The sequence below is a fragment of the Bacillus rossius genome, chromosome 7, assembly GCF_032445375.1.
Source record: "Bacillus rossius redtenbacheri isolate Brsri chromosome 7, Brsri_v3, whole genome shotgun sequence".
NCBI lineage: Eukaryota > Metazoa > Arthropoda > Insecta > Phasmatodea > Bacillidae > Bacillus > Bacillus rossius.
The window spans coordinates 44,824,353-44,968,531 of NC_086335.1; the positions used below are offsets into that span (position 1 = coordinate 44,824,353).

The window sequence follows — 144,179 nt, forward strand, 5'->3', positions numbered from 1 at the left end:
AAGATTGATTGTTTTTTATTAGCAGGTGCCAACCTCTATTTGTCTAGCACAGGAAATGATGACCCAGTCAGAATAATGTTAAATGCACAACCCCTAACTCACAATTTAGAGTTATTTTGTATGTTAAATTAACGAAAAAAAAAGAAAAAAAAACTGGTTATTTTTTACGAATAAAATAATGCAAAAAGAGTGAATGGCAGGAATAATTGTATTGTGAAAATTGTTGTTAATAATGTTTTACTTATGAAATCATAGAATTGTGAAAATTGTTTAGTTTAGATTTGTTAGGCTTGTAACTCAAATGTCAAGTATATAAAAATATTGTGGAAACACATTTAAACTTTTGCTTTTACAATACCATTGTGTACGAGAATTTTCGTTCCTTGGTACAAGACATTGACATTTACAATCTGGCAACACTGCCGCTCTTGCGCCAGTTGCCGCCGGGAGCTCATAGGGGTCGATTGCTCTGCGAATGTAGAGCCTACAGTTTTAGCGACACTTTTCCAGCTCATCGCCATAAGTTTACCTAATCTTTTCAATTAGCTCTGCACCTGACCCCACTTAGCCGTATGTTCTTACGTGCGGCTCTTCGTTTAAACATTTAAATCCCAACAGGGATATTTCGGCATATTACGTAAATTTTATGTTCAAAGTACTCGGACAGCGTGCTTGAGCCTTACACATTTTTCCAGGCTTCGACGCCAGTTAATCATTGTTTGATGAGGGCTTCTGGCAAGCCTTTAGTGTCATGGTGTACTAACTCTTTAATAAACGTGTTTTCGATTTAGCTAATTTTGACTGTGTAATATATGTATTGTCAATCTAACCTAGTACCTAATAACTTTGTCAACCTTTAAGGAGCTACTGTGACTCTAGTATAATTTTCATCTAGCAGAGCTTATGCAAAATCTGAAACATTAATATTGTATTAGGTTAGACTGCAATCATGTTTAAGAACGTTTGATCATATACTTTTGCCATTGGATGTTTAACTTCAATTAGGTACCATATAAACATAGTTGCAACTTATCAGTTCTACAATAATTTGCCACAGCCTTCGTTTTGTCAGTATCGATCTCAGGATAGAACTTTATACATGTGTTTGCAGCCTATCCTGTTTGCGTGCAACGTCAATGTGTTGAACCGATCGTGAAGCGACGGCCTGACAACAGACTCGGCCAGGCGTTGGACAAACAAGTGTATTAAGCAGTAATAAAGTACAGTGTTTTCTCAGTCATTTCCCTTTTATTTCAAGGCGTCCTGGGTGGCCTAAACAGCCCAGGTAGTTTAAACTAACGATGCACTCCTGCCTGCAGCCACGAGGTCGAAACCCCCCCCCCCCCCCCCCGCCCTTCCTTGTGATCATTTTCAATTCGATATTTATTCTAAAGTTAATCAGGCAGCAGGAGTGGCGTCAAAGTGATTAGGCATGCAGGGAAGGGCTGTAAGAATCGTGTGCTTTGTTCGGAGATTGGCCAGACATTGCAGCAATGTTAAGTTACGCTTGGTAAAACATGCATATAAACAGGGTTAACCCTGACAGACATGCGGTATGGAAGGGCATGCATTAATTGCTTAGGAATATAGCCTACAGGATACAGAATATGGTATGAATGAATAAATGGACAGAGTAGAAAAAAAAACTATCATGTGGAAAGTTGAGAACTTGGATGCAATGTCAGCTTTCAGATATTGTAAACATTGCTGGATTTATGACCAGGGGCACTGGCACCCCTGGTGGTAAGTGGTTACACTGACCAATCACTCCGATCCCAGTCAGCACCCAAAGCTCAAAAAAAAAAGTTATTTTCTAGACACTTAAATAATTAATTAGATCACTGTCGCTTTGACGCTCGCCCATCTCTTGTGGAGTACAGAGACGTGGCGGATGTCTCTCGGTAATGTCGTGGTTAGATGTTATTGCCTGGCACTAGCTCTCTCAATAAGAGCACCCTCCCAAAGTCTTGGAGAATTCGGCCACGTGACTTACTGATGAAACTTGCTCCTAGTCCGAAATATTATGTCCGACACACATTTGTGCCAGAGTCGGCCGGTCCCGTAAGAATAGTGCCTGCCCACGTGTCCTACAGTATAAGGCGAAAAACTAAGAAGTTGTTGTATGCCAAATATTAAATTGCTCTTAATAATGTGTACGAATGATTTCGGCAAGCATGTAGTTCAATTCATCTCACCCCAATAATGTACTACGGTAAAGTGTGACAAAAAAAACATGCGTGTTCGCCTTCTAAAAGGCCCCATGCTCAATGAATTCCTTAAATTCCTTTGTGACGTCGGGCCTAAATTAATTTTTACTGTCATCTGAATGTGTCACATAATGTCAAGCCAGCCTTATAGTAATTTACAGATTAGTTAGAGCAACCAACAAACAGTATGCAATTTTATTAATGTATTTTTTTTTACATAAATTATTTAAATTGCAATCAACTACAACACTTCTAATCCTTCAGTCACTTGTTTTTCATTCAAGATATTTATAAAAGTGAATAGTGTTATGTCAAACTCTTAAGTAGGTATTTGCGGAAAATTATTTTCAGTTTTACATTTGTAGTTAAGGCGCGAAGTGGTTATGTCGGCCTCTTTTACACCAATAACTTTCAGCATTCTTCATCGGCCTGCGGCCTGAGTTGGACATTCTGTTCCGTGGGTAACCAACAACATTGTTCTACTGATTCGTTAATCGTGGGAACTATATTTCATAAATAAATAAATAAATAAAAAAAATAAAAATAATAATTCATTAGCTCCATATGTGTCTCCGGGTTATTTTTACAATGCAGGGCATAATCCAGCTGTCTCTAGCTTCACCTTGCCACAGGGTTAATTACTTAATGGCATTGGCTGACTCCAGCTCACAAAACTTTGATTAATAAGTTGCTCATATGCCTGCCAGCATATTTATTACTCATGCAGCAGAGCACCGATCTGCAATTAAACATTCAGTAACATACGGAATAGGCTGCCTCTAATCAACAACTTTCCTAGCTATACTGCTTGCTAGGATTAAACATCAATGTAATATACTGTGAAGTACAAATTGTAGAAAGCATTTCCAGGACTAGAATTTGGAATCCCTCACAATAAAGGCCGGTCTGCATCCGTCTGTGTCTATTTAAGCACTCAAGAGTTAGTAATGAGAATATATTATGTATGAGGGACAAAATAATAATTTGTTGTGTGGTTACAATATTACTCTATGAAAACCAGAGGCCATGTGTAATCACAGCGCGCGGCAGATGTAGCGATTGGCGCACTTCCACGCCAGTCAACTCGGTAAACGGTCGTGTTAAGCTACGCCCACACAAGGCACTATGCTCGCTATATTTGCTACGCTAGTAAAATATAGCCAGAAGCATCTCAGATGTCACTGGTCAAAACAAGCTGTGTTTGCGATGTTGGCGACGTCGCCAGGTAGTTGGTTCTTAGGTATTTTTCTAAAGCGTCGCTGACTTCGCACAGATTTATGCTGTACTTCTGTGTTTGCTTTGAATTAATATCATGTCCCGGAATATTTTATTGAAATAGTACGAATATACTGATGTTTATGGAATAAATAAGGAAGAATATAGGATGCAGTATATGCAGGGTAACAAATGTAGGACAATGCCTGCGATTTGATGTCAGGGGGATGCTATTAAACGGAATTGTTTTTATTCCGGAATAATCCATTAATTTGGCTTCGTCCGCACGAAACTTCATCAAATGATGAAATTTTCTAAATTAATTTCTCTTTAGTTAGACTAACTTTATAAACCCATTTAATTTTACGTTTACATACTGTTACGAATGTGAACAAGGCCGAGACACATGCAGGTGCAGAGCTGGCTGGCGACTGCCGCAACATATGCGCTGCGCGCGCCTGGAAGATAACAGGGATTGTCGCTTTCCCTCCTCCTTCCCACCACTCCCCGCGCGGCACCCTGCCTTTGACACGTAACTGAAACCTGACAGCTGCGGAGTTACGCGAGCCGCCGATACGTGTTTTCGAGAGATTTCTGCCGTCGGGACGGCTCGGAATGACACGACTGGCCCTGGCCGCTTTCATGAGTTCTGGAATTGCGCCGGGGCCTATATATATGCCCGAGGACGTCAGGGCAGAGAGAGTTCAGGCGGGAGCCTTCCTGCGGCGGAGCTTCCAGGGCGATAGTGCCGCAGGTGCGGCAGAGTGGCGAAGTCCTTGGACGAAGGTTCCCGGGCAGTGAGTCAGTGGAGTTCAGAGTGAAGTCGGGAGTTTTCCCACGGCGGAGTTTCTGGGCGATAGAGTGGCAAAGTCCCTGGACGAAGGTTCCAGGGCGAAGATCAGTTCCGGGCGATAGTGTCGCGGGCGCAGTGGAGTTCCGAGCGAAGTTCCGAGCGAGGCGTCGAGTGGGATCTCGGCACAGGGGAAGTGCGACAGCAGCGGCGGAGTGTGGCGACGGAGTCCTGCGACAGAGGACCACGAGGTGGGCTGCGGCGAGAGCTGCGCCAGAGGTGCGGCCCAGCGAGACGTGTGGAATGTAAGAAACGAATGACTGGAGGAACCAACATTTTTTAACTACAATTGATTAATTGGCATTTTTAGATTATTAGCTAGTAATGTAAATAGTGGCAATAAATAAAACTGCGTGATAAAAATCTTTAATTGGGCTATCCTTTATGAACCCACAGAAAATCGTAACAATACTATGAGAGCCAGCAGAATATTAAAGTCTGAATCATCTCTTGACTTTCCCGACATCGCAAACCTAATGCAGCTTTCTGAGTGGCCTTGGCTTTACTCAGACGTTCCTCAGTGCTCTTAAAATACATTCTAACTGATTGGCTTCTATTTCTTCAACATATAAGTGACATGATACTGATTTTTACCTGGATCGTCACTTAAATTGTTTGTACTGTTTTTTTTTTTTTATGCTGTCACCCACTGTCTTGTAGCTGAAACCCGGGGCTTGTCTAGTGGATGCTGGCGTGAATTGAAGTTGTTAATTGTCCAGAAGGGTGCCAGGCTAGCTCAGGTGTCTAACAACTGATGTGTGGGTTGTTGGTCCCAGCATGGTCCACTAGGCTCGGTGGCTGTGACTGAACTAATCTTACTAGCTGATACTTGCTGCAAATTCCCTGCTCAGCATAATGCGCTGATGCCACTAGAATACTCTAGTTGAACTTGGTAAATGACTTTAAAACATTTAGTGGAAACCCTTGTATCAATCACACATTGCACTGTTAATACTTATATGATGTATGTACACTGCTACAGTGGCACTGGAAATAAATTACGTTAGTTGTGAAACTCACCAGATTAGTCCCAGCAGGTACCTGATTGAGCAAGGATACTTTTGATTTCTTAGTCTGTATGTGAAAGCCACATTAAAAGTTGAAAAAAATTGAAAAGAGTAACGTTAGAGGCCGGCCAGCATATGCGCTACTTAATTAAGCTCAGTTCTCTGGAGTCTGCCAGTGCCGAGAAACCACGCGAAAGTGTGTTCACGCGGCGAGTTGAAGTTAAAAGCCGCCGGTTTATGGCCTGCACCGTAAAAATGACCCGTGGATGCATGGGGAGTAAAAGCATAAGGTTTTAAGGTCAAATATGTATATTTACCAGAATTAACAAGATTAGTTGCTTCAAAGATTAATGATCCCTAAGGAACGATGCATCCACCCCGGATCGTGGGCTGATGAATACTGCCGGATGTTGGCTGTGTAAGGTGTAGTGAGAGGAGGGGGGAAGAGACAGCACTGCCTCGTGCCAAAAATCCACAAAAAAAAACTTTTACATGATACTTACAAACTAAAAATATTACACTTAGCTTGAATAAATTCCTTGAGTGAAAAATAAATGGTTGACGGCTTAAAAGTGCTGTTAACATATCACAATCCCTTTGAATAAAATTCTTGAATAAAAAACAAGTGGCTGAAGGAATAGAAGTACTGTAGTTAATTGCAATTTAAATAATTTGTTTAAAAAATATCAATCAAATTGCACACTTGTTTGTTGCTTGCTGTAACTACTCCGTTAATTACTGTAAGGTTGTCTTGACATTATGTAACATTCTCTGATGACAGTAAGAATTAATTTAGGCCCAAGACCGCAAAGGGAATTTAGGAAGTTCATAAACACGGGGCCCACGAGAGGCATACACACAGTCTTATGTCGCACTTTCCTTTTGGGCATTATTGTGGGAATCTGTACTTACGACATCAGGTCTGAGCTTAACTGCCACAGGAGGTACGTCATCTTTCATACATAATTCAGGCTCTAAGATCTGTCTTGCACTGTAGCATGTTTCGTCTCCGTGTTTAACTGTTGTAAATACGTTAATGTATATTTTTGGCAGCAGCGAGGTGCAAATTGAGATCATATGTTTTCTCAATAAATTGTGTTTGATGAATATAATTCATTCAGCATGAAGTTTTACTAAAATGTATGAACTAAATAGATTGTAAAATTAAATTTAAATTTTTTTTTAAAATTATGCAACTGTTATAAGCAATTCATTTTATTAGTACAGTTGCAGATTTATTTTTATTCTTCTAAGTAGTTCAGCGCAAGAAATGCTTATTACCAATGATTAAATTGTAGAAGGGCATCATGTATCAGCCAAAATGACACTATTTAGCATTGCAAGCCATTATCGATTATCCCATATACAACATACAATATAAATATAAAACATTAATAATACATAAATACAAAACCTAAATAATTTTATGTTTTTTTGGGTCAATTTTCAATAATTTGTTAGGTTTTCAGTTTCAATATAAATAACATCCGATTAGATGTTTCAGAGGTAGTCATTGTTAGCAATGTGTTGTTTTGCCCTTATTTCTCAATAGTTCATGTTTTTAAATATGTCTGTTAATTTACTTAATTTAAATTTTAAAAGCAGCTAAAAACCATTACTACCTATTTGGCTGGTTGGTTATGTCTTCAAGTATAGTCATATATTTTTCTTTACTTGTTTTGTAATTATCCTTTATCTGAAAGCATGATGTTGCCATGTGATGGTTAATTACATTTCCCTCCTTAGTGGATGGAGGTAATCAGGTTGTTCGTTAATCATGTTGTGATCGTGGTACCCACGTAGCCCTTGTTCGTAGATGATCAAGTAGAGTGCCGAAAGGGCATGCAGGGGTGGTGGCTCACAAACAAAAGTAAACCCAAATCAAGACAGTATTTCATGAAGGCACAGAACTTTGAGTAGCGATAGACGAAGGTGAGCGAATGGTTTCTTTCGTGCCTACTTTGTAAGGACATGCAAGTTTTGACAAGAATTTTGAGAAGAATAAATGACCAAACTTCATTTAAATTATTTTATTTTTTGCCACATCATCTTCGGAGTAAACAGATTTCACCTTAAAAAAGTTAAATTCTTATTGAACTTAAATTATTCAAGTGTTTTATGTATGTGCAATTCATACCAAAGCTAGCCGGTGAAATCTGGATTGGTTACAAGTACATATATATATAAAAAAAAAACTACTTTTGGATTTTATGCTGTTTACAACTTAAGTATAGAGTATATGTAACACATATAATGTTTACAATATTTAAATAGAACAGCAAGCAACTTTAATACAAACTGTAATGGAATTGACTATCATGTTAAGAGGCATGTGCTTAAAATACCGATTTTAACCACTACAAAAACAACATTCTGCTTTAGGGTACAAAATAAATGCTCAATACATAAGATGTTTCACTAACATGAAATACAAGTTCAACTGTAACTCTGAACAACTATCAATATAATTTCATCAATGTTAAGATGGGAAGTACAAAAAATAATTCAGTCTAAAAATTCATCATCTCCATCTTCTGCCTTTAGTCGCATTTGTTTGTCTTCATATGTGATGAGATATATTATAGCCCTGCAACACACAACAATCACTACAATGCAATGTTAACAATTAAAAACTACAGTAACAATTAAAAAAAAATTGATCACTGCTATACACTAGAAGCCCGATTTTATGTATGCTTGCAATTTCATGGATTGCATTTGTAAAATCACTACCTTCGTAAAATCGGTGTTGACCCATTTTGCCCACCACTCCCCCAACCCAAAAGTAATTATGTTTTACCTTTTTGAACTCAAAATAACTAGTATCATTTGTATTTGGTCATAATAAATAAAATATCAATAAATATGAGATACTATTAATGGAACGAAAAAGAACACCTCCTGCGGCTACGTGTGAATATGGAATATACGTTGGCCCCCCTCTGCTCTGCGGCCGATCTTGGATGTTTGGACTTATTGAACAACTGCGTTATCTACTTACTTAATTTTACCAAGACCAGAGTAAAAATATATTAAAACTGTCAGTAAACTGATACAAGCTTTATACGTGTTCTTAAAACAGAGCACAACACTGGCCGGCCAGTGGTTGTTTTCGTTCGAAACGTGGCTTAAGGAACTTGTACAGATCCGGTAGAAAACATGCGGCTACAAAATGTGACATAAGGATTCTTGCTAACCTGAAATGCAATAACCTGTTTTTTTCGAATAGATAACACAGCGACCGATTAGATGCCCACCCGCCCCTTGTGGTCTTAACTGCTGCCAGCGATACTTATTTTGACAGCTCAAGCAATTATCTTTTCCCATGGGTTTACAGAAAAAGATCGCGTCATAGCATGATAAAAAAACCTATGCCACTTTTTTTTTTTTTTTTTTTTTAATTATTTTACGTCTCGCCTGCTTGCACGAGCGATGTCACGGCGATTAACCACTGTTGGACCAAGCATTGCGCTTATTTTTTTCTTTTTTTGGCGACAAGTGGTCCAACAAGCTTTTCTTGGTTATCTTTCCATTTCGGAAGACGTCGCTATTAAAATAAATAATTATTTGAGTTTGAAAACTTGTCAATTCCTTACCAGAGACAACTGACTGACTGGTGTGTGTACGTGTGTGTAAAAAAAAGGCCCATCTTTTGAGGAAAGCCTAAAATGTACATCTAGTTCTGTCCCTGCCCGAACACGCCCGAACATTCACCTTAGGCCAACCTCGGGTTTATTTATATATATTTATATTTCTCTGTTTATTTTAATGTAGCTATACTAACCTAACTAACCATCCATAGTGTTAATGTAGCTAACCTAACCGACCACTTTTAAAATTAGGTAATTTTTCCTGCCCAAAAATAAAACAAATCCCTAGGTTGACGAAGGTGAATATTCGGGCAGGGACAAAGCTTGATGTACATCTTAGGTATCCATCTCTTGAAGTAAGGCTTCAGGAGTGGGGATTAATAATAAAATTTTACTTATAACCACCTCCCCTCCCCCTCCACAAAATATCCAACCATATTCTCGTGAAATGTGAGGGATCGTAAAAACGAGGTTTAACTTTATAAACTCCGCCAGTATCCAATCTTTACGGGAGAGATAAAGGAGGGTGAAATGAGCAACGAAATTATTATTATTATTATTATTTGATAAGGCTTGCCCAGGGCCTGGTTGATAATCTGGAAGCATTTCCTGCCTTGCATTTCTACATTCGTCCCCTTATCAGCTTTAAAAGTTAATCTTTAACAGCTCGCTGTTAAAAATGTTAACGAATGCACATTGATTACTATAATTATTTTCAAAGGGAAACAAGCACAAAGTTCAGTGTACACATCTATTGTTTCATAAAAGTGATCATAGGCATTTGTAATTAAGAAAAGCAGTGCGGTGTAATGACAAACACATTCATTAATTAATACAACCTAGAAATTTTTGTGCGAGAAACCCTTGAATTTTTTAAAGACGACAAACGAATTATTTGTTTGCCTAACAAGTTAGAAGAGCTTAGTTGAAAAATTGTTTGTCGTGCCTGCGAACTGCGTCACTTATGCCATTTTTAAGCGCTGTTTACTGGCAAACCTCCCCAGTGGATGTGAAGAATGTGACACGTGTTAAGGATAACTACGGGTTGTCGGCGACTAGCCGTAGGAGGAGGAAGTGGCTACTCGTTGCACACGTTTCAGTTGTTAAGCATGACGCGCCAGAAATGTTGCAATGCAGAGGGTAAGGTGAGTACAGTTCAATCGTGATGATTTTTACGGTCCTGGTAAATTTTTCCATCTAAAGAATTTGGAAGTTTGTTATTTTCCCGCAGAAATACTGCTGTGAATAATGAAAAAAGTGTACCTAGTTCATATTATTGTAAAATTTTAATGTCTGATGCTTTCATAACGTAACAGTATTTATTAACGGTCAATGGTTGTCGCACGGGCCTTAAAATATTCATTTTTCCGGGAATGGACTATACTACACTGTGTGGTGTACTGGCACAGGGTTATGTGGGGGGAGGGGGAAGGGGCTGAAGGGGGAAGGGGGGAAGGGGGAAGGAAGTTGGAAAGTTAGTAGGGAGGCGACAAGATGATTTGTATCTCTGGGAGGGATGAGCTTGTCGAAAGATAAAAAGGGGAGGGAGAGGTAAGCCATACGTCGTCATGCTGCCACTGCCCCCAGCACATGCTAGCTGGCCTGACGAGTTTCGCGCTCCTACTTACATCGTTGCAGAAGCTACCACTACCGCATTTTTAAACGGAATGTCCCATTATTTATTTGTTCTTCTTGAAGGTGCATAACTGAGAGTATTAAAGTCCACACAAAAATATGGTGCATGTTAAAAAATAACATATATTAATAAGCTTTCAGTGTGATTTTTTCCCCAATTTTTTCCTAATTATTTATATTTTCTTGTTTTCGTTGTAAAAATTTCTGATTTTTCGATGGTTCCTGAGAATTTATTAGTAAAATCGAGGTTCTGGTGTACCAAATTGCTTAACTAACCATAATATATTTTTTTTATTGTAAATTTAAAACAACTAATATGTGGAGTTATTTGACAATGTTGCACTACTAAATACACCGAAGTGTGTTTGAAATAAAGATTTTATTCAAATTAAAACAACTATATTATAATGAAAATGAAAATTCAATTTTATTTTCAAACCGTACACTGTTAATTTCCTGCAGTATTAAAGCCTAAGCAGTACTGAAGCTTCAATAACCGTAAGAAATTTAAACTGAAGCAATGAAACCTTACCTTAGCAGCTTCCCTTCATCGCAATGAACATTCCAGTCAACAACTCCTGGATGAGTTACCTTGTGCTCCAGTAGGCCATTCAGTCTGTCCCTGACATCCTGAAAAGAAATAAATGCAGTGTCTCAAACAAAATACTAAAAATAAACTACGTATTCGCCAGTGTAATATCAGTTTATAGTTACTTGGAACAAACAAATATGTGTTCGAAAGTTATTTATATATACAGTTCACATCTTTGTATTAGATCCAGCTCAAACAGCAAAACTGTCATTTAAAATACTACATTAATTCAAACATGTCAGTCCTAGCAAGTACTGAAAGCATGAAATTATCAGGTAGGCCTTATACAGTTTTGAATTAACCATTTGTATGTAGCCTCCATCTCAGAAATCTTTATTTTTTGTATATCATTCATAATCAATAACAATTAAGTTTACCCAAAAACCTGAAGAACTCAGGTTTGTATGGTTTTGGGGAAAACCTAAATTTCATTGATTTATTAATGAATGATATATTAAATATATAAAAATTTACAACGAAGACTACATACAAATGGTTAATCCAAAACTTTATACCACATGATTTCATGCTTTCAGTACATGCTAAGACAAACAAAATTTTCATTTAAATTCATAAAAATAACATCAAATAAAGCTTTTTTTAGTACAAAAAATTTCATAAACAATTAAATATGGTTATATTATGAATTTATTTAAAATCATGAGCAACAACACAAAATATTAGAAGCAAAATAATTTAAGATAGTATTTCCCTAAGGGCATATTTGCAAAACATTTGGAACTGTTATGTATTGAGACTGTTGGGTTTGAGTAAAGTATTTAGGTAGATTAAGTTGGTAGCTAGGGTGTGTGCATGTGGCAATTTGGTGAATGACTCGTGTGTTGTGTACGTCCGGGCTGCACGGAAAATGGATGCGGTGTAACGGTCGCCACGATAAATGGAAAAAATGAAGACTGTCTTGAGTGTGGTTGGGTGTAGAACACAACATTGGTTAAGTTACCTTCACAAGCGTGGCAGTGCTCTCAGGGCAGCGGAACCGAATCGCATCGCTCACGGCAATCACTTCAGCGCCATCCTCCATCTGGCTGCGGAGGGACTCGCCAAAGAAGAGCAGCGGCAACGGGTTCACCACCGACGCGTCGTGCAGGAAGATGGCGGTGCTCTTCAGCTTCATGTGGTACAGCAGGAAGGGGCTGTCGAACTCTTCCATCTTCTCCGTGATGGACTTGGGGTGCAGCTGCACCTTGCCGTCCTCCGGCGTGCACAACACCACTCTCATTTTCCCAGTGCGACGAATTCGCTTCACCTGCCTGCAAATAAATTAATGTCTGAAACTGAATCAATGAAGGCTTAATGCCTAGGGGCTGGAAAAATTAGAACTGTGCTATAGATGCTATTTTTTTCTCTCTCGCTAATTTAGAATTTAATTTCAATTTTGTGGTAACTTCCAACATTGCATTAGCCATTTCACTATTTACTAAAAAAAAAAATTAGTTTATTCTAAAATTTCATTTGTAAAAAATCCTTTATAAAATGCTCCTAGAAGAAACACATTTTTTTTGATGGTTTTAAAAATTTTTATATATAAAAAAGGGTAACGTTTTACATTTACGAAGAAACAACCAAGTTTTGTAGGGTCGAGAAACGAACATTAGGGTTGGGACTCAACCCTGAAGATGCCTGCTACAATGCAGAGCAAAATGTCGGTACACTAGACCCCTTTGACTTGCTCAAACTCAAAAGCCAGAAGGTCATTAGATCATGGCTATGAAAAGTTTCATTAAAAATGCTAATTGCACAATAAATGATTCTGACTTATAAAATAATAGATGCTAATTTTGGAAGAAAAAAAAATGATATTTACAGGCCCCATATGTCTCATCGACATTGGGTCAACAGACACCACCGTGGCCCCAATACATCAGGAAACACCCAATTATGAACTACAAAACTCTTTTGTCCACACCTGATGATTGCCACATTGGGATAAAGTCCAGAGCATATGATTGCCTTCACCAGGCCAATGTTGTCAGAGTTAAGGTTCCCGTTGGGATCCTTCACGTTGTCACTGGTGAGGAAGTTCATATCATGCATGTACTTAGCAAACTGCTGTTTCATGTTTCTGAAACAAAAAAAAAAGTTATGCTGTATGATACCATGAAAAATAAAGATGAAATAAAAAACCAACCACAGGATGTAGGTTCTGTGCTACTGTAGCCACCTTACAAGATACATATGAAGCACCTGTGTTAAACAGGGACTAGGTGATTTGTTTGTGGTGGAATTATGGTAAAGTGGGGCACTAGAAGTCATGTTGAACAAACAAACACACCATCTATCAGAACATACTGTACATTTGGTGTGACCGGAAATTGTGTGGTGGTTAACCCAGAACTGATTTTTAATTATCGGAACGGGTCTGAAAACCGGGAGTAAAGTACAACTGACACATCACTAGTACTTAGCACTTGAATTGCACACTTACAGTTCTGTCAACGAGCACTCACCTCAGCATAACCATGGTGCTGGAGGAGAGGAAGTGATCCCAGCAGAAACTTGGACCATGGCCTCGACGATCAGCTATCTCCCACTGCCTCAAGGCCTCCGCCACCACCAAGTGATCGCTAACAATGCCCTTTGACAGCTTGAACTTCACCGCGTTCACTCTGGCCTCAGATCCCTGCATGCAAACACAGGCAAGCCTGACCAATCAAACTAGGAGGGAAGTAGAGAAGTGCGACTCTTACAGTAAAAACTGAAACCATCTGACGGAATCTCTTGGGTGGGCCCACAACTACTAGGAAAAAAATTTCGAAAGGGAGGTTCAAATCCAAAGTGTTAGGTGTATAATGTTAATTTAACTACGTGACGACTAATATTTGACAGATTTATACAATATAATATATTAGGTAAAGAAAAAAATAGGGTAGCAGGATTCAAAAATTGTATTTCCACAGGTCTACCAAACATGGTTATAAGGTCAAGGAAATTATAAATGGTCAGGAAAAACCTTGAAATGTTAGGAAAAAGTTTGAATGTTAGGCAGAAATTCAGTTTTGTTTATACAGTTTGTCCAAACAAATCTACACTAAAATTTCCCTGACTGTTCCCTGATAAAAATTTTAAATTTCCTTGACTATTTTTTTTTTAAAATAATTTATCTGTGTTTCAATTTTCTGGAAGAAATAAAAAATAATCTCTCCCCCCCCCCCCCCCCAGTTCTCTCACCACCACTGTCAATATTTCAAAGAGAACCACATATATGCCCTTTTTTATAGTGTGTATGACTATGGAATAAAACACCATCTGAAAAAAAAATACTTTCAGTCTGGCTGATAGCAGATTAATATCACTACGTGAATACCATGACTTTTCCAGGATTTCAAGTAAAAATCCTTGACTTTCACCTGACCAATTCAAAATTTCTGACAACCCAGAATTTCCCTGACTTTCCAGAATGAGATCAGCCTGTGATACGTACAAGAGGCACAACAAATGGATCTTTGAATGACAGGCCAGCTGCAATCGAGAAGACGGGATCGATGCAGCTGAAAATGGCACCCATGAGAACCATCTTTCCGATCTGCGGGTCCAACGGTAAATTGGCGAGATGATAGCCGAGCGGAGTCAAGTTCTCATCTTCGTCCAAGGCATTCAATGTGTGCAGCAACTGGGACAGACAAAACATCCATGTTACACAGCAACCTTCAAATGTTAACAGTATCAACTACCGTTTCTGAATACCTCCTCAAAGGGCCCTTTAATCTAAATGACCCTTGAAAAATACATCTAAAGGATATCAGTAATTTTCATTAGAGCTGGACCTGTAAGGTAACTTGCAGATCATACCGATATTGATCGCTTGCTGCAGATCTGGCTAAAAACTGATACTGATCATCCTTTCAAAAAACTGTAAAACATCATGAAGCATGTTGGTTTCTTACCTTCTTCCTTTTCTTTGGAAATAACTTGAGCCATGCAAACCAATATTTGAAAAGATTAAGTTGGTGATAGTGATTAGAATAATAAAGTCAACACAAAATAGAATTGGGACAACAAATTAATAGTTTCAATTTACTATAAGGTTCTTCGCTACTGACACTTAAATAAACACAACAGAAAATATTTTACTAGAATCCAAGATGTTAAAAAAAACAAAATTTTCACACAAATTAACTGAAAGAAGAATAAAACTGTAGCATAAGGAAAAAAGGCACCAAAATTAAATTGAAAAATGCTTCGTAGAGCACAAATATTTGCAATATCAGCAGCTTATAGTAATTTTTTACAGCTGATGATGCATGAAACGAAATAATGGTAAATGTAAATTTTGAATTAAGTTTACAAATTTTTGGTTGAATATGTGCTTAAATAACTAGCCTGTGCTGGTTCTTAAGAAATATAAATTATGAGTAAGAGTAAATAGTTTGTACCGGTGGCAGGGCAGAAGACGTCAAGATTTAATCAGCACTGCACGCCCTTCAAGCGTGGCACTTAGTGGAGTCAAGTAGGAATTCTTCCCCTCCTTTTCCCCTCCCTTGTTGACTGACCTCCTACGAGAAGGCTAATTTACACTGCGAAGTATGTGCATGTGCGAATTTGTGTATTAAAACTCGCTCAGGGTCGACATTTGTCTAGCTTAATCTTTTTCCAGCGTCATGACTTCGGCGGTCTGTAAATTCTTTCGTGTCTGTATACTATATTGATATTGATTGACACCTGCAATGACGGCTAGGGCAGCAGTAAGGCTACTTCGCTAAGGATACTGTGACCAGTTCGGCGACCACAGGTAGCTACTTGAGGACTTTGATGCAAATATAATTTTCGAGGCTCGTACGAGTCGGGCCGCGCGGGGAGTGACAAGTCTTATACCTTATACGGCATTGAGCCAGTGTGGAAAGTTTATGTCGGGCACCGCACGTGTAGCTGCTTTTTCTAGTTGTCAGAGCGAACACGCCCCTGGAGTAGAGCTGTCGAGTCAGTTAGGCTTGTGGCCGTGCCTCGGAGAAAATAAGGACGCCTTGGACTTTGCGAACATAAAGAGGAAGTTTCGATACTGGATGAGAATTCAACATAACCGGCCTGCGGGTTGTAAAAAAAGTATTTGCAAGTTGGGAACACTTACAAGGAGAGCTGCAATGCAGCTTACATAATATTTTAAATTCCTTTAGTATTTAAAATGGTAAATATACAGTTTTGCAATTATTGGTTTGACGTGGATTTAACGTGAATTTTTGAACACGGCCTTGCTTCGAGGATTTTTTCTTCACTGCAATGCTTATCCTGATGGGCCTCTCTACCCAACTGTTACCTTGAGTGACAAGTCAATGACGCCAGAGTCCGGAGGATCCATGACCCGCTCCAGGAACGGCTTGGCGCGGCCGAGCTGGAGGATCTTCAGTTGCAGAATGACCTCCTCCAAGCGCGTGCGCAGCATCTCCGGGAGCGGGTAGTCGGCCAGGATCATCTCCCTGGCCTTGGAGTACAGGTGGTAGCAGATTCCCGGCTGAACCCTGCCACACGACCCACAGTCAGCGACGGCAGACAAGCTCCACACGCTCAGCTTCACCCGCCATCATTTCTAAATATATATTTTTACCTTTCCTTTTGTCAGATTCAGGTATTCATGAAAGTATTTTGAAAGTGAGATCTTTGAATCAATTTTGCATGTTTTACCCAGACGAGGAAACACAGAAAATGTACTTGTGTCAAGTGACCACGATACAATTAGCAAGGAAAAATTACAAATACATAGAACACACATTTGGAGCCACAAAATATGTACAAACTGTGATGCTTGAATAGCGGAAATTTGTGGAAATTGTCGTAGGTAAAATTATGGCACGATAATGCAATAGCCCAACTGTGAAGCTTAGTCTTAAGCATCAGCTACTGACCAGAAATTGGCACCAGCCACTTGGCATAGTTTTGTTTTATTTTATTACAGCAGTACGACAGTGCTTGCAACTAAATCCATTATAAAGGAAAGAATATTTCATAGCAAAAACTATGCGTATGGTCTAAGTCAATATTTTCTCTAAGTTTAAGTTAATTTGTCCTATGATTTTTGAAATCTTTTTTTTGTAATTATTCATATGTTTCGATGTTTTTGTCTCTGGGTATTGATTTTGTGGAAAAAAAATTTTGACCACCAATGAAAAAGTTTATACCGTTTTTCATTTTGTTAAATGCTATCAATTTACACGGGTACGAATTTGTAACGTCAATCATGATTGGTTGTTAGTTTCACTTCAAGACATATCCACTTATGTTTTATTTAAGACAAAAGCACCGTCATTAGTAATGCCAACAGCAAAATATTCTAATTATATACGTAGTTAGTTCAAAACCATTTGAGCTGAAGATCAGAAGTGTCTAATGAAGACTATTATTTTTTTTTTTTGTGTGGATTGAACACAAAATTGGAAATTATAATACTTCAAGATAATTCATTTAAGATGATTCAGCTTGTCCACAAAAATTTGAAGTTATTTAAATAAAGGGCAAGTACTAAAGAAGTTCCTGATCTTCTCAGAAGGAACAACGTCCCTGTCCAAGGCTTTCATAGAAGTCCAGCCCAAAGCAATTCCTGAAAGTGTACTAGAGCGAACACGGAAAGAAGGACGTCCCGTGAATCTCGGACCAAAACGTGGAGGATGACCGAAGGAGATGAATTAGAGAAGACTGATCCAGAAGTTCTGCTACATTCCTGGAACGTCGTCAATCTCAAACAATGGGATTATTATTTCATTCAACATTTCAAAATAGGTTGGTTTGTTCTTGCAAATTCAAAAACTTCCAAGGTATATTTCAGATGATCAGATCTTGTAATTACATTTATATAATTTAATTAAAATTTAAGTTAAATTAAGTCCCGTCACAGGTTCATAATCCATGTTTAAATTAACTTCAGAACTTTCTATCAATGTAATAATGTACATATTAATATTTACATATCACGTACATTGCTCTGAGTTATTCAAAACATACTGGTACGTGAATGAATTTGTCTGTTGCCAATTTTTATCAAGCATTGAGGTTAAATGTTATTATAATTTTACTTTTTACTTTGGCCCAATAATCAACTTTAGTAACAATACCCAGTGGTTGTAGCTACTGCAGTTGAGAATAACTAGTTCCGCTAAATATAGTTTTTTTTAAAGTCCTTTAGAATATTGTTTATAAAGACTACTAATAAGGTTCATTTATTTAATATCATAATACTTGAAATATGACTGATTAACTCATGTTTGAATTAATAATGTTTTGATACTTGACGTGAGTCACTGTCTGTAACTATTAAATTCATTCATCTTATATTTTTTTTATGTTGTACTAGATTCTTACTAGTTATTACACCATACACAAGGTAAGTGTATTGTAAGAGTGTTAAATGATTTTGATAATTATATGATGTTCACGAGTCAAGTTACCACTGAAAATACATTTTACCTACTTCAAGTGAGTAAACTTGTATGTTATTTACATTTTTTTAATTTTATTTTAAACAGCACCCAACAATTTATTCACACTATAGTAACAAAGAGTTATTTAACTTTTCACTCCATAGTTTATATATATTTTATTGTTTTAAAATACTTATTTGAATTTCAACACGTTAGTTAGCTATTCAAAGCATGACGTACATACAATCCCAATTACGTACTGATGTCAACAACTTGCTGCCCGCCAACCGATCAGCTTGCAGACAGAACCTTACCTCCCAGCCCGGCCCCGCCTCTGCCTGGCATTAGCCAGGCTCACCCACTCCGCGTTCAGAGTTGAGATATTGTTTTCTTTGTCAAAGTTCTTCATCTTGATTTTACCACAGTCCACGACAAACACAACATCGTCAATCGTGATGGACGTTTCTGCTATGTTCGTGGCCAGCACTATCTTCCTTACACCTGCAAGCAACATCAGCTCATTATCATTACAGATGAACAGTTCTATTAATTTTATTTTACTGACAAGTCTATCAATGCAAATACACTGTCCTGTCAAGAGCAGTTATCATTTTTTTACATGTACTTTTCACTTAAAATAACATTGGGATTCACAGATATGTATTTCGTCAGTAACAGAAACAATGGAAAAATAAATAAAAAATAATATGCAATCTTCTTGCTGTGGCCATTGAAATATTCACTCTCAAGAACCTGTACTCAAATTTTGGTTGGACCAATCAAATCCTAAAATTACAACCATATCTATAAATATTAAAAAGATTTGAGGAAAGAAAATTCAAATCTCTGACACTTGAACCTGTGTAGCTGACATCTCTACAGAAGCTGTTATGGTTTTAGTATCTGCCACCATCTACAATGCTCTGGGAACATTAATTTTTTCAGTAGGTACTCAGGGAACACTTTTGCATAATCTGGTAAATATGCTTCTTTTTTTAATTTTCAAAATAAACTGTAATGGGTTTGATCAAAACTTAAATTTTTGTATTTTCCTTCAAATATTATATACTTAAACCTATATTTTAGTTTCAGGCATTCTTTGAAGAATAAAATTTGAGAAAAATTTAATCCGACCCATGGCCATTGCAAATTCAAGTGGTACAAATTTACAGCTCCAACACTTACCTGGAGGTGGCTTATCAAAAACAGACTTCTGGGTGGTTGTAGGCATCAAGGAATGGAGTGGTATTATTATGTACCGATCTGAAATTACACAGAATTAGACTGAAATTAAGTCTCAAAATCATTTGAGGTTTAACTAGCTTTCAGAAAGAAAAAAAAAGAAAAAAACCCACACACACACACAAAAGTCAATTTCAACAACTCATACTTTTACACTATAAGCTGCCAGATACAAACTCCTATGTGTAGAGATGGTGATTTATAGCATTTAAAATAATAACATTTAGCATTTTGAATTTGAAATTGAGCATTTTGAAGCATTTTTAAAAACAAGATTTAGCCAATTCTCTCATTTTACATTACTGAAGAAAAGTATATTTTTAAAAAGCATTAAATAATACACATATTAATTATTAACAACCATAGAAATAAAGATCTAGTACAACTACAAAGATAGCCTATCTTGGAAGGTTTCCAAACAACATTTTAGCACTTATGAGTGCAATATATTGAATACAAACTTAAAATTACAATAAATATTTTTAGCCGTGTTCATGGCCATAGTTGATGTAGAGTGCACAAATAATGTTATTGAAACTCGTTTTTTCAATTTTTTTTCTATTTTCTTTTCTTTAGTTTTTTCAATTTTCGCCTTCTTTTGGTTTTCGATCATGCCAGAAACCATTGTTTGTCGTTTTACCGACTTTTTTTCTTCATCCGACTTCTCGGTGAATCTTTTTTTTTTTTTTTTGCCGCCTGATGTCCATCAGATTTAATGTGCTTTTCCAGTGCATCTTTTTTTTTCCCACTCCAGACGGCGATTACATAAATTGCACATTAAAATATTTGTATCACTTTCGTAGAACTGTTCACTTTTGTATTTATTTATGCGATTGCGAATGGAAATGACGTTTCGTCCCATTTTTACCACGAGAAATAACAGTATACAACACATTCACGAGTATGCACGTATTTGTAAACACACCACCTTCCACAGACTACACAAGAACGCGGCTTTCACGTGAAACACAGCCAGAAAATGGGACTTACAATTGTTAGCGCGGCGAAGCAGAGATGTCGCAATATGGTGGCCTAAAAACTTGTACTCTGCAAGATGACGGACAATCTTCCAGCTAGTTGGTTTTTGGTTTCTTTACAATCGCGAGGCACGGATGGGCATTCTTCATTCAATATTTACAAACAATAGTTGTTGTGAATGACATGACAATAAAATACTTGTGCTGAATACGCCATAAAATGATGGTTTCTTTTGATACTGAACTGAAACGAAATACAATTGGTAAATAAATTTTTAGAGTGAAGACGAATCTACGTTTTTTACCTTGATTTCGCATTTATTTCGGAATAGTCTAGATTTCGCATTTTATAGCGTAAAAAATATAATTTAGCATATTTTCGCATCTATTTCGCGAAAACGAAAAATCACCATCCCTACCTATGTGATAAATTTTTTTTTTAAACAAACACCAATGCTACCAAATGTCGCAATTACCAGCAATTCACATTTACCTGGACTATATCTACGGCATTCTGTTAGCAATGAATTCAGTTTGGCGATGTCCGTCCAGCCTGGCAAGAATACCAAAATTGCACCGTCGTCCTTATTTCGACAAATGTGGTGGATCAGAGCTTCTATGAGGTCCACATTAATCTGCTCCGAGTCTGGATTCCTCAGCGACGTTAAAACATGGTCAGAATACTTTCCTTGTGTTTTTAGGTGTCTAAAAGGGTAATAAAAAAAATGTTAAATATCTAAATTTACACAGCTATTACAAATACACATACTGGTATCTACATATTAAGACTATTATTAAAACAATAAGCAGACTTCTCTTCTTTTAGAAAACTATAGTCATTTTCTGAATTCACTATAAATTTCATAGAAAAAATTGTACTAAAATATATTTAAGAATCACAAATGTAGTAATTTTAAGGAAATAAAATCAGCACCAGTACTATTAAAACACTACGTGATGTTACCACATGCAAATAGAAAATACACACACTAAACATATATTAGATACAACCTAAGCATTTGGTTATTTCTTTATTGCTAAATAAACAAAAACCTACAGTGGCTTAAAATCCCACTAATATTATAAATGTGAAAGTTTGGATGGATGGATGGATGTTTGTTACTCAATCACGCCAGAACGGCTGAATGGATTTGGATGAAATTTGGCCTACAGCGAGCTCATAACCTGGATTAACACATAGACTACATATTAATATGAAATTCCATCCCTAAGGGAGTGAAAAAGTGATAATTTCATTTTATAACAGAAAAAATCATAGGTCATAGACATACAAATAGTGAGTGAGTGTCATTTCTCTATGTCTGCCACACGATTATACGCATAGTAAGATTTGGCAAATTCATATTTTTCTCCTTGGTGAGACCAGCCCGCTTAGTGGAGCTCGCAGCGGCTAGCAAAATAAAGGCGCTAATAACAGTTTTGTTCTTAACTTCGTCAATAGATAGAGTTGCCTTGAGTTTTAAATGCACCATCGTTTGATGTGTTTGTCATGTCTTTAATTTTCGTTTGTTTGTACCGTATGCATTCCTATACCATCAGATTGCGATGAAAAGTTTGGTGAGTTGTTATGTGCATGCCCGTGAAGGTTTCAGAGATGGTATAAATATTTTGCAATAGTTGGAGCACGAATCGTTTCAAAAAATGTGTTTATTTCATATTATAGAGCGGCACTTCGTCTGTTTTTGTTGTATAAGTGCGCACGCATAACAATTTATTTATATACAAAAAAGAGACAGAGATAGAGATAAAGATAGAGAGAGACAGAGAGAGAGACAGAGAGATAAGTTGAGATAGAGCGAGGTATACAGAATGAAATGGGTTAGAAAAAGAGATATATAGATGTATAGAGCTATATAAAGATTTATATATAGAAGAGATAGAGATAGTGGGAGTTATATATATGTATATATGCAGATATAAAGATATATATATATATATATATATATATATGTGTGTGTGTGTAGATAGAGATAATATATACATATTTAGAGAGATGGATAGATGATTTGTATATGTGTAACTACTTTAAAAATAATTACAAAACAAAACTGAATGGGGCATTGCAATGCATGCCGAGCATTAGCCAGATAATGGAATCTTTTCAATATTAGTAATCTCTTATTTCTCAGCTTTTTTCTATAGTGCTTTATAGTCTAGATTACATACAAAACCAATTTTTAGATATATACAGGTAAATAACTATACACTGGCAGAACATCTGTCGGGATCTGAAAGTGATATAAATTATTTTGCACACTTGACATTCAAAATAAGAATACAATTACTAACAACATCTGATTTCGAAAAAGGTCCCCTTCACCCTGCGTTCAGCCCGGGCAACGCCGGTTACTGCAGCTAGTCAATAATAAAGCCAGAAATATACCAATTTGATTTAATCAATTACCTGACATATGGCTCGATGAAATCCTTGTAATCTTCCATTCCCTTTATCTTAGCTTTGAAATGATGCAAATGTTTACGCCAGCCTTGCGGTTCCTGGTCTGCCACAGCTTTGAAAGATCTGAAACTGGCAGGGACAAATTAAATCTGTATTTATCTGAATATAATGTGATGGTTTTCACCAAAACTTCGAAACCTAAAAGTAAGTCGCATTATAATCACAATCTTGTATCTAGACGCTGTAAGATGTGAATTTACTGGGATAGGAAAACTTAGTTGGAAAACCACATGCTCTGCCTTATTAAACCACTTTAGATCACTGGTAATTATTGCAGCCTGAACCTCCACTTAGTTGAAAAACTATACAATCTGCGTGTGAACTGCGTCACTCATTCCACTTTAATCCTCTCTGGTTTACGGCTTTCTGAACCTTGCAGTGGGGAAGGGAGGTGTCCGCAGAAGTGACAGATGAGTAAGACAAAATAACACTTTGGAATTCAGATGCTAGCCACTGAAACCCCCCCCCTGCTCTTTCCATCATAAGTGCAGCCTTTCTTCTTTTACTAATTGCCACTTGCTGTTTCACAAAAGGCCATGCAAATCACTCTACTGACAGAAAGTGGCACCAGAAAAGCTTTTAGTAAATAGTTTACTAATTTAAATAATTTTTGAGATCTGTGTGTTTGAAATGATTTTCACCCCATTAAGTTTTTTTATTTTATAAACTCACAATAAAAATGTTTGGGGCCACATACATCATATACAGTCACAGTATTTTTTGGGTAAAAACAGTAAATATGATGCATTAAATAATTTCAGGGCATACCTATTTAAATAAAAATCCCTTTCGGTACAGCCTACAGGCGTAGGTAGATTTCGAAGTACCTATTTCTTCTGGACGTATTTTGAAAACTTCTATAAACTTCTGGAACATTTTAATAAGTTAACTTATGTTCAGACAAAGGTTTGAGTCAAATAATAAGATTTACAAACAATTTGAATGTATTTGATGGTGTGATTACTAAGGTAGGTTTGAACTTATTTTTGTTTTTATCACCATTGTATCCACCCTTTTCAATAATGGTTATTCAAACAAAAGATTTTGGTATTAATTCTATGAGTTATAATACATTCAAGTAGATGTGATATTCTTCATATTATAGGAGTTATAACGATTTTTCTGTTTTTCAAAAAAACCTTCCCTAATTCTACTCTTTTGGTCGGATATTGCCAGCTAACGAATTTGACCAAGATTTTCCATTACTTAATTTTATGTATCAGTTTGGAGTAATTGTGAACAATTACAGCAGTTATTGTAGCCCTAAAAATATGATTATACACACACACATATGTAAATAAACTTTTGGGTTGAAAATGGTTTTGGTGTCTATTAACCATGAAACGAAAAACTATATAAAAATTTTCTGGAAGTCGCACTATGGTAACAGCTACAATAGGTAGTATTTTTCAGAAATTTACCTAAAAAATAATGGGAAGTTTGCAAACTTTATAACAGCACTGAGTTGAAGGTACATTAAGACAAACAGCTTTAACATATGTTTGATCACGAGAGATGTGAATTCAGCAAATTCAAGGCAAGACAAGGAAAACTTAAGTAATTAAAATTAGTTGTAAAATCTGTTTGCATTCGCACAAAAACTGAGAGTTCTGAAAGTAAATAATTTTTGCACAACAGTATAGGTACCACTTAAATAGAAATAATTTATTACAAAAAATTATGGGCAAAAATGTTCCTGCAAGCAAGATAGCTATTCTCTGCCATGCTCCAAGTTTGTGATAACAGGTTGCACCTGAAACAGCTTACCACACATCCAGTAATCTATTTGTATCATATTGTCACAGTCTGAAAATTTCATTACTTTTTTTTCTTAAATTTATTTTACTTTTGTTTCTCGTTAGGTTATCGTGTTGGTGTACGTGTGCGTTTCCAGGCTCGGCCGGTTGATTTCGACACACGGGTAGTGAAATATAGGTTGCTGTGACGTTAGTTTGCAGGCACCGTGGGCTTTTGCGAGGCTGCGTGGTTTGCTAATTCTCGCGGGTCGCTGGCCAGGGCCCGCCGAGAGGTTGCAACACGCCGTTCCAGAAAAACCCGCTGTGTAACGTCGATTTTGTTTGTCTCTGTCATTTTCAGCTTCGTGTACTCGTTTCGAGGACTCTGTCCTGATTAGTGTTGCCATCTTGCGTCCGAATTTGGAAACGTAGACAGAAACAATCGAACAGCGCAAGAGGGGGAGGGAGAGCTCGCTCGCGCCTGCGCAGAAGGATTTGTCGACTCCGCTTGTTTTTGCTTTTCCTTGCGGGAGGGAGGGACAGCCATTTTCCCCGTGGCTAAGTTTTCCCGGTGTTCGTGTTTTTTCGGAGTGGCCTAGTTTTGTAGTTAAAACCTCCTTCCAGGGAGGGACCGAGGCTTTTTGCCTGGGGACCTCTCTGGAAGCCGGGTCCACGTCGGTTTGAAACAACTTTTCTCCGCCTCAAGTAAGAGGGTAAGTGGTTGGCCATGGCTCGTCCGCCACAATCGTTTCTCGGGCGGTCTTAACAGCGCAAGAGGGGGAGGGAGAGCTCGCTCGCGCCTGCGCAGAAGGATTTGTCGACTCCGCTTGTTTTTGCTTTTCCTTGCGGGAGGGAGGGACAGCCATTTTCCCCGTGGCTAAGTTTTCCCGGTGTTCGTGTTTTTTCGGAGTGGCCTAGTTTTGTAGTTAAAACCTCCTTCCAGGGAGGGACCGAGGCTTTTTGCCTGGGGACCTCTCTGGAAGCCGGGTCCACGTCGGTTTGAAACAACTTTTCTCCGCCTCAAGTAAGAGGGTAAGTGGTTGGCCATGGCTCGTCCGCCACAATCGTTTCTCGGGCGGTCTTCGTCCCGATTCTAAATTCAATGTGGTAATTCAAAGTAACTTAATTTTTAGTCTTATCTTGTATTTTTTTATGATTTAAATGTAAACAGGCGCGGTACCAGGTTGGTGCGAGCAGATATGTGCTGGGTTGTAGCACAATTAATCTGAGTGGGTGCTAATGACTAGAGGGCTGCCATGTTGTGTAGTATAGCGTGCTGTGTACGCTAATGTAATTAAAATCATTGTAACTAAATCTTTAATCTCTTTGTTAAATTATTTATTATTAATTTATTTGTTAAATATTTGTTTAATTATTGTTATCCTAGTGAATAAAATCTGTGCTTGAATGGATTAATAATGTTTCTTTTCAGTGCATAAATCGTTCCCTACACTCCCTGTATGGGGAGAAGACTTGATCTCTAGTACCTCGACTCTGCCTAACTACCCCCCCCCCCCCCCCAATGTTATAGGTTATTTATTGTTTTGTGTATAGGTGTACACGGGACGTCTGACGGAGTCCCGCCACAATATGTATACATAACACTAACCTTTATGTAAAAATATTTATTACAATCTAAAATGCCTTAAAAGGTATATTGATATATCTTTGAGTACTCAGTGTTTAAACTTAATTTAATCCTTAACTATCAAGATTGTACCTCGTTACAAAATAAATCTTATGTCTTTTTAACAAGCATTAATGCAAACATTTAAAAATATAAAATACATAAAGAAAATAAATTTATTACATACACACACACATGAGAAATAATTTTTTTTGCTAGTCCAACTAAAAGCTTTCGGCTAAAATGACTGAGGCTTCAAAAATGTAACATTAATGCCAAAAAACCTAAATCCAAGAAGAAATTAAATTTAGCTTCATTGTGAAATTATTGTGAACGCTACTTATGGATCAGACCAATGTCGAAGAGTTGTTGAAAATACTACACACCAATTTTGTACTATATTTATAAGTGGGAAATGAGTACAATATTGTTAGTAAGTGCCACTGCCATAAAAATATTTAAATTTCTGTTTGTATGTTGTTTCCTGAGCTAATCATAATCAATCAATGCTTGGCCTTTAAACCTTTTAATGACTGTAAAGTGAATATTAAATTAATAATTTAATGAAACACATGATAACATTACATAGCTCATAACCATTCAACAAAATATATTTTAGCTTTCATACGTACAGGAAAACTTTCCTATCATCATTCAAAACATATTAGCTATTTAGTAAAGAAAGGAACAAAAAAATCATACCCCAAACTGTAATGCTGACTTACTTGGTCATTTCCAGGACATCTTCCAGGTAATATTCATGAACAGGAAAGGTAAATCCAGCAATGTTGATACTGGGACAATTGTTGTAATACTTTGAAAAATGTTCTGCATTCAACGTGGCACTCATCAATATCAACTTAAGGTCAGGCCTCTGTTTGGAATAAAGAAAAATCTAATTTTTTAAAGTTACCTATGTGTATTGTATTTTACACATTTAAAATTAATTCATTATTTTGTTTTTCTTTAAAGACTAATAGTGACAATTATTATGAATTATGGAATCAACTATATTAAAATTCTAATTTAACCATTGAAAATTAAAAACCCACATGGCATTAAACATAACCTTGGATGCAAGACGACCTCAAATGTAAGATGACGAATGTAAGACTACCTAGAATGTAAGAAGAGCCCCAATATAAGCTGACCTAAAATTATAAATACTTTCAAGTATAATAATATTTAGAGTAAAAGGGGGCTGTCAAATATATATCAGCATTGATTATAAGATGAATTTGAATTTTAAAAAACACATAACATGTGAAGCAAATTTGATTGTAAGGTAAGAAATAAAAGGACATATCAAATATTATAAATTACAATGTTTCTAACATTAGCTGTAAAGTGACAAAAACTCACATGCGAAATAATGTTTACCAATAAGGTCTGTCTTTAGAAATTACATGGTATGGTTTAACCCTTTTGATATTAAGATTTTTTAAATGTTGCATTACAAAAAATAATCATGCTATTTACTTTGCAATTTTTTACCAAAAAGTGTTTGATCAGTTTACAAATTGGCCTAGCAAATATTTTTAACTAAGTCAACTTACATTATATTGCAGTTCTCATACACAACACTCATGTCTATATAAAAAAAATCCCAGTTATGCCCCACTGACTACTAGCAATATAATCTACATTGCTTTAGTGTGAAGCATGTGATAATGTTTTGATGAGACTATCAACTCCAAAACATTACCATGGCAATATTAATTTAGTTGCCAAATAAAAACATATTTTAAAATGTTGAAAGATTTCTCTCCAGTACCTAAGTCTTTAATTATTTCAGCACACAAGAAACAATTATTTTTTTAAAAAAAATACAATAAAAAATGCTCACCAACCAAACTATTACAAAAAGACATTGGATTAAAAAAAAGAAGAAAAAAACAGGTGTTACAAACATAAGCTCACCCGCACCAAATTTCACGAAGTGCACATACCTTTGGCAGCACATCTTTCATAATGGTAATAACGAAGTCAGAGATGACGTCTCGCTCGTGTATCTCGTCCAGTATCAAATGAGATATGGTTCTCAGGCCAGGATCAGAACGCATGAACTGAAGCAACATTCCTGTAGTGCAATACAGGATTGAGCCCTTGGAACGAGGCAACCTCCTGTAAATAAATAAATAGTTAAAAAAATAAATACATAAAAGTCAATTGCAGGTTTACATATATCACATATTATAAATAACTAAATTAAAATTTTTTAAGTTTTTACTACAAAACTAGGTATTGTGCCTGTTATTGGTGAAAATTTAGATGCATGCTTTGCAGAAAAAACACCTTTTCATCTATTGGGTAAAGTACCTCAAAAAGCAAAATTGTCAACTTTTTTTTTGCTCCCTTACAGCTAAAATATTAAGAAAAATAGAAAGAAAAAAATAATGTAAGGTAGTAGTTAAAGAAACCTGTAATAGAGTAGTAAAAGCAATCAATACAAATGTACTTTCTTTGACAGCATAACGGAAAACAATTGGTATGGTTTGTTTCCTTAAACTGACGTAATGCTCCAGAATATGAAACAGAGATTGCTACACACACATCACATTACTCCGCGTGGCCATGTTCATCATACTAATGTCACAAAACACCTCTGCGGATGGCTAGAGGATCCCTTTGTGTTCCCACTCTCTTACTTCAGTCAATTTCAACTGCCTGTCACAACTAACTTTTTTTCCCTGTCTCATTAAATATCTGGCAAATTAACAGGTATATTATAATAAATTGTTACCAGAACTGACTAAAAAAGGTTTTCCTATGCAATTTAAAATTTGCACCAATATTTCCTTCTAATTATTAGACTACATAAACAACTTTGCCAATCTTAAAAAGAGAAGAAATATGTTTGTTGGATCAAAAATTGAAACAATACATATTTATTGTGATCAGGCATGAGACAATAGATATCAGATTTTGCTTCAACTTAACACACATTTAATTCACGTTAGTAAAATTCAATTACAATTATTAAAAACACACAAATTTTTTATTAAAATACATACCATTTTTATGTCATTAGGATACTACAGAAAAAGAAAAATTACTGATACTGTTTTGTAACCAAGTTAAAGTCAATCTCCCTGTGTTTTCCAGGTTTAAAACAAACTATTTCAATTCCCTGTGTTTTTCCTGTTTCCTAAAATATCTACACTTAGAGGGGGGCCCCAAAAGTCACGAATGAGTTATAACTGTGGATAACTTTTTTTATTCATCATTAGTTTCCAATCATTTTTCACAGACGTAAAGACCATGAATAGAGATTGTTTACACTTGTCTGCCATTATCAGCATCAGGTGCGGGCCCTGTGTGGCACATGATTCATGACAGGGGTCAACACTTCTGGTCCGTGTGCCTGTATTTCTGCACAAATTTTGTTTGTGGTTTGTTCACATACACTTTGTCTTCCAGAGCCCCAAAGAAAAAATTCAAACGGAGCGAGGTCAGGTGAATGGGAGGGCCAGTTTATGTCAGTGTTTCTCGAGATGATGTGATGGCGGAAAATGGTCTTCAGAGGCCCAACTGAGGTCCTTGCTGTGTGTGCAGTGGCCCCATCTTGTTGAAACCACATCTCAAAAATTTTCCTCCCTCTGTCAAAAACTGACAGAGAAGAAAGGAGAAAATAATAATTACTCACCAAACACACTATCACGAATCGTATTCCACACTTAAGTGTACAATCTCACATTCTTGGTCTTTAAGTCTGTGAAACTCAATTGGAACTAAAGATAAATAAAAATGTTATTCACAGTTATAACACCTTCGTGACTTTTGGACCACCCCCTATTTTTAAACAAATAAGATTACAAAAAACATAATATAAAAATAAATGAAATGTTCCTATTAATTGTTCCAACAATAAAATAAAGCACAGAAATGCTGCTTACGCTTCCAAGCGAATTTGGTAACCAACAGACACACTGCCACAAGATTCGTCTCTTTCTTGAGCCACTCGCTCGGCGACAGAAATAGCACTGATCCTCCGAGGCTGGGTGCACACTACATGGCAAAGCGATCCTTGGCCTCTCGATATGTAGTCATCCAAGATGAACTGGGCTACTTGGGTTGTCTTTCCACATCCTAGACATCAAATAATTGTATGTCACATCGTGGATACTTGCACACTTCTTGACTCAGAAGCACAAGAACCACAAGAACACTGCTGAATGGATTGAATGACATTTGGTAACCAAATAACATTCAGCATGGCACACATCCCTTACTCTTATAAAAATTATTGAAACCAAAATTTTGTTTATTAAAAATAAAGAGGGAAAAACAAATTCAAATAAAATTTTTTTAATAATAACTTGTTTGAAAAACAAAATTTCTGACCACTGAAACATTATCCCTATATTGTCTTAAATAATATTCTTTGTTTGGACTGCTTAAAACATTTTAATATGTAACCAATTGCTGAAACAATTTAACTATGTTTAAACATTTGAGACAGGATGTCTGTGACTATGTTTTGCGAACCACAAATGTGTTTTATTTGAAATTTTGAGAGAAGACATTTTGGCTATGCAACACCCAAGTTTTCCTAATTGTTCGGGATGAGCCAACAGCCATGGAAGGGCCTGGTTATGGTTTTAAGAATAAATTTTCTATGCTCTAAAAATTGCCTGAATTTATCTATACTGAAAACAACTGCCAAACATTCTATCTCATGTACAGAGAATGCTTTTCGTTCCTGGTCGGTAATTGTTCGAGATGCGAATGCTGTATGTTGGTAGCAGTCATCAAATTCTTGTGATAGGACAAAGCCGACGGCTACATTGAAGACATCTGTTTAGAATATGAATGGCTTCATGAAATCCGCTATTCTAAGAACTGGGGGCTACTAATAGTTTGCTTTAAAAATTGGAAGGCCTTTTCCTTCCCCAATGAAATTGTACATTTTTCTTGCACAGTACGTTCAGTGGGGCTGCGTGTTCAGCAAAATTTGAAATATACTTTGAGTAGAAATTTGCCAAGCCTATGAAACGAGCTATGCCCTTTGCATCTTTAGGAGGCTTGAACTTCTTGATCACCTGGGTACACTCTGGATCAATGACGACACCATTGCTAAAAACTAAATGACAGAGGAAGATATCTCTTTGAACAGCAAATTTAAACTTTTTTGTGTTCACTGGTTGTCCTGATTTGCGCAGCCTAAGTAGGACTTTCGAAAGGTGTGCAATATGGTCATCAAAATTTTTGGAATAGACAAAAACATCATCTAAATAATTGAAAACGTACTTAAATTTCAAATCTCCCAGTATCTGAACTAGCAGATGAGTTAGCACCTGCATCCCAGTCGCCAACCCAAATGGCACTACCTTATACTGGTAGAGGTTCCACAGGACACAGAAGGCTGGGATAGGTTTTGAGTTTTGTGAGAGCGAAATTTTATGATAGGGCAAACTGAGATCAAAAAAGCTAAAATATTTATCTTTAAAATATTTATTTCCCTCTTGACTAGACCCTACGCTCCGCATTTCAGAGGGGGAGTATATGCTGTAAATCAGTGACTTCTCAGCAGTTTTATTCTTTTCATTTATTCAAGAGTTTGACAAGCATAAAGTGGCTTATATTTAATTTTTTTTTACTGATCCCAATTATAAACTTTACCCAGTCTGTAGTACCCAGCTAGCACTGAGCAGCCAAAAATGCTAAATTGTTCCATGCTGGGTTAGCAGCAGGTAACAATTCCCCCGCCTGCACTCATGCACAGATGTGATAGCACGACAGTGGCCGTTCAATTTGACCGCATGTTGCACTTCTTGTCACGCCCTGTTGAACGTGCGTGCCCGCTTGCGCCCGACCGGCGTAGCATTTCGATGTTCCCACCGTGTCTGAACATAGCCAGCGTAGAGAAGCGCCTGCTCTCCTGCCCCTCCCCCTCCCCATCCTATTGTTCTACGAAACCAGCTACTCTGGAATTCCCCCCTCCCTTGGGGATGTCCAAAATTCCTGCCCACGCTCGTTGCGCTGCCTTTGCCCGACATTTGGTGGACGATTCTGAATTATACTCGCCCGCACTGTGTGTACTCCTGAGCCCTGGAAGCCATGTACCAGCAGCTCAGTAACTAATACTTAGGGATGTTAGATCCAAGACTCCTCGCATGGAGCGCCAACTCCTGGCCTTTGTGGCGGGTCCTTCCTCCACACCCACCCCCAACTGGTTAACTTGTGACAAGGATTTATGTAGGAAGTCACCGTCTACTCGTGGGCAGTTTTTGAGGTGCCAGTGGCCGTGTCGCTGCCAAGGCTCCGGACTAGCATTTTTCATTAGCACACAAGTGCTTCAAAACTTTTGTCTGAAAGATGTAGTTTCGATCGAAGGGATTCGTTCCCCAACATTTTTCTTTTTCTTTAATTTTCTACTTCTGAGCTTCATGCTTTGTACGGCGTTGTTCTCTATTTTCGGCAAGATGCAGTGATTTTCCTTCTCTACTCACCACTGCGTTAGGTGACATCCAGCTGTCCTCTCTTATTAATTTTTACGCCTTTTACGAGGCACTTGTTTTACCCTGTTTCTCCCTGTCTCCATTTTTATCCTTGCACTCTCTGGTCTCTTTGCGTTGTGTGTCCCGGTTCCTGGCCCAAATTAAACTTCTCTCTCCAGTCCCGTCCACCTCGCTGGATGGGCTGGTCATCACTTTATCCGTTTGCTCGGTCCCGCTGATGGAAGACGTCAGTGGTTGATCCCCACAATCAACTGGCAGGGACCATCTAAGTTGCACCAAAATTTAAAATGTAGTAATCTGTACAACTACGTAAAAGATCACTTGCATTTCTGGACTTGAAAATAGATTAATAAGAAAAATCAAGATCATGTATTGGACTATGCCAAACTGTGTTTGATCCAGCAAAATTTGTTGTACTAAAATAATTTCAAAGTTATTGACTAAAATAAGCACCTAAATTTTAATTAATGTTAGTTTGTCTATTTGGTATTTTATTTTCTTTTTAAATAATGAATTGAAGCTGGCCAGAAATTTTGTAATTCTAGATCACTAATTTTTTTTTTAACAGAATTTCTACTAATAAGGTAAAATATTCATTTTGGATCTTAAACAAATGGTAATTTTTTTGATTAATATAATAACTTGTTTGTCAGAATGGACATCTACCACAAATGTGATTAAATAAAACTTAACAACATGAGAACAAACCTAAATATACTTCTTCTTGTCCTAATGTGTAAGCGATATACAAAATAATACTTTAAGCCACTTTATATACGATCCAATTGTACAGATTACCCTATATCTATACATAGCAAAATTACAGTGATGCACACCGGCTCAACCTCTGGACAGACTACTTTCATTAAAACCGTATCTCTTAACCAGTTTCACTATGAGGCGCCTGAGTGTCACAGAATTAGGCAATACTTCTAGCCAAGCTTCCTTTAGCTCCTCCCACTACCAGTGTGATTCCACCAACCTTGAATAATTTTAAATACCATTTGCAGAATACCAAATCACAGGTACCTACTGTCTTACTTAAAAGATTCAAACAATTCTAAAAAGCATTGCTTAGGCTAGTTGATATTCTGCAAGCACAAGGTGTAAGTTTTCTTTAGTCACTTACAGAAAAAAGATAGTAAGGTATAGGGAAGGGGTGAGAAAAAACTTAAGAACAAATGAAGTTTAACACTGGGTAGTTACATAAATATGTATATAACAATAAGCAGACACTTTAGAATTGTAAACACACTGCCATTGAAAGTAAATGGATAAAATCTCAAACTACATTTGCACCCGTAAACGCAGATAGAAAAAACACATTTATACCAAATGATCACAAAACAAATTATGAAAGTTCTAAGTATACCTGTTTCTCCAGAAATCAGAATAATTTGGTTCTTGCGGATCAATTCAAGTATTTCATTCTTATTTTTGAAAGCAGGCAGTTTTTTGCGTAAAGTCAGCATCTTCTGGTATCGCTCACTTTCTTTCTTCTTCAAAACCTCTTTCATTAACCATTCATCCAGTTCCACATCTCTGATGAGCTCGGAACACATTGAAAGAGAGCTGGCCAGATTTGACTCAATGCTGCCTGCAACGTGCAAGACAAAATCCCAAGTTGAAGTAACTGTCAAAACCCTACAAAAAATTAATATTAAATAATATTTTTTGGTGGCCACTGTAACCTCCGTTATTGCTGCAATAAGTGTGGAACCAGCTAGTAACTTTTCACTTTCAGGTGTTTCAGACATAATAAAGAACCACTAATTATGTACCCCCAAAACTTTTCCCATTATACACCATTTAATTTTAACTTGCTAAGCTTAAAATAAGTATTCATTTACTTGAAAAATTTAATTGCATTGACCAGCAACTGTGGTAAAATTTAAAATTAATTAGCCTAATTTAAATTTCAGAATTTTTTTTTTTGCTAACTTAGTGTCTTAAAATTAGTCTGCAATAAAAACAAAACTACATGAATATAACTTGGTCAGAAAAATTAAGAGCATTTTGTGATTCCCTTGCATTAATAAATGGCTAAGAAGTGTTAAAACTGAAAAACCATTTGTAACTACGCACTGGATTAAATGAAAACCCTTTAGACCTGATTTAAGTTTTTCACCATTTTAAATGAGGCTACATGTATTGTAATGATATTTTTCCTCATTCCAATTCTAGGAAAACTCAAGGTACAACTTTTATACAACACCAATCTTCCCTTGCATTTATATCACCCACCCTAAAACCTTGCACACGGGATTACAATGAATACATATTATTATTTAGTTATGGCATAACAGAAATTTACCTTGACAGTCAAAGAATCAAATAAAGAGTGCATAAACAACTGACCTGTGATGTTCTGCAGAAACTTATTTTTGAACTTGCTCTCAGCGATATGCCTATATTTACTGGCTGCAGATTCGCCACCGTCTCCTACCCCACCACCACCCGCACTGTATTTCTGCTTCACGTCCGTCACACTACTGCACTCCATGATCTCTACGCCATCGTCGTCATCGGTGGCTGCTCTCTTTACAGACTGTGGCCTGCAGCCTTTCTCTACACCGAGACGAGCTGACGGACGCAAATACGAAGAGTCGATCGAGCTTAAAACGTCCTGGATTTGACGCTGAAGCCTGGCATCTAAGTTCACTGCAAGACTCTAGAAAAACAATAATTTTATTGCAGCACTGGGCAGGAGCTGTTGGTACACTTGGCAGCTGTCGAGTCACTGAAATGACTCTTAAGAGGAAGAACGGCAGTTGCGTACTGCCATTGAACACACAATCTGCTCCAATGCTTGCTGCAAGGCCAAACTTTGAAAAAAAAAAAAAAAAAAAATTCATATTCCTAACTTGTAAAGCAAAAATAAGATATTTACTAACAAAAAGAATCAGGTGTGTCATAAATGAAAACTTACTTGTACAGTTGTGTTGAGAAAATTCTAGCAAAAAACTTTGCAAGTTAATCAAATAGAGTTGTAATACTTTTAATGGTTTAATTTGCCTCAATTCATGACTGAGCAAACCACACTAAGTTTATAAATTTCTCTAGCTCTCTATCACTCCAAGTTTGAACCAGTCAGAGTGGAATTCAAAATACTCACAGCAGATTGTTTCTCTTCCTTTTTCTGAATACTTCTATTCCGATACCACATTCCTGGAGAAAATATTTTATATTAATTACTGCTAAATCAGTATTTAGCCAATGTCAAACATAATTGTAAATACAAAAGAACCAAATCTCTGAGCCTACAATAACAAAGCAAAGTCTAAAATTGCCCATCCTGAAACAATCTCAATAACAATGCAATGTAAATACACACTGGTTAAATTAATTAATTGCCACATGAAATACTGCTACACTTAAAAGACTTTTCAAGAAAAGTTTACATTCATAAAATAAAATTCCTAGCATAGTTATTTTCACATATTTAGCAGTCAAGGTTACATTTTTAAAAGTTAGAGGGCCCTGTTTAACATTTTCAGTACCTACTATAACAGTACTTGAATTTTTACAGTAAAAAGGAAATGTTAGGAACTGGCAACTTTATGACTTTATAACAATATCTTCAAGTGAAGTTTATTTTGCTTTATTTTTATGCTAATTTTTTTCTATGTGTAACTATCCATGAAAAAAAAAAATGTTAAGTATGATTCAAAATTTTCATTCACACATTATAAGGAAATTGTGTTGAAATAATTATTTATTTTAATAAATTATACATTAGATTCAAAATGGTTCAAGTAGTCTAGCAACTACAAAATCCGTAGCCACGCAGGAAAATTACTAATGTCTACTAAAGAGGATTACAGCCGGAAAACAATTTTTATCAATATTTTTTTACATTTGATTTAACAAACAAATATTTGATTTTTAATAAATTGAACCAAGCAAGAAACACTAAATTATGTCTCAAGAACAATAAGTTAATCCCAATAAGGAAGAAGAAACTTGTGGTTGCAGGTGAACATTCACCTATCTCTTTCCCACTCAAGCCTGGCGGAGGCCCGCCCCCTCCCCCTCTTCCTCTTCCTCTTCCGCGGCCTCTGTCTCGAGTCCTGGGAACATAGCCGCTCCCACCACTAGTCGAGGGCTGGTCGGAATCTGTAATTTCCACAACAAACACTGTAATCTAACATATACTGACAGCTACTGGAATGCTAACGAATACCTCTCAAATATGTAAGATTTACTTACTTTGTGATAAATGTGTAAAATTGTGGCTTAATTATTAAAATAAAAAAAGACAAGGGTATTTTTTAGTATTACAAATATTTCTCTATTTTGCCTCAAATTCCTACTGTATTCTGAAACACTCACTAGTGGGAAAGATTATGAAGTTCAGTGAAATTGTGGGGTAAGAATCTTTATAAAAAAAAACTGATATTGTGACATGCTGTGATATAATAGGTACGGTTAGCCACATTTAAACAACTTTAAATAATGTGGACAGTTGGTTAGGTAAGCTATATTAAAAATAGCCTACTGCAAAATAGTAGCGAACTTGAGCAACAAATCATCCTTACTGTTTAACAGTATTTATAATGTATGTAGCTAAACTAACCTAAACAACCAATCAAACACCAGGATGAATAATTCATTAATTGATTTCACTTCTAATTAAGCTTTCACATGGTGGCAAAAAGTCCTACCCTTTCTCACTATCCTCCGCCTTGTCGTCCCCTCATGTCTCTTGCATCTCTCACCACCAGCATTCCTTCATCCAGCACATGCCACGCCCTCCTTGTCCCTATCCATGTGACTCCACTCCCTCTATATCTTCCGTGATCTCTCCGTCCTCTGTACCCACCATTTTGTACCCTGGTTCCCAGCTGCCCCTTCTTCCCTTTAATCTTCATCACCTTATACAGTCTGACTAACCTTTCCACCCTTCTCCACCACTGTAATGCTCAGTGGTGCACCCAGGGAGAGAGAGGGGGGGGGGGGGGTTGGGGGTTTAAACCCCCTCCGAAAATGTGAAGAAAAAATCTAGAATGGAAAAAGTAAAAACATTCCCAGTCCCAGCAAAATAGGTCTGATGGTCTATGGGCAGCGCTCAATCTACCAAACTTTGTGAGATGTTTTCACGTCAGTGTATACATTATGGTGTTAGTATTACATTTGTAGTCTGCTACTGTGAATTACTTGAATTAGGCCTACTTTAATTTTTTTACAAATTAGTTTGTGTTATATAAAAACTAAGAATTGTTTGTGCGCTACGTTTATCACAATTTTTGCATAATTTTGGACTGTATTTCTGCAGTTTTAACTAGACATTATATGTGTGAATGTTATACCATTTGTTTTTACTCGTAGAGTGAACTTAATTTGTGTGTGTGAATGCAGTAAAAAGCAAACCATCATTGTCAGTGCTTTAAGTTGCACAGAATGTGGACTTTAATGCATGCTATGATTCTCATGGTATTAAAATAATACTGATTTTGAGCAGACGAGACCCTGGGTTTGATAAAGGTATCTTTGTTTGATTCTTGTCTAAAACAAAATTTAGTACCGTACCTACTAAAAATTATTATTTTTTCTACCAGCAGTATATTCAATAATTAGATACAAAAACTTCTTAAAAATCACCAATTTTCATTTAGAAATCCAAATTTTCATGAGAGAGGACCCCCAGACACCCCCTCTTTATTTTTGAAACCGGTGTTCTTTCATAAAAAAAACAAACTTCAACCCCCCCCCACCAAAATATTTCTGGGTGCACCTCTGGTAATGCTTCCCACTCTAGCTCCTTAATCATCTCAATGGGAGTATGCATTCCCCCTCTTGCCCTTCCCTTCTCCACATACCCGCTGCTCTACGCTGTACCTTCTCCAGCTCCCTTACCACAGTCACTACGTAGGAGTCCCAGATCATAGCCGCATACTCCATCACTGGCCTGACCAATGTGGAGTATGGCTTCTCCTTTACCCACCCTCCCTGCACCCTCCACCCCTTTCTCACCACCCCCTGAACCTATTTTTCCCAACCTAGGTTATTTTGCAGGGTCACCCCCAGGTACTTATAATCATCTGCCTCATTTATCACCTGCCCCTTCCAGCAATACACTTCCCTCTTTACCTTCTTCATCCTTGTGAATATAACCTTCGTCTTTTCAACATTTAGCGATGTCCCATTCTCCTCTGTCCATCATTCCAGTCTGCTCATGTCACCTCTTCCACCAACAACTTTAACACAAACAAATTATCCACAAACACTCTCATCCTGGCCTTCATCCCATCTCTAATATTGTTCATTACAGTGAACAACACGGGCCCCAACACACTTCCCTGCGGAACTCCTGACGTTACTTCCCCCTCTTCAGACCTTCCCTGACCTACCCTCACTATTTAACTTCTATACCCTCAGGAAGTCTCTACCCAACTAACCACCTTCTCATCATCCACCAACATCTCTTCCTTCTCTTGTGAGGTACCTACTCTATTGACTGATTTTTCACAGCCTATGAAGATTGCATATTTGCTTTTCCTTGTCCACCACTTCCAACAGATCTTCCAGCAACCCTGCCATCTGTGATTCACACGAAAACCCTCTCCTGAATTATTGCTGTCTATCGTCCACCCAACCTAGATCATTCATTACCCCCACCACATAACTGCTGACCAGCCTCTCTATTACTCTCCCAACACAGGACGTCTGGCTGACTGGTCTGTAGTTTGCCCGGTTTGCATTATCCCTACCTCCGTTGTAAATAAATACCACTACTGCTTCTTTCCAGTGATTTCCTCTCCTTCTTCAGAGATTGTTGGAACATCACCGTAAGTATCTACATACCTACCTTCTCACCCCCCAACTTAAGGTGACTGTTCCCTAAAGCAGTAAAAATAAAATTTGGACAGAACATTTTTCAAACACTAAAGACGTTCCTCCATTTATCCTGTAAACAGCATTTCTTAATTCCTACGGGTCTCTGTGAAATTACAGCTTGTAGTTCACATTTGATAGCCTAGGCAGTGAAGCAGCCGTCAACATGTTGCGGTTTAATGGCATTGTTGATCCTGTGGTTTTCTATAAGAATGTGTATATTCTGCATTTGGATATTGCAATACAATAGAACATAAATAATGATTTCAAAAAAAAGGGGTTGTCTGTAAAGCTGGTTTACGGACGATAATTTAACGTGATAACGTCATAAGAAAACATTGATGAAAAATTGCATACTTTTTTATTTTCAAATATTATTTACAGTTTTTGGAAATTTAATTTAAATAATTTGTTTAAATATAATAACAAACAATTAGTTATAGAAATAAACTGAAATCAAATCAATGTCAATAAATTATTAATTTGAAATGATGAAATTGGGCAAATAAATCAAATTTTTTAATTGCTGCTTTTAAAAAGCCCACCTTAACCTGTTTGATATTTTAGCAGATTTTATCGCATGGTGGTTGGCCGGTTCAACTTGTCATGCCTCTCTAACGCTTGTTCCGCGCTCTCGCTTGCACGCTCGGCTCAGGCGGAACGTGACAATGAGTCATGCTTTTTCATGCGTGCAGCCGGCGTTCATAGATTTATAAGACGTTATCATGTCAAAAAAAAAATTAAGTGATTCCCTACTGTGCGTTCAAACCCAAACGTTAAACCTTGACAGGTGTTTCTTTTTAGCTGTATTGAGGCGTGAAGCACAAACTTGATAAGTGCAATAGCACATATGACGTATACAAGGAACTGTCATTGTGTGTATCAAAAGTACTAATTTCTTTTATAAGTCAGGTTTCGTGCTGTCCATCTCCTCCGGTTTCTGCTCCCACATCATCCCTGCATATTAAGGTCTCCAGCTACCTCACCCAACTCTCCTATCCTGTCTAGTCTATTCCTAAGCTCTAGAATAATTTCATTCCTTTGCCCTGGCGGCCAACACACTGCCAGTAGACTCCTTAAGTATCGCAAAGACCTTTCAGAGAATAATTCAAAAACATATCAGGAAGTAAAAAAAAAAGCTGGATAATTAATTATCTCGCTCGAAAAAGCATCGATTCTGCTTTTTTACAAACCAAATGTAAAAGTTATCGTAGATCTAACCTGTTCGTCGATTCCAGTTATTGCGCTGCCGATCCCGAAATCCATTTCGTTCACCTCTAAATCTTCGGTCTCCCATTTCATCTATGATAGCGAACGTATTATTTTCCCTTACTTATAATCAACAATACACCACAGTTTAAAAAAAAATTACAAAAAATAAATACTTTAAATCAAACACAAATACAAAAATAAATTACATTGTTTTTCCACTTGGGGGGGAAAAAAGTTACAATAACATCACCTATTAGATTTTTCGTCAAATGTCAGAAACCAAAGACTAAGTAGAGACATAGAGCGTGTGTGTGGACAAGCGCTTGGTAAGGGAGAACCAATGTTGAGCTTTGCTCCAGTGCCTCCAGTGAGAAGTGCGAACTGTGGAACTTGTTAATTGAGAGTTTAGTATAAAAAATGATATTTTTCCTCATCCCATCTCAATTTTTGAAAAATGTTTTCCAAGTTTACTATTTTTTCATTCGGGTGCTTGGTAAATGCTTAATCCCTATCAATGTCTTAAATTTCATCCTAATTTGTTAGTTTAGTTGAAGGGCTGTATCACGAAAATGTTTTAAAATATTTTTAAGTCAGGGGCATAATGTTGTGGTCAAGTGCATGGCACGGAAATCTATTGGATCGGGTTCGATACCAACTGGTACAGTTTTTATTTTACATTTAAAATTAAGGCATTGGCACAGATTAGGCATTTACCAAGCATCCAACAAAAAAAAGTAATTTGGCAAAAATTTTTTAAAGAAATTGCTATGGAATTAGGAATATGATTATATTTTATATAAAACCCTAATATAACACAATGTTAATGATTTATTTAACTACTACTACTAGCACCGTTAGTTCTCAGGCCGCCACGAACTTCACTAAGCCTGAGACATTCCAATGCAAGTTGGCAGACCTATCTATCTATACAGCAGCAGTTACTATCTTCTATCTCAAACTCGAGTAAATATGTGTAAAATTATTTTTTTTTAATTAATTTTAATTTTAATTTTAAATTAATACTATTTATTTTCATTTTTAGCGTTTAGGAGTGAATGTTACATTTAAATTGATGAGTCAAATTTTAATTTTGACGAGGTATTGAGGAAGATATTGCGTACCGACAAAAAAACTTTTAGAAATAATATTTACATATTATTAACTTAAGCAATTAGATTAAATCATATATTATGTTTTAAGGAAACCAATTTTTTTTAAAGCAAATCATAAAGAATAGCGGAGCCGAAAAAACTGATGGAACCAAGATGGTTTCTTTTGATTCTCTTTTGGAACCGATAGTTTCTTTTTGACAATTCAATATCAATACCCTGAGCGTTTTCCGCGCACCGGTTTATTAACATTTCTATGGAGTAAAAATAATTTTTATTTAAAGCAAAGCGTTAGGTGGTTTACTGTCAGGTTTATCAACTTATGTACTTTGAGGATTAAGAATTTATTTTTGTGTGTCGGACGTGAAAATAAATGAGATACATTATACCAGGGAGCATCTATCCATCATAATTTGTTGTTACGTATCATTTATTAAGTGTATTTGTGTGAAGTTTACGCCTCCGATTTAGACTTACGTGGAGTTTGTTTTGCTTCGCTTATTATTCGATTATGGTATTCCTGCTGGAAAATATTGCCGTTTTCGCAGGTCATTTTTTAAGTGTGCGGTTATCACTCTTTATCTTTCGTACATTGTGCGTTTATGAGAATGTAATAGTGCCTAGATACAAGTAATAGGGAATATTATATTAACAATTGGCAGGTGAGTTATATTTTTAAAATGACATATTTTATTTATTTTTAAAGGATATAAGTCAATATTTAACACGTACCAGGTTATCTTATCTTACGCAAGAAGGTAGTGAATTCTTAATTCACTCGAAGATATAAAAAAATATTATTTTATAGCAACTAATAAATCTTTGTTATATTAGGATGGCCCTCTTCAATAGTGTCTATTTTGGCTCCACAGTTACTGTAGCGCACCAGAAGGGGAAATGCTAAAACTTCTTTCATATGGATTCGAGTCATATTGTCAAGGGGAGGGGTGTAAAAAAAAAGGTAAATATTTACAATCGCGGTAGATGCCAAAGAAAATGCTAAAAATCTGAAAATACTTTTATTCTGTGCCCTTTCACTTCCTCTTTTCAAAACAACCGGCGGAGGTAAGAAATTCCAAATACTTTAGGAGATATCGAATTTTTTAATTTCATCATATGTAGAGTCGCAGTAGATGCAAAAAAAAAATGCTAAAAATCTGAAAATACTTTTATTCTGTGCTCTTTCACTTCCTCTTTTCAAATCAACCGGCTAAGGTAAGAAATTCCAAATACTTTAGGAGATATCGAATTTTTAAATTTTCATCACAATACCTGTGAATTCAGGCGGCCACCATTGTTTCTTGTTTACGAGACGAGTACAATTTTTTTTTCCGCGACGTAGGTGAACGACTACATTGTTGCTTGTTTAGGAGTATCTATTAAAATCTGAAAATACTTTTATTATAGTTATGTTATGTTAGGTTAGCTACATTAAAACACTTTAAAACACTATGGACGGTTAGTTAGGTTAGTATAGCTACATTAAAATAAACAGAGAAATATAAATATTAATAAATAAAACCGAGGTTGGCCGAAGGTAAATGGTTCGGGTGTAATCGGGAATGGCAGAACTTTATGTGCGTCTTGATTTACCGTTCCCGTGAATGCCTAATTAATTAAAATGGTCGATTAGGTCAGGTCAGTTACATTATTAATACTCTCAAACTAAGCAGACATTAAAAATAATATAAATTAATTTTAATGGTTGTTTAGTTTTAAAGTATTTATAATGTAGCTGACCTGACCTAACAAACCGGGACAAAGGATGAACGGTAGGAACTCACGTAATTTTTTTACTTATTACTTGCGCAACAAATAAAACATTAAAATTTGAAACGTTAAAAACTCAGATACGTTAGAGGCGGGTACATTCCTTTGCCATTAGTTGAAAATGATGTCGTTCTACCTACGTCGCGAAAATAAAAAATCATAAACGTAAACAAGCAACAATGGTCGGTTCACCTACGCGGAAAAAAATCATACTCGTCTCGTAAACAAGAAACAATGGTGGCCGCCTGAATTCACAGGTATTGTGATGAAAATCTAAAAATTCGATATCTCCTAAAGTATTTGGAATTTCTTATCTCCGCCGGTTTTAATGTAAAGAGGAAGTGAAAGAGCATATAATAAAAGTAATTTCAGATTTTTAGAATTATTTTTCGCAAATACCGCTACTCTACATGTTCAAAATTTAAAAATTCCATATCTCCTAAAGTATTTGGAATTTCTTATCTCCGCCGGTTGATTTGAAAAGAGGAAGTGAAAGAGCATAGAATAACAGTATTTTCGGATTTTTAGCAATTTTTTTTGCATCTACCGCGATTGTAAATATTTACCAAAAAAATCAAGATCATATAATAAATTATTTACTTCTTAACGTTTCTTATCTGTAATTTGTAAGTGTTGGGCTTGCTAACAAAATTATAAAATTTGATATGTTGTGTTATAGATGTTTCTGTGCTTAGCCAGAAAACAGCTTTACATAATCCCTAATGGTTTTTTGAAATATTATATTTTATAGATTACATTAGGTAGCCTGTCATTGCATGTATCAAATGTAATAATTCCTTTTGTGAGTTAAGTTACATGTCGCACGTAATAAATAAGTGCTTCGCGTCTCCATACTGTTAAAAAAAGAACCCTGTCAAAGGTTGACGCTTGGGTTTGGATGCACAATAGGGTGTCATGTAATTTTTTTAAGTTATTATCTATGTTACATTGCATTACAATATCCACATCAAAAATGTACACGTTCTTACACGTGGAAAAACCGCAAAATTGGCAACGTGATTAAAGCGCAATGTTGTGACGGTTGCGTCACTGCATAGGCTATCTAATGTGACCTACAAACAGTAATTTCTCATAAACCAGTAGGAATTAAGAAACTTTGTACAGGGTAAATAGAGGAACGTCTTTAGTGTTCAAAAAGGTATTTTCTGAATTTTAAAATTTTATTAATGGAAAAGCAACAATGCGTGAAAATTACCCATCTTGATCCTGTGGTTCTCCATAGATCCTTAGGAAAACAGCATAGCCAAGGCTGTTTTCTAAAAGTCGGGGATGTTTAATGTTACGGCCGAGGCCAAGACTATTTTTCCACCTTGAATGTTCCTAATTTTGAAACACTGGTTTTCAGGGTATGTAGAGGAACTTCTAGAGTTTTCAAAACCAGAACATTTGGAATTCAAAATTTTTTTGGCATTTACAGTAAAGCAAAAACCCTTACAATTTACCTTCTAATCATTCTGTGAAACATCATTGCTTTATTCCAAATAGTTTACCATTTTAACGGTAGATGAAGTTAGGTTAGAAACATTCAAAGTACTGTAAAAAAGTGTTTACAGTTGCTTACCTTCTAGAGCATGTCGTTAGATGTGAGTAAGCCGAAGGTGGTTAGGTATTCAAGAAAGAGAAAGGTGGTTAGGTTCATGAGACAGAAGAAAGTGTCCAAGTGGAAACTGTGGCGTAATCTCACCAGTTCTCTGCTCGATGTCGCATAAATAAGTCACATTCAGCAGTGGATCAAGCCATTTAAGAAAAATGTTCTGAAGGAAAAAACTCTACGGCTGAGGTCCGGGCTGCGCCATTTATCAACCTCGTTTTAGTCATTTGAATTAGAATTTCATCGACCACAGTCTGTCTGCATTCAGCCCACAATGGAGCTACAGCGAGTTTTTAGCTGTCATCCCAAGGACACCTTTGTCCCTGGCCTGTGCCGTTGACACAAAGTGACTTCGGAACTTATTTGCGAGATGTAAAATATGTGTGAGTATTAAGAACTTTTTAGAATCTTCAAAATCAAGAAACATTCATGTTTTCGAGCAGGGAAATGTGGTTTGTGTTCTTGTGAAAATTTTTTAGACCTGTTGTAAACATTGTGTTATGGTGGACAGTGTTTTGTTTTTGTGTAGAAACAAAAAAAAACAAACATGAATTTAAAATTTGTCTTAAATCTTTTTCTTCAGTAAAGACTGCCAAACTAAATTTGTACTTAATCCTGAAATTCAAAACATCAAAAAACATTTTCGGCAAACATTATCATTATTTATTATTTTCTATTGTAGACTCGTCACACTCAGGCATAACCCCGGTTTGTATGGCTACGCGAGAGTTTGGTAATACATTTATTCACCCAATCACACACGACACACTCCTGCACACGGCACGACACTGCCCGACATAGTTCTACTCTCAACCAAAAACTACACACAAAATATTTAGAACAGATTTTTCATGTGTGAACGACTATGATGCCTGATAGTCTGCTAAACGTTTTATGTGGTTCTTGACCACTCACTTTGATGATGAACAGAATCCTGTGAGAAGCGTGTTGGTTCTCTCGCCAAGAGCTGCGGACCGCCCTGTGCGCTCACCGCAAGGCCACTGCCTCTCACGTTCCACCTCCCCCTCCTACTGCATGCATATCTTTTGGACACAAAAACAAACCACTCTCACCAGGCAGTGCGTACATTTAATACAAAATTATGGTTCAGGCAAATACTAAATTACTAAGCCGGAGACAATAAAATATATATAATAAAATAATTAATAACTAAAACTGAACACACAGTCAGCAGGTACTGTTTTGCTGCTTTGCACGAAATACCCTAGGTTGCACTGATGCCGAGAGGCAACTTTCAGTAATGGTCTCAAAGGATAACGAGGGCAATGAAGTTGCATTTAAAATTTGCCCCAAAGTAAAAGTGACTTCGACCCCAATCACCAACTGTAGTTGTGCTGCAATCTTTAGATTTCCTTTTTTTTGCGCAAAGTTATTGGACAGGTCATGTTGTACAGAAATACATGAAACAATAACAACATATTAAATAAATATAAACAAATTTTGCTTTCTATCTTTGGTTTTATGAAACCACCACTGGTTCTGTAGTGAGTGTAGCGTGTCAGCAACTCCCACTTAAAAAATAGGAAAGGAATGTTGCACTGAACGCTAAAATTACAAGCACTTCATATCTATTGATCATTACATTACAGAAGTATTTTTGACAATAGAAATAACAGACATAAAGTTTCTCGGCAAATTATAGCTTGCTGGCTGAGTAAGTTGTAAAGTTAAATTTATAAGCAGAATATGTAAATTGTTTCTAATTTTTTTGTAATGTGCTAATAAAGAAAATATTAATTTTTCTGGAATAATTTAGAGTTTTTAATGTACAGACACAAGTATGGAGTACATAGATGTATTCACATGCTAGAGATATGATTTTTGAAATTTTCAAAAAAGTTTTTTTTATTTTATTTAAAGATTTGGAAGGTTTTTTGCCAAATAATATCCAGCTTTTTTAAATATTAATTTTTGTGCATGAAACCCTTTAGGTTGCCAAATTTCCCCTAAACATAATGCAGAAGGAAATTATGAAGTTAAAGTAGGTACGTTAGACAAAACATCACAGGTTTGTAAAATGTTATTGCAAGTAACATAACAATTTCTTACGTATAAACATGATATTTATGACACTGCATAACCATTTTTTTGTTGTTTTGTTTTAGAGATGTATGGACGTAGACATTATTCAGATAGAGATACAGAGCGGTACAAAGATGAACCTGCACGTGTAAGTTATGAATTTACATTATTTTAAATACTGCATGATAATATTATTTTTCTGTTTATGCAATAAGTAAAGTTATATCAATTAGTTTATGATTTTTCATTATTGCATCTCGACCCTACACAACAAGCTTCAAATTATTCATGGTGGTTGTTGTTGTTTTATTCATGCATCATGGTTGTTGTTGTTGTTTTATTCATGCCTATTTTATTTTCCAAAGTGAAAATTAAGAATATCACGTGCTCATGTTACATTCAGCAGATATGTTTTGTATATAGCTCACTGCTGCTTGCAGTGAATCATTGAATATACCCACATGTGTAAACTTGATGTCAGAATACGTAGGCTACAGTCAGTCTCAAATATAAAAGCTATCTTGAATATGGAACAACCTTGAGTGTACAGTGACATCTAATTTAAGATTTTCTTAAATGTAATATACTGTACTGCTGCTAAACTTGTTGGTGTATTCTTACTGCTGGCGCCAGTACCATTAATAGTACTCGTCGATTTATAAATAGACCCTTTTGTTGTGTGTGTGTTGTCGGGACAATATACACTGGCTGTCACTATTTTTCAAAAAAAAAAAAAAAAAAAAAAAAAAAAAAATATATATATATATATATATATATATATATATACACACATATATATACATATATATGTGTGTGTCAATGGTACTGTTATGCTCTTGTACTCTGACCCTTAGAAACATGCAAAAAAAATGTTATTTATCATAAAACCCACACTCTTGGACACAGGCAGCTAGGTAACATGTATCAACACATAGGGATAGAATTCAGGTTTTTATTGATAATAAAAATTGCTATTCATCAGGGACAACTAACCTAGGTGTAGAGATAAAAATCAATATTGATATAATTAGATAAAAATCACAGAAAAACAATCCTAACGATACTGAACATGACTCGTGGATATGCGCTTATATAAATTAAACATCAGGAAAATACGTAGCACACATGAATCGTTCACAAAAGTTCGTTAGTGTAAGTTCAGAAAATCAATCCAATGATATTTTTACGGACGCATTCTTACATAACAGAAAAATGTTTGAAATCATAGCACAATTAATTTGTATGATTACTATTTATGTTTATATTTGGGTTCGTATTTGCCTTGGCTTAACTCAGTTTATATGGTAGAGACACGAAACTTGTACTCCCATTTCACCTCTGGGTATCACAAAATAAAATAATAATTTAAATCTTGGAAATAACAATTCATGACGTAGTTCAGGATAATTGACACCTTTTACGTGAAAACTAATCAGTTTGTAGTCAAATCGAAGTGATTCACGAAGAAATTACATACAGCAGGGTATGTCTATGGGCGATACAAAATGCAAGATCTTTACTTACAGATTTTCACTCCTAATAACATATCCGTCAGAATATGCCCTTATAATCTTACACATTATTTATTTATACGCCGTTTAAGCTCATCCTGAGTGTCGGATGGCATAATCTAGCTAGCTATATTTCAAATTTAAAATAGGCCTCGCGTCTTTGCGTCGGCATCAGACGCCTTCATACAACCATTCTTATTAATTAAGACGTTCTAGACGCCTCACATCTAAAACACGGCCTCTCATTGGCCGAAACCAAAATCGGTTAGCGTAATTTACAATATAAATACCGTAAATAACACTCATTAATACAATTGAAAACACAAAAATGCGGTAAATTTAAAACGAAAATTTCCAACAATGAAAATTTCTTTAAGTAATACCCCGAATAAAATCATCGTTTATTCGTTAAGTTCATTAGTCCTTAGAGGGGTATACTCAATTGGCTGTCCATATAAGTCCATTTCAGGTCATAGAGCATAGCTCTCGTAGATATACATAATTAATAAAAATATATTTAAATAACTTTTGCGGGCGAACAATATACAAATTAAATAATAAAATTTCATAATAATAATAATAATAACAATCAAAATAATAAGTTTTCATAAATAATAATATCATTAAAATAAGTCATAACTTTCTGTGCATTATGAAAATAGTAACAGCACAGAATTGCCGCCCTTGTCTATCATATTGAACTGCAATCGTTGACCTGTTCAAAACAGTACAATGTGATTGGCAGTTTACCGTCTCTCTCGCACTATGTACAACGAATAGCCTTGTCGCCTAGCGGCGCGCGCACCACACATAAAAAAAACTTGGAGCGACTGAGTTTCTTCTTCTCCTCCTCCTTTTTTTTTTTTTTTTTTCTATCGTCCTTTCGACCGTTACACTAGACAATTCGCGCAATTTTAATCACTTTGCATCGGGTCGTCGCCGCTAGCAGACCTGCGCTCGAATGGTCCACGGGTTTTCCCGCGCAAAATCTTCTCTGCTGGACCTGCTGCAGCTCTCCGACGGCGTCTACTCCCTTGAGCCGCTCCTGTTGAGAGGGACGTGGGAGGACATACTTACTGTAAGTAGCAATCTCATATGGCTGTAACGGGTGTATGTACATGTGAGTCAACAATGTGACGTTCTCCAGGACACGTCACGGCAGTGGATCAACGCCACCCGCGGTGCAAACGACATCCACGGCGGCGGCTGAGGAGGCATCAGGACAGCGCCCGACCTCAAAGCGGCCAACACCAACACCTGCTCCACACCTCACGTCGGCGGGATTGGAGTGTGGCGGCGTTGCAGTACCGGACACCACGGCTCCGGGCTCCGCGGCGAACATCTGCAGCGGCGGACTGCGGCTGCAGCTGCCGCCCTACCCCACGAACATGTGAGAGGCGGCGTCGGGACGTCTGCGGTGCTGCTCGTGTCGGCGGAACTGCCATCTCACAAGGACGCACTCGTCGGGTCCCATCACTGATAGGTACACAGCCGTTGCGAACCGTATTGTGTACATTTTAACTAACAAGTGTCCCGGTCATTAAACAGTCTTAAAACTCTTCACTCATGTGTGAATCGTGCACTTGTAACGCACGAATGTCGGCAGGCTAAGACATCTTCTGTGCTTAACGTAGCCTATCCACAAGCCAGTTCAGTATAAACTAACTATTAAAACAAATAGTAACTAATGGGATCAAATAACATCAGATATTAAATAATAATATAGTAACTTAGGCTAACCATTCAATAACTTTCAAAGTGAAATTGTTACATCTTAACAATAGGTATCATTAGCTAGATAACATTCAAGCATAACTTTAACTAAACTGATTTTCATGTTAATGAAAGGGTTTGTGTACATCATTGTTAGGCATCCTTATGCCTTCAGGTTGTACCTGTTTTATTCTATGTACAATTTCATTATGCATCTCGTACATTTCCATAAGCATCATCTCACAATCTTTCATATCTTCATAATATCAACAATTGATAAAATTAATAATTCTCACTAACATCTCATATAATATACATAACATCATATTTACAATATCACTTCAAGGAACATTTCATATATTACATAATTAAAAGCATTTGTTTATGTTAGCAAACAAATCAACAATAGTTTTGATTTCGTTTAAGTACACGCATCATGTGTAACTTGTGCTTGAAAAGGGAACGCACAGTGTTTCCTTCTCTTTTATCTCTCTTTTATCGCAGCTTACCGCTCGGCGAAGGCGGCCTTTATTTTTCTTTCTTTTATTTTACTTGAGTGTCTGGTGAACTTTTATTTCTACCACTTCTCGCAAGGTAGTTTTTTTTTTTTTCTGTAATCAGCTGGGTTCTCATATAACGCAAACAGCTGTTTGGAAAGTGTATAGCAGTTTCCCTCTCATATCAACCATTAGTTTCGTTTTCAGGCATCCGATGCGGGCTTCGCAGGATCCTGACTGTGTATTCATATCATTCAGAAATTTCTCTGATAGGAATTGTTTCTTGTTAAAATCACTTGAGATTCATGATCTCGATGCAAAGGATAATTCTATCCTGACAAAGCTATGTGAAACAAAAAAAAAATGCTTTCATGATAGCTTGCAAAAAAATTTTTTTTTTCTTTTCTGGCTGGCTCAATTTTGCAGTAACTTAGTACTTGTTTATAATACAGCCTGCTGACATTTACTGCAACAGTGTACTAAGTCCGCAACATAGTTGTTAGACATTGAGTTTTTCAGGTCTTCGTTTGACATCATATTCGCCTACTCGACGATTACAAACATAAACAAACAAAATCTCAAGTTCCACGTTGAATGAAATTAAAATATTTTGTATAGTTTTTTTTTTTTTTTTTTCACAATAAATGACACAGTCGTTCGTATATATCTCTTTATCATTTCATAAATATCATTATTTAAAATAACCAAATCAAGTTAATTTAAAGAAATAGCTTTCTAATACTGAGTGGATTTGTATGCGAAAGGAATGCATACTTTTCTACTCTGCATTCAGGGCAGAATGCAACCCTATGAGATCATTTGCAAAGCCCTACTTCAATCATAGAATTCATGTAAAACAAAAGTATTAAATTTGCAAAAATATATATATATATATTTTTTTTTTCATCTTCTTCTCCAGCAGTGTTTAATAACAAAAATAAATAAATCTCGGCGATTCTTAATAAATTCAGTGGTGTGTTGTGCTTCGGAAAAATTGGAGTAACCACATCAGTAATTCAAGGTAACCTTATTATTATTATGCTAGTAGTTGCAAAGTGTTCATGTGCTTCTTAGATGCTTTGTAGAACAGTGCTCACCCATGTTTACACAGCTAGGCCATACTTCTCTCACACAAGTTAGTCGACAACACACAAGCTTGACATTTCTTTTTGCTAGTTAGTATGATAGTACTTACAGATAGGCGCATCTCATTACATAGATTCAGGTATTACTGTTAGTGAACTTATACTCACACGAAGAATAACGCAGACCAACTGACAAACAATATTATACACATAATACACTATTAAATTCGAAGATTCATTACATCTGTGTGGGTGGCATTTCACTTCACCTCACTACAGGCAATAATAAGCGGGAATTGCACTTCCGCATCGACGCGACGATAATGTACCAAGCGGATATCACACTTCCGCTACACATTAGGTACCTGTCAGTGGTTGCAATACGCCTCACATGGCATAACAAATTACACAGTAACCATTTAATACCTTTCACATTCATACTGGTCAGGTCCTGGCTCTGACCTAGACATTCCGATTGCGCTCAGCTGTTATAGTACCTATACTCGTACTATACAGGTGTTTCACTAGCTTGTGTCGAACTTGTTCACTGGGACACAGGTTTCTTGTAGGCTCTCAACTGCGAAATATTATACCGGCCTACTGGTCGGCCTGTAGATGGGTCTTCCAGAGCATAACAGTTCTCTTGAACTATGTCAGTTATGACATATGGTCCGTCGAAAAGCAAAAATAATTTCCTGGTGACATTCTCCCATGCCTTGCTGATAGGAGATGTTTTCTTGAGCACAAGGTCGCCGATATTAAATTTAGACAATTTGGATGCTGGTTTCCTTCTTCTTCGTACATCAGCTTCTGCTGTGAGCTTCATTCTTACGAATGCTTCCACTTCTTCTCCTGTGGGTAGTCTTGTCCTTTCGGGCTCCTTGTCACATTGGGGTATAAATTCAGGGTTGATCGCCGCCGATATATCCTTAATAGTTTAACGTGCCAGTGTTGGCACGTCCACCTGGAGCTGGTGATCTGGCTCCTTCTTGACGATTCCACTGTCGGTTCCCTGCTGCTTCAGACACAGCAGCTTTGAATTCTGCTGCCAACTGATTTGCTGGTCCCTGGTTGTAGTACGTCGGCTGCTGAGATGTAGACGGTGCAGCAAATGTTGGTGGGAATGTTGTCATCTGTATGTTCCGGTTGTACGAGAGGTGGCTGTTCTGGGCATGGCCGCCACTCGTCTCGTGAGTCCTGGGGGCATAGTGGTATGGCGGGCAGTAGTCCTCAGGTTTGCCGTTGTAGCGGGGCTCGTCGGTACGGCGGTACTTCTTGCAGTACTCCAGCTCGTCTTCTGACGATGCTCTCCGGCGGCGGTCTGCTGACTCCCTGGGTGGCCATGACTCTGGCGAGAAGGATCTTCGCTTGCTGTCTCGGTAGTCCCCCTGCCTCCGGCGGTGGTTTGCTTCGTCATCGCTGTGGTAATTCCTGGAGTTGGACCACCACGTCTTTCTCTTGTAATAGGGGGTCTTCCTGTAGCCTGTCTGGTATTGATCGTTCCGGCTAGGTCCTCCTCCTCTTGGCTGCCAGTTCATTGTGTTCACCGCTGCCTGTCTGAGCTCCTTGGGTTTTCCCTCGCGATTCTGCCAGTAGTTGTGGACGGGCTGTTGTCGGTGGGGCTGTGGTACCCTCTCACTCTCCTTGGTATTGGGTGCTCTGTCCATTTTCTCAAGTTTATCATAATTGAGAAGGCGCTCGCGGAACTCTGTCACATCACGGTACGGCAGGCCTGATAACTGCTTCTGATACTTGAGTGGGAGCTGCGTGAGGATGGCCGCGATGAATTCATCATCCGTCATGGGCTGATCCAAGTAGCGTGTCTTCTCAAACATTGCTGATAGATGCGCTTCCAAGGACGCGCACTTCCTTGGGTCATACTTCTCCGTGTGAAACTGTGCACGGAGGTGACTCTGTATTCGGATGTTCCAATACTGGTTGTGGAACAGGGACTGGAACTGGGCGTAACTATGTGTTGATGCACTCAGCATCTCCCACCAGTAAAATGCCGGTCCTTTCAGGGCGCTGTTGAGACACTTCAGTATCTCTGTATCCCTCAAATGAAAGGTTGAGGTGTATTCCTCAAATCTTTTCAGAAAACGGATGGGGTTCTCTGTAGCTCTGCCAGCAAACGTGGGCATAGCTTCTGCCCAATGCTTAGCTGGATGGTGCATGAGCGTGGCCGCATCAATGTTGGATGGGCTCAATACAGGGGTTTCTCTGGGCAGATCCATTTGAACGGTAGGATGATTGTGGATGGGTAGCAGTGGAATTGTGTACATCTCACTGGGGTACGGTTGCCTGTCTACTGGGGCAGTCGGTACAGTTGACACAGGGGCTGTGTGTGACGGTACATGAGCTTGGCGGTCAGCTGACTCACTCCTGGGACTGGGGTGTACACTAAGGTGCTCGATTCTATCTCGTAGTGTGGCAGTAGCCACCTCCATGTCCTCCAGTCTATGTTCGAGATGCTGGAGATGTCCTCGCACCTCCTCCCTAGCACTAGCTTGTCCCTGGTGTTCATTTGAGATCATGTTTCGTATGGATGTTACATGAGTCTCCAGACTGTCCACACGACTACTGTTCTGTGATACCTGCTCAGATATCTGCTGGACCTGTTCGTGTTGCTGGGCCAGCCTAACCTCAATGCTGTGTTCCAGGCTCTTTAATCCTGAGTTGGTCTGATCCCTCAGCGCTCCCAACTCAGCCGTAAGCCGCCCCATTTGAGTATTGTTCTGTTCTAATTTCGCATTTAGGGATGCATTATGCTGCTCCATTTGAGTATTATTCTGCCGTAATAACTGCATGAGTGCTTCCAGTGTCACAGGTGATGTAGCAGTATTATCTGGCAATGGTGTTATGTTAGGGACAGTGGCCTCCTTTTCCTCCTGCTCCCCTGTTGCTGGTGACATGGGCCGCCCTAACCTCTCAGTCACGGTGGTAGAGTGATCACTAGGTCCCTCCACACAAGTGTTCCCTGGTGAACCCCCTGCTGATGATGTCGCCGTGTCACTTCCTGAATTCCCTGTGTTATCGCAGTCTTCACACATACTGTCACGCCTACTCCTGAGCGAGTATGTGGGGTGGTTGTGTGCCATGTTATTATAATGGATTAGATATACTATGCAGGATCAAATGACAACTTGAAATAAGGTGTGACAACTCAATGTCAACACACTCGGGCCCCACGTTTATGTGCGCCACTTTCTATACTGTACTGCTGCTAAACTTGTTGGTGTATTCTTACTGCTGGCGCCAGTACCATTAATAGTACTCGTCGATTTATAAATAGACCCTTTTGTTGTGTGTGTGTTGTCGGGACAATATACACTGGCTGTCACTATTTAAAAAAAAAAAAATATATATATATACATATATATACATATATATATACATATATATACATATATATGTGTGTGTCAATGGTACTGTTATGCTCTTGTACTCTGACCCTTAGAAACATGCAAAAAAAAATGTTATTTATCATAAAACCCACACTCTTGGACACAGGCAGCTAGGTAACATGTATCAACACATAGGGATAGAATTCAGGTTTTTATTGATAATAAAAATTGCTATTCATCAGGGACAACTAACCTAGGTGTAGAGATAAAAATCAATATTGATATAATTAGATAAAAATCACAGAAAAACAATCCTAACGATACTGAACATGACTCGTGGATATGCGCTTATATAAATTAAACATCAGGAAAATACGTAGCACACATGAATCGTTCACAAAAGTTCGTTAGTGTAAGTTCAGAAAATCAATCCAATTATATTTTTACGGACGCATTCTTACATAACAGAAAAATGTTTGAAATCATAGCACAATTAATTTGTATGATTACTATTTATGTTTATATTTGGGTTCGTATTTGCCTTGGCTTAACTCAGTTTATATGGTAGAGACACGAAACTTGTACTCCCATTTCACCTCTGGGTATCACAAAATAAAATAATAATTTAAATCTTGGAAATAACAATTCATGACGTAGTTCAGGATAATTGACACCTTTTACGTGAAAACTAATCAGTTTGTAGTCAAATCGAAGTGATTCACGAAGAAATTACATACAGCAGGGTATGTCTATGGGCGATACAAAATGCAAGATCTTTACTTACAGATTTTCACTCCTAATAACATATCCGTCAGAATATGCCCTTATAATCTTACACATTATTTATTTATACGCCGTTTAAGCTCATCCTGAGTGTCGGATGGCATAATCTAGCTAGCTATATTTCAAATTTAAAATAGGCCTCGCGCCTTTGCGTCGGCATCAGACGCCTTCATACAACCATTCTTATTAATTAAGACGTTCTAGACGCCTCACATCTAAAACACGGCCTCTCATTGGCCGAAACCAAAATCGGTTAGCGTAATTTACAATATAAATACCGTAAATAACACTCATTAATACAATTGAAAACACAAAAATGCGGTAAATTTAAAACGAAAATTTCCAACAATGAAAATTTCTTTAAGTAATACCCCGAATAAAATCATCGTTTATTCGTTAAGTTCATTAGTCCTTAGAGGGGTATACTCAATTGGCTGTCCATATAAGTCCATTTCAGGTCATAGAGCATAGCTCTCGTAGATATACATAATTAATAAAAATATATTTAAATAACTTTTGCGGGCGAACAATATACAAATTAAATAATAAAATTTCATAATAATAATAATAACAATCAAAATAATAAGTTTTCATAAATAATAATATCATTAAAATAAGTCATAACTTTCTGTGCATTATGAAAATAGTAACAGCACAGTAAAGACATCCTTGAATTAAAATTACCATAAAAATTCAAGGTAAATTATTGTGTAACCATGAAGTGGAACCATTGATATATTTGTTATTTTAATTATTTATAATTTATATTCTTTTCATTCTGTGCATTTAATATTTTAACCCATATGTCCATAATGTAAAAATCTGTATCACTGGGAGTGAAAATATGTGGTTTTTTTCTGGTGCTAACCAGTATCATGAATGGTAATTTGCTATTCTTAGTAAGCTGATGAATGTTTTATGACTTCATGACCTGCCAAATAAAGGCAGGTCATGAAGTCATAAAACAGCATCAGTAAATGTTTTGTTAAATATAATTTGCTGTGTGTACAAGTGAACATACAGAGCTTAAAGCAATAAAACCTCTAACCACTTGTGTACAAATTTAATGTTTATAAATTTGAGTCATGCTGGTGGTTGGGTTGAAACAAGAGACCCATACTACATAAATGTTATATAAACAAACACTGCCAACGAGGGTCCGTGTCATGTAAAGAGAGATTAAAAGTACATATTTTCAAGTTTTCAGTAGTCTTTCTGTTTACTGACCTGTCTTATACTGTGTTCAGTTTGTGCCATTTAACACTTATGTTATTAAAATATATAGAGTACATTTTGTGATTTAAATGACAGTAGTAGTACAATAATATATATTTTTGGAAATATTTGTGTAATTTTACCCAAATTTACTTCTTTTTTTGAAAATGTCAAGAAAAAAATTTTAAATTTCTTAATTTTTGTATATAGTTCATGAACTTGTTAACAGTTTATATACTGAAGCCTGGTCAGCCAGGTTCTTGAAAATCTTATTTTTTAGTAGTTTTTCTGAGATTATATAAAATAGCATATCTAATAGATACTGCACTCGTTCACTCAGCTAGGCAGTAAACAGCACAGTCGATGATCTGAAGATACCTTCACAGCAGTTCATTTTTCCAAAAACATTTTTTCAGTTTTGACTAAGTAGAAAAAAAAATTTTCTTCACTATTTTTGCAAATGTCCGTCTCCGATCATGTTGAATACATACCAGCCCCATGTTGGATGCCAAATATCACACCCCAGACCACCCGGCTAGCAAACGGATTGGCCTAACATTTGAAGAAATGAATTGGGCGCTGAAAATTATTTAAGTTCCAGAAAAATGTTGTTACTGTCGTTGATTAGTTATTAAAATAAAGTCTCATGAACAAAAACTGATAATGTATTTTGTTTAATACTCGAAGAAAAATTACAGTTAACGATGACTGCCATCTTCCGACTATGAGAACAAATTTATATTGCCGTTACCAACAATACACACATCTTCACAGAGACAAAAAAAAACACATTGACTGTTCGCAGGTATGGAAATATGAACATTAACATACAGTTCGCAGTTAAGTCCCGTGGTTGCACACAAACTCACGGTACAGGCTGAAGGACTACGGTTATCAGAATAATGAAGTTCATTGTATCTTTGTCGTGGTCTAACACAGATGACTGCCGTCAACAAATTCTAATTAAAAATTCCGAAAATGATTCTAATTTGGTGCCGCCCTAACCACAGCTGCGAAATTTACATTAACTATATAATTATATAATTTTTTTGTGGGCCATCACCGGCAGCGACCTTTCGGTACCTCGTACAGACGCTCACTAAATGGACGATACTACGCAGCCACCTCTGCCCGAACTGTAAGTTGGAGGTGCGTACCTCTCTGTCCAATCACAGCACAGCCCAAGCTGCCAACTTAAAAACCACTGCTGGAAAAAAAGTATCCATTGCTACTGTAAAGTTTTGGCATACACTGTCAAAAAATACCCTTACCCTCTCCCCATCACAAAATGAAATCATTACTATGTTCAGATATTGGTGTGGAACTTGAGAATGAGTAGCATCACTCTGTGTACTTAAAAGTTTCCATATTATTGTGCAAATTTGGCCCTCTTTCCCTTGCTCAGGCTTCACGGGTTGCCCCAACCAGTGCCTTTTGTGGGCCGTGTAATCCACGATCATAAGTTACAAAACTTTCTTGGAAAAAAAAATCTTATTTTTTATGTGCTACATTTTAGCTCTCGGTATATGGCATTTGGTGGGGTAATTTCGTGAATGGAACGTAAGTCAATTGGAACAGAATTGTGTAAATACGGTGCTGCCATCTGTGGAAGTCTCAGAAATCTCGAAAATATGGTGGATTCGCGTGATTCATCCATATATATTGCTTTCGTAAACTAGGCAGAATTTACATAATACATAGGTATTAAGAAATAAAACTTTATAATTGTACAATTTTCCTTTAATACTTTGTTATAATTTATAGTCATAAAAAGAAATAATGACTTAAATAATACTCTTTACAATTTTGACAGTCCTTAGTAAACACTGAAATGTAAAGATAGCGCAGCATTCATTATACTGTAGAGACACAACAAATTGTTAGCCTAATGCCATGACAAATAAAAGAATTATTTGATGAAATTTGTACTGTTAAGTCTATTTCTTAAATGTTGAATCAGCTCAATAAGTTTAAGGTTTGTTTATAGGAAGTATTTACAGACTGATTTCAGTCATTTAAGCAAAAACAAGTATATAAACATATACTTAGTGTTATAATATGAGTTTTAAAATGATTCAGGTTAATATTTTAGTTATGCCGTAGAATTATAACTTACAACGTGTGTACCTAAGTATGCACTCCCTTTTTTTAAATACAAAATAGTTCAATTATAACACATACTTTCAATCTTTATTTTAAAATTATTGTTTGAATATGTAACATTTGAATTTATAACATGCCAACTAATCTGATATGATGGAGGGGGAGGGGGGGGGGGGTAAGGATAAAAAGTTGTGATATCTTTGAGTAATGTGTCTAGTGGGAGGGGGGACCCTTACCCCCACTCTCCCTGTTGACCTAAAAGACTTGCTCACATTTTGTAAAATTATGTATTTCTGCTTCCCCTACACTTACTTAGATAAAAATTGTGCTTGGGAAACCTTAGGAATAAACTGCAAGCACTTTCTACAAATGGCCAAACACAAAAATTATATTGAAGAATGAGGGAAAAGAGAAAGTTTATTTAAAAGATGTTTATAATATAACATTTATTTTTCTTTTATATGAAACTAATATTGGTAAAGCATGTGCAGCAGTTTGGGATTGTGGTGATGTTTCAGGTCCTTCCTCTGAAGTTGAGCCCCACAGACCTGCAGGACATCAGGGACGCTCTGCAACTGGCCAAGCCGTCGCTGGAGAACCTGAAGCAGTTGAACTCTGAGTTCGACACCAGCACCGCGTCGCGCGCCGCGTCGCACGCCGCTGGCAGGAAGCGCGAAGATGCCGGGGACAGCGAGTTCCGGAAGAAGTTCCTGCAGACCATCACAGGTCGGTTCTTTGTGTTTCCAGGTGGTTTACCAGCCACTGCTGGTGGTTTATCTTTGGCCGCAGCACACCGACACAGGTACAGTGAAGGGTGTTTAACCTTGGGATGTTCGGGATTATGGTCATGTCGGATTAGTGATTTCGCTGGATTATCAAACATCAATGTAGTTTAAAGGAAATACCAAAGAAAAAGAATATATGCAGTAAAATGATATTTAAAACAATAATTGTATTGTTTTTAGATTGATTTTCAAATTTTATTAAACATGATAAACTTTAAAATTAATTTGTTACGTATTTTTTTTCACTAATCCAGTTACTTTTAGTTAGTCACAAATTTTTCGTATCACTCGACATTAAAATAAGCTGCTCGTGTACCCCTACGAGAAATAATATCAGCTATTGTGTAATCTTTGGACACAATTCACCTTTGCGTAGTGCAGCAATTTCACCCTTAAACCAGAAGGATTGAACCATCTTGACCCAAACAATTAAAGCAGATTTTAGTTGGTCAACAGTTATTCCATCACCCATGGGGTTATGTGAATGCTGAAAAACTCCCTTTTTCCCGCAACACCCATGATGTAATACTTTGAAGTTTTATCAGCAATGAAGTCTTGTTCAGTAGTCCAATTGGGTCCTCTGAGTTGGGTTTAATGTCATGATGCACCACCAAAAATATTTGTTGACACAGATTTCAACTCAGGTAACAGTTCTTGCCCATAAACTTCATTCAAAGGCCAGCATTCCTTGCCCTGTTACAAGTAGCTTGGGCATGAAAACCAAAGCAAGCTGCTGAGCAACTGATCCGGGAGGGTGCCACGAGAAGCTTAGTCAGCTTGGTTCTGCTGTGATGGAACTGTACCCACACCCTGTGAGGCAGAACTTAATGGATTTCTTCAACCTTACTGACATGTTTACAGTTTGTGGGGCAACCATTTAGATCCAAGCTAGTATGAAAGCAGAATCTCTCCAGGCATTAAACACCACTTGATTAATCTTTTGGTTCATATAGCTGCGAGATAGGCTGCCAAAGTCTACTGAACAAAACAGCTGCATAGAGCTTGAGCTTTGTAATGGTGAGAGTCTTCAGTGGTGCCACCTTAGATTTCGCACTTAAAATATGAACTTGGATTGTCCCATCACTTCTCTCAACAATGGAAGTAGATAACAACAGCATAGACCTTTTCGCTAGCATCACAAAACCTGTTAAACTGCACTTTCAAAATCTATGACAGGGATTAGACATGCAACTTTTACTTTAGCTACCAGAGATAAGGTGCTTCTGAAAGTGATCTAATGGTCAAGTACGTCATCTCCAACTAGCTCATCCCATCCCAAACCCTGGATCCATAACACCTGCTGGCTGTTATCACATGTGCCAACTATCCACACAGGTCATAAAGGATAGCAATCATAGACGGAAGGCCTTACTTTGTGAATGGTAAGTTGGGCAGTTCCACTTGGTAGAAGAAAACGTCGTGTACCAGGTCCCAGCATAACCCCAACACTTTCACAGATTCTTGTGTTGTCAAAAATTACAGTCTTCATTAGATTTCATAACCAGCAGTTCACTTGTGTAACTCAAAATTTCTAGATTTGAGCGAGGGTAAACCAATGGCCTGAGTCCATTTTGGATGATAAAAGAGACGCTGTGCGGTATCCAGCATTTCTGGTGCATTTAGCTAGGCATCTCAGTATGTGGAACATATAATTAACGGCCTAGAAGCTTAAGTTGTTAATATTCATGTTGATATCCGACAACATCAAACGTAGGAGTGAATAACTTCAAAATAGTAGCCGGTTCCTGAGGTAATTCTGAGAAGCTACATATACTTAGTGATGCCACTGCATTTGCATAAAAACTATAAGTCTGAAAGACACAATCTATCTGTTGTGAATAAATGGCTACTAAATGAACATAACAGTATTTTGAAATACATATAATTAAGATTTATATACACAAACATAGTTCTGTCCTTAAGACTCTGGGTAGGCCAGTGGTGGTGTGAAACTGATTTTGTATACTACCCTGAGATTTAGAGCCGAGTATAATTTGAAACCAACAATAAATTTGGCAACCCAGTGTAACTATTTGTATATATTTAAGTGAACAGTAATATTTCAACGTAATCAGAACTTTTGTATATACTTCATCGTGCCCTACCTAAATCCCGTGCTTAATAATATAAAATATTACATTAACGTATGTCTGCTAGCAAGTATGTTTAAACACTGTAATAAGAAGTATCAGTATTTCAATAACTTTCTATAAAACATACTTGTGTATCTTACATGGATTGTTATTATGTATTTACCATTATTATATGTAAGGAATTATGTGTATTTAATGTCATATATGTGTATGTGTTTGTGACATTTTATACTTATTAAAAATTAAATAATACACATGTATTTATGGTAACTATATACACACACACTATTATATATACATGCTGATAATATATTATATTCAACACACATTAGTTTATTATATAGTTGCATTCAATACTGTGGCTTAATGTGGCCAAGTTTTCAATAATAAATTGTAATTAATTGTTATAGACAAAAAAAACTGTTTCATCCAGGCTGGCATCTTTCGATTTGTATCTCTTTCCCTTGAGCACTCTAGCCTGAACTTTGATAATATGCTATAGTGTGATGCAATTTGTAATCAATATTGTGCAAAATAGTGAATTTGCATCTGTGTTAATGTATGGTTTTATTTGATGGTAGCCTACAGATCAGTGTTTTGTGAAATTGTCATGCACAGTACGCACCAATTTGAATGTTGCAGGTAGTATTGATACAAAGATAGCAGATTCACAGTTTATGGCTATGCTGCTGAGCAGGGATCCAAGTGTTGATGGAATTTTGGAAAATGAACTGCAGGATAAACAGGAGAGTCCACATTTCAGGCAGATGCTGGAGTTCCGGAAGAAACTGCCCATCTTCAAAAAAGAAACTCAGATCCTCTCCATGATAGACGCACACCAAGTTGTCCTCATTTCTGGAGAGACTGGTAAATGCTGTTATTAAATTTTTATGATGATGGTCTTGAGTACTATAACTTTCAGGATTGCTCTTTCTGTAATGCCAGTGCATCATTTGGGGCATGGTTAACAGTCTGTGTGAAATATTTACCCAAATAAATCAAATTATATGTATCTTTTAGTGATGCGATATTAGGTATTGCCTAATAAGTTTCTCCTTTAGATGAATCTTAATTTGCAATAGTATTTTTCAAGACATCGGCTTCTGTACCGGGTAAAAATTTAAAAAATAAATAAATAAACTTCAAGTCATTCTCTTCGGCTTCGCCTATATGAGCGTTACCAACTCTTCTTGACCTAAATTCATTTGTTTCTAACTCCTAAAAAGTCTATGTAGCAAAAGAGACGGCAAGTAAAACAAGCTTTATTGAGAGATAATGGGAAAGCAATTGTAGTACCTAACTCACAAAATTTTCTCTTTACAGTCGGTAAAAAAAATATAGATTTTTATCATTTACTTAAAATAAAAGTTGAGCGTGCCATAGTTGATTATTTGGTTACTTAATTTTGTTGAATCAGTTCAGGAGTGTTATTGTGGTTCTGAGTCAAGAAGTGTGCCATTGTCCACAATGTGACATACAATTGTTTGATGTCTAGGATGTGGAAAGACAACCCAAGTAGCCCAGTTCATCTTGGATGACTACATTTTGAGAGGCCAAGGATCGCTTTGCCATGTGGTGTGCACCCAGCCTCGGAGGATCAGTGCTATTTCTGTCGCCGAGCGAGTGGCTCAAGAGAGAGACGATCCTTGTGGCAGTGCTTCTGTTGGCTACCACATCCGCTTGGAAGCGTAAGCTGTCTTCTTTAAGTATGAATTAGCAGCATGAGCAAATCGTAGTTCAGTTATTTTTAATCAAGGGGCCGGCCTAGTCATGGATGTATATGTGTTCGTGAGGCGGGATGATAAGTTCGATGCTCGCTGGTGCTTTTAGTGCGGTATTGCCTTTAAGTGCAAAGCTATGGACTGGCATGTAGTCTTCTCATTGTGAATAGTGCAACTATGAGATTTTAATGGTAATCATAACATTATGTGGGCGAGAAATGAAGATAAAGGTGTGATGCAAGTCCCTTGAGTGCCTTCAAGAATCTTACTTGGATGTTTCATGCCAAAAAATTATTGTGAAAACACTCGTTGTAGCCATTTTCACTCTTCTAAAATTACAGTTTAAAAAGGAAATAGGAAAACAACTACTCATCTGCCCTCAGCATATTCTTAAATGCTTTTTGTAAACTGACACCTGTCTGATATCTTGAGCAGTTAAATAAATCATGTTCTTCTGAAGTTCTACATACTGTATATGTGCCCAGGTAGGAAGGGTCCTTAATATATTTTCTAGTGTCTGGTACTGTGAGGGTGAGTGCAATGTATGCAATTGCATGTTATCAAAAACGTCAGGATTGTGTTTAATGCTGTTTGTCTTAATGTTGCCTAAAATGATGCATGAATTTAAAGGTGACTACTTTTTTTTTGTGTCGGTTCAGGAATCTTCCTCGTCCAAATGGTTCAATCCTTTACTGCACTACAGGAATGTTGCTTCAGTTCATGCGTTCAGATCCTGGCTTGCGGACCATATCTCATTTGATACTGGACGAGATACACGAGCGAGATGTATTCTGCGATTTCGTCCTGACCATTCTTAAAGACGTCATACCCAAGGTAAGTCCTAGTACTGTTCAAATGTAGAATGGAGCGAGGTTATTTTTGCCAGTTGTGAGTAGCTCATGAAATCATTTAAAGCAAGTGATTTCCCCCCCCCCCCCCCTTCCCTTGTTATATGTTAATTTCCAGAAATTCCAAAACAATTTTGAAAGTTTACATAGTAATTTTTTCTCTCTATGAATTATGAAAGTTTGTGTGATGATGTTTGTTTATTTTCAAGGTTTTGTTTTGTATGTTTTAACTATAGAGCATCCCACTCTTAGATTGCAGTGTGGAAGTAAATGGGCACATTCTCTTTCTCTCTAACACACGCCGATTGCCGTTAGCGCTGTCCTTGTTTCTTCGCGCGTTGTTGCCAAAATCAAATGAAATTAAAATTTTAATTTTTAGACCAAGCTTTTTTTCATATTGTATAGCATCGAAATACGCATCAGTCAATACTTATTTTGAATAACAATATTTTAAGTGTCCGAAAAAATTAAAAAAACATAACTTATTCACTGGGAACTGTTTTGAAGTATTTCAAAATGTTTCACATAAAATAAACGTACATGTGTATTTCATTCAGATTTTTTTATTGATAAATTATTGCCTTAGGACGCCACCGAACAAATGTTAAGACAAAAACTATACAGGTTTCACTTAAATAATTTTTTTAATTTATTGAAATGCATTTTCTCACAAACTGACACATCAAAAAGTTGACCAGCGGAAAACCTTTTTTCTATTAAAGATAGATGGGGGACAAAAGTGTGAAAAATGTTCACAATGAATTGAATTAGTTTTTAAAAGCATCTCCATCTCAATTGTTTCTACAGTTTCAGTGGAAATAGCTGTTAAAGATGTGTCTTATCAGTACAAGAGCGTGCTGCAATAGAGGTTTCTCTCACAAGCTGCCGTCGTAAGAGGAAACAGGGTCGTGTGTTTAGATAAGTGGGGTTCTGTCCTGCAAGCAATTTCAAATACATGGCTTCCTTAGTCAATCATGTATTTCCTTAGACACGCATTTCTGAAAACTAGCCTGCCAGTTAGTATCGCGTCTCGCGACGAAGCAACGCGTTGTGTCCGGTGACTCGTTACAGTTATAATTTTGACAAACAAATTATATATTAACATACGTGATTTTATTTTCTACATTTATTTTTATTACGTACATATAAAATATGGAAGTTAGAACACCGAAAAGAAATTATATCGGTAGGCTATGCGGGAGGGAGCGCAAGATTGTGTTGAATGTATTTGAGTACCTATTCATCAAAAAATATGAGTGTGTGCAATGCAATTAAGGAAGCTTACCATTCTTCTGGTCAGCTCTGTGCTACTCGTATGGAAGGGGTATCAACATTGGTCAGCGGTAGCGATAGTGATTAAAAGGTATGTGATGTTATTTATTTCTTATTCAAGTTAACATTACATTTATCGTATAAATTCCTATGAATGAAAAGTAAGAACAGATTCTTGTTGTAAGTTAAAGTTAAAAAAAATTCCTTATCGGCACAGCCTAAAGGCGCAGGAAGATTTTGATGATTATTTTTCTTTACATTAGAACAAAAAGGGATTTTTATATCCTTAAACCTATATTTTTTTCTTCCCCTTGCAGCAATTGTTGTTACAAAATATATTTTAATTGAATCTTGAACATAATATGTAAAATGTATCAAATAAATACGAAGGAATTTAATAGCGATGATGGTACAACATTTTGAATTATTTTTCTATCCTTCTCAACACCAAGCATCTTATCAAACATTGTTTTTGACAAAGTTTTGGAAAATAATTATGATATTTACAAACAATTTAAACAGATTTGATAAGGTGTCTACTAAGGCTGTTATGTTTTTTTTTGTCCAGTGAAAATATTTTTCGAACCCATGCAGTTATGGCTGGTCGTATCAAAAATTTATTTAGAAAACATTTTTTGGCATTAGGTACTCCGAGTTATCATACATTAAAACGGATGCGATATTATTCATATTATGGGAGTTGTTGCAATTTTTCTGTTTTTCAAAAAATCTTCCCCCATTTCGACCCAATTGTTCGGATTTTTCCCATAACTACTCGACCGAGAATTTCCATTACCGTATTTTATTTATCATTTTGGACATGACTTGTCCAAAAATACGGCATTTATCGGGCCTATGAAAATGTGATTTTATATATATATATATATGGGATTTTTAGAACATAAAAAAAACTATAAGAAATTTTTGTTTACAATAGGTAGTTTTTATTTGAAATTTACATAAAAGTGGCATTATTACAAATTTATTTGTGTAATAGTATAAAATATGATAAATTACGATATGATTTCTTAAAATGCTTCTTGTTCGATCCAAATTAAAAAGACACACATCTCCTGAAATTCGTAATGTGTTAGAGATTTGGCAACAGCGCACGCCATAAGCCGTGTACTACAATCTAAGAGTGGGACGGGCTATAGTTGAATACATGTTTTAAATCTGTGATTTTAAGGAAGTGATACCAAATAATTTATAACTATGTGTTTATTTTAGTGATGGGATTTTCGATACTTCGATACCTCGATACCTTCGATACTTGACGGTATCGCAAAGTATCGAGTATCGAAACTGTAAGTTCGATACATTTTTTCGATACCGGAATGCTTGTTCATTTGTATTGAATTAAGTTTTGAGTCGACATCGTACAAAATACAACTACAGTAGTACCTCTATGATACGTTCCCGTTTCATGCATTTTCCCGTGTCATACGCTGATTAATTTTGGTCCCGCCGAAAGTACTATATTTACAATGGTTTACTTTCCCGGAACATACACTTATAAAATAATTAATTTCTCATTTCATACGTTTTTACGAAGCGGAAAAGTCCTAAAATTCACAATTTTTTTTGTTATATTCCTCCTGATAAACTACGTTTTAATGCTTTTATTTTGAAAAAGTTCATTGTTTACCTTTGCAAACGTAGAAAAATAACTTTATCGCACCACAGATTTGGATAGTATCAGGAAGACTGTGCACTTCGATAGTAGCATCTATGGCCAGCACCAAGCGAGACTAGTGGCGCAAACTAGCAATGATTATGAAAATGGTGCACATGCTTTACCAAGGCACGGAACTCATATTTTGTGCATTCATTAATCTTTGAACTGAATATACCCGATTGTTATTGTTTTCTTACGATCTGATTGTTTTGTATTTTACGTTTCTCACGTTAAAATTTTATTTAAAATTGTTCTGTTGCATTAAGTTGTTTGTAAAATGAAACAAACAAGAAAAAATTTCTTTTCTTTTTATTTACATTTTTTCGCGGTAAAAAAAAGTGTACTGGAAAATAAAGGGCTAACTCTCTTGAAGATAGTTTGTATTTCGCTTCTATTTTTTATACTCAAGTATTTAAAGTTGTTTGCAGTTTGTATTTTTGTATTAAAGAGGGAATTTATATACAGTTTAAAACTAATTTATGTTATTTGTAATAATTGTTACTTAATGGGAAAATATTTTTCCCTGGAGTATCGAAAGTATTGAAGTATGGAAAGTATCAAACTGAAAAAACAATACAGAATCGAGTATCGAAAGTGTGGTATCGTCCCACATCTAGTTTATTTAAAGAAAACCGTTTGAAGCAAAGCATGAATTTTGATTATCCTATTTTTGATATGAAAACTAAAGTTTGGTCGTTGAGGTGGATAAACAAGAGAAAATTCTAGAAAAGGAACAGCCTGTATTGAACCATCCTAAAAGCAAGAAGCTTTTTTACTATTGTGGATAGTTTAATATAAATTTATTAAAGGATGTGTGATTGATTCATAAAATATTTTTCCAAACTAGATTGAAGTGTCTACGAATGACAGTAATGAAAACTAGTATTATATTTGACTGATATTACAGAAGAAGTAAATTGTCAATAGAAAAGTTATACAACTAACCAAAATATTCATCAATAATGCCAATTATTAATTACAACTGAATAGGACAACAAATCTACTATCAGTTTGGAATAAACACGGCAAGCCAGGTAAAACTTAGCTACACAGTTCTGAAGAGGCGGCGATTTTAAGACAAATGAGTTCCCCAGTTCCGAGTGAGTTCAGGACCTAGAAGAAAGGAAGGAGGAACATAGTTTGGTGTGATCACCCCAATAATCTGCCCAGCCCAGCTGAATTCAACATTGGACCACTACCTTGTCCTAACATTGAATTCCAGGATCAAGCAGGTGTCCCCAACTCGTGATGTGGATTATCATCATGTGAAGTGCAGTTTGACACGTTGATGTAGGCAAGGAATATCAAGTAAGACTGTTATTGATTGTGATACTACAATTTTCCTGAAATTTACTGTTTTTTACAGTATTTTGTATCACTGTCCGAAAATCAAACAAATAGTCAATCTAAAGACCTATATTCCAGCAACTGTAATTTGGTTAAAATATTGTTTAGACACTAATAGCGTATTTGCCCGCGTATGGGCCACAGATTTTATGCCAAATTTTTTGTTTAATAAAATGTACTGCTACCTATATGCAAAAATTTACATTTTGGGTAAAAAAAAAAAATAACATTGCACTGTTGTTGTTGTCTATATGCTTAAATAACTAGCATGTGTTGGTTTTTAATAAATATGTCACAGGTTAAATATCAATTGTTTAATTTAAATATCTCAGTAATTAGTGTAAAGCATCATCAACTGTGCCGTTAAGCTACAATTGCCACCTGTTGTGCGGCTACGGCTACCCAGCCGACGCTGGTAAATGATGTGGCTGTCTGCCGCCGGGCTCTGGCGCTGGGCAAGAGGGGGAATCTAAAAACAAACCAGCCAGAGAGAGAGAAATAGGAGAAGGATGCATCTGTTTATGGTTCTATCTCCCTCTCTTGTCAGTACACAATTATCATGTCTATCTCAACAGGTTTCTGTGACACAACTGTGTTCAAACATTGTTTTTGCGTGAGATTTCCTGTGCTTTCTCACTTCAACATTTCATTCATGACGAAACTGCTGTAAAGGGTGTGCTTGTTTTTATTGAAGAAACATCAAAAAATTTACAAGGAAATAGCCTGCTGTCTTTTCTCTCTTGGTAAAGATGGGAAGGGAAACATGGGTATAAAAAATAGCATTCTTTTTCTTTGTATGTTTTGTTAGATAGTTCTATGAGGGGGAGGGGTAGGAAGGGCCATAAAGGATGCAGAGGAAAAAGATGAAGGCATCAGTGCTGTTTCTTACGCGGCAATAAGCTGAGACACAGACCAAAAATACTTCACTTGTATTTTACTGGAGTCAGTTATATGGCGTGACTGATATTCAAGAGGATGACCCTTACAGTGAAAATGTTAGATTTTTTTGCCCAAAATTAAGGATGCGACCCATACAAAGGAGTGACCCTTCTTAATGGTAAATAGGGTACTTTTATTCAAACCTACGCATGTAAAGACATTCAAAAATTTAACTTTATGATCTTAGAATTTCTCACATATTTTATTTACTCGTTAAGTTTTCATTAATCATGGACTTGGGTTACTTTGCTTTAATCCCAGAGGTCTAGTTCTTAAACCACCGAGTTCAAGTCTGAGTACTTATATATATTTCGTAGTGAATTTAATTTCATACTAAGTCATTATTTTGAATTGACATATTTAAGGCTTTTTGATTTGGTTTTTTCCTTGTGCTGATAGAATTGAGCAACGGTTAGGATCCTTAGTAAATAACTTAGCGTAATTTGAAACAAATTGTATTTGTTTATAATGGTAATATTCTAACGTCGCGGCTTTCCCGTGATTAAATTATTAAGTTTCAAAAACACTTTTTAGTATTCTGATTTGGATATTGTAATGCAATTAATAACTAAAAAAAAAAATATGTGAGTCCCTTTTGTGTATCCAAACCCAAGCGTCAACCCTTGACAGGAATATTTTGACGTGACAACGTCTAATAAATCAATGAACGCCGGCTGCACGCACAAAAAAAGTGTCCCGTAATGCACATTGTCCCACTACGGATGTCTCACTACGGATGTGTCCTGTTATGCTCATTGTATGCATGCGTGGCATCTCTCTTCCACTCGATTGGAACAACCATCGATTTGACTTTTCAATCATATTTTCGTCATTTTAATTATTAATATTATGTAATTTAACGATCGTCCACCGATTTTCAGCACAATCGATACAGTTATTAATTTCCCGCCTACCACTATAAGAAATAAACATGGTGGACTACATACGTTTTTAAGACTTCCACAACACAAAACGAAATTTATATAAATATATATATAACATCTGAAACAATTGTTTACAATATGGCCTCGTGGCCGTGCGGTTAGCATCGCTGACTACAGATCCAAAGGTTGACGGATCGAATCCCGGCCGCTGCAATATTTTCATTTTTGTACTTGTAAAAATAAATATGGCACGCGCGACACTTCCAAAAGTAATAAATATATTTGAATTAATGAATGCAAATAAAAGTAAATTTATCAATTAAATTGTATATTTCATTTCACTCCTTATTTGCATCCATAAAAATAGTGATAATTCAATAAAAATGATTCTATTTTATTCATAAAAGTATGCAGAGGTAGATTTTATCATGCAAAATATAGAAAAATTAAAAAAAAAATTTCTTCCTCAGAGAATATAATATTTTTAATGCCTAAATGGTTTGGTTGCAAAAACCTATTACGGCTCAGTCTCAGGCCGAATATGATATTTAATTTTCTTCTGGATCAATCATTTCATCAATGTTTTGTTATGACGTCACGTTAAACTATCGTCCGTAAACCGACTTTACAGACAACCAATTTTTTTTATTTTAGCAGTACAGAGGTGTTAAGCACTGACATGTTACATGCTATAGCACGTAACATGACGTATAAAAGGAATTGTCATTGCATGTATCAAACGTAATAATTCCTTATTTATAACTTTACACATTGGTTTAATATACCATTTATGAATCTATCATGTGCTAAATATTACTCCTACGAAGTGTAAACACTAGCTTCTCCAGTTGGAGCAAGCTTCGGAAGTTTGCAGCTATCACAGGCATAAAGCTCCTGTGTAGGGACAATGATTCAAAGACTAACGAGGCATTTTTTAAAAAAAATACATACCTACCTAACTTTAAATACAAAATTATTAGATTTTTATTCCATATATATATATATATATTTTTTTTTTTTTTTTTTTTTCCAGAGACCAGATCTTAAGATAATTCTAATGAGTGCCACTTTGAATGCTGAGAAATTCTCAGAATATTTTGATAACTGCCCTACCATTGACATCCCAGGATTCACACACCCTGTGAAAGAATTCTACCTGGAGGATGTTTTGCAGATGACAGGGTGAGTTATGTTTAGGGAATGCAGTTACTAATTCTCTTTTACGATACCGATACCTTGTTACAAAGAATGTGTGTGTTCATCCATCCATACATGTAGTGTTTTTCTTATGTAACAATGTTCCACAATGTATGCTTTAATCTTGAGTTACAAAATTGGTATAATTAACTGCTGCTGCATTTTTGAGGAAATTTGACTTAAAGATGACCACCCTTACATCATAATTCAATGTGGCTGATGGCACCAAGAACCAGGTGCTGGCCTACCAATATATACTACAGTAAACTCTCGATTATCCGGGCCTGGATTATCCGGTTTTCGGGTTATCCGTGCTTGATTTTTTTTATGAAGTTGTAAAAAAAATGACGGGGTGTAGCTATGCCGCGAAAAAAAAAAAAGGTCCCTCTACCTCTTTTACCTCCCCACACTCCTGACGGCTGGAAGAGGCATTTTTCACGCAGTTATTTACATCAGTTCTCCCAGGCACATTTGTTTTTGTAATCATGTCTGGTAAAAGGAAACGAAAAGTGCTGACAATAGCAGAGAAGTTAGAAGTTGTGGACAGGTTAAGAAAAGGAGAAACTGCCGCGAAATTAGCACAGGAATATGAAATTGTAATCCAACCGTGCGAGACATTAATAAAAGTGAAGAAAAACTTTTGCTGTTTGCTAGTAGATCCATGTTTTTCGCCACCAGACACCCCTTCCTCTCCCAAAAACCCCCACCCAACAACAGCCATTATTCTTTCTGGACAGCTAGGTGCGAGTCATGGTCCACAGCCCCCGGCGCCAGCATATGGCCACGGCCCTATCTCTCTTTGCAGCCTTTGTTTATTGCGTGAACCTTTTCTTCCTTCCAACTAACGGTATTTTTCCTTGTTTGAAGATGCCATTTAAATCACTCTTTCTTACGAAACAAGGAAGCACTCGTAATAACCAGATTAGTTTAGGATTACTATTTACGTAGTCAAACTGACGGTGCATTTCAAAACTCTCGTAACTTCGAAGGTCTCTTAGTATCCCATACTCGTAGTTATGACTGTAAAGTGCATCCTAATTTTAATAGGCGGAATTAACAAGAAACAATATCTTGCCGCGCGAGGTAGAAAAATAAAATGCAATAGCTGGAAGGTGGGGAAAAAGGTGTATAATATTGTGCTGTGGTTCAGACACTTATTTTGTAGTGACCCCGGATAATAGGTCGTTAAAGGGTGGAGGGAGATGCTGAGTTGGTACTGCAGCCGCTCTCCCTCCCGTAGCAATAAAGGGGACAGGAGAAGGATGGCGGCAACACAGTGCCAGTATTGTTTACGGTCCAATAAGCTGGGACACGGTATACAAAGCCTTTGCTTGTACTCATAGAATTCTACTGAAGAGACACTCTTTTGCCAGTAAATACACAATTTTTAAGTGGTGAAACGAATTATCCGGGTTTTCTTATGGGCATTCAATTATCCGGGCATCGGAAGGTCCCAATTAACACGGATAATCGAGAGTTTACTGTACTTATAAAATAATTTTAATTGTTATTTTCTATTTAAATTGAAAAAAAAAAATTGCCATTGTAGTTATTAGAAGAAATTTTTTTTTTAAATTTTGTTTATTATTCAAGCATTATGTTTTTGTGTTGTATTAAAGCTTACTAATTTTAGTTGGTTATAAGAATAAATTTCTGTTGGTACTTAGTACAGGAAAAATTTACAAGTTAAAAAAACTAAGTTTTCAATACTTAGTATGTGTTAAATTTGGTCTCAATAAAATTTTGTAAATTTGTTTTTTTATTTGTTTACTATTTTAATTTATTAGTTCCTTGTAACTGTGTGCTTTCTTTATTTAGTTTCAGAAATTTCAGTGAACCATACCGTGGAAATAAAAATGCTCTTGATGAAATAGCTCTTAACAAGAAAAGGAATGAGTTTGAAAACTATATTTTGCCATATGTCAGGTAAATACACAATGCATACATAGATAATTTTATTGTAAAATTATCTATGTATTTTCTCTTATCATATTCGGAGTGAGAATTCTTTGTGAAGGGAAATGGTTTAGGAAGATATTGTACTATGATAGGTGACAGAATCAGTGTGTGTTGGGCTCCACTCTTCTGTGATGTGATTGGCCACACGTTGTGAAACCACTTTTCTGTAGTGGTACTACTGCTGCTATGCTAAATACACAGATAGCGTGTAGTATTGCTAAGTAACAACAATATATACTTGTCATTTAGATGTTGAAGTTTAAATACTAAATAATTATCTATGGATGGTTATGGCTCTGGAAATTAAATATATTCTTTAATTAATTTTTAAAAATTCAAATATGGGCGCCACCCTTATGCACTACATAAATTACTTAATAGTTTAGAGATCATGTAGTATTATACACAAGGGAAATATTAAATATTCTCTCACTATAAAACAACTTCACAAGACATGGGAATAAACAACAAATCAATTAGAATTATGAAAGACGCATACACATGCACTGCAAAATAACAACATATAAACATATGATTAATATAAATATTCTTTAATCAAATAAAAGTATGTTTTGTCTCTAATCAATCCAGTGGTATGTTGTTTTATATTTGATAAAATTACAGGAGTTAGGTTGCACACATGGTAACATGAAACAAAAGTTCATATGGTCCAAAATAAAAAATGTTTGTTGCAAATCTCGATTAATAATAAATTATTTACGTGAGAAAATAATATTTATTTAAAATGTTCGTTATTAAAATTAGTTTTTATTTTCCGCGGCTGAAACTCATTGAATATTTGCGGTAGAGCATCTCGAGACATCTGTCTCAGTTCACCTCTGGGTGATCGAACAAAAGTCAAGTATGTAAAACAGGATGCGTGATTGTTTTAATAAAAAATGTTTATCTCCATATGATTTTATAATAGCTCAACAATGAAACGTAATATTTGAAAGTCCGTCGGCAAAAATCACGATGTATGTATGTAGTGAACATTCAAATTAGCATGGCATCATGAGTCGCTGGTTACTCACGGTAAAACACACCTCAGTACACGTCATTTATGACGTGCCCTAGTTAAATAACATATACTTAAGATGTAAACGACGTTTCAAAACATCCTGATCGTCGGATGACCTATCCAGCTATTCATCTTCATTAGTTTTTAAGGGAATTTCAATCCGGCCTATGCAGCCATCATCGCCGTTAATTTCAGACTTTTTTCGTTAATTCTGTAGTGACGCTTATCTTAAGTAACCACGTCGCTGATTGGCTAAATCACTAAGATTGTTGACTTAATTACATGTTCAAAATCACTCACAGACAATTAGCAAAACAAATTAATACATCACAATTCCTTAAATTTAAAATAGAATTTTACAACAATGGAAGTTCTCTTATGTAATTATTAAATAAAAAGTTCAATTTGCCGTTTTAGGTCCAATGTTCCCTAGAGGGGTCTTGTTAATTGAGCTTCGGCGTCACTTATATTACACCATAGAGAATGGTAGTTGCAGATACGTCCAAAGACGTGAACACAGAACAAAAACATAAAATGTCAATAAATAATAATAATAATAATTAAAAAGTGTTATTTAAATAAAAGAAAACACTTTCTGTGCGTATGACAGTCATGTTTCAGCACAATATGAAGTAATTTTTTGTGAAAAAATAATTTTTTCTCTGTCTTGAATCTGCAGCTCTGTCTTGTTTAAATGTATTTGATTCTTATACCAGGTAGAGGGTGTATAAATATTGGTAGGATTTTTTTTCCCAAGGAATTACTCATTAGTTTAGTCTATAAACCTAAAAACAGTTACCTCAGGTGACAATATTATGATTTGTATAAGTATATAAAATTCTGCATCATTGTTTATGTACAGTGCAAGGCAAGCATGACATGATACGGTTTGTTTTAACATGGATTTGAAGTATTATGGGATAGATTGTGTCTGTACAGAAAACATACACGTACGGTAAAGGGACATTTATTAGCACCAGTAATTGTAACGGAGAGCTTCTCATTTGTTTAGAGCTCTGTCCGCTTCACAGGAGACACCTGGTTGGGCAGGGGAGAGGGTGATAGACATGTCTGATTGGGTGAGAGAATGGGAATAGTTGTGTGTCTACAAAAGGCCTATATAAGCAGTAATATTTAGTGTATTTTAAAAGTAAAATAGAAGATACCGTATTTAAGTAAATTTAGGTAACACTAAAGTGCAGTAACACTTAAAAAAAATTGAAGGTGGGTTTAAATAAGGATTTTGAACAGAGAAGTTTTTTAGCTGTAGTTCAAAAATTATATAAGACTTGATCATGTTAACTTGTTTTTTTCTTTTGTGAAAATCAGTCTACTTGTATATTATGCTATCCAAAATTTATTTATGAGTTTAGTATTGGACGGAACCCACTAATATATCAAACTGAAATTATTAATTATTTATTGTATATTTCCTAACATCTGTGGTGTCCTGCCAGAATGAATGAATTGAATAGTGTAAATTAACCTTACTAGAATCCAAACTGAAAATATTTCTTAGTGTAACTATTTTATCTGTGGTAAATAAAAGTATGTGATCTCTGTAACATATGGTAGTGTATTGTCAAAGTGTCGTTGTATCGTTGACATAACAATCATACAACATATTTGATTCACAGAATTAATAAGTCACACTATAATATAAGTAAAATGATTTGCTAGTCTAAGATAATTGGAATTATTTCAGGGATTTTAGTTATTCATCAATTCAAATGCAAAGTCGTAATCAAGTTTCTAAAATTAATATTTAGGCAAAGCTGTAAATCAGTTACTTCAGATTAAAATAAATTAAAAATTATATCTCCTTTTAAGTTTAGTTTATGTTGAAAGTTACAACAAGCTAAAATAAATTATATATGATTGTGTGCCGTTTAGTAATCAGTCGGTGAGCAAACCTCTGGGTTTCAGTGAAAACATATTACACCAGAATAAACATCTTAATCAAGAGTTTCTAACTCCAAAATTAATTCCAATCATGTACTACGTCTAAAACTATGTAATACTGGGATCCCGGTATAATATACAATAAATTAAATTAGCCAAGTTAATATGTATGAAGAAAAGTTGTTACAATTTTCGTTTAAACTTTCAATTCTTTAAGTCTCTTTGAATGACTAATTGTTTATTAACGTGGATAGAACTCTTGAACGTAACGACGAACGTTTATGCAGCGACGGGACGGGACTGGGACAAACCAACCTCGGTTTCAGCAAACCACACCAGGGAAAATAGGCAATCCTCGGTGACCACTGCACATCGCGATCAACGGACAGCGACATCCATCACTCTAGGTACTGGTAGAAGCAGTACTCCGGGCACTCCTCTCGAACGGTATCCTGGGGCTGGTCGTCGGACTGGCTCACGGATCGTCCTTCTCTGGATACTCCATCGTCGCGTTGAAACGTTCTTACACCTTCCTTCAGTCAGTCGTGGTTGGGCAGGACAGAAGTAGACTCGGGAATCAAATCTTCATTGAATTTGTCGATTGTTCTTAAGCAGGTCAATTTGAGATTATCCTCAAAATTATATATTCCTGGTAAGTTCTTTTATACACGTCAATATCCGCAGCTAATGGTTCAGGTCTCGTTGATAATATCTGGTAATTCTTCGTAAATAATTTTATATAAATCCACTTAATTCCTTGCAAATATCTATAAATCTTCTCGAATTTTCAGCAATCCAGCTTGAATGATTTAATATCGTCATATTTCTTGTAGTAGATATTTGGAGAATCTAACTTAAAAACGTGCTTACTGACGAACATTCTAAAAGAACTTTTTTTCTTTTTTCTTGTTAATAACCACGCGATTCTCTAAATTTTGACAAAACATGAACTGTTTGTCCAGAAATTAAGTAATAAAAAACTCCTTTTCTTTACAAATGCAGAGAAAATGAATTAAAAATAACTTTAAGTTTATGACCAAAGATAAAATCATAATCATAGACAAAGCAAAATACTTTTCAAATCACACACAATTGCATAGAATAAGCGAACCATAATTAAACTGATGAAAATGTTAAGCGTGAATAAAATAAATAAACCGATTTCTATAAAGTGTAGAAATTACCTTTATAGTATTTGTTTTGTTAATAACTAGTGTGTGGGTAAAACGTTAAATGCTTATTGTGTTCCTTTTTCGGGTCGGTGCATTCGTGCTTGTGTAAAACGATCAAATTCTTTTTTTTTCCTTCACACTAAGCCATCTTCTTTTGTGTCAGCCATAAGCCACAAGGGAGGTGACTCCAGACCTGTCTAAATATCGGGCCTGTGCAAATATCAAGTTTTTTTAGTTTGAAGATGATTACGAATAACAAATTATTAACAAATACAAATATCAAATTCAAATAGGTCAGGTTTTCCGAGTCTAACGCTTCACGTTTGTGGCCAAATGTTTTCCACTATATCTATATAAGTATCCTTCTCTTCACCATGTTTTCGATACAAACTTGAATTTACATGCAGTGATGCTACTTTTGCAACTGTAGAATAAACATACTATGAAAAACTGAAGTATATTTACTAACAATAAAATTTAAACTCAAAACTTTTTATTTCCATAGAATTGAGGAGGCCTTACTGTACTGTGTGCCCTATTGTAATGCTCGAACCTGTATTATGAAAAAGTTATAGCACAATTTGTAACATATCCTAGTAGATTATGCATGGGAAATTCATGATAATAACAGAAGGTCTATATGGGGAATGTTTTTAAATAGTGATTCAATTTGTATTCAAGGTCATTGTTTAATTTGATGTCAACTTCACAGTGTCATCTTAGATTCAAGATGTTTGATGTGATTTTTTACTAAGTGTTATATTCATACTGGATATAGTTGAGTTTGAGGTCTTTCAAATCAATGTCGGTTTTCTTTTCTAGTGTTCTTCTGGCTGTACATTGAGGAAGAGTCGGTAAAAGTCAGATGTTTAGAGAATGGTCTGAAAAAAAAAATCAGATTTTGTGAAAAAGATGCATTTATTCACTAAATATTCATATGTATTTTTTGGCCAAACCATCTTCTGGGCAGTTATTTTTTTCTCTGTTTTCGTTATAAGGTAAAGAAAACTAAAAAAAAAATTGTAAAACCTTCAAGTTAGTTTTTACTGTGTTGACTGGCTAGGTTTGCAGGTTGTATATGCCATTTCACTGCCAGTAAAATAGTTTTGTATGTCTACATGGTCACACTGGATGTTGTATGCTCCCTGTATTGTTAATTCTGGACTTGTCTTTTTATGTTGAGACACCTATTATAATATCACTGGGTATTGATGCTATGCAAGAAAATGTTGAGTCACTCCTCAGTACTTCTTAATTTATCGCCATCACAAGCTAATCATTGTTGGAGAAGATACCTGTATCATCTTTTATTCTAAGTATGTATTTGTAAGGCATTTCATTAACATATCTTTATTTTACAGCGGCTTGAAGTCTCAACAGAAATATTCAGACCATGTTATTCAGTCACTGGGAAAGTATTCATCAGAAGAACTCAGTATTAATCTTATAGAGTCCCTCATTCGTCACATCTGCAACAATGAAGGTGAAGGTGCAATCCTGGTGTTTCTTCCAGGATGGAATGAAATTTCAAATCTGGAAGGTTTGCTTACTGAAGAAAAGGGATATACGTCAGGTATGTTCTGGTAATAGAACATAAGGGTGAATATAAATGAGTGAACATTATCCTCATATCCATAATGCGGTAGCGTTTCACCTTGGTTTCAGAACATTTTAATATGCCCATGTGAATATTCAATATTACATATATAAAAATGATGATTTATTATTTGTATTCGATTCAATTTCAAATACTTAAACTGCTGTAATAACTAAAGGAAAATTAATTTGTATTCGGAGTGTAGACTCCGGGTGTTCATATCCTGAAAAGTTACGGAAAAATTAAGAGAAAAGTCAGGGAAGTTGGAGTTGGTCCGTGGAAAGTCTTGTAATTTATTTGGAAACCTAGAAAAGTTATGGAAATTCCCCAGTGATCCACAGTGATATTATTTTGAAGGGAACATGTCATGCTCCATTTTGCCATCTGCCAGACTGGAAACAATTTTTTTTTTTCAGGTGGTGTCTTCGTGCAAGTTTATGCACACTATAAAATTATGTATGTAAGGTTCTGTTAGAATAAAAAAAAGTGGAGAGAGAATTAGGCCAGCTATGGGATGGTGGAGACTGGCTTTTCTATATTTCTTTTAGAATGTTGAAAAATGAGCAAATTGTTTAAATATGATTATGAGGAAAAATTGAAATTTTGGTCAGGGAAATTTTATTACAGATTTATGCTTAAAACCGGGTAATGAAGCTGTTTAATATTACACTTAAATATAAATACATTACTTGAAGAAGTCACCAATCCGTAGGTAAATTTCACTGCACTTAAAGAATGCTTGTAGAGTTGCCTAACATGAGATGGCATTGTAATCGCCTCGTCAAGTTGGTGGCCTTGTCGTGCGGTGGGCAGAGGAATTATCTTAAAATATATCTCTTTCTTTCTCTGAACAACATACAAGTAAAAAAGAATAAAATTGCCTTTTTTATGCTAAGAAGAATAATAATTGCTATTTTCACCATACTTTCTCTGTGGTTTGCCGAAATATTGAATGAGAGATCGGAAGTGAATATAACACCAGGATTAGAGACTGTCTTAAAATGGTAAAAACTGAATGAGCTCACAATAGCTGCTTGACAGAAGGAAATGGCAAAGTGAAAATTGTCAATACAGTTGGCATGTGTGTAAATGTGTGTTCAATGGCCTGCACTTGTGTTCCTGCATAAGCTTAGGTTCTGCATAGTCGTGTGGGCCCGAAAAATCCTATAATGTTGGGTTGGGCGGTAAAACCATTGAGCAGTTTTGTGCATGAGGCCCGAGATGTAGGCTGGGTCCGATTTATGGAATGAATAAATTATGATTTATATTTATAACATCTCGCCAACATGAAGTCTTTAAAAGACGATTGAAGGGTACCATAGTAAGGTGAAGTGGCAATAGAATGTATTGGTGGGGAAAACAGGAATACCAAATATACCAGCCCACTGACAGCAAGTTACACACTTTTACAATTGCAAAAAATGGGTTTAATTACGTTGGAGGGGAAAAAAACTGCTGTAGATACTTGCAGAAACTGAACTGTCACGTGAGTTGTCTTTTATTGTTTTTGTGTATTGTGCATTTCAGATGAATATTTGATAATCCCACTTCATTCCATGCTACCTACAGTGACCCAGAAGGCTGTGTTTGAAAAACCACCTCCTGGTAAGATTTTGTTATTTTATAATGTCATTTCCAGAACTTACTTAGTGGTAGTGTGCTTTGTGGAACTATAATGTGGTGATATTGTTTGTATATGATTGAGTCTTTGGGCACAAATTACATTAAGCATGTATATGTATGTTTAAATAATCTGGCTTTCTGCAAGTGAATGTTGGCCATTTGCTTAAATTGGCGACATCCTCAGGGCGAGAAAAATGACATTGTTAAAAAAATTAAGCTAAACTCAAAGCTTTCAATCAAATGGGGGGAATATAGTGGTGTAAGTCAAAATTTTAAAGTTTTGAGTTAGCGTACATATATAACCTCTGACATATGTTGTTTGTGTGCTAGGTGTAAGGAAAATTGTACTTTCCACTAACATTGCTGAGACGTCTATCACCATTAACGATGTGGTGTATGTAATTGACTGTGGCAAAATGAAAACGAAGAACTTTGATGCTGTCAACAACGTCGCGACCTTGCAATCAGAGTGGGTGAGTCGAGCGAACTCTCGGCAGCGCAAGGGACGGGCTGGCAGGTGAGTTTTGAGGACTGCCGGTGTGCAGTTGTTACACAAATTTGAATGAATATATATATATATACATACATACACACACACACACACACACACACACACACACACACATACATATTAGTGATGTGCGAGTCTCGGCATCATCGAGAACGAGTCAAGATAGAAATTTTCTCGATCTCGTCTCGAGATAATTTTTTTGGCTCGGAATTTTCGAGAATTTCGTAAACAAGAAATAGGTTAGGTAATATAATATATTGAGGCAGCATTTTGCGTTGCGTGTTGAAATAATTAACATATCTTCAATGTAACGTAGATCGAATAAAATAAAATATACTTGTTACGATAGTATACACGATAAATTATTAAAAAGTTAAAAACGAACAACTTCCGTTCACAAGTCACTACATGAAACGGTAAACGTAAACAATGAATTGTGCTGTGGTTATCACATTAAATTACAGAAGAAAATGATTATTTTCCGTAAATAAAACCAACATTAAAGTTAAAAATAAATCATTTTCGGTATCAATATCAAGTATCAACGTAAAACGGTACGGTAAAAAATAAAAATATAAACATGACTGCAGAATTCTTCCGCGATTGCATTTTGTTTTATGGCCTTAGGTTATACACACGGCCAGCAGTATATAACAAGCAACATGATGTTTAAATTGCGGTCCGTATCGATAGTGACATATCGATAGTGGTGAATGTTCAGACTTTCATGATCAAGTACCGTCCATGGCTCAAGGAAACTGTATAGACTATGGAGTCAATAACGTATGTTTACATACGACAGTAGGCAAATAAACTGTTGAGTTTAAAGGTAAAGTTGTAATTGCAATTGCAATTGTGGATACTTGATAAAATTATTGAATAATTATGTATGTTTGTCAGATTATTGAGTTTTACTTTTTTGGATCATATTATCCTGTTAACTAAAGTACAGATTTCTCGATCTCGACTCGATTCTCGAGAATTTTTAAATTGCTTTCTCGATCTCGTCTCGAATTCAAAAAAGTCTTTCTCGCACATGCCTAATACATATTACTGTTTTTTTGTTTCATAGACCAAAAATAATTCTAACCAAAAATTAAGAATTTTGCTTTTTTTTTATTTCTTCTTAAAAAATTTGGAAATAATATAAGATTGTAGTGTTACCCATAACTAATACCATACTAATTTGAATAGAGGCCAGGGTGGTTGTTCATAAAACCTCTCATGAAAGGTAGGCCTGGGATCGTACACCAAAAAATATTCCACGTAAACTCATTCTAAAAAAAGGGGGTTGTCTGTAAAGTCGGTTTACAGACGATAATTTTACGTGATAACATCATAAGAAAACATTGATGAAAAATTGCATACTTTTTAATTTTCAAATATTAATAATGTTTTTGCAAATTTAATTTAAATATTTTGTTTAAATATAATCACGAACAATTAGTTATAAAAGTAAACTGAAATCAAATCAATGTCAATAAATTGTTAATTTGAAATGAGGAAATTGGACAAATAAATCAAAATTTTTAAATTGCTGCTTTTAAAAAGCTCGCCTTAAACTGTTTGATATTATAGAAGATTTTCTCGCACGGTGGTTGGCCGATTCTTGCACGCTTGGCCGATTCTTGCACGCTTGGCTCAGGTGGAACGTGACAATTAGTCGTGCTTTTTCGTGCGTGCAGCCGGCGTTCATTGATTTATAAGACGTTATCACGTCAAAAAGCAAAAAATGGTTAAATATACTTGACCATATATTATGTTACCATATATGTGTCTTGATTACCTTCATTTAATAAATTGCAATAAAATCAAATTCATTATGCAAGTATTTTTTTTTCTTAGTCAACAATCTGGAAAAAATATAAACAGAATGTTTGTTTCCAGGATAACCAAACTACATCGAAAATAATTTAGAATTGCATCAGTGTGTGTTCCATTACTTTGAAATGCCTACAATTTTGAAAAGCAAGTGATGCACAAATTTTCATCTGTTACGTAAACGCACCTATGAATATTAATTTCTCATGTTTGAAAACTTCTTTACACTTAATTTTTTTTCCTTTTAATTTGAAATTAACATCATGTGTATGTTAGACATGTTACGCTAAACAGAATTTTATGGTGTAGTTTTTCATAAGATTCACAATTGCGTACATGTTATTTGTGATAGTGTCAAAAAATGTGGCATGTCTATCTCACATTTCCAAACAAGAAACGAACTATCTCTTCTGATAGTAATTACAACCTTTAAGTTGTACAGTAGGAGAAGAAGAAGAATTTTTTTTTTTTTTGGTGGAAGTACATTAAAATTTAGGTGTCATCATGCGATTTTAGTTGGCCTATATTCAGGTTAATACTGTCACGTCTCACTTTAAAGGCGGGGGGGGGGGGGGGGGGGGGGGAAGGGTTCCTTTCTTAAAAAATGTAGCTCAGATAAATTATAAAATCAAAACATTAACTAGCCATAGAGCTTTTCAATAACTGGAATCTTCTGGGTAGGGGAATTCTTATACAAGAATAGAAAATCAGGATACTGAGGAAAATAAGATAAACCTAAAAACAATAGAACACATAACATTTATTAAAATAAATAAATAATTAGTGATGACAAATGATGTGGCACTTTCCACATCCTCTACAATCCTTAAATACCCATAAAGAAATAACTTACTAAATTCTGATTATGATTCCATTATTAGAACTAACACAGTAACATTATTTATTCTTATCATTTCCCCCAGGCCATCTAGTGATACCAAACGTCATTAGTTCTTCCACAATTTCATTATAAAAATTATCAAGAACATTCACTACCTCGAAAAGGACTTTAAAAATTATTTAGATTAAGTCTATAACGTCATCATAAACATGAAAAAAAAAAAAAGGATCGCGATACAAGCACATTATAGAGATTATACTTGAAAATAAAAAGGAAACTGTAGTTCTCAACTCCTTACACGTTAATAACACAAAGTTTTTAAAACAAATTATTTGAGAGAGCAACTACTACACCATACGAGAATTTTAAAGTTAACTATGTACGAAGAAACATGAAGTTGCGGAAGGCTAAGACTCCGGCATCACGCATATGCCATTTCAATTTCACTCACCTAACCATTACCACGTCGCCGCACGGTCGGGCAGCATAACCGCCTTCCACAGGATTACAGCCTCGCGAAAACATTTTACATCTCTTTTAAACCATTTGCTTGGCCGCAAAACCCCTATGGGGAAAACATCCTGACGGGAAGTTTTCCTGTGTTTTCCAAACACGTAAAGTTATTACAAGCCGGCCGCACGCTCGCCTACGCCGGGATGTCCACGTAGTCAGAAAACCGGCCACCAGATTGTGACACTCGCCTGCGCACTGCGCGTGCGCACAACCTCGTTTTCAGCTGCCCTCAAAAGAAACGGTAAACAAGTCTGCGCCGTGTTTCTCTAGAACAGCAGCAAACAACGCGTCAGCTGGCCTGGCTTAAACGCGGTCACGCCTGCGTTCCCAGACAAATACGTGCAAGACTCACACTCTTCCAGCCCCGCGGAGACCCAAATCAAACAAATGTGTTACACCATCTGAGCGTGAGGGAAACCAAGTCCCGAACTAGAGAAAAGAATTTAAAATTGTATTTCCAACAAATAAAATAATTAAATAAATTAATGATAATTTTGAGCCATGTGACAATACTAATCGCGTATTCTGAAGCATTAGTTTCAATAGTTTCCATAAATAGCAAGGCTAATTTATTTAATGTGTTCCAAAATTGTGCAGGAATATACTTTACGTAATATAAATGCGTTGAATAACACTCAACTATAAATATGTCACACCATTTATCTTGATATGCCTCTCATCGCACTTTGTATGACAAATACGACACTGCACAATGGGAGATACGTGGTTATGTACTTTATCGTCAGTCGGTTGGCTGACTTGCCCGCCTGGGCGTGACCTTCAACTCACATCGCGTACTTTTCCAAACCATCCTTTACTGACAGTGAAACCGATATTACTGAAGGGGTAATTATAATTTAATTTTTCAAAAATTAAAGTGCTAATTCGCATATGTATCACCACCTGGTTCACACCAATCCTGTCAAGCCAATTTTTTTTTTCATTGCAACATTCATTTAACAACCTTTTCCACGTGAATCATCTGTTCATTTCTGTTCCGGTATCTAATGTCAAATATATTCCCGCTAGTACAAACAACAGCATCAGACTTATTTAAACTTTTGGTAAGAGTCCTTATTTCTTACGATTGTGCGCACAGTTGACTTGTTTAAAACTAAAGTGCGACCAACATAAGCGTGGCCTTCATGACAATCAGTGTGCCGTAATACTTATAGTTTTTTCTCAAATACTTGAACACAATGATTTATGACTGAGTGATCAAGCATGTACAGTTACCGGCAGCTGAATGGGCAGACGTTGCATTTATTTGAGTGAATTCCCTGCCACTGGCTAGACTGATTTCACGGCCCGGTCTGTAGCCAGGCGACAACGGTACGGCACGGTGGCATACGCGCGGACTTAAAAAAACATTTGGACCTTTACACTCCATAGCCGCAATTTAACTTGCCTTAGCTGATGTTTGTACAACAGCCGATAGCGTAGACAGACCTGCGCATTATTATTTTCCCCCCATTGTTTAGCTAAATGTATCCCACAGCACATGTTCACAGAAGTTGAAACAGACTTCGTGGCGTCGTGCTCGACTTTTTTTTTGCCTGCCGAGATTTTGTGCTAACTGAATTTTACAGACATGCTATTTGAGTCTGGGGCAGTAAAATTAAAATCGTGCTAAATAAATTCGCACAATCTGAAGCCGTGCTAAGTGAGGGATAGGTGTATTGTATAGTTAATAAATCCTGTAAAATCGCTAATCTATAACATGCTAGTTTAGGCTTTTTCTGTAATCAATGAAATAAAAATATAATACCTTAAATAGCTGGTCTATCAATATTTCACATTCAGAGTTACTAGTGTGCCAATCCAGACCCCTGGCTAGCTCTCAATTTGGCTGAATTGCACATACATCAAAAACTTGAATAATTTTTGCTTGACAACAAGATATTTTTAGTTACATAAAATTTAGCTAATTTATTTTATGTCTATTTACCTTGAAGGTTGCCTTGAATGAATAAAAGAAGTCATGAGTAAAGTTAGTCAATTTATTTTCTCTTTTTACGAAACACAGAATACAGCCACCATTTTACCCTGCAAAAACATTTACACTTCAAAAACAACTAAAAACTCGCAGTCAAACAAAACTTCTCAAACAAATCAGTTCATCACTTGGGCAAGATAGTTTACTCACAGTCCAGAAACGAAAATCCAACGAATGCTTGTGATGCATGGTACAAAGGGCCAACAGACCTTTGTCTGCTCGGCGTGGCCACAAAACACCTTCAACAGGGCCTACGCTGCCACCTGTGGTCGAAAACTTCTAATTAAAAATGTCCAAAAGAATGTTCTTCAGCATGGTCTGGACCACAGGTGTGAAATTCTTCTTAACTCTACATTGTATGTTAAATTTGGTGAGCCACCCCTTAACACAGTTACTCTCACAGATGCCCAAACAACGACTAACGACGAAGCTACAAATCTGCATCCATCACACCGGGAAGGGGTAGATTCTTGACCTCACCAACAAATCTTAACACAGCACTCTCAAGGACACAAATTATACAAATTTCCTAACAAATATAAATACAAATACAAATTTTCCTCCAAAAAATAAAACATGAAAAATCACTTAGTCTTCTCTGATTGACAGATGAAAAAACATGATAAATTTGCAGTCTCCTGTGGGAGGGAACATCTACTGATTTTCCCATCATAATTATTACATACAGAACGTACCAGCACAAAAAAAGTCTAAAAATGGCACTGCTGAGTCACGCCTATGTTTATCATCCATTCTTTTCCCAACACAATACACAATTTTCCAGAAACATACTTAAAGCTTTTAAATAAATCCAAACGTAAAATACCACCATGAAATCTATATTTAAAAAAATTAAAAATCCATAAATACAGAACATAACCTAGCAAAGAATGTTACTACAACCAGTAAAAAATTAAGCTGCTTTTCTGAGTAAAACATACAAGTATCAAAATTAATTATAAGAATATTAAGGATCTTAAAATAAAAGCTTAAAAACTAAGTCACTATGACCTTTGACCTTGGACCATATAATTAACTGATAAACTGTTACTAAAAAAAAGTATTATGTTTTAAAAATACTCTGCAAAGCTGGAGAGGACAGGGGTCTGCAATGCTACATTAGTTACAGTGTCAGTAGAGTTGAAATTAACCAAGTTAATGTAGACTGCTCTGCTGCGTACTCTGATAAGCAAAATTTCTGACAACACAGATGAAAGAAGAAAATCTTCTTGGTTTTTAGTGAGCACAGAGGTAATATTTTTCAGAGTGAGGTTATTCCAGTTTTTTTTTTTCAGTCATATCACTCCATGATTCGCCCAGCGAGAAAATGTCATCTTTGAGATTATCTTTCTTTAGGCTTTCTACGACATGTAGATTATTTTCTAGGTCCTCAAGAAAATATAGTCAGGCTTTGCCGATAATGGCGCTTCAGGTCAGCTCTGTTAGGCGAAGCTTGGTTAATCGAGATTCTGCTGTGGAGCTTTTTACTTCTTTATTTTTGTAGAAATAGAAATATATTGTATCCCTGTCATTGTTATCAGTAACTGGATAGAGCACTTTGTAATTGTATTATTTTGTCCCAAAGGGTGCAGCCTGGCAACTGCTACCACCTGTTTTCGCGAGGTCGGGAAAGGATCATGACTGACTATCCGCTTCCCGAGATGTTGCGCACTCGCTTGGACGAAGTCATTCTCCAAATTAAAATCCTTCAGCTCGGCAAAGTTGAGCCCTTCCTGGGGAAAGTTATGAACCCTCCTGATTCGAAGGTGATCGCGCTCTCTCTTAAGGTAAGTTTTATCTTATTCAAAGATAATAAGAAATCTATCGAGCAATCAATATTTGTATTTGTTGTTGTCTAGTCCCTTTTATGATCAGAAAATGAAGAATATTAAATCACATATTTTCTCTCCATAAAATTATTTTGTTTTTTTTGGTAACGGTTTAAGAAGTTCAAGTATTTCCTACTGAAATTTCAGTATTGTTTAGTGTGTTGAGGCAATTCATTTTAACTTTACTCACCATTTGAAAACTAATTGAGTTGTACAGATTTTTAATTGATGCAGTTGTTGACTTCCTAAATACTGTGTTGACCATAAAGGTGGGAATGAGAGGGAAAGTGGAAATGATAAAAATGATAATGAAATAAATATGAGGGGTGATGGGGAAGGGGAATGGAAAGGAATTTACTGGGATTGTCTATTGGTTGATTATTTCTGATATCCCTAAATGCTCTGTATGGACATCAGAATGCTTGGGTGGGATGGCTTCTCCACTACTCATCTAGTCATCATTCTTTAGGGCTATGAATAAAATACATTAAGTTATATGTTATGTTTTAAAATTATATTTTAATATATGTTATAAGAGGTTAAGATTATTACTACATAAAATATAAAAAAAAAAAATTCTTAGGAAATGACAAAGTATGAAAGAAAGGGTTAAGAGTTTAATTCTTTAAACAATAATCGGGTAATTTCAAAGTCACAGAGCAGTTTTTTTTTATCACAAACATACTGTACATCAGGTTGTACATATAAATTTCTTACAAAAATTCATATAATTGTTAAACTGTATAAAAACACTATGTATTTTAAAATTTTATTTAAATATTTAATTCAAAATTTGATTTGAATGAAAAAAAAATATAGTATTTGCAGATGCCTAGTTGAAACCTTAGACTGAGTTTAACACACTATATCATTTGGAGGCACTACCTCTACGGCAGTGCGTTGCTAACAATCCCAGCAGTGTCACCAGTAGTTGAGGCTTGGTAGTCTGTCTCGGGTACCTTGAGTGTGTTTGAGGTGTGTACAAGTTCACTTGTCCAGATCAGCTCTTCGTGCCTCCTGGCTGGTCTGGAAACCTGGTCAACCCCGGCAGTGGCTGGCCTCAATGGTGCAACGTGACCATCCCATCAATTACATTTATCTATTATCACTAGTGTTTGCAGGCAGTATTTAAAAAAAAAAAAAAAATGTGGGTGCAGCAGAAATGTGCATTGGAAAGAGGTTGTGTCTCAACTGTACAGTTGCTGCAAGACTTGAAAGCCCTGGATGAGCACGAGAACCTGACTCCTCTGGGATTCCATCTCGCCAACTTGCCGCTGGACCCGCAGATCGGGAAGATGATCATCATGGCTACCATCTTCAGCTGCATCGATCCCATATTCTCTATTGCAGCCAGCCTCTCATTCAAGGACCCATTCGTTGGATCGATAGTAAGGAGACTGTTCACTTAAATCATGTGAGAATTATCTTTGAAAAGGTTTTAGCTTTTTGACATAAACTTCAAATCATATTTATATTTTGTAGTATGTATGGCCCTATGATATAAAGTGTTGTTAAAAGAATTTTTTTAAAAGGCCAAGAAAAGTCCAGAAATTAGTTCACAATGCATTTGTAGACATCTTGTAAGAGATTAGGTAGTCTGCAGATTTTAGGTTAATGAAAATGAGGTTATTAACATAGGTGTTCTGTGGCCAGAGTGTCTTTGGCTCTAGGTGAAAACTGTCACTATCATTTTTGATGAATGTGAGCCTGTTGCTATTCTAGTGGCAGGCTATAGTCAGCTTGACAAATTAAACAAAAATTCCACAATGTTAATACCTGAAAATATAACTTTATGGAACAAGTGTTTTTACGGATTTGGCATGCAAGGGCCAGAAAGATTCCAGCTTTAGTTTGTTTAGTTCTTCATTCCTGGACGTGAATGCAAGATTGGATGCTGAAATTGTGAGTGAAAATGGTACAGATTTGCTTACTTTAAACATATCTAAATAAATTGGTGTTTGTTGTTTTATACTTACATCCCTAAACTTGCTCAGAAACTGCAGCATGTTTCCCAATATAATTAAATATTCCTTCGTACTGTTGGCTAGTTATACTTGTAATATTACATATAATCTTTATGTAATGTTATTTTCAGCTTATACATATGTAGTTGCATATTATGTATTTGGTAACTAAATTATCTGTTATAACTATATAGTATTGAATTGATTGATAACTTACCATCTAGTATATGAATCAAAGAGCTTAAATTATCATTTAATGTATTTTAGAGCACAAATTTCACTAATTTAGTAAAGAGTTGATTCATGTATTCTAAAAAAAATTTTTACTTTCAAATTTTTATACAGCTAATTTTTGTGTCTTGGTTGAAGCTCCTTTTACAAAGTGCAGTAAAGTTAAAATTGTGAGGAGTCATCAGCAGCAAGTAGCCTGAAACCGTACAAAAGGCTACAGTGCTTACTAAGCAAAGCATTACCTACAAATAGATAAATACATTTTTTAAATAGACCTATATGTATAATGGTGAATATACAGCAGTATACATAATGCAATACAATTTTACTCAAGAACAAATTTTCTAGCTTTAAATTTTAGCTTATACCATAACAGAAAAAATTACAAATTCTTAGATAAAGTCATAAAAAATTTGATCTAAAATCTGTCCCAGTTTGCCCTCATAATTCTAGGGCGTGCTGTGTTAGTTATTTGTGTTATTTCATACCTCCGATACCCCAGAAACATAACGTTACATTTTATTTCTTTTTGCAGTATTCTGAGTGCTCAGAGGTGAATTCTTACTATTTTTTATAAGAAGTAAAAAATTCACTTTTTTGTCCCAAAAATTTCAAAATTTGCGTTAAAAATTCACTTATTGCAATTGTGAAATACATGTCCTTACAATTGAGGCTCTGAATGCCTCAAAGAGTTTCATGCATAACACAACTTAAGTTTACTCCAGCAGACTGGCAGTTAACTACTAGTTGGTAATTAGACAGTGTTCCTTAAGTCAACCAGCTTCTTAATTAATTCATAATTTTGCTAGTAGTCTATGGTGTCTGCCATTCATTAGTTTGGGGTGGGGGGGGGGGGGGAATTTAATTTGGAATTTTTTTTTTGTATGTTTATATCTTAGTTAAGCAAAAATAAGATTGTTTATTGGTTGGCTGTACATTTTAAATATAGTATTGTGCTGCAAATCAGGGATTTTCTTGGCACAGTTTTTTTTTTTTTTATTTAGTCATGTTTTTGATGAGTATCAAGAGGTTCATGTTTAATTTTTGTACCCCATGGAGCCCTTACGATTTAAACTTTAGCCAGTCGGTCCAACCGCTGTGGCTAGACACGTCTCACTGCCCCATGCGTCATTGGCAGCATGTCGGTTTTCCCCGTCTGCCATCACATACAACCTCGTTACGTTCCCGTTGTGCCAGACATGCACGGTGCCGTGCATCTGGCCTGTGTAAGCTTGGTTCCCATTCTACTCTGGAATTTTTTTTATCCTCCCGCCTGCCTAATCTTTTCTTGCCACAATGTCGGCATGATTTCCCTCTCCTCTCCCCTCCCCGCATCCTAGTGTTGCCTGTCATTTGGTCACCAGCAACCCCCACCCTTCCTAACCAAATGCCAGCGCAAGTCGCGCTGTCCTGCACGACACCTGTCGGACTGTTCGTAAATTAAATTAAGGCCTATGTTATTCCTGGTTTCTGCCACCAGAGAGCACCTACCACCTCTCGGCACCACCTCCAACTCTACTCAACACTCCTCTCCCTTCATGGTACCTTCTGTAGGCCACATGGCACCGCTCTACAGCCCAACACCCTTTCTGTCGGCCAAAGTTTAAAATATTGAGCCCCACCCTCTTCTTGGCTCTGTGACCATCTTTAACTATGCGAGCCACCACCTCCCGCCAGGAAGTCTCTCGGTAACCTGTTGGAAGATCAGATCTGTGTTTCTTGTTTGCAGTTTTTTTTAGGGTCGGAAGTCTCTTTGAAGAGAATAAGGGATGTAGTCCCAAGAAAATAGAAAAGGGAGCTAATTACCTATTTTCCTTAATGCCATAACAACATATAGTGTTATACAGTAATTTTCTGTGGTTTTATCTTTCACCTTGTTGCCTTCGATACAGTGCTCTCTCGGCCCTCTTGGGATGTAGTTTATGGATTTTTCTCACAGTGTGACTTTTTTTTGTATGGGAAATGGCAGCAATTTTTCACTTCAGCTTTATTCCCGACTGAGCCACCTTTCCTGTGTCTCCTTCGCGGACTCCTGATATGCACCCCTTCTCTACCGGCCGCGGTTGCTTTGAGGCGCCTGCTGAGGACGCCCTTGCATCAGCTGGCGTGCAGCAGTTAAGTCCCAGAGGAATGTGATTTCTGTATAATTTTTAAGAACATTTTAAATTCAATTTTGGACTCTGTTACTTATAACAATTATAGTCTAAGGACATTAAGCAAGGAAGTCGTTAAGTCCGTTTTAAATTTTTATCTTTACTGTAACTGGCCAGATTTGATAGTTCATAGGTACCAAAATAATTTTTTTTTAAAATGGAATTTATCTAAACATTTTACCTAAGTACTGTCGTGGTTGTCACTCCTGTGTCACACCACCAAAAGTCAGACACCCGTCTGGGAACAGCCTTAAACACTCCAATCTTTTTCAAATTATTATTTTGCGCGCTGCTCCAATAAACGAGTGCCCCAAAATTCTTAAGTAAATTATTCAAAGACCTTTTGGAAAAGGAAGAGAACAGATTAATAGTATTTAAAACGAAAAACACGTAATTACTTGCAATGCTAACAACTTTAATGGGACTACTTGCGCATGAACATGGCAGGCAATTTAATTGAAAACAAAATCTCAAAAAGATTACAATAATGCCTATAACCTTTTGCCCTATAGTGCTACAGAGGCTTTTAATAGAGCCACGTTTTAGTATATACCAATAAATAAAGACTGTAATTAAATCAGACATTGATGACAAGCAGCTCCAAAAAAAATATATATATATGTATATGTATATAAATAATGAATTATAATTCTTTTTAAATAAAAGTTAATAAAAATAATTGTCACTCTAAAATGTCTTAATTACACCCGGGTGATTTTTAATTTACGACGCTTCACGGCAAGCATGATACAAGGTTCGTTAAAAATGGGTACCACGACGGAACATACACTTGAAATTGTGGGCAGGGTCTTTTAGCAGAAGTTATTATTCGGATTATTCACTTTTATTTTGGGCAAAGTTCATATCAACGCCCCGGGGTTACAGGGGCAAAAGTTCGGAGCCGGAATCACTTACTTGGATGAACGATGTACGTCGAATCACCCCCCGGACCTCCTGGGCCGGAGTTTAGCGGACTGTAATTTAGCAGAAGTGCTAAATGCTTCATATTAACTCTGCATTCAACCGAAAATGTAGCGTGATCTCTTCTTCTTCTTGGCAGCACCCGTAACAACGTAAGTATTCCCCAATGCTTAATACACGTCAGCTGATTTTATTGAAAAAGTATTCGCGAGCTCGCTCAGGCCCAATACCACGGGCCATTGCGCTCGTGACGCTCCAAGCGCACACACACCTCATACAGCGATCAGCTGACGACTCACTCAAACAGCTCATTCTGTCCTCCTTGACGTATTTCCCCCACCACCTTATAGCCTTGGAACAGTCCATTTGCATGTTCACGGGGGGGAAGCGTCGCACACCGTATTATGATTAAAAGTCCAAAGCGTTATTATTAAATATTAAGAAACTAAACCATTAACGTAAAAAATAACAATATAAAAACATATTTAAAAATAAGATTTACAAAACTTATAACAGACCAATACTTTTTTAAAAAAAAAAGGGAAGGGGCAAATATTAAAACTAAAATTATGTAACAGCCATAATTCTTAATTAATTAAAATAAATCTAAAATCAAGTGGCCATGCCGCCTATGGCCACAGTACAACATGATTGTTATCCTTCAAAGCAATTTAAAAAAAAAAAAATGTTTTAAAACCTAACTTATTAAATGGTAACAGACATACTATGAGATACCTGGTTGTTTTTTTCTATTAATTCATTCTCCCACTTTTACGATCCACAAGTTGCCGAGTTGAACAACAGTCAGTAGTTGTAAAGTTTACTTTGTTTCATTACTTCCACTTTTGAAGTATTCTAGATAATTTATAGTTTTATTTGTGGGTAATAGCTAGAACATATTTCCTGGAATTTTATAAAAATTATATATATATATATGTGTATATATATATGTATATATACACACACACATTCATACATACATACATACATACATACATGTATATATACACACACACACACACACACACACACATATATATATATATATATATATATATATATATATTTGACAGTGGTGCGGCAATACAAGGGTGCATTGTTTTGTTTAAGCGTTCAGAGAAGAAGGTGCTTGCTGCAAAACTCAGTTTGCTGAAGGGACATGTCAGTGACCACCTGGCAGTTGCTGAAGCAATGAGGGTCTGGGAAGAGTTGGAAGTGAATAAGAAGAAGAAATTCTGCAGGGACCACTTTCTCTCACAAAGCACTTTGTACATGCTTAGGTCTGTCTGCCTGCATTTTGTTTTAGATGTGTGTGTTGAATCTGTGTAATGGTGTTTGCGGAGATTTTGAGGAGCAGTACAAATACAATTTGAGCGGCATATGGAAAGAGACTGCTGTTTTGGCTGAAATGTTAAGTTATTTTTAGTAATTTTTAAAATATTCTTTATTTAATAGAATGCAATATTACAATATTCTTTATTTTTTCTGAACACAGAATAAATCCAATATTTTGATTTAGTTTTATAGGAGTTTCACTAACATTTTGCAAAATGTAGTATTTCTAATATGTTATGAATGCTATTTCGGGGTTTTACTTAGAAAATATTGGTGTAGATAGTAAAAAAAGGGCACAAATAAAAGTTTTTAGAAAAAACCAGTGAAAGGTGCAGTTCGGTTCTGCGCCGTAAATTATTTGTGAATTAGTCAGGTTAAAATTAAGTGTTTTGTATTAATATTTAATTTTTTTTTAATGATTTATCTTTTTTGATATATTTATTATATAATGAAGTATAACTAATGATTTAACAAACACATACAGACATGATCTATTCATTGTGGGCTCAAACATTGTTAATTCATTATTAGTTTTTTCATTTCCTTTTCGATGCTGCTGTAGCTCTCGCATTTGCTCTGCACTGGACTTTTTAAGCATTCAGGTTTCCTTTTGACGTGAGCTTTCCTCTGACTTGCGTTTTCTATCATTCCGAGCATACTCACGAGTCATATGAGACTGCATCTTTTATTATTTTATAATTTTCAATTTAATATTGATTTTCACCTATATTCTGGCGGTTATTTTTACTGTCTCATGTTGGGTCCTAGTAGTGCTCCGCAAGTTCATAAAAATGACACCCGAATCAATATCCTAGCTAAACAAGATTCCACGCTTACACCAATTTATAACTTTACACAAAGCTAATCCGAAACAAATCACATACATCCACTGACACTGTAGATGACATTCACAGACAAATCAAATACTGCGCGACAAACACATACAGACATGATCAATCCATTGTGGGCTCAGCCATTGTTTATGCATTATTAGTCTCATATTTATTGACAGATTCAAATCTGATGGTATTTTGTCACACAAGAAAGTTCGACCGACTATCATTGTGTGCCAGAAACTAGGTATTTCGGCACTTTTTTTTTAAATTTTTATTATAATTTTAAATTATTTTGGGAAATTTTATTTTATGTATAATTTGGTTACAATTGGGTGATTTACACTTTGTTAGGCTGGTGTACTCTACGTAGTTAAACTTTGTGCCAGTAGATTGAGGCACCTTTTCTAAGGGACCAATATGATCTTTTACAAGTCTAAGGCGTCGTTAGCAGTCCGGTTGACATTTCTCCCGCTTACAGTCACGTCCCTGGCCTGTAACCTTATTTCCCTGCATGACTAAAACTTCCTACAGCAGCTCTGGACGAGTTGTTACCATTTCTCAGAGACGAGCTTACCATAGCTTTTACCGTCACGCATACGTCTTAGGTTCTCTCCTCGAAAGTCACGTTAGGATGCTCGTTCCCAGCCTCGTTGCACCCCCCACCCCTCCCAGCTCCCTCCGGTTCTCAGAATTTAGCCCAGGATCATTGCCCTGACGTGAACCCCGCCAGGGTATGGCAGACTTCAAGGTCAATTTGCCATAAAAAAAAATATGTGCAAAGATGGACCACACACGACATCTAGCGGCCGAAATAGTAAGTTCTTCTCTTGTCGCCAGCTCGTGGAGCTGACGCCCGCGACATCTGGTGGCGACCTGGCTAACCTCCCAACTACCTTCCCCTGTAGGCCGCCAGAACGCAGCACCGACTACGCCATTAGCCCCAGGCTATAGCAGATGTTTTGGGTGAGTCGATTCTTTTTTATTTCAGACACCCCTCAACAGGTAGCGCTAAAATCGGCCAGTGCTACCAACTTCAGGATATCGAAGTCAGAGTGTTTTCTATGATGCCCACTCAGGGAACTTCGGAACCTTTCAGTCCGGACGCCCCAGTCTCCCCCTCCACTTTTGATTGAACCTTTCCTTTTAATTACGAGACGCGGCTCCTCCGTGGACACTTCGCGTCGCGATTGCAGACGGACTGTTTTAAATTATTGGCTAATCAACGAAACGCACTACAAGACTTACATCCGGCCGCAACCGACAATGTAGTCGATGAGACAAGGGATGCGATCCCTGTAAATTTCTTTAAGTAGTTTAGTCCGTCATAGTACAAAGAATAGTAGTTATTTTCTTTTAAATTATTTCTTTTTGAAATAATGGAAACGTCCGCGCCTGCCGCGTATTCGCGAGCTCCAGATCCGGATTGGTGACGCATCAGAATCTAGAAGCCAACTTCCCTGTCTGGTGAGTTGCTATCAGCGACATTCCCCAACCTCCCCTTATCTTTTGCGGGCATTTTCTGCCCAGTTTGCTAACTGTCTGTGTACTAGTTCTGATCAGGTTTGATTCGGACTGTTCACAGACAGGGTCCAAGACCCGGATGCCGAATTTGCATTTTCACACCCTTCCTCAACAAAAAACAGGCGCCCTGGCATCGTGTTCACTACTGATCTCCGGGAAGCGAAGCACCGATCTCCGGTGCTACAGTATTTATAAACCTTTTTTTTTAACTTTCTTTAAATTACGACATTCTAAGAAGTCAAGCACATAAACATCTGTTTTGACTTTGAGAATATAAACTGGGATGTTTAGAACATATTTGTATTTTTTTATTGGTTTATGTATTTTAATGAAACCTTTTTATAATCTAGTTAGGGCCGGCCCATATTTTTAAAATATATCTGAGCGCTCTTTAATTATGTAATTGAAATTGTATGTTAATACCTATTATATCTCTTATAAATTTTCCTTAAATAAATTTGGCGTAATTATATTCTGACGGAATCACACCTTCTTTCTATTCATTTCTCATATCCTTGTGAAACTTAAAAGATTCCCAGCACAATTGTAACGAGTGAATAGATGTTTTCACATCAAAAATTTTACCTACAGAACTTAAGTCTTTCTGTAGAATCTTTCATTGAAAATACCCTGTTTTATCGCATAATTGTCGCAACGCATAATCGTTGCACTTATATTTTAGGGTGTCAAAATTTTGATAAAAAAAACTTCTTGCGTAACGTTGCATGATGTTTTTGGTCCCGCTATTAGATTGCAAGCGCGCTTTGTGTAGGTATTTTTTCCATATAAAACAATGTATTTTAAAGTAGAAATCGAATATGTATTCGGACATTACCAGTTATTTAATTAACAGAAATACGAAGTTGTTTGAGGTTTAAATTTTCTTTTAAGATTTTTTAAACGTTATAACCTTTATCTGTTCGTCTGCGTCGCCGCTGTGTACTGCTTATAGAAATGTAGCCAGCGCTAGTTGGCTTCATTCATGTTTTGTTATGTTGCTTCTCATATAGAGTGCGCACACGTAGTCGAATATCGGTATCACGCCGATTGCATACAACGCATGCTCTCTGTCGAGTGCCGAGTTAACTACATTTTATGGCCCACACTTTTTCGTGGTGTGTACTACGATGATAGTTATGCATTAGTTAAGACTCACATTCGGGCCTCAAATTATGTTTTTCTATTTAAAGTTGAGAAAGATTTTTGTTGCATGACTTATTAATTTTAATTGTTTGGAGTGCTTTTGTATACTCAACTTTTAAATAAATGTTCTTTCCATGAATGGGTTTTGTTTTTATGAATAAATTTACCTAACAAAAAAAAATTTTCTCATAAAAGTTGCATCCCTACTTTTTAAACTTGGTTTTAGTATAAAATGTGCGACGATTATGCGATAAAACACGGTAATACATGACCTGCAAACAAGAATGTACAAAGTACAAATTCTCTAACTTGAATGCAATTTTATCTGTAGAATCATCTTTTAAAATTATATTAAAAAAAGTATTACAGTCAAGTCTCATTAATACGAACCCGTTTAATATGAAGTTCCCGCTTATATGAAGCAATTTTCTGGTCCCGGCAAACAGAATAGGCTTTTAAATGGTATAAGGTTAATATGTAATTCGAAGTTGGTTTTCGTCCCATACAGAAGTATTTGTACATATAATTATAATGGTTAATACGAATTTTAATTACTACTCTTGGAATGCCCAAAACGTTTGCGGAATGTTGCAAATTTATCGCCCTTTGCCATTCTAAGAAATGAAAATAAACACACTGAAAAATCAGATATGAACACAGTGTTAGCAGCAATACTCGCGCTTGAGCTGAAGTAAAGAAATATTTACATCACGGGCGTGCCTCTAGCGTCGATTTGTATAAAAATGCAACGGATAATGTTTGGTTCGGTGCGTCAATACACTTCCGATATTTAAAATTTTCACGCCTCTAGTGGCGAAATGTGGAACCACGGAATGCAATCTGCCTCTACGTATATTGTTTTTCATTGGGTCGTGTATTCTTTTTTTATGGTATAACCGAAATACGTACGTCTGACATTGTCGCTGCCATTGTTTATATTACGTTGCATACAGTGATTTATCTGAAACTGTGCACGAATAACTAATTATTGTTCTTTGTGCATGGCAGATTTGCATTTATTCGTATCAATGAATACGAAACGCAAACAAAACGAGTTAACGTTAGCGGAAAAGCTTAAAATCATAAATGAAGTGGACAGCGGCAAGGAAAAAAAACTGAAATTGTGAAAGAATTTGATCTTCCTCTTTCTTCGTTGTCGACGATACTAAAAAATTGGAACAACATTGTTGGTGCTCGTGATGCTGCAATTGCTGATTTAGCATACCTTATTTACTGTAACAAAATAGTTAACATTACATGCTGTATGTTAATATGTTCTCAAATTTTAAAAAAAAATCCCTTATCGTAATATTTATGAGTTCTTTTTTTCCGCTACGTACCTGGTTAGGTAATTTTTCTCGAAAGCATAAAATATGGTTAATACAAATCTCGTTATTACAAAGTGCAAATTTTTTGGTCCCCTCAGGATTGTATTAATGAGACTTGACTGTATTTTAAATTATCCCTTAAAGTTTTAAAATAACAGTACAAGAATCCTTTAATTTTATAACAATTAATAGTGTTCATACCACTATGAAATTGCAAGCAATTGTTCATTTCTAGGTTCTTTGCATTCATTTTCAGTTTACTGTCATGACTTGTGATCTATGATATGGTTCGTTAACCTTTGTTAGTGTTTTGTCTGTTTTGTTATTATCACTGCTAGTGTGTGGTACTCTTGCTCTTGTTTGCTGGCCATCTGTAGATGTTTTCCTCCTATGATACCGACGGAGGTGGGAGTCCATACGCTGGTAGTGATAACTGTGTTCCTGTTATTACATGTAGTGCCCACCACTAAAGTCTATGACTGTTGGTGGGCATGTGACAAATTTCAAATAAATAAATAAATAAAAATAAAATAAGTAGAATCATCATTTTCGTTAGTATGTATGGATTTTTCTATTCTGTTTTGCATTTTTAATGGTTTTGTATAGTAAAAACTATCATATTTACAATATTAATTTTTAATTATACCTTAAGCATATGTAATATTTCTCTTAGCTGTAGTAGGCCATGATCATTTTTGGCTAATTTTTTCTTAAATGTTTCTCATGTATTCATTAGTCTAGTGTATAGCTTAAACAAAAGTGTATGTGTGTGTATACACAGACATTCATTATTATGTGCCTCTAAAAATCCTACGTGTTCTCAATAATAGGTAGTAATTGACTTAATTGTATATATTCTTATGTTTTAGAGATATGAAAGGACAGTTTGCACAGTACTTGAGAGAAATGGATTTTTTGATCAGTAGTGATTACAAGGCTGGAAGTGCAAACATAAATTCAGAACATTTGGGTCTCGTAAAGGCAATCATTTGTGCTGGCTTGTACCCAAATATTGCAATTTTCAGGTAAGCATTATCATATATTTAGAAATTAATGTAGTTTTATTTTTCTAATGACATTGTTTTTAGAGTTGTGATTGTTCCTTATTCGAAATGACTTTTGACTTGACTCCAGTGATCCCAGAAGTTTCTGTTGCACAAAATTGGAACTGTTGTTTAGTTTCTTAAGTGTTATGTTAGTTTTGATGGAAGTAAGTTGATTAATGGAAAACTTAGAGTAAAGAAATCAGGTTCAAGGAAAAACCTTCAAAACAGCAGTGTGATGGTCATATGGAATCAGGTTGAAGGAAAAATGATGTAAACAGCAGTGAGATCGTCAACTGGAATCATGTTCAAGGAAAAACCTTGTAAACTGCAGTGAAATTATCAGTTTATAATCTTTCTAAGTTCAAGTAATTTTCTCAAGCTATGATCTCCATCATAATTTTCCTGTGTGTATTTTTGGTTGGCATTAGATTTTTTTTCTGGAAGTGGCTGCGTCATTTGGCATATTGTCAGTCTATTGGATTTTCCTCATTGAAATACTTTTCCAGGGGTGACCCTCATAAATGCAAAAATTATATGTACTTAATACCCTCAACAAAATATAATATCTTTCTCATGGTGTCCTCTTAATTTCTGTAAAGCAGGAAGTGAATTGCATATATGTAAAGTGAGTCGCTCAGCAAAGTGAAGAAAGAGAGCAGGTAAGTTGGGCCTCCCTACATGTCCCTGGTTGATGCATTGATGCACTTTAGGCCCCTGTATGTAGTGTTTTTTGGAGGGAACTTTAATATTGTCAACCTAACTAACAAGTCTCTTAATTCCATTTTTTATTTTTTTTTTTGCATGAAGTTATTAAGAATTATTTTCTTTCGTTTTTGTTTAAAAAAAAAATGAATTGCTAATCATCTTATGTTCAGAACAAATTATTGTCTATATATAATATTTTATTTTGGATTTTAACATGAAAAAAGTTGATATTATTTTACAGTGAGCTGAATGTTATTTTAATTCTCAGTGATAAAAAACTGAGGAGGTGTGAATAATGCAAGGCTCCTGCAAAGTTGCGTTTAGGGAACTGCGAGGTTCGCTGGTTAGATGGGCGACGTGGCCGGGACTGCGTGCTTGCAGGAGGGTGGACCACAGCCGACACACGGGCAAGACCAACGTGAAGCTGAGCACGCGCGAGGACGGGCTGGTGGCTCTGCACCCCAAGTCCGTGGCGGAGAGCATGAAGGCGTTCGTCAGCCCCTTCATGGCGTACCACCTGAAGATGCGCAGCTCCCAGGTGCTTCTGCACGACGTCACCGTGGTCTACCCCACGGCCCTCCTGTTCTTCTGCGAGAGCATCGTCTGTGGGGCCAACTCGGTCGTCGTCAGCGACCAGATCTGCTTCAGCTGCAGCTCCAGCGTTGCCGCCACCCTTCTCAAGGTAGAGGCCCGTCGCAGTACTTCACAATTAGTTGCAGTCTCGTTTGCTGCCTTGGGAGTTGTAAGAGTTAGGAGCAAATGAACCTAGGTAAAAAAGAGTTTGTAACTCTCATATAAGCGAAGAGAATGACTTGGGGGGGGAGGAGTTTACTTTTTTTACATGGCATAATAGCAGACATCTTTTGAAAAATACAATTGCGAAGTTACATTCTTCTGAAGGTGAAATTGCTTAGTTAATACCTAATATCATGCGCCACAAATGATGAGAGCTTATAATCTAATTTACTTGTATGTGTTTTAACATAAAATCATCAGTACATAATATGTACTCCACCGTTAGTAATGAATTAAAAACATGTTAACAAAAATACTTTATTCAGAATATCTTGAGATATAAATATGCCGTCGTCATTGTCATTTGTAACGTGATAGGTAAGTTCTTTATTTTCCTAAAAATCACAACACTCTGAACATTACGAACAACATAGAAGTAGATGATCTTGCTGAAACAACCAGCAGACAACTTTCCCTCGAGAGGAGCATCAAGAGCATGACCTGAGTGACCTTGAAAGCATCTTGTCTCAAGAGAGAGTAAGGCACAAAGGCACAGAGGCACCCTAAGAGTTAAAAGGTCAAAAAGAGGCTTCAAGTAAAACAAACTCATGGTTTTATTTTTAGGTTAATTTTCTTAAAATAGATAATAGTGTTTTTGGTTTAAATTTTTATAAATACTGTTTATTTATAGTATCATGCAATGTCAAACATTTAAGATTATAAATTATATCCTGATGCTATTTTCATGAAAACTGTGTCATTTTAAGTGTCATACATGTGTAAATGTTATCCTGAAAAATGCCTAACAGCATCGTAATTTAAAACTTCCATGTCATGATACAAGGTACATCACTACCAGGTCCATTTCCTGCATTTTCTGTTTTCAGGAACTGAGAGATCAACTGGATGTTATACTGAAACACAAGATAACCCATCCAAACATTACAGATTGGAGTGAACGTAACTTTGAGGCCAAGTTGCTAAGGTTAGTTATTATGTTGCTCAGTTTGTAAGGCTATTTTTTATTCTAGATTTAGTAGATTTGAAAGAAAAAAAAATTAGACTTTGTGTATCCAATAACCTTGATGCCTACTGCCTTGGTGGGAATGGATACAGGGGTGATGGAATTACTGGGGTAGCTTATAGTGGGTGGGGATGATGTTTGGGAGTACTCGGAAAGGGTGCAAGCTAACGTATTAAAAGGGAGGAACCGTGGTGAACACAGGTAATGGTCGTTGCCGGCACGGATATGAACCTGGCACAAAGGTGATGAGCCTCACAGTCTGCTACACACAACCATCCCAGTCGAAAGCCGCAAACACACTGTCCCTTCGATCGAGATGGCTAGGGGAGAGGGGTTAACTGCAGGATCGACCATCGACTTTGCAGCCCCTCGACTATCTGTCGAACCATCGTCACGGCGGTGCGTCATAATAGCCTTGGTAACTTAGGGTGACACGGGGTTGGTAATAAATTTATGTCAACGACAAGGGTTTAGACCATTAAATTTATCATTCTCAACATGCATCACTCATTGACTCTGTAGTTTGTAATTCCAGATGTTGTAACAGCTTACTTTGCAGCATAACATACACCTTCACTGAAAACTCAAAAAATTTTTTTGCAGATTGGGGGAGGGGGGGGGGGGGTTGATATTTTCCCCTATCCTTCCCCTTGCATTGCCACTGCTTTGTACAAAAGTAAGTAGCAAAGCATCTTACCACCTGTGAAATTTTATTTATTAACATTTGAAGTGTATTTGCTTGTCTGCTTTTCAGTAGAGAGCTGTGTTTTGTTACTACTATGTTGAGTGTTTGTAAGGTGAACTGTGTGCGCTTGAATCTTTGAAGTCTTTAATATTGTATTATTTTTTTTTGCACATTAGCATTATGCTGCACTGTGGTTAGTGCTGATTAAATGAGGGATTTAAAAAACTTAAAATGGTTACACTACATTTAGTTTTACAGGTTTTCAGTTATCTGGTGGGTAACTACATCATTGACCTGTTTTTTTCCTATCTATATTTTCAAATTTAGGGGTATTATTTTTTTAACTTGTCAATTCATTGATTTGAAAAATTATTAAATTTAATTTAATTTACATTTTCAGGTATGTAATAAACCTGATAGTGGAAGAAGACAAGCGGATGACAGTTTTTATTCCAGAAGATAGGCAAAGGTTTTAATAATAAATATATTTTTATACTGTTCTTAAATGAAACATTGTATCAATAGAGTGGTTTTAAAATGAATAAGACTGTACAGTTGTGTTTGTAGGTTTATTAGTAATATTACAGTAAAATTTTTATGTACATGTGACATTTGTTTATTTTTTAAAATATTATCTTCAATTGGAACTCTGTCTCTAATAAAAACCATCTCTAAACAGTGTTTTTTTTTTTTAAATTATGGATTTCAACCATTCACTGGTTTGAATTTTTAAAATTGAGTATTTTCTAAAAATGGTAAAAAAAAAAAAAAATTGTTTGCTATAATTTTTTTTTGTAAAAAAATTCTATATTTATGGGTTCTATTGTTAATGCCTGTCTCAAATGTAATCTGTTTAGATCTATTGTTACTACTTAATGGACAGGTGAAAGTTAGAATAAATATTAAAATCAAGAGAAAAGTGCAATGTGAGCATTGATTATTTTTGTTTATTATCCCATGTGCCATCTCATCCTTTCTCATTTCTTCCCATCCGCCTCCCATGCACACACTTCTGTAAACAAACATCGCAAGAAGTATCTGTGGTGATCATTCAGCTAAGTTATAAACCATCCCAAATGTGCCAATGGAGGTTTTTTTTTTTTTTTTTTATTAAATTTGTGTCTCAGATATCTTATAACCTCAGATTATTTGGTCTTTGTTAGAAATACTGTTGTAATTTGCATTATGTAATCCTGTACACTCCTAAGCAGTGTTGGAGGGTTACCACATTTCGGAAATTCAGGGAATTTACTTGAAAGTCTGGAAAAGTGAAAGAAATTCACCATTGGTAGTAAACTGAGGGGAAAATTTCATGCTCCAATCTGCATCGCCCAGACTGTGAAATAATCTTGCATGTAAATCAAGGCTGTGGCTGTCTTTACCGCCGCTTACCGTCCGGCCTGACGAGCTCGTGGTAACTCCTCCCCCTCCACACCGACCGAGCCAATAAAAGTCAATCTCGTTCCAACTGCAATTAAGAGCACGCATACACGCGTCCACTAACCGCCTCGCGGCCGCTCGATACCTGTAACGACCCTCCCTCCCTCCCTGATCTATGTACTTTCCTTCCAATCTGGCCGTCTCGCCGCAACCAATCAGGGCCGCCGGCAGTGACGCCGTTAAAAATATTCTGGCAATATAGGAGTGAAGAGCATATATTGCCACTTGTAGTTTTTATCCATTTGCGTTTTGAACCATTGTATGTGTACATGCATGCCACTCATGCTGGAATCACAATAACGCGACGGCGCGGTGTGCTGTAAGTCCTTACCATTTTGTTATTTTTTGAAAAGTTGAAAATGGCCGAGATAGTAAGCAAAAAAATTCCTCCTTAAATTGAAAATGGCGGCTAACGCACCGGCTGAATTTGTTTGCCATATTGAATTTAAATATTTCTAATCAGGAAATTTGTCGTAGCCCGTCATTTTCGTCGCGCTGACGGCATAGGTGTGTCGAAAGTGATTGGTTGGAAATCGCCGCCGTCGCGCTTTTGTGAATGTGCCATTCGCCCGATAAACACTATATAAGCAACCCATATACCACAACCATGAATGTTTGTCTGTCTTAACTGACCTGTCTGAGAAAAATTTGATCCAGATTGAATGTAGGTTTTATTCCGAAAAGTAATTGTACTTGAAATTATTGACAAGATTCCCAGAAATATATTTATTTGAAAAATAAAAATTATAAATTTTTAATACCAATGTACAAGTTAAACCAATAATCGAACACAGATTTATCACGCTTATTTAATTAAAATCCCGGTACTGGATGAAAAAAGAAAAGCTTTGTAATCAGGAAGACTTGCGTCCGCGAATATTCAGCGCTGACGTCAGAGATGGACACGTTTTTGAGGTTGGATATTTTTGTTTAGTTTGGATCTTTCAATGCAATTAGTGCTATATATTTCATTACTAGTGCATTTTAATAAGTTATGTTTCAAAGAGCTATTTATATAATAATTATAATAAAATGTTGAAATATCATTTGTAAACTAACGCTTTTATGTTTCGGACAGCCTAACGTTATCCTTTATCAAAAATTTCCTAGCAGTAAAAAAAAAAAAACTTTACGTCTAGCCCTTAATGAACTCTAGCGGGTGATTTTATAGTTCTCGTACAGTTTTGGAGTAGGGTACGGTAACACTGTTGGTGCGTGGTTGAAGCTGTGGTCTCATCATCCAACCACCATTAAAACATGGACGGGAGTCCGGGAGGGAAACGAGGAAGAACCCATACATCGGGTGCAACAGTACAGTGGCGTACGTTACCTATTCAGTAATTGTGTAAACTCGATTTAGGCTTACATGTTAAATTTGGATTCATGTGACACTGTAACCTTTTTTGTACCCGAATTTATTACGGAGTTTCAATTTGAATTGAATTTGTACGATGGTTGGAAAAGTGACTTACACTCATTGGCGGATTGGGTTGGGGGGGGGGGGGGTGTCCACGGGGCTACGTGCCCCATTCCCCTCAGATGCTTGAAAATTAACAAGGAGTTTATTACGGTCCCGCTAAAATTACGTTTGTTGCGAGTCTTGTGCCCCCCCCCCCCCTCCCCGGAAAAAATCTTTGATCAGCCCTTGCTTACACCACTGTTTCACCGTAAATTCTTTACTCTGAGCTGTCACACTAAACAGCACTTTTCCCCCGGAAAAAAAAAAGATCCAAACTTCACCCAGTAGGACAGCCAGTTGTTCCACAGATCTGCTAATAACAGTTGTTTGATGAGCCCGCGGGGGTTGGAGGAGGGGACTATATGAGGGGCCGGGCTGGCCACGCCCACTCGCTCACGCACACATGCGTGACGACCGCATCGCGTGGGCGCCGCCGGAGGGGCGGGGCCGGCCGACGGCATCTCCCGAGAAGCTCGAGACCATGGAGTATAGACTGATGATGGATGAAGACCATAGAGTAAATGTGCGTGTAGACCGCGCGCAGCAGCAAGATTTGTGGCACATCGAACGGCATAGTTGCCGATAATGCTGGAACACAATAGCACGACGGACGTGATGCGTTGGGCGCGAATATATTTCTAACTAATCACCGTTCGACACACATATGACGTCAACTCGACATAAATGGCGGAAGCGTTAGACTTTACGATTAGAAAATTTGTTTCTTTTGGCGTGGAGTCGCAGGCGCGACATTGCTGCAAAGAGTGTCATTGATAATAACAATTGTAATTATTCGTGTATTGTCGAAAATTTGTCATTAGTTGCTAAAGAAAGACAAAATGTGTGTTTTATTTGGTTCTGTTTGAATAAAAACGTTGGTAAATTTTATGTTTTTTTTTCTGTGAAATTATATCTCGTTGGAGAGTGTTCTGGTTTCGCAGAAGATTTTCCCATGATTCATGGGACCATGAATACTTTTCCAGGAAACTAACATATCTGCGAAAAGCTCTTTTCGACAGTAATGTGGGGATATCGTACGCAATCGTGCGCCGGAGGGGAGAATCTGTCTACAGGCTATCCATCTGCAAGGTCTGCGCCTTGGGCAGGACACAGAGAACAATATTGTTGAGCCGAAATCTCGCGTCTTCCACCCAATGTTTGTCGCTGTACTCACCTTCCACGTGACCGGGGCTCAGATCTCGGTCTGGCCATCATGGTTTAGGTTTAACATGGTTTCCTCTGAACTAGGTACCTACTGCAGACAATTGTTAGGGTTGCCTTTCCCAAATATCCTCCCCCCCCCCCCCCCAAATCACTGAGTTGTATCGTTGTGTGTTGCCGTCTGTAATGACGTAGCTGTCCACAAGACGTAAAATAGAGGAAAAAATATTATTTAAAAGATAAAAATTGTGTAAACATCTAACCTAAGTGACGAGCAAACTCACGTGTTCTCATGTTGCAAATAAACTTGTAACACGAAACTCTTGTCACGAAATTTAATGTAGGTTTCTTTAAAAGAATATCGAACGTGATAAAAATTAGAATTTTTTTATTATGAACCAGAAATGCAATAAAATAAGAGCGCATTACGCAACGGAAATGTAACAGTTTGTAAGTCCAGTGCGCATGCGTGCAGAAGCTGCTATAATCACGAGCCGAAGTCGTCAAGATGGCGGATCTACGTGTGGCAACATGCACCCGTATACTTGGCGAATATCGGGGAATGTACTGGTGTGCTAAAAGATACTTTGTGGTAGTGAAACTATCCTGGAATACATGTTGTAAACTTAAATAGTCATAACAAGATAAAATCGCACCTCTAAAAATTCCTATACATACTTTATGAGCCAGGAAAATTATGTTGGATAAAACATGTGAAAGATATTTAACATTTTGTTGGTCCTCTATAGCATTACGAACGCGGCACTATCTTTTAAGTATTTCTCAAACTAAAAGTTTAAGTCCAATAGATACATTTAAACAAAATTAACCTGAAACATTTTAGAACACATTAAAACACTATATGATTGTATAATGGTTTTTGCTTAAACGATAGAAATCAGTCTGTAAATACTTCCTACAAACAAACCGTAACCTTAACCTTATTAGGCTGATTCAACATGTAAGATTTAAGAGTAAACATTTCACTACGAAATTATTTTATTTTTCATGGAGTTAAATATAGGTAGGCTAACGATTTGGTGAGTCTCTACAGTATAATAAAAGCTGCGCTATTTCTACTTTTCAGTGTTAACTACGGGTTGTAATGGCAGAAATCTAACGTATTTTTTAAAGATATTATTTCTTTTTATGACTATAAATTATAACAAAAGTATAAAAGGACAGTTGTACTAGTATAAAGTTAAATTTTTAACACCAATCCGTGGTACAATTTCTGCTATGTTCACGTAAGCATTATATACGGATGAATCACGCGTGTCCGCCATATTATCGAGATTTTTCAGACTTCCACAGATGGCAGCACCGTATTTGCACATTTGCGTTCCAATCAAGACATTACTCCCACTAAATGCCTTTACTGAGAGCAAAGATGTTCACACATTAAAAAAAATCGAGAGCTTCATTTAAACGTTCTTGTGAGAAATAACCGCTCACGAATAAGAGCCTGGAGATGATACTGCTATTTATACATCGACTGAGGTCTTCCTCTCATTTTTTTTAAAATCTTTGTGAAATTTAATTTTTTTTTGTTGTAAACTTTATATGCTAACAAACGAACAAGAGAGTATGGTGTAGATAAAGCCAGTGGGGGATGTGTCGGGTCCCACGCGGGACTGGAGTTGCAGAGCTGTGATCCCGTAGGGGCTGGGCTGCGGCGCGAGCAGTGTGGCCAACCGTCTAAATGAGCGCCGACCGCGCGCGCGGCGCCGTGTGGTTAGGCAGCCCGCCGAGCTGCGCAGGGGCAACGGCGTCCAACCGCGTTCATTTCCGCCCTCGCTCTGACTACACGTCCTCTTCTGTTTCCTGGACATTTAACGCGGTCGTAAATTAGGTCGTGTCGTTTGCGGACGTGATTTATAAGAGCTCTTTTGTTTGTTACAGATTCATTCAACCATGCATGCATACAGATAAATATTACCTTAGTGTATGTGATATTTGAATTATTACGTATTTAACATATTTAGCTGTTAAAAAAAATAAAACCGTAAACCAAATCTAACGTTAAAAGTTATTTTAATTTTCTATACGAAGTAATTAAACTCAAAAATTGTTAATGTTAGTGACCAAAAATTAGATAGCAACCCCAGGATTAATTTATTCCTTATTTGATTGTGATATCTCAAACGTTTACAAAGGTATCGTTATTTATATTGCGATAGCAAAGAAAAAATTATGAATCTATACTAATATTATAAAGCTGAAGAGTTTGTTTGTTTGTTTGTTTGAACGCGCTAATCTCAGGAACCACTGGTCCGATTTGAAAAATTCTTTGAGTGTTGGATAGTACATTTATCGAGGAAGGCTATAGGCTATATTATATTATCAATAACATTAGGGATCCTTACTAAAAGTCCAATTTAGAATCAAATGCGTTGGAGGGGGTTAGATACAACATGCAGTACACGTACGAAGTGTGTGTTGTCAATGCCGCAGGCGCTAGAAGTTTATTTCCTATTGCCTATTAACATTGTTGCCAAAAACTAGATGCCTTATCATTATTAATTTTCCCATACAAGTAAAAAACACCCGTGTGATATTAACAACGAAGCAATCAGTACCCTCATAAGAGTTCAATTAGTATTTAAATACTTTTAGCTGCCCGACCCGGCTTCGCACGGCTATACTAATGGAAAAAAATTAAGCCACATCTCCCATTTACAGTAATGGTAAATAAAAAATTTCAGTGAAAATTTATTACAATGTTGTATAATGTACCGGAGAGAAAATGAATAGCACCGATGGTTTCCCGACTCGTGCACGCAACGTACAACTGATGTACCCGTACTTCGCTACGGCAGTCTACAGGCAGATCACTCTTGCGCCGCTCATTATACATGCCCCTCCTTGTGGGTACGCCACTGCCGCGCGATGCTCGTTGCCATGGAGACGCAGAAGGCATGAACAATGCAAAATCCTGTTCTCATGCAGACAAAGTACCCACTGTTGCCTGGTTTTAACCACCCATAGGATCTAATGTTCGGAAAATGTCATCCTGCGTAACATAAGGAACATTACTGTGAAGTTTCAAGTCTGTAAAATATATATACTTGAAAAAAAGGGCAATAAAAAACAAGTTAAACACAGAGAGAGGAAAAAAAACAATAGTTTAGGTTTGCGATTTAAAGTGATAAAAAGTATTTATATATCCATACAGTCAGGCCTGTGCAACAGAACCGGTGAGAACTTAAGAGAGGTCTTGAAGAAAGATCATTTCACTCATCTCCACGTTCTGTTGTGTATTAATATCATAGTTAACTACCTGTAGTTTTTAGGAGTGGTCACTCTTCATATAAATGTAATTTACTTCAAGAATTAACGTGGCAAATATTGTACACGCCATCTCCCTTACTTCGTACCTCCATGGTTTTAACGAAGACACTTTTTGAAAATATAACAATAAAAAAAGTTTTTGGCCTAAAACTGTTGTAGTCAAGATGGTTTCTTTCTCCCCCCCCCCCCCCCAATCCTTTTTAATAGGTGTTTCCGAGCCGCGAGTACACGTAGAGTCCCAGTTAACGAATGTCGCCCACAATCTCCGGTGATAAATAATAGTTATTTAGTTTTGGCTGCGAAACGCCCGCGCAGCCAAGCCAATCAGCTTTGCCGGCTGGCGGCACGGCGGAGTCCTTCGCAGCTGCGCACTGCCCGGACGAACAAAGACACTGAACACTTGCTGGCATAGGCGTACCCAGGAATTTTTTTCGGGGGGTGTTCTTCCAGATTTTTAAGAAAAACTACATAAACACCAAAAATTAATTATTTCTTGAGTAAATAAATCGAATAGTCTCAAATTTCATTTTTTCACCTGGGCTATTGTTGATATGTAATTTTTCTTTCAATTAACTTAAGTAAGTTCACATTACAATATTAAAATACCTAAACCCCCCCCCCCCCAAAAAAAACTATATATAGGCCTATATAATATATAAAAATAATTAGTTAACTTAACGAATTTACGTACGCACTTTACAAACTTATTCCTAATAAAATTACAGTGTGACAATAGAATAATTGCTGTATAATTTGATTGTAAGGGTGTTAGCAACTAAGGCCGTCTGTCAATTACGTGACCTGCACCCAATAAGATGGACTGAAAAATGTCATCCACTCGTCCGTCTAAAGCTTGGTAACTTTATACTTTTGACGGGTGAACGGATGAAACTATAATCTCCTAATGTCTTCTAGGTATTTTCATATAAAATATTATATTAAAATGTATTAAAGTTTAATTTTTTAGCTGATACCAAAATCATTTCTTAGCTTACGTTTAGACACATTTCGAAAGCTCTTTTTTGAAACAAAAATGGTCTAAGTCACGGAAGTATTATAATTACGTATGGTAACTCTGGAAATGTGAAAATATATACCGAAAAAAAAAACACTCTGAGTTTAATGAGTTTCAAGTACTTACTTTACATAATTGTTTAAGTAATATAATTACATATGATAATTTTTTCCCCCAAATTGTTAAGTTTTTCTCAACAGTTGTCAGCATTGACATGGAGAAATATTATGACGGACGACCGGAGTGTTGTAAATCGCCAGCCGACCTCCGTAGAGTAGTCGGATGCACACCGGCTTATGGTGGGAGAGCTTCTGGGAGGCATGGGAGTAAAACTGAGACTATACACTTGCGATAAAATATGATGAAAAAGAATAATGAAATTGATATTTCTGGCTAAACGGATACCGCTCAAGGCCAAAATCCAAGCAGTGAAGTGAAGTGAAGTTGTATATCGCTTGGCGGCTGACGGACGAACGGATGACGGACGGATGTGACGAGCTGTTGTAATTCAGGCTTTACAATTCAAGTGTTGCAAAACAGAATTAAATCTTTATATATAAAAATCTTGTGTCACGATGTTTGTCCGGGCTTTATTTCCGAAAATACTGCATTGATTTTAATGACATTTTGCACAAATATTTGTAAAATCAGCTCCCAAGGGTGGTTAAGCACTGGCAACAGTGGGTACTCCATCTCCATGACAACAGGATTTTGCATTGTTTATGCCTTCTGCGTCCTCATGGCAACGAGCATCGCTTGGATCGATTTTTTTTCAATTCGAGGCATATTTCTGTATAGATTTAATTATTATTTTATGTAAAATTATTTAAATAAAAAAATATATTTCTGCGAAATACCACTGACTGACTCATTACGATTGACTTGAAACTTAGCATAGTTACTCATTTTGTGATGTATATAGATGTTCACTATGATATGATTTTCTGAAAATCAGCTCCCAAAGGGAGTTTTGGAGGTGTAAAATCTAAAAATTCCAGTTTTTGGTAGAAAATCACAATGGCAATGGCTGTTGCTTTGTTGATGCTTCATTCATCTCAATGGCAACAACTAATTCACTGTTAGTGCAGTCCTCATCACCTTTGAAATTTTACAGGGTCTTTAAATATCAAAAATTGCCCCTTTTTTTTCTTCAATTTTATATCCTACAGACTTGAACTTGACAGTAATGTTCCTCATGTTATGCAGGATGACTTTTCCGAAAATCAACTCCCAAGGGTGGTTAAGCCCGGGAAACAGTGGGATAGCGGGATTTGTGCATTATTTATGCCTTCGGCGTCTCCATGGCAACGAGCATTGCTTTGATTTTTTTTCCATTCGAGGTGCGGCAGTGACGTACCCACAATGAGGGGCATGTATAATGAGCGGCGCAAGTGTTCTGCTTGTAGACTGCCGTAGCGAAGTACCGGTACATCAGTTGTACGTTGCGTGCTCGAGAATCGGGAAACCATCGGTGCTACTCGTTTTCTCTCCGGTACATTACAAAGCATTGTAATAAATTTTTGTCGAAATTAATTGCATTTTATTTCATTTATTATTACTGTAAATGGGATATTTAGTATCATTTTTTCCCCATTAGTATAGCCGTGCGAAGCTGGGTCGGGCAGCTATTATATATATATATATATATAAAATTATATTGTTCTATTACAATATTCGCTAAAAACACCTACACATTGAGTTGAGGCCATTAAGCTACTGACTCAAACACAACTTCACACCACGTTGCACTCAACGAGGTCCCTTTCATCTGAGGCGAGAAATTTACATTTCAGCTTTTCAATGTTTGTAACAGTCATTTAAAATTACGCACCTTGCGATAATCAAACTTTTTTCTTCGTGTTATACGTACAGATTTACAGTATTTAAATGAAAGTACCTGACTTGACAAATGGACCAAAATAGTCCCCCCCCCCCCCCCCGGTTCAGAAGTTTTAATAGTTTTATAGAGTTTTGTATGAAATTAGGTTGCAATCACTACTGTTAATCAATGCCCAATTCTACTAAGCAAATCTAAAACATAATCAAAGTAGAGTTGAAATGATTATTCCATAGACCAATCACCGCGATTTGAGAATTTAGACTTACTCATCATGAACCAACCACTGCAATTCAAATTTGTTTACGTTTACTTACCAATTGGGCTGCTTGGTGACGTTATTTCTCTCGTTGCTCTGTGTTTAGAAATTGAGCTCGAATGACATGAGTGTTCATAATTTTCTTGCCTCATTTCCGGGGGGGTTTGAACCCCCAAAACACCCCCCCTGGGTACGCCTATGCTTGCTGGAACACTTACATAACAAATTGGCAACAACAGCTCTAGTGTGGTGCAAGAATTACTTAACATACCGAATAACCTTTGGCGTATAGCCGTAAATTAATTGAACGCCACGTGGGCGGTAAGAGGGCGGGTGTCTTGGCACGTATCGCCTTACGCGGCGGTCCTGTGCGGGTGAAATAGCCAAGTCGCCTGATGGAAAATGTCCACGGCTCGAGTCCTGGGGTGTACCCCGCGCCCCGGCTAAACAAAGAATCACGTAATACAAAGAAGAAGTTCCTACAAGGGTGAAACAATGTTGACGCGCGAATTCAATAGAGCCGTTACATTTTACTGCATTGTTTTTTTTTTAAATAAAATAGAGCAAGTTTCCTACAACACGTTTTCCATTGGCTCCGCGGCTATCCCCTCGGTCGGCCCGGACTCACCGACCGCTTCACCCTTGTAGGAACTTATTCTTTGTATTACGTGATTCTTTGTTTAGCCGTGGCGCGGGCTACACCCCAGGACTCGAGCCGTGGACATTTAATAAAATATTGTCTAACATTAACTGATTATCGGAAAACGTAAATGCAAGTACCGTAATAGTCGATTGCCACTCGGGCAGCTATCGACCCTCCAGTGGTCTGGTGTCGGCCGTTCAAGGCGCGCTCTGCGTTGCACTAGCTCTCGTTCGCGCCACTCACACGTCCCTGTGAAGCAACATAACGGTATGTGCTAGTGCAGGGAGCATTTAATGGTGTCAGTACTTAATGCAATGGTACGCCTGGCGTTAATACTGATGGGCTGATACAAAATAGTTTACCCTGTAAAGTCATTGGCGTTTATTATTATAAAAAATTATTTTTGGAGATGACTCCAACCATAACCATACTTATTTGATAATTATACACAATGTTATGGTATTTGTAAATCTCTTAATGTGTGATCAATATAATACGATAGCAAAATGATGGCCTTAAAAACTTTTCAAACTAATATGAAGTATTTCAGTTCGTATCTCGCCCCCTTTACTTCCGGACCGTGATTCGAGCTAAAACATTGATGACAATTTGGTTTGCAGCATAACCTTCAGTGGTATTTGCTGTTTCCGAACAGTAATGACACGTCCTTTACCGATGCAGCCATAACCTAGGGATGATTTCGTTACAAGGCTGAATTCAGTGAGAAACTACCATTGAAATGATATCCGAATTCTCTCAATGCCAACACCACCTGGTGTATCAACAAGGAAATACTTTTTCGGTGGTCATTGTTTTTTCCGTTTACAAATTCCTCACGTTTAAGCATAACACCGCGGGCCACTTCATCGCTCGGAGAAGTAGTGTAGATGTTCGTGCAAACCAGGTGTTGTTATGGGCCCGCCAAGTGAGATGCGTATAAATGTTAGTGAGAAGGGATGAAAAGTGCGACACTCGCTGGTAATTCTGGCGTGGTATCGCCTCTAAGTGCAAAACTGTGGACTGGCACATTGTCCCCTCGTCGTGTATGCGGCAAATGCGGAAACTCTGAAATCTGATTGATAACCAACCATTACATTATATAGCGGAGAAATGAAAATAAAAAGTGTAATGCAAGTCCTTTGGGTGGTTAAAGAATCTGTACCACATCTAAGAATTATTTTGAAAACGAGTGTTTTAACCATTTTTCACTGGCCTAGAAATAACGTACAAAATAAAAAAATTAAATACGGACACAGAACTACTCATTCTTTCACAGTGTATTCTTAAATTATTTTCGTGAAAGGGCACAACTCGGATATCTTGAGCATTTTTCAAATCGCGTGGTTTCTTCTGAAGCTCAGCTCGAGGCATGTGTGGCCAGATAGGCGGGGCCCTTCAGGAGACGCCATCTTGCCAAACCCACACGCGGCCACGAACAGCAGGTGTTAGAAATATTACGGTGATGTTAGTCTAAGGATATAAATTGTATAGAGTTTTGAACCAGAACGCATGAAGGTGAACAGAAGCAGGGTGTCCTTCAATTAAAATTTTTTTGTGATTAAATGGGACGAAAATCACAAGGAGTAACAAAGTATTATTATCAGGCAATTTCAACGATGTTTTAAGGTGAGGCCAGACGCCGGATGTGACAAAAACACGATAGGTTTAGAAGAAAGAATGACAAGAACATGGCGGAAGCGATGTCAGAATACCTAATAGTTGAAGTCAAATGTTCTCGCAGAGGTTTATTGGAGGCTTGTATATGAATAATTTAAGCTTCTTTGAGAACATTTCAAGCCTCTGTCAACTTTTTGAGGATTAAAATGGAAAATTTTTCCTCAGAACAGTAATTTTTCCCTTGAAATAGATTTTTTAAAAATATTTTTTTGGGATTTTTTGGCAGAATGTTTCTTTAAAAAAACAGGAAATTTTGGCGAATTTTTGGAAAATTTAAAGTTTTTTTTGGCAAATTTTGAATGTTGATATCAGGATCAAACAATATGGTCGCCGTAACGTCACAATCCAATATGGCGGACATTGGCTCCAGCTACTTACTCTGACTCCAGTAGCCGGAGCCCCAAACACACACACACACACACACACACATATATATATATATGTGTGTGTGTATATATGTATATGTGTGTATATATATGTATGTGTGTATATATATAGCTTATGATGACAATTTAGCAAATAAAACCTGACATGTGCATGGATTCTTACCAATCCATACTCAAAGTGTAACATGCCACAAACCAGATCATGTTTGGTCTATTACAAACGTTATACACAAACATTTAAATACTACTAAAAAAAATTCTAAAAATAATTATATTAAAAGGTTCCTAAAAACATAATACTCCACCCGGGTCATTCATAAAGCGTAAGCTTGGCATAAAATCTTGGCCGCCTAAAAACAGTCATTTCGACTGTGTTAGCGCATAAGAAGTCTACAAGACTGAAATGCAGATTCTTTCACGTCCGGGAAACACAGCACGTTTCTTTTATCATATAGTTACGGTAATCCCTCCACAGAGCGCGGACTCGTAAGCACGCACACATTTCTTCAGGGAATAGCGCACGGCGCACCACAGTGATACAGCTGGTACGCCCGTTTCTCAACGCAGTTCCCATGTTTAAATCGGCGAAAATGTTATCACCGCGAAATATGCAAGAGCAGTTTTCCGCTACCAAAACCTACATGCGGCCACGAATCTGCAATGTTCCAGTACTTTGACGATGTTAAGACTAATAGTATAAATGATTTAAAGTTATAAAGCGGGGAGTCTCCAAATAAAAACATTTTATAATCAAATGGGGCGAAACTCACACTGAGCAACAAATTATTATCAACAGTATATTTCAAAGATGTATTCGGGTGAGGTGAGCCACGGGATGAGATGAAAACACTAAAGGTTTAGAGGAAAGAACGGCACAAATAAAACTTTCTGATCACGAGCCCCTACGACATAACGAAGCAGTCCAGAAGCCTTGATAGCCCCCATTTTTTAACTAAAGTACTAAATAATTTATTAATATAATATTTAGATTATGCAGACATAGCTTTATCTAAGTCTTCTGAAAATAAACTACAGAACCATAACTGCGTGGGCATGCTCCAAGATTTTAGCACCTACCACACACACACGGAACATTCGTTGATCACGACACTGGACGAGGTGGAGCGCTTCAGCATTGGCCTTTCCGGACTCTTAAGTTCTACACTAAACGAAAGGAAAAATCTAGTAATTGGCCTATCTTCTTACAAAATTGTCAATAGGTATCTGTTTTGAAACTGTAAGTTCACACAAACACACACACCTACACACACACACACACATATATATATGCACACATATATATACATACATAATATATATATGGAAAACAATGACCTCATGATTCCACTGTAGTAACCTACAGATTGACTAAATATATTTTTTGAGAACATTTTAAATACTTCAGAAATTATAATTACTATATATTTATTTCACTGCAAATATTTTGTTTTAATTTATGAGAATATTACTTTATTTGTTTACTTTGTTTATAATCATTATTCACATGACAAATTAGAAAAAAGATATAAAAATTGTCATTATAAATATCACTAAAAAACTTCTAAAACATACATTAAAATATGAAGTGATAGGAAATTCGTTTAGAGACATTCTCACATCGGAGCACACACTGTTCTATGCACGCGCACTAGCAGGGTTAGGGCAACGATCAGTATAGAGATTCGGCATGTGATGTTCGAGGATATTTAATCTTTTCAAAGTTCTTGATGACAATATCATGAAGTCTGCAATACCGATTCCGGATATCGGACAACACCCTCCATAAAATACGATATTCCTTTTCATCCAAGTCAGACACAGTTTTTCGGTAGTCTTCAATTTGTGGATACGTTACTACTTTAGCAATGATATTTCCCCTTGACTCGAAATATGTGGAAATCTGATCCGAAAAATATTTAGCTTTCGATTCAATAGCAGTAACTTTTTTTAATATTTCTTTTTGGATCGAAACTCCGAAATTATTACCATCTTCAATTTTGGGAATCTTCAAACATATCCACATTTGGAGCAAGTTGGCATCCTTGATGAGCTGAAAAATGTGAGGCTTCACCAAATCCATCATGTTGGTAATGTACTTGTTGCATGGCACACCGCCACTGGAAGGGCTCACGATCTTGGTACCAGAAACTTGGTCCAAGATATCCCCGTACTTGCGTTTCTTAGGATCTGGCTGGTCCGAATGGTCTTGGCTGTTGCTCAGGATAGTTGCAGTTGGAATGGGAATGTTCAAAGACTGGTGGACATCATTGAGATTTGTTATGTTGAACTGAGGTGTATCCAGGATATCATTTAATTTAGTGATGGCCTTAGGAATTTTCTTCAAAATCAATTCTTCAGCTTCCCTTTCCACAATTTTTTTATAATTTTTTAACTCGTCATCCATATTACACTGAAATAAATGTATTTTTATTTTTATTTTTTTACTTAAACTGGATGACTCATAAACAAATTCAATAGTAAATATATACCTCAGAAAGAAACTACCATAGATGTTACTTTAAATGGTTTTTGTTCTACTTAATTTCTTTTTATTCCTTTTTACAACTTCCAGAGACAAAATAAATCATGTTTTCTATACATAACACAGGTCTTGAAATTTTTTTTTAAAGTTTTTTTGTTAAATGGTTAATATTTTTTTTAACTGTCTTAAAAGTAATAGAAAACGGTATTCATATAATATATACCACGTCACATTTATCAAATTTAGATGATATAGTATTTGAATACGAAAAAGAACAAAACAAAAATTTTATAAAATGAATGAGAATCATTTTAGAATATTTTTTATAAATTTTTATCGAGTCTATAGCTATTAAAATACATTGAAGTATACATGAAGAAAACAATTAATAATATTATTATAATGACTGTTTCGTAAGCTTGGTAAATAAATACCTTGTAATAACTTGAGTAATTAGATACATTTTAAATTAGTAGTTGATAAACTTAGGTTTTATATTAAGTATATATTGCGTATCTTAAATTAATAAAATTATATAATACATGTGAATTATTCTGTCCATGTGAGCGAAGTTGTAGGCTCAAATAGGTCAACAATATGCCTTTAAAATATAGAAGTATTTTGACGTGAAAACGTCTAATAAATCGATGAACGCCGGCTGCACGCACGAAAAAGTGTCCCGTTACGCACATTGTCCCGTTACGCTGTGTCCCGTTACGCTCCCATTCGTTTCCTACTTTTCCTATCATCGTCCTATCCTTAACAGAATAACACATATTGGAAGAAGTAAAATAGCAAACATGTATAAAAGTTATAGTTAAATTAATCTCTTCATTAAAGTAATATACATATTTGAATTAGGAGTGCAAATAAAAGTAAATTTATCAATTAAATTGTAGATTTCATTTTACTCCTTCTTTGTATCCATATAAAATAGTGATAATTCAATAAAAAAGATTCAATTTTATTCATAAAAGTATGCAATCATTTCATCAATGTTTTGTTAAGACGTCACGTTAAACTATCGTCCGAAAACCGACTTTACAGACAACCAACTTTTTAATAGAATGTACAATATTTACATTAGTTTGAAAAATCTCATATAGAATATAAAACTTCTTGCTTTAAAAAATTCCAAATTATTATTGAGCTCTTTATAAATTAGATATATTAATTTTGTCATCTTTTGTAAATAGAGTTGAGCTTTGTATTGCTTAGCGTGTCTTTGTTGTTTGACAAATTCTGGTTAGCATTTTAAAAACATTTTTTATTTTTGAAGTTTTAAGCCACAGTTCCAGTTACAGATAACAAATCACCACCATTAAAGCTGTCATGCACGACAACACGATATTCTCTCTCTCTTTCTCTCTCTCTCCAGAGATAACGATAATGATACGTTCTAACAAAAAGCCTTTCATATTGCTATGCTAACGAGCTCAATTACTAATTTTACAGTCATTAAAATCATTTTCAGATAACCACTTATTGTAATTTCTCATAAACACACGAATCACTTAAATAAATACGTTTCAAAGTAACAAAATATCATATAAACGTTTCCATAAATACAGGTACCCATATACAATTTTGAAAGATGTGACAGATTTGTTTAAACACTTAAAAAGAAAATAAATGATTATAAATATATTGAATTAAAAACTCAGAATTTTTCGTTTTGACTTTAGACTTTAAATAATATAATTAAATTTGTAAATACGGAGTTTTTTTTTTTTAATTCTAAAAAAGGTATAAAATTCGAGGCAATTCCCCCCCCCCCTTTTTTTTGAGTATAAAGAAAATTAAAAAAAAATTAATCCATTAAAACTAAATGTAAAGCACAAAAACACTAAGTATTTATATGGCAAATAAATTTACTGCTTCATTTCCAGAGTTTCATTAAAACGCACTGTTGCTTCAAATTTAATTCCCAAAGTTTGTTTCAAGAGCTATTATAACTTATATCTCTGCGCACATAAGATAAAAACCAAATGCCTCAACTTAATATAATTTTAGAGCGTAATAAACGCAAGCAAGGCTGACCTTTCACGAAGAAAATGAAACCAGACAACACATAATTAAATGCTAAATCTTTCAGGGTAAAATGAACTTGAGCTATAGCGCTGCGAATGAAAAAATAAGAATGGCAAAATAATACTAGGGACGAGATGGGAAAGAATGCGAGAGTAATATTATCTAAACTTTGCTTCAGATACACGTCTTTAAAATAAAAACTACTAATAAAACACAATAATGTTACTGATGCCAAATTGTAGCTCAAGCTTATTAACAAAATAGTCGTGGATTTTTCATGGAGGCAAGAGGCCAGAGAGTGTGTTTGTGTGTGTTTGTTTGTGTGTCTAATATTAGCCATGTTAAAGATTGAAGTCATCTGGATAGCACAGCATTAGTATATTAAGTTTAAGGCTTATTTCATAATGAGTGTTGCTAATATATTATTTTATTACAATACTCACTTCATGATGGCATTTTTGCGATTCTTCCTAGTGAGCTTTTTTCGAAATATTAAAATAATTTCTAGTATTAGTCTTTATGGAGCTACGATTTGTTTTGCTAATTGCTAACCAGAGTGACTTCAACTTCAGAACAAATAGGCCTACCCACTCCATCGACTTATACCTCTTTGGGCTAATTTTTGGCATTTATCATCTTGTATCGTCTTTGATAATTACCAAATCTTTAAAAAATTGTATTTATTGCAATTTTTTTACGTGTAACATCAAGTGCTCTTCTTAATGACGTAGGCTTCAAAATCTGGTGGCAGTTCCGCGTGGCCTTATTCCAGCGAGGACGTCTGCAGTTCGCCTTACGCGCTCTCAACTAAAGAACATCTTCGCCTTTGTGACTGGCGCGTAGACCTCTCTCTGTTACGCGATAGCATTTGAAATCCAGCCGTGACAGTAGGGTTCTGTGAACCACGCGCAGCAGGGTCAGGGAAACTAGAGGGGATTGGCGGGTCGGAGCTCCTGACGCCAATCAAAAACAGACATGAAGGAGCTAAATGTTTGAATAAGCAGAATACAGTCAACAGTAAAAGACAAAATAACATGTACGATTTTCTTGGACGAAATTGAACGAGAATTTGGTATGGAGTAACCCGTATTTTTTTTTTTTTCACAGTGAAAGAGACTAGAATGGGTATTTGAACAAGCGTTTTTAAGTATAAAAAGATCCTGTATCTTTAATATTGTAACACAAAATTACTGGGTCACCACATACAGTCCCACAGAGGCGCGTCACCGACGGGAAGGTTGCACGCTAGTTGTGTGCCTGGCGCGTAGAGGCGTGGAGACGTGTGAAGCGCGAGCCACTGTCGCCCTTAGCGCCCCCGCGCTCTTATAGCTCGTGCGCCCGATCAGGCGGCCTTCGCCTTCCTGGGCACACATGGCGCGCAGAGCTTCAGAAGAAAACACGCAACTTTTTGAAAATGGTTCAAGATATTCGAGTGGTTTCTGTTTACGAAGAGCATTTAAGGATATTCTGAGTAGTTATGCTTCCGTATTTCGTATTCAACTGTTAATTTTTTGGAGGAAGAAATTGGCTAGAAAATAGAATAATATTTGGATTTGGATATCCTGGTGCAGATTATTGAAAGCACTCGAGGGACTTGCAGTACACCCGATCTCATAGTTGTCCTGTGCGCGACGGGAATTCTGCGCGCCAGTCCAGAGCCGCCCCTGACTAGGTCGGCGCTGAAGAGCCCGCAGGCGCGCTTGGAGCCCCATTCAGCTGGAGGGCCGTCGAGGGCTGGCGGGTATCCAGAAGGTTCGCTCGCACTTGCACACCGGAGCTGGCGGGTTCATCTGCCGGTTTTTTTTTTTATTTCCACGTGCCACGCCATGCCTGAACGATCTACAGAAGTAACAGCGCACTGACAGGTTGCTCGCGGGTTGTCCTCCCGTCAGTTGCATACTATGTAGGTTTCCCTTGGGCTTTTCACAAAAAAAAAATCATGGAAATATGTATTACAACAGATACAGCAACAAGGACCAACTTTTCAGTACCCGTGTCATAGAAGTCTACCGCCTGGGATCAGGGGCGCAACAACAAGGGGGGGGGGCAAGGGTATTTTGCCCCCCCCTCCTTCTGAAACCTTGAAGTGGGGGCAAACGGGGGCAAAGAAAGTGCTGTTTAATCAATTTTTAGATGATAAAACTGCTTAAATAGCACCATTTTCCACCTTGAAATACAAATTTTCCCGGGGGAGGACCCCCCGACCCCCCGCTTCGATAGGGGGATGGATGATTCTTTATAAAAAGGTATATGCCCCCCCCCCCTTTGGAAATTTAGTTGTTCCGCCCATGCCTGGGATTGGTACCACTGTGTGACAAACATTGTCATTCTCTAAACGATACCGCTGACAGGACAGGAGTATCCTGAGGTGTAGGAAAATCACTGGTCTCACTGATGGATTGGCTCCCACTGCACTTCTCATCCAGCACACTTTGTCGACCTGCTGAAAACTGTCTGCCCCAGCGTCGCCCGTAGATCCGGCTCAGCTGACGACGAATTTCGATCGGCGAACGCAGCGGCGGGGCTAAACTTTGCGGGGCCCGGGGCTATTTTGTTTTCTTTTATGGAGGCCCTCCCCTGGGAAATTTGAAAAATCAACTTTTTCAAAAGAAATTTTAAGCCAACCTGGAACTTAAATTTTGACGATGGTTTTGCTGATTTACCTTAAGAAATTTTGATATTATTTCCTTATAAATCATCCTCGGGTCAGTTTTAAAAATGCTTACGATCAAATTGCCGTGGAAGCGCGAAATTATACATGGTAATAACATATTTGAAATATTTTCTAATATGAAATCGTTAGTTAAAATTTCAACTGACCTGCACTTTAATTTACATGCTAATAAACTTTAGAATTTTCCTTCCCTCATTAATTTCCATATTTTAAAAAGAACAGTAGACAAGTAACTAAAAATAAAAAATAAAAAAAAACATCGGATTGGGGCCCTGGGCGATTGCACGGCTTGCCCTGGCTGGAACCAACCCTGATATACTCTGTGCATTCACAGTCCCTCTCCAACAGCTGAGACGGTGCTAGTGTGAGAACGCGGGAAGTACCGTTACTACATGCCCCATTATACGTCATCGCTCTATCGCGTGCACGCAGGTTGCTTCGCGCGGAGAGGTTTGCTAGCCGTGGAACGAGTGGAAAACTTACTTTTTGAACGCGCCTCGTATATGTACGTTTATATCTGAATAATTAATACGGTTTGTTTCCCGAGCGGATTATAACATTTTGACGCAATTTAAAAACTCGCTTAGTTATTTAAAGCTTGCATAAAACATGAAATGCGCGCGTATGTGTTTCGCTCGTAGGTCGGGCAGTTCCGGACTCATATAACATTTACCGACACCGGCTGTACACACTCGCCGTTCTGATGCGCCTAGAGCTCAGCCGCCAAACAAAACAACATCGCGACAGGCACACGCGGCATCAGCGTCATGGAGGATGGAGCGGAGAGCAGGCGGCGCAACGTCACGGTTTGGAAACTGTTGCGACCGCGGGGCTAGGATAATGCCTGTAGGTAGGGATACGGAAATATCGCGCATTCATTCAGTCGGAAACTAGAATGCAGACCTTCATACTCTCCCACTGTGTTCATGATTGGGCCGCAGTTATTTGGACACGCCCCTCTAGGACCGTGAGCCAACGATGCCCTGCTAGGAGAGAAGTAAGCGAATCAGGTAGTGCCAATTAACAAGGATAAAAATTTTCTAAGATATCAACTAATGAGAAAGCAATCATGGAAAGCAAATATAGAAAGCACACATATGATTTTAAATTATACCCTGAGGCCAGACTAATCAGTGAAATTTCCGGGTCTCTACCTTTAAGTAGAGACCAGAAACATTCGCGGATTTATTTCGCAATAGGCTAAGCTGCTTTCGCCATTGGCTCACTGTTTATCTGGAGGACTCTGGGCCAGTGAAAAACCATCAACTAAAAAAGTATCCAATTACAGACAATCAAGTTGAAGCTGTTCACAAATCAGCAACCAATGAACTCGCGTTCTTTGGCCGATTATACAGAGGACTGTGTAGTCTACACTGAAGGTCAGTGATCCCGCGAATTTTTATGTCCCTACCTATAAGGCCTTCCATTTTTCGCGAAAAAAAAAAATTATCTGAACGCTCATTAGACTGCAATAAGGTATGCCGGTGTCAGTGGTTTCTTCCTTGTAATTGGCAGTTGTCTGCAAGAAATGAAATTGCCTTATTTGAGCAGGCCATTCAGAACGTTTTCGCTACCACACGGAATAGCTGCGATTCTTGTATCAACAGCGAACATGTACCTCAAAGAAATTCAATCACTCAAGAAACACAGATGAAGCTACAGTAATTTACCTCTCAGCCAGTCTCAAAATCTTTTTTGCGAAAAATACATGGCCCTAAAATGCCAAATTAAAAACAAGAGGAAAGTTGTTGTGAAATAAAAATTTGGGGACTTTATACTGATGGGACCCTGGGCTGGCTGCTCTGTTCACTCGTCGGCGCAAGTGGCGTGACCAAGTAACTGGGGCTCGGGGCCGGCACGGAGCGCTGATGGCTTGCAGATTGCACATTATTTTGTAGTTTGTTTGTCCGGCCGCGCGCTGGCGCAGCCACTGGCCGCAGTTACTGGGGCGCGCTGTCGCAACAGGCCGCACGTGCGGGTGGAGGGGGTAGCCTGCTCAGCTGTCCTGGTTAGTTTGTTTGTGAATTTGGCTTCAATAATGATAGATTGTGCTGGTAGGCACTGTAGTGCGCGGGGATTTAAGCGCAAGTTAGAGAGAGGTCGAGGCTCTCTCTTGCGGAGGCTATGCCTTTCGCCAGTGGTAACGAGTCCCGTAGTTTGTGATGTAGTCACGTTTAAGCTCACTCTGGTGGAGGCTAGGCCTCTGACCAGTGGTAACGAGTAGACTTAGTCTGGATGTAGTCAGTTTAGGCTCATTGGTCGTGATGACTGTCCGACTTAGTAGCGAGTCGGTAGAGTCATAATTTGAAAATGTAAAGTTCTTTCGGGTTTTCAAGGGAAGGAGAGGCCCCTATGTTAGTTTTAAAGTGATGAATTAAGAATTTTTCCGCGAATTTGAAAATGTGAGTACAGAGCTATAGTTTCATAGCTGTAATAATAAATTCTGGTTTTAGTAACTCTTAAGTTAACGCATTAGCTCTCTCTATCGCTTGTATGGTCATTTAGTAGTAATTACATGAGTCATGACTAAGAGATAGTTGTGAATTTTAATTGTAATTTTAATCATTACCTGTAACGACTACCTGTTGCTAGATACTGGTTTTAAACCTAAGAAATTTGATAATAAATGTAAGTTGGTTTTGAATTGTGTGTTAATTTATTTTTAAGTATCGTCATTTATTGATCTCTATCTAGACATCCCGAATGGGATGACGGACCTATTCGTTTCGATCCTAGAATGAAAACTATTTTATCAAGTTAAGTGGTATTGAAAGAATAAACCTCTTATTAGCCTAAGCGAGTATGTCCTTTGAGTTACAGTTCCCCCCAACCCAGTGCATTAAAAAAAAAGTCATTATAGTTTGCGATTGATTGATTTCTGGTTAATTTCTTTTATTTAATTTATTGTTTTTTATTTAAATTTTAACCTCTGCTTGACAATATACCATAAGGAACACACCTACCAAATTTCAAGTATGTATGTCGTATAGTTCCAGAGAACTGGTAATGCGTGTCAGTGAGTGGCATTTCGCTTGTTTTGTTGTACTTTGAACATATAAATAAAATAGAAAAACTATCGCCAGATATTTAAGTTTCAGTTTGTCTTAAAAATGTTGTTTTAAAGAGTTTATATTTAAAATCTTCCATTGTGGCTCCTAACCTCCCTGTTCTTTAGGGGCTAATAATCCAACCCCTACTCCAAAAGGCCCCTTTCCAAAACATTAGGCCTGGCACCAGTAAATATCAATCCCACACCAGCTTCATTGATTCAAAATGAACAATAATGTTATCATTTCATTCAGTTCAAACTAAAACATAATCGAATACATTGAAAAAAATTCCAAAACAACGCTACTCGAGAATTATAAATGCCACCTGACGCGAAACTCTTGCTTAGGACCACTATCATAAGCCAGTTTGACTCGTTGAGCTAATGGAGACATATTCATCAGCACTCGACACTCACCACCGAAGTGGCTGGTACACTCGCCTCGTGTAATCGAGGCTGTGCGACAAGAGGGAAAAGGGGGGGGGGGAGTGATATGCAAACACGAGAACTACACACTGAAGGCGAAACTGTGTAGTTAATACCATGGAGCTAGGATCTGTCAGGTGACGGCATGTTGTGGCGTAGTTGAAGCCACATTCTATCTCACCATCACCATTTTGCATCCCCCAAAATGTTTGCGTCAATGGCGCTTGACCACTCCTTATGGTGGTTAATAAGCATGAATTAGAGTCTAAGACCGATATTCCAAGAGTTTAAGTGCTGGAATGTGCTACACACGTACCCTAACCGTACTCATAGTGCATGATTGTACACGGCCAGTCCCTTGTTTTAAGGGTATGGAGTTTGGTGTCCTGCCCGTGGCATCTGTTGCCCAAACTTCCGCGCATGCGCAGAGCTCGCTTTTTCGTTTGTTTTCGGCCAGATACAGGACCCGCGTCTTGCGACATTAACTCGTATATAGTACCTTTCGTGAACATCGGCGGACGTACCAAACGTGTTGGTGAGTTAAATGAAACTCTGTGTTAGCGAAACTATCCTGGCATACTTTTGTACACTTTAATGGTCATAAAAAGAAATGATTGCAACCTCAGAAGTACTGAAAAAAATTAGAAAGCAGTTTCATTTAGATGCGATGATGCTGCTATCTCTAGGATTTTTGCGGTAAAATTTTATCGGTGGATGCGAAACGTCCGCTAGAATGCGTTGGAACCAGTTTATAGCCTCGCGCAGGGCACCGTTTATTAAAAATGATAGGCTACCTATCGATTGGTTTCCTTACTGGGATTAGGTTTGGACTCGTTCTGGAATACGGCCCGCGATTTAGGTTGCAGTTGTATCCCAACAAAGCAGTGCTTATTCGCTACCTTACCCGAACGTCTTGGAATACCGCCCTAAGTCTTTTAACACAGTGACTTAAATAAAATAAAGTCCTTTAAAACTGTTGCCACAATGCAAACACTACACTTTGCCCAATGTTTTGGATGTCCCGAAAATAACACGGCGCAGACTATCAACCGCGGAAGGGGGGGGGGGAGGGGGGAGCGACCCTGCACAGCATCCACGCAACACTGCATGTACGGCCACTCCCTGGGCGATGTCCGCTTCAACAGAAACCGACGCGCCGCACGGAGCGCGGCTCCTGCTACGCGATCCTCCGTGTCCGCGCGGCGCGGCGTGTCAACAGCGAATGTTTTCTCTCCCGTCGACGCGACGGGGCGATGGAAGCGCCCGGCCTGTTGTTGTCGTGACTCGCACGATGTTCCCACGCTTCGTCGGGCACAGTTCGACAACCATCATCCACGGCGTCAAGTTATTCATAGTGATGGCTAGAGATCTGCAAAATTCGCTGTTTCGATGGCCTTCAGGATAGACTGCACATACCCCTGTACACTCGGGCAAATAACGCAAGTTCATTGGCTGCCGACTTGTAAGTCGTCTCAGCTGGTTTGTTTGTGAGTAGTATACGAATGTATGTTCTGGAACATGGCTTCTGGCTGTGGTGCCTGTGGTGACACCCGCCATCTTGGATTGTGACGTCACGGCGGCCATCTTGGATGACCTTGACCTTGACCTTTGACCTTGACCTTTAATTTGATCCTCAAAAATCGCCAAAATCCGCCAAAATTGGGCGAAATTTGCCCAAAATTCCTCAAAGTTCGCCAAAATTTCCATTTTTGTGAAAAAAAATTCCGCCAAAAAATCTCAAAAAATTCCACAAATTAAAAATTTCTCTTTTCGAGGGAAAAATTTCCCGTTTCGAGGGAAAAATTCCCGTTTTTAGTCCTTAAAAATCCCAGCGGCTGAAAATTCCTAAAACTGGCTTAAGCATCCTTAACTCAAGCCTCAGTTAAGCCATTTATAGGATTATGACGTCACCGTTGCATTTTCCGTTACGCCCGCCATCTTTAACTTTTTTATTTATTATTCGATTTTAATAAAAAAATTTTAAAAATTATAAAAAAATTAAATTAATAAAATTTTAATATATTTTTTTTAAAAATTGTACTTTTTAGACACGGAGTTCGGAGTCCTCGGTTCGAACCCGACGAGGGCAAAAAAAAATTAAAAATGGCGACCGATCCTTCCTCACAGTGGCTGCAGGCAGACTGACTCCCAACACTTTTTTTTTTTCAAAGCATATATATAACGTCACCTAGTATGACGTCATGTCCGCCATCTTGTCTTCATTGCTGGAGACCTCCATCTTGTTTTCATCGGCGAGAGTGCGCTGATGCCATGTTAGTTTAATTCGTACCCGCCAGAGTGCAGTAATCATTTATTATTGCTGTGACACCCACCATCTTGAAATTTGGACGCCATCTTGGAATTTTGTAATTATTTAGCTAGAAATTCGGGAAAAATTCCAAAATTCATTAAATAAATCACTCATTAATTTACATATTGATTCGATCGATTCCTGTCCTTGGTTTGATACCCGATCGATGCAATAATGTTTAATTTTATGTAAAAAAAAATAATAATTTCAATAAACCACGTTCAACATTATTAAAGAGACTTTAAATCATCTACTACCATCATCCTATCAGACATCAAGACCACCATATTGTAAATTCGTAATTTTAATGCTAGAGATTCGGATAAAGTTCAAAATTCATTAAATAAATTTGTAATCTAAATGATGATTGATTAGATCGACTTAGGTCCTTGGTTCGATCCCTGGCCGATACAAAACAAATTTAATTTAAAAAAATACTAAAAAAGTGTTAGGTTTGAGAAAATAAAAACACCACAAGTTCTTTTAAAAAAATTTTATTACATAAATTCAATACACTACTACAAGTACAAAAAAAAACACTGACAAATTACTAAAGCCTTTTGGATTCCTCGATTCAAACAGTCTTCTTATTGTACGGACTAAGCCTTTTACATGACTTTAAATGTCTATCCGATCCGGTCATCAACGCAGCCAGAGACGGACTGAAGTTCATATCACTTATATAGTCTCATTAGCCGGTACAACACATGAGTCAAATCAATAACCATGTTCATTATACGTCTCGGAGCATTTTTTATAATGACGATGTAAGCTATCGAGACGTGAAATTAGTTTATTGCACTTATTGCACTGAAATTGTATTCTTTGAACATTATAAGAACAACCGCTTCTTTCATGTCTGCGAGCATTTGAGGTGATAGTAAATGATACACCACAGTATTTGCACTGATGCGAAGTACGCTCTTCATTTATTGAAGTATTCAATGCTGATGAAACTTCAGCTAATGGTGGAACAGTACATATCGAAGTCTCCTCCAGTGTTGTCAGAGACGTTGCCAACGGGATCTGCTCCAACATCGTCGGCGCCGACGTCATGGTTCCCGTAGTCGATGGTACATCCTCCATCGAGTACGACGTTAAAGTCGGCAAAGATGCCATCGAAGTCTCAAGAACAAGCAATTACACGTCTTATGCACCAGAAGAAACAAACTAGATGATCCGTACACCGTCGACGTCAGTAACAAAACTGAGCGTCCTGCTGTCTAGGACTCGCTTATATACATGCACCGTATGGAATAATACGATAGTCAAACCAAGAACATTTTACTAAAATACTAGAGTCAAAACAACATTACAAATAGAAGCACCATCAAAAAAAAAGGAAGCACACTTGGAAGCACCTTCAAAAAAGGAAAAAAAAAAAATTGGAAGCACCATCAAAAAAAAAAGGAAGCACACTTGGAAGCACCTTCAAAAAAGGAAAAAAAAATTGGAAGCACCGACTACGAAAAGGCAGCACATTTGGCAGCACCGACAACGAAAAGGCAGCACATTTGGAAGCACCGACAACGCAAAGGCAGCACATTTGGAAGCACCGACTACGAAAAAGCAGCACATTTGGAAGCACCGCCTACGAAAAGGCAGCACATTTGGAAGCACCGACAACGAAAAGGCAGCACATTTGGAAGCACCGACAACGAAAAGGCAGCACATTTGGAAGCACCGACTACGAAAAGGCAGCACATTTGGAAGCACCGACAACGAAAAAGCAGCACATTTGGCAGCACCGACAACGAAAAGGCAGCACATTTGGCAGCACCGACAACGAAAAGGCAGCACATTTGGCAGCACCGACAACGAAAAGGCAGCACATTTGGAAGCACCGACAACGAAAAGGCAGCACAGTTGGAAGCACCGACAACGCAAAGGCAGCACATTTGGAAGCACCGACTAAGAAAAGGCAGCACATTTGGAAGCACCGCCTACGAAAAGGCAGCACATTTGAAAGCTCCGACAACGAAAAGGCAGCACATTTGGAAGCACCGACAACGAAAAGGCAGCACATTTGGAAGCACCGACTACGAAAAGGCAGCACATTTGGAAGCACCGACAACGAAAAGGCAGCACATTTGGAAGCACCGACAACGAAAAGGCAGCACATTTGGAAGCACCATCATCGAAAAGACAGCACATTTGGAAGCACCGACAACGAAAAGGCAGCACATTTGGAAGCACCGACAACGAAAAGGCAGCACATTTGGAAGCACCATCATCGAAAAGGCAGCACATTTGGAAGCTCCATCAACAAAAAAAAAAGGCAACAAGGAAGCACAAGTTACGAGATCTAAGTCTTAGAAATCAGAATACAAGAAATAAAAACATTAAATTCTTATAATTTAAATTGTTTATTTTATTGCTTTACATTATACAAATGCAAGTAAAACAAGCCATTATTGTATGTAGCCAGCATTCCTCAGTTCCTTGAGTATGAAGGATATTTCTTTGATGCACGAATAGTTTCCTGCACAAAGCGAACCATGTAGAAGTCTTAGCCGGTCAACCAATATGTTTGGATCTTTCCATGATGTGTAATCAATCTCTTCTACCACCATCTTCCTTGCACCTTTATAAATATTATGATCTCTGGTGTCTTCCATTTTACCACCAACCTCAGGGTAACTTTCATGTTTGAGACGGTGATCATCACAAGCTTGATCAGATTTATTTAATATATCACGTCGTTTCCACCGTTTCGGTCTCAGGACACCGCCACATTCTTCGATCTTGGCAGCTTTAGGTGCTTCATCATAGTCTATGTCTTTGTCATCAGCCTCAGAGTCACTGTAACAATCACCGTAGAAGGATTCGTCTTCACCCAATTTTCCGTAATATTTCGATGTTGATGATGTTGAAGCGTCTTCATCGTCTTCATGCTTCCTTTTTAGGAGTCCATCATTTTTACAAAGTAGGAAAGATCTACTTGAATTCGGCTGGAATATATTCTCACTTTTCACGTTAAGGATTCTTCCATTGTCTTCATTCTTCCGTAAATCATCAACCTCCTTCAATTTAAGTTCTTTGTCGAGATCGGAAGAGCCAAGAAAATTATTGTGGTAATGCAGATCACTCTTCCTTAGGATGGTAGATTCATCGTTGTCCTCTAGCTTGTACGCAGGCTTGGCGCTACAAGTTCTTCCATGTCTTTTTAGGCTCTCTCTCCGCGTAAACGACTTGCTACATCGAACACAACTTATCATATTGCGCAGTGGATTTTTAACACAGTCATTCTTCTCGTGTTGTCTTTTATTCTTTCTCAAGATAAAATCTTTACTGCAAAACTTACACCTATGTTCTTTCGATACAGCGTCAGATCCCAAATCAGAATTCATATTAGTTACTGAGACTAATGCCAGATACCAATTGAGTGTTTTAAATTAGATTCAATACTTAAATAGAAATTTTTTCATATTTCATCAGCGAGAATTAATATATCTCCTGCAAAAGTACTTTATGCATGTAGTTCTGCTTTTCAACAACAGATGTCGCCACATGTTGCTTGCAGGTAAATAATATTTAGTTATTTTATGCGGGATGCGGGATGCTCACTAACGATCGCAAAAGAAGGATGGCTTCGCTAGACTCCAAGGAAAAGGAAGTTCGTCTTGCATGTTGGTGCTCCACAGATGTCTCATGGCATAATATTAATTTGACTGAGTAATGATATGTGTTAATTCCACCTTATAAAAATATTACAAGTTTTGATTTAGTAGCAGAAATTATCGAATTAAATGTAACTCCAAATAAAATGACATGTCTCATTAGACAAAAAAAAAATCCATGCAGAGAGCGGTTTCTCAGAATAGTCAGAAACACTTGAAGAAACCACAGGAATGATTGCAAGAACACGAGAAAACCATCTAAATATTGACAAGAATATTCAGGAGCACACGGAGATAACCACCATAATATTGACAAGAATAATCGGAAGCACACGGAGAAAACCGCCACAAGTTTTCTTTGTTATCATAAAATTACAGAAAAAAATCAAAAATAAAAAAAAACACAACAAATTCAAAAACTGATTCTGGCTTGGACTAGAACTCTATCTTTGCTCAACAATGAGAAGTTCACAAGCTAGCATAATCAGTTTTTGAATTTGTTGTGTTTTTTTTTATTTTTGATTTTTTTCTGTAATTTTATGATAACAAAGAAAACTTGTGGCGGTTTTCTCCGTGTGCTTCCGATTATTCTTGTCAATATTATGGTGGTTATCTCCGTGTGCTCCTGAATATTCTTGTCAATATTTAGATGGTTTTCTCGTGTTCTTGCAATCATTCCTGTGGTTTCTTCAAGTGTTTCTGACTATTCTGAGAAACCGCTCTCTGCATGGATTTTTTTTTTTGTCTAATGAGACATGTCATTTTATTTGGAGTTACATTTAATTCGATAATTTCTGCTACTAAATCAAAACTTGTAATATTTTTATAAGGTGGAATTAACACATATCATTACTCAGTCAAATTAATATTATGCCATGAGACATCTGTGGAGCACCAACATGCAAGACGAACTTCCTTTTCCTTGGAGTCTAGCGAAGCCATCCTTCTTTTGCGATCGTTAGTGAGCATCCCGCATCCCGCATAAAATAACTAAATATTATTTACCTGCAAGCAACATGTGGCGACATCTGTTGTTGAAAAGCAGAACTACATGCATAAAGTACTTTTGCAGGAGATATATTAATTCTCGCTGATGAAATATGAAAAAATTTCTATTTAAGTATTGAATCTAATTTAAAACACTCAATTGGTATCTGGCATTAGTCTCAGTAACTAATATGAATTCTGATTTGGGATCTGACGCTGTATCGAAAGAACATAGGTGTAAGTTTTGCAGTAAAGATTTTATCTTGAGAAAGAATAAAAGACAACACGAGAAGAATGACTGTGTTAAAAATCCACTGCGCAATATGATAAGTTGTGTTCGATGTAGCAAGTCGTTTACGCGGAGAGAGAGCCTAAAAAGACATGGAAGAACTTGTAGCGCCAAGCCTGCGTACAAGCTAGAGGACAACGATGAATCTACCATCCTAAGGAAGAGTGATCTGCATTACCACAATAATTTTCTTGGCTCTTCCGATCTCGACAAAGAACTTAAATTGAAGGAGGTTGATGATTTACGGAAGAATGAAGACAATGGAAGAATCCTTAACGTGAAAAGTGAGAATATATTCCAGCCGAATTCAAGTAGATCTTTCCTACTTTGTAAAAATGATGGACTCCTAAAAAGGAAGCATGAAGACGATGAAGACGCTTCAACATCATCAACATCGAAATATTACGGAAAATTGGGTGAAGACGAATCCTTCTACGGTGATTGTTACAGTGACTCTGAGGCTGATGACAAAGACATAGACTATGATGAAGCACCTAAAGCTGCCAAGATCGAAGAATGTGGCGGTGTCCTGAGACCGAAACGGTGGAAACGACGTGATATATTAAATAAATCTGATCAAGCTTGTGATGATCACCGTCTCAAACATGAAAGTTACCCTGAGGTTGGTGGTAAAATGGAAGACACCAGAGATCATAATATTTATAAAGGTGCAAGGAAGATGGTGGTAGAAGAGATTGATTACACATCATGGAAAGATCCAAACATATTGGTTGACCGGCTAAGACTTCTACATGGTTCGCTTTGTGCAGGAAACTATTCGTGCATCAAAGAAATATCCTTCATACTCAAGGAACTGAGGAATGCTGGCTACATACAATAATGGCTTGTTTTACTTGCATTTGTATAATGTAAAGCAATAAAATAAACAATTTAAATTATAAGAATTTAATGTTTTTATTTCTTGTATTCTGATTTCTAAGACTTAGATCTCGTAACTTGTGCTTCCTTGTTGCCTTTTTTTTTTGTTGATGGAGCTTCCAAATGTGCTGCCTTTTCGATGATGGTGCTTCCAAATGTGCTGCCTTTTCGTTGTCGGTGCTTCCAAATGTGCTGCCTTTTCGTTGTCGGTGCTTCCAAATGTGCTGTCTTTTCGATGATGGTGCTTCCAAATGTGCTGCCTTTTCGTTGTCGGTGCTTCCAAATGTGCTGCCTTTTCGTTGTCGGTGCTTCCAAATGTGCTGCCTTTTCGTAGTCGGTGCTTCCAAATGTGCTGCCTTTTCGTTGTCGGTGCTTCCAAATGTGCTGCCTTTTCGTTGTCGGAGCTTTCAAATGTGCTGCCTTTTCGTAGGCGGTGCTTCCAAATGTGCTGCCTTTTCTTAGTCGGTGCTTCCAAATGTGCTGCCTTTGCGTTGTCGGTGCTTCCAACTGTGCTGCCTTTTCGTTGTCGGTGCTTCCAAATGTGCTGCCTTTTCGTTGTCGGTGCTGCCAAATGTGCTGCCTTTTCGTTGTCGGTGCTGCCAAATGTGCTGCCTTTTCGTTGTCGGTGCTGCCAAATGTGCTGCTTTTTCGTTGTCGGTGCTTCCAAATGTGCTGCCTTTTCGTAGTCGGTGCTTCCAAATGTGCTGCCTTTTCGTTGTCGGTGCTTCCAAATGTGCTGCCTTTTCGTTGTCGGTGCTTCCAAATGTGCTGCCTTTTCGTAGGCGGTGCTTCCAAATGTGCTGCTTTTTCGTAGTCGGTGCTTCCAAATGTGCTGCCTTTGCGTTGTCGGTGCTTCCAAATGTGCTGCCTTTTCGTTGTCGGTGCTGCCAAATGTGCTGCCTTTTCGTAGTCGGTGCTTCCAATTTTTTTTTCCTTTTTTGAAGGTGCTTCCAAGTGTGCTTCCTTTTTTTTTTTGATGGTGCTTCCAATTTTTTTTTTTTCCTTTTTTGAAGGTGCTTCCAAGTGTGCTTCCTTTTTTTTTGATGGTGCTTCTATTTTTTTAATGTTGTTTTGACTCTAGTATTTTAGTAAAATGTTCTTGGTTTGACTATCGTATTATTCCATACGGTGCATGTATATAAGCGAGTCCTAGACAGCAGGACGCTCAGTTTTGTTACTGACGTCGACGGTGTACGGATCATCTAGTTTGTTTCTTCTGGTGCATAAGACGTGTAATTGCTTGTTCTTGAGACTTCGATGGCATCTTTGCCGACTTTAACGTCGTACTCGATGGAGGATGTACCATCGACTACGGGAACCATGACGTCGGCGCCGACGATGTTGGAGCAGATCCCGTTGGCAACGTCTCTGACAACACTGGAGGAGACTTCGATATGTACTGTTCCACCATTAGCTGAAGTTTCATCAGCATTGAATACTTCAATAAATGAAGAGCGTACTTCGCATCAGTGCAAATACTGTGGTGTATCATTTACTATCACCTCAAATGCTCGCAGACATGAAAGAAGCGGTTGTTCTTATAATGTTCAAAGAATACAATTTCAGTGCAATAAGTGCAATAAACTAATTTCACGTCTCGATAGCTTACATCGTCATTATAAAAAATGCTCCGAGACGTATAATGAACATGGTTATTGATTTGACTCATGTGTTGTACCGGCTAATGAGACTATATAAGTGATATGAACTTCAGTCCGTCTCTGGCTGCGTTGATGACCGGATCGGATAGACATTTAAAGTCATGTAAAAGGCTTAGTCCGTACAATAAGAAGACTGTTTGAATCGAGGAATCCAAAAGGCTTTAGTAATTTGTCAGTGTTTTTTTTTTGTACTTGTAGTAGTGTATTGAATTTATGTAATAAAATTTTTTTAAAAGAACTTGTGGTGTTTTTATTTTCTCAAACCTAACACTTTTTTAGTATTTTTTTAAATTAAAGTTGTTTTGTATCGGCCAGGGATCGAACCAAGGACCTAAGTCGATCTAATCAATCATCATTTAGATTACAAATTTATTTAATGAATTTTGAACTTTATCCGAATCTCTAGCATTAAAATTACGAATTTACAATATGGTGGTCTTGATGTCTGATAGGATGATGGTAGTAGATGATTTAAAGTCTCTTTAATAATGTTGAACGTGGTTTATTGAAATTATTATTTTTTTTACATAAAATTAAACATTATTGCATCGATCGGGTATCAAACCAAGGACAGGAATCGATCGAATCAATATGTAAATTAATGAGTGATTTATTTAATGAATTTTGGAATTTTTCCCTAATTTCTAGCTAAATAATTACAAAATTCCAAGATGGCGTCCAAATTTCAAGATGGTGGGTGTCACAGCAATAATAAATGATTACTGCACTCTGGCGGGTACGAATTAAACTAACATGGCATCAGCGCACTCTCGCCGATGAAAACAAGATGGAGGTCTCCAGCAATGAAGACAAGATGGCGGACATGACGTCATACTAGGTGACGTTATATATATGCTTTGAAAAAAAAAAAGTGTTGGGAGTCAGTCTGCCTGCAGCCACTGTGAGGAAGGATCGGTCGCCATTTTTAATTTTTTTTGCCCTCGTCGGGTTCGAACCGAGGACTCCGAACTCCGTGTCTAAAAAGTACAATTTTTAAAAAAAATATATTAAAATTTTATTAATTTAATTTTTTTATAATTTTTAATTTTTTTTTATTAAAATCGAATAATAAATAAAAAAGTTAAAGATGGCGGGCGTAACGGAAAATGCAACGGTGACGTCATAATCCTATAAATGGCTTAACTGAGGCTTGAGTTAAGGATGCTTAAGCCAGTTTTAGGAATTTTCAGCCGCTGGGATTTTTAAGGACTAAAAACGGGAATTTTTCCCTCGAAACGGGAAATTTTTCCCTCGAAAAGAGAAATTTTTAATTTGTGGAATTTTTTGAGATTTTTTGGCGGAATTTTTTTTCACAAAAATGGAAATTTTGGCGAATTTTGAGGAATTTTGGGCAAATTTCGCCCAATTTTGGCGGATTTTGGCGATTTTTGAGGATCAAATTAAAGGTCAAGGTCAAAGGTCAAGGTCAAGGTCATCCAAGATGGCCGCCGTGACGTCACAATCCAAGATGGCGGGTGTCACCACAGGCACCACAGCCAGAAGCCATGTTCCAGAACATACATTCGTATACTACTTTTGTGATTCGATCCTTCTTTGGTTGAGTGTTTATAACTGGTTGAGATTCGTCCAGATTAACAGTAAGCCAACAGCAAAATTATCTAATGTGTTTGAATTCTAGCCTATCACCGAATGAATCCGCGAATTTTGCAGGTCGCTAGTGATGGCGTAATTATTATGTTTAGTTTACATCCCGCGTTTCACGGTTACGATTGCCTCCACAGTAAGGTATTTCTTTCTTTTTTTTAAAATCCTAGGTGAACGTACTTCCCAGCCCCCAGGATCTACACCCACGGTGACATGTGTTGAGGCTCTAACGAACTCCAGTCGCATCCATCGGGTTCGACTCCTGGCTGCATTATGAACTCGGGTAATTTTTTCGCGAGTTGTAAAGGTGGTGGACATTGCCGTTAACCTCCGGGTCTTCTCGGGATGGCCCCGTTTCCCCCCACATCTTACGTCCGCATCATTTCAACCCCTCACCGGTAGAGGCCAGAAACATTCGCGGATTCATTTCAACGACAGGCTAATCTGCAATTTGGGACGACAGCTGCAGCAAGATGCAAGACAACGCTTGCGCGCCAGAGGCTGACAGCCAACAGCTGCAGCGGCGGCGAAGTGGCGACTAGAGCGGACTCTGGACCTCACGTGACAGCACACTGTCATTTTTTGTTTGTTTGTAAGTAGAACTGAAATAATTATGCAAAATTACAGACATTCTGCACGAAAACAACTGTATCACCACAAAATAGTTTTCGCGGTGATACTGGGTTCGGATTCTTACCCGGTAATTCCATTAGTTAAAGTTATTTGTGAGCTGTTCCCTGAATATATTCCCAGTATTAACTGCGCATGTATTAAGCATAATGAAACAAAATATTGCTAAATTTTTGAATATTCGATTAAATTGTGCTTGAATGAAACATCAATTAAAAATATAAAATTTTTGCGCCAATTTTTGGAAGAAATTTATTTTTATCTTGAAAATCGTATTACGCAAAAATAACCATATCCCCCCCCCCCCACAATCCGCCCCCTTTTAACCGAAGTGAAGTTCTTCATACTTTCTTCTATGTAAGGACCCGTATTTTCGATAAATTTAACGTATATAACATTTAAGTTACTTTGGTAGTTGGTTGTCTAATATGGGTTGCAGATGATTTTGATTATTTATTCAGAGAAATTTGTTGTTATAAATTATAAATAGTTATAATAATAGAGGAAATTTGATGCATTAATCAATGAATTTAGCTAAAAAGAATAAAACATATTTGTTCCTTTTAAACGAGACCTCAATCCATAAAAAAATCTACTTTTTAAAAATAGTATTAGAAAAAATATTGATGTGTATTTTGTGTAAACCTTCACAATTATTTTACTAAAATAATTTAAACTCCTACTGTGGAAATTTAATTAACTCCTTCACTGAAAAGTGTGATTTGGGACAACGATGAAAGCAGTTTGCATAATACGCCAACCTAGCCCCACGTGCAGACGCGCACACAAATCTGTAGCTTTTTGTTCCGAAAGCCAAGGAAGGTTCCAGCAAAAGAGCGCGCTATTGTGAGGAACACGAATAGAGCTGAAAGCTGCGTGGCACTTTTTTTTTTCCTTCCTTGGAACACAACGAAGAAAGTCGAGATAAATGGTTTGCGGGCGCCGCGGTTCTGGTTGACAATGCAGCTCGTATGTGCGCAACTCGCCGCGGGAGAAAACAGGCGCGTGATTTATGCGCCGGCACATTCGCCCCGCGCACTAACACATCCAGGGCCTTTATGAATATGAATTAGTCCACTCCACTACCTACCGGGACTGATAAATGCGGCCGTGAACTCTCTCACTTTCTCTCTCGTTCTTTCTGCTTCTCTCTCTATATATTCCTGTTTCTATTCATCTCTCCCTCTCACTCTCTTCATTCTCTCTTTATTCTCTCTCTCTCCCAGATATGGCCGCAGGGAAGCCGTGGCTAACGTACACTGTAATTTTTTTTTTGTAAATGGAGCAGAAATATTCATATAAATTACAGGTATTTGTAGATCTGTACATTTAAATGAAAACAACTGTGTCACTACAAAATAGTGTTCGCATTACTACTGGGTTCGGATTATTTCACGGGCATTTATGCTTTGTGTGGTCCCAATACTTCCAATAGTTAAATAAAGTTATTTGTAAACCGTCCCCTAAATAGCTTTCCAGTATTAACTGCACACATTAATCAGCATAATAGAACAAAATGAAGTCCAATTTTTTTTTGGATATCCGATTATATTTTTCATGGTTTAAAAAAATGCTTGAAATGTTGTAAAGCAATTAAAATATAAAATATATGCGTCAATTATCGTAAGAAATACTCAGTATTATCTGAAGCGGAAAAAAACGTATTACATATATGTGAAGATAAACCATAGCCATGCGTGGTACAAAGTCACTATAAAGTTTTTCTTAGCTACTGGTTTCCAAAGAAAAGAAAAGGTGCAAAAGTGCAGAAAGGTTTCACGTCTGTCAGTTGCCGGGAATAAACTCAAACAGCAGAGAGTGTTCTGGTTCGCGGGCCGGAGACTCGGAGGTCTCTGGCACAGCCGTGGTTCAGAAGCGTCCAAGAGTTACCAGACCCGCAGGTCTCTGGCACAGCCGTGGTTCAGAAGCGTCCAAGAGTTACCAGACCCGCAGGTCTCTGGCTCAGCCGTGGTTCAGAAGCGTCCAAGAGTTACCAGACCCGCAGGTCTCTGGCACAGCCGTGGTTCAGAAGCGTCCAAGAGTTACCAGACCCGCAGGTCTCTGGCTCAGCCGTGGTTCAGAAGCGTCCAAGAGTTACCAGACCCGCAGGTCTCTGGCACAGCCGTGGTTCAGAAGCGTCCAAGAGTTACCAGACCCGCAGGTCTCTGGCTCAGCCGTGGTTCAGAAGCGTCCAAGAGTTACCAGACCCGCAGGTCTCTGGCACAGCCGTGGTTCAGAAGCGTCAAAGAGTTACCAGACCCGCAGGTCTCTGGCTCAGCCGTGGTTCAGAAGCGTCCAAGAGTTACCAGACCCGCAGGTCTCTGGCACAGCCGTGGTTCAGAAGCGTCCAAGAGTTACCAGACCCGCAGGTCTCTGGCACAGCCGTGGTTCAGAAGCGTCCAAGAGTTACCAGACCCGCAGGTCTCTGGCTCAGCCGTGGTTCAGAAGCGTCCAAGAGTTACCAGACCCGCAGGTCTCTGGCACAGCCGTGGTTCAGAAGCGTCCAAGAGTTACCAGACCCGCAGGTCTCTGGCTCAGCCGTGGTTCAGAAGCGTCCAAGAGTTACCAGACCCGCAGGTCTCTGGCACAGCCGTGGTTCAGAAGCGTCCAAGAGTTACCAGACCCGCAGGTCTCTGGCACAGCCGTGGTTCAGAAGCGTCCAAGAGTTACCAGACCCGCAGGTCTCTGGCTCAGCCGTGGTTCAGAAGCGTCCAAGAGTTACCAGACCCGCAGGTCTCTGGCTCAGCCGTGGTTCAGAAGCGTCCAAGAGTTACCAGACCCGCAGGTCTCTGGCTCAGCCGTGGTTCAGAAGCGTCCAAGAGTTACCAGACCCGCAGGTCTCTGGCACAGCCGTGGTTCAGAAGCGTCCAAGAGTTACCAGACACGCAGGTCTCTGGCTCAGCCGTGGTTCAGAAGCGTCCAAGAGTTACCAGACCCGTAGGTTTCTGGCACAGCCGTGGTTCAGAAGCGTCCAAGAGTTACCAGACCCGCAGGTCTCTGGCTCAGCCGTGGTTCAGAAGCGTCCAAGAGTTACCAGACCCGCAGGTCTCTGGCACAGCCGTGGTTCAGAAGCGTCAAAGAGTTACCAGACCCGCAGGTCTCTGGCACAGCCGTGGTTCAGAAGCGTCCAAGAGTTACCAGACCCGCAGGTCTCTGGCTCAGCCGTGGTTCAGAAGCGTCCAAGAGTTACCAGACCCGCAGGTCTCTGGCACAGCCGTGGTTCAGAAGCGTCCAAGAGTTACCAGACCCGCATGTCTCTGGCACAGCCGTGGTTCAGAAGCGTCCAAGAGTTACCAGACCCGCAGGTCTCTGGCACAGCCGTGGTTCAGAAGCGTCAAAGAGTTACCAGACCCGCAGGTCTCTGGCTCAGCCGTG

General features: G+C 37.2%; 3 protein-coding genes across 5 annotated transcripts; 1 reads left to right on the plus strand and 2 right to left on the minus strand.

The window, feature by feature from the left end:
- Positions 1 to 7,294: 7,294 nt before the first annotated feature.
- Positions 7,295 to 41,329, minus strand: LOC134533935 (ATP-dependent DNA/RNA helicase DHX36-like). 3 transcript variants are annotated; one of them, XM_063371754.1, is made up of 20 exons: positions 41,238 to 41,329; positions 41,041 to 41,121; positions 36,973 to 37,101; positions 36,101 to 36,153; positions 35,344 to 35,656; positions 34,358 to 34,582; positions 30,421 to 30,613; positions 28,474 to 28,648; positions 27,250 to 27,398; positions 23,108 to 23,230; positions 21,176 to 21,387; positions 19,649 to 19,726; positions 18,778 to 18,964; positions 16,369 to 16,570; positions 14,539 to 14,727; positions 13,565 to 13,737; positions 13,024 to 13,179; positions 12,058 to 12,367; positions 11,037 to 11,134; positions 7,295 to 7,866 (listed from the first exon to the last, which is right to left on the minus strand). In XM_063371754.1, the coding sequence occupies exons 2-20, from the start codon at positions 41,114 to 41,116 to the stop codon at positions 7,785 to 7,787; spliced, it is 3,123 nt and encodes a 1,040-aa protein (XP_063227824.1). In that variant the 5' UTR covers positions 41,117 to 41,121; positions 41,238 to 41,329; the 3' UTR covers positions 7,295 to 7,784. The 3 variants fall into 3 exon arrangements, with proteins under 3 accessions (XP_063227824.1, XP_063227823.1, XP_063227825.1); XM_063371753.1 differs by having other exon boundaries at positions 41,041 to 41,329; XM_063371755.1 differs by lacking the exons at positions 35,344 to 35,656; positions 36,973 to 37,101; positions 41,041 to 41,121; positions 41,238 to 41,329.
- A 1,063-nt stretch (positions 41,330 to 42,392) lies between these two features.
- LOC134533937 (ATP-dependent DNA/RNA helicase DHX36-like) lies at positions 42,393 to 105,911 on the plus strand. The gene is made up of 18 exons (XM_063371756.1): positions 42,393 to 42,802; positions 47,649 to 47,713; positions 60,335 to 60,542; positions 63,337 to 63,561; positions 64,190 to 64,382; positions 65,075 to 65,249; positions 72,417 to 72,565; positions 74,399 to 74,506; positions 79,996 to 80,207; positions 81,759 to 81,836; positions 82,185 to 82,371; positions 89,122 to 89,323; positions 90,565 to 90,753; positions 95,745 to 95,914; positions 101,667 to 101,822; positions 102,930 to 103,230; positions 104,171 to 104,268; positions 105,393 to 105,911. Exons 2-18 carry the CDS (start codon positions 47,651 to 47,653, stop codon positions 105,466 to 105,468), a joined length of 2,790 nt encoding a protein of 929 aa, XP_063227826.1. The 5' UTR covers positions 42,393 to 42,802; positions 47,649 to 47,650; the 3' UTR covers positions 105,469 to 105,911.
- Positions 105,912 to 108,958: 3,047 nt separating this feature from the next.
- Positions 108,959 to 120,564, minus strand: LOC134534545 (proteasome activator complex subunit 3-like). Its single transcript, XM_063373027.1, has 2 exons — positions 120,147 to 120,564; positions 108,959 to 109,095 (listed from the first exon to the last, which is right to left on the minus strand). Exons 1-2 carry the CDS (start codon positions 120,562 to 120,564, stop codon positions 108,959 to 108,961), a joined length of 555 nt encoding a protein of 184 aa, XP_063229097.1.
- Between the last annotated feature and the right edge of the window lie 23,615 nt (positions 120,565 to 144,179).

Coding starts and splice junctions, on each gene's coding strand:
- LOC134533935 (XM_063371754.1), bottom strand. CDS start 41,116: ATGGGAGACCGAAGATTTAGAGGTGAACGAAATGGATTTCGGGATCGG. Junction 28,649..30,420: donor TACCAAATTCGCTTGGAAGC/GTAAGCAGCATT, acceptor ATTTATTTACAG/GAGGTTGCCTCGTTCCAAGG. Junction 11,135..12,057: donor GCACTGCCACGCTTGTGAAG/GTAACTTAACCA, acceptor ATTTCTTTTCAG/GATGTCAGGGACAGACTGAA.
- LOC134533937 (XM_063371756.1), top strand. CDS start 47,651: ATGTATGGACGTAGACATTATTCAGATAGAGATACAGAGCGGTACAAA. Junction 89,324..90,564: donor TGATCGCGCTCTCTCTTAAG/GTAAGTTTTATC, acceptor TCAACTGTACAG/TTGCTGCAAGACTTGAAAGC. Junction 103,231..104,170: donor TTGCCGCCACCCTTCTCAAG/GTAGAGGCCCGT, acceptor TTCTGTTTTCAG/GAACTGAGAGATCAACTGGA.
- LOC134534545 (XM_063373027.1), bottom strand. CDS start 120,564: ATGGATGACGAGTTAAAAAATTATAAAAAAATTGTGGAAAGGGAAGCT. Junction 109,096..120,146: donor GATTCCCAAAATTGAAGATG/GTAATAATTTCG, acceptor CATGATGGCCAG/ACCGAGATCTGAGCCCCGGT.